Raw genomic sequence first — 144,179 nt, forward strand, 5'->3', positions numbered from 1 at the left:
AATTAATAATTCATGTGCTAATTTCTTGCAGTTATAAGTGGATACTAATAGATAACTAAATGAAGGTTCACATATTGAAAAACAGATCACAGATTGCTCATATAAAAATGACTTATATACGGAATTGGAAAAGGTACGTAGATACAAGTGTTGTGTGATTAATTTGTAGTATTTAATCATGGTTACGTTTGCAAGGCGTTGTCTATTTCTAATGTGGACGCGCGTTTTTGTGGTTATGTGCTTTCAATGCGATGAACGTGTTATCTAGGTTCAATGAATTTCATGTTATATGTGTCAAAAATCAACACGTGATGTGTCTCACAATGTTGTGTGCGTCATTAAAATAATAATTATTAATATAACAATGTACACAATACGCGTTTTTTTTCTATAAAAACTTGTAATTTTATGATATTTTATGAACACGACCATTCTATAAAATATAATACATTGTCAGTGAATGGTTTGAAAATACATATACACCTGTTTGTGACAATTAACATATGGATTGACGACCTATTACTTATATTATGTATTACAGTAACTTTGCAATATTCATTATATTAGCGTTGATTGGAGTAATGTATGTTGTGACATTTCGTGACAACTGGTGGTTTGCTTATTCGGAAAAACAGTTGTTTCCTCAACCGTTGGCTTTACAGAGGTTTGTAAATTGGCATTTTATGATTCTGATTTATGACACATTATTATTCTGATTCTTGCCTAACTGTTCCTTTGAATTTTGGTGGGCATACGCGATGAATGTGCCTCCATGTTGCATTAAGAGACCGCAGGGTTCTTATTATGATTGTGTGACACCGTGAAGTTGAGCTAAAATATGTGTATGGTGATGTTCTCGCAGTGTATCCTTGTTATGCGAGTGGCAGTTGGCAGGTATTAGGATAAGCTAAGTCTACACGCAGTTGGTAACAACTGATAAAACTATCATACAATAATAAACACAATATACAAGTCAAATACTCCCCGGCATGTTTTTAGTGAATTTGTCAAAAAATTTAAGGTAGAGATGCAGTTTACCTGACAGGTATTTTAATTAGTTAATTAGGAAACCAAGATGACCTCCCTTGTCCACAAAACTATATATTTTCGGAAAGCTTATTGTATGAATTTAAAAATTTTTTTAGTATTTTTTTTATGGACACTGTAGTTTGAAATATGCACAAAAATGTGCTTTTTTGGTCAAAAGTGATTTTTAAAAAAATAGCTCCTAAACCATGCTTCTGTTTCCTGTCAAAATTGGTTTGTGGGTACATCTGTTTACTATGAAGAAAGTGCCGTCTTGAAAACTGTCTACCAGTTGTCAATTTTGCAGGGGAGCAGCTCAAATTTCACTACTTCAAGTTTATGCATAAATTAACACTCAGGGTAGTTGTCTGTACGATTGTTGTAACACTGTTCAACCAAAAACAATGCCCCGACGGCGTTTTGAAGATAAACACATTGTCAATCATCTGTGAAAATTTCAAAACAAAAGGTCAAAGCGTCTAGGAGCTATTTTTTTTTAAAGTTCTGGGATGTGCAATAAAAAGAATCTGAGATAATTGCTAATTTGCATAACAATTCACTCAGTAAGAAGTTTGCTAATGCTCGTAATTAAAATGGCTGTAACAGTTTCAAATTTAAATGTATTATCGTTTTGTTAAAAGTTAAATATAGTGCATAATATGGAGATCCTGTCATTTCTTTTTTTCAACATGTTTCTTTTTTATTATTTATGTACAGCCTTGCTAAATCTTGCTAAAAATTCAAAAGAGAGAATGTTTGCACCTGTTATCTATATTTTAAAATCGTTTTTTTGAGTATGATCCAGTATTCACAATTCAACAAAATGTTAACAGTCTATAGCCAAGACTGTTTGGATAATAAAAAACCAAAAAAAAAATTGTGCCCCCAAACATGCATCTCTACCTTGAATCATTATGATTATAGTTCAATATTAGTATTTAGCATATTATCTACAAATGTGCATGAAACTAGGACTAAGTTTGAATGAAATTGTTCAAATCATGCCTTGGAAATGTCCTTGACTTATGTGTAGCTGAATTAGTGTTTAGGGAAATTCAAACCTTTATAAAACTGTAGATGCAATACCCCATAATGATAACAGATGAATCATGAACTGAAACGAACAATAACAACTTTAATTTCTTTTCACACTGACATAAATGAAAGTGTCCAATCTCTTCCTATGTGGTATTGTTGTCTCGAATTCATTCACTCCGTACACATCAAATCTTTTTGGGGGGAAATAGTGGAACCATTCAAATATCATTAATTTCATTTAATACCACCCCATACACACTCAATCCCAGAATCTGCATATATGCACTACATTTATCCTAGTGCTTTCATCTTTAACTTTTTTATCCGTCAAATGGTTTAATTGCTTATTTTCACCACTTTTAAATCACTCCCTAAAACGGGTAGTGTGGTATTTTCAAACTACATTTACCTACCACCATAGAGGACGACATGGAGGACGTGGTAACTGAGCCAACGATATTAACAGGACAAAATTAATTCCGAAATTTGGAATATCATTCTGTCAGTTTCGATCTCTTCTTTTACAATCTGAAAAGTATAAAATTATCAATGTCCAGTGAGTAATGTTTAATTAATTATTTCGAGCAATGCGATATTGGAATATTTGAGATGTAAAATATTACAGTTGTTTTACACTAACGCACATGTAATGTGAAAACACGCATATGATTAACATGAATTGAATTTCATTCTCTGGTGGTGTAAATACTTAAACCTGAGTATAATCAGTTATCCTGCACATAATAAATGGAGACTGCTTTAAATACCAATGCAATACACAACTGCCAACGCTTGCTCTATCAGTTACAATTTCCACATGTTTCGTATTAGAGTAACAATATCATTAGGTTTGTTTAGGATAACTTCCGGTTTCCTGATTTTCTAAGAAAATCTAAAAAGGCATCATTCGGTTGTTGCTTCTTTAACGATTATGCCATATATAATAGTATTCATCGCTTACGAAAGGTCTCTCAAAATGTTTACAAAGCAGTAGCAAACTAAATTACTCTTCAATATTTGTTTTTATAATGTTTTTATTGTATTAATGATTTTTTTTAAAATAACAGTTAAATGGTTATGTATTCAAATTTGCTAATTGAATAATAGCTAAGGAAGAAAATGAATCTAATGATTAGGTCACATGGAACTAACGCCTGTCTGGTGCTGCGTCACCCAGCTTACTAATTCGAGCATTCATAACAACACCGTGTATGTTTAATTCATCGGTTATTCAACTTGTGACAAGAACATGGTATGCACACCAGCAAAATATACTATATATAAAGCTGTTTATTATTCAAAATACCAAAATCAATAAATGTATCGCAACATGCACAGTATGTTTATTGACAATTGTGACGTGTTTGAGTATTTTTCCCAATAAATATCCTGTATACAGTCAATAATACGTAGCGTGTCTATTATAGATGCATATCGTATACGGCATACATACGTGTCCTGTATATGAGCACATTATATATAATGTGATGTTTTACCTTGAAACATTATATGTGTGTTAGTTTAAGAAAGTGCGTCAAGATAAAAAAAACAATTTGGAAGGAAAGTGTTTTAGTTACTTTTATGGACTTGAGTACATGTCATATACATGGACATTTATAAAACATGCATAGTCAAGTGTTTTACCTTGAAACATTGCATTCGTGTTTTAGGAAGTGCTACTTGATAAAAACAATTTAAAAGAAAAGTGTTTTAGTTGCTATCATGTGCCTTATACATTAACACTTTGCGAAATATTTATAGGCTGGTGTTTTGGGTTCTAACATCGTTTGTGATTTTGCTCTCTGGAATCGTTCATACAGATTTCGGGAAAAATGTTTCAATCACACGTGAGAATGCTCAGATATGATTGGAACTACAACCACAGTTCACCGAATGCGGAGTATCAAAATCTGTTAGGCCACGCGGTACACAAATGTCCTATCAATAAAAACTGTAATGACACATTCAAAATACTTTTTTATTTTGAAAAAGTGTATTTTTCTTATTTTTCTTTTCTTTTTTGTTTACAATGTGCTTAATTTTCATCGAAAAAAAAAAAAAACTCCACTAAACACTTTTTTAAAAATAATAAACAATACTGTTCTGAGGGAAAATACATGTGTGTTATTATATAATAAAGACAGTACTAAGTACAGTACTAAGACAGTGTGTTTTAATGAAACACATGAAAGTGCTTCCAAAATTTACCTTATACTGCAGGCTAATTCACTCTCCTATGACACATGTAAAATAAAATTGCTCTGTGATTGATTGATTGATTGGTTGATTAATTAATAAATTGAGCACAAATGTATATCACACACCTTCATTAAATTTACAGGCCAGGATTCAATATAATCGAAATCCAAAATTGTGCAACTAATACAATTCATCAGTATGAGAGGAATTGTATTTGTGAAGCGAATCACCATTGGTCAGTTGTTATATCACTGGCATGATCATTACTACAAGCATCTCAAGAGCTGCTGATGAATACCGCCATCGCTACCAACTACTACAAACACTATTCTTCACATTATCATAATGTATATTGATTTTTCGGTTTATTCTCACAGTTCACTTAATGATGATTGATATATTTTAATTATTGACATTTTTGTTTTCTTTAAAGTTCATTAAATGGAGACAACACAAATGCATAAACTCGCCCTGATAAATAAACTGTTACGAATACGAAGGATGTAAAGATATATCTCAACAACGAGACAACGATGGTGTATTTACACCACCATAAAGCTGGTGGCAAATACATGATCAAATGCTTGATATCAGCCCATGATAAAATGCCTTTCCCCACAGGTTTTGCTCATTTGACACTGAAAGATAGGGAGAAATGCGCAACAGCAGGACGCCGAACACTAATGATCCCATAGAACTTCTCGTATGTGGTGGCATGGCATTTGGGGCATGCGAGTATGCACAAAGCCATCACCCGTGTTCGTATATTACCATACCATACTTAGAGAACCATATGATCGTATGTATGTATAGCTTGTACAACCACTGTCATAAAAGCCCCGGGGATTCGATTTGCTCGCGGTGGAATATCAGTGAGTTGGCCATTACAGACTTGGCATTATATACAGGCAGTCACTTTTTCCACCAGGTATTGACCAATCCTAGCATATGTGGAGGAAATAAAAGTGATGAAGCATACGCCTTTTCTGCAACTACACAACAAGGGGAAATCCTGCTCCACATTCAGAACAATGGCATACTTGAAGTATTATTTGAACAAAAGCCAAAAGGAGGAACTGTTAGAATACGTAATTGAGAATCCAGAAAACTGGTTTACAGTAATTGGAATGCAGGATGAGTTTATATTAAGTTTACAGATGATAGAGAGGGCATATCAACGGCCTGTGTATCAGGTGTGTAAAACAGTTCTGAGAGAAACCCACATACTCCCGAACAAGTCAGAAATAAAGCGGGGAAGATTAAGGAACTGAAGTCCGATCCAAGAGTATATGATGCATTATACTACGACATTCGAATATACAAAGCTGCTCGAAAAATATTCAATCTACAAGAAAGCAAATTTAATAATCATATTGGTACTGGTATATAGGTGATACAAATAAATTGAAATGGGATTGATTGCATTATACAGTATTTAAAATGCGATTGTTGTGACGGGGATGATATTGATAGTGATAGTGGTTTGGCAGTCATGTTTGTTGGGCTAAATCTACAAAGCTTTGTTGGTATTGACTTAACCTGGGCTTTATATTGCATTATCACATATATGGAAAAGATTCATAATACACTGACAATTATTTTAATATTAAAGTTTCGATTTCTATATCGACCTTCATCCTTCCATTATATGAGCCACGGAATGTAAATGTATTATTTTGTGTAAACTAGAATAAAACGTACTAATAATTCAAAATTACGTACATATTTGAGGCCGTTGCGTGTGTGTTTTAAAAAAATGTGTGCATGTTAAAATCGGCGTGACTGTGCGTTTTAATGGATGTGTTTTAAAACGACGTGTGTGTTTAAAAATGATTGATGTGTGTATGTATGTGCATTAAATTTATGTGCATTAACAAATGATGTGTGTATTTTAAATGGCGTGTGTGTTTAAAAAAGACGTTTGTGTTTTGAAAAATATGTGTGTTTGAAAAATGACGTGTATAATTAAAAATGATGTGTGTATTAAAATGACATGTGTTTAAAAAACGAAGTGTGTGTTTTAAAATGACGTGTGTTTTAAAAATCATGGGCATATTAAAATGACGTGTGTATTTTTAAAAATGACGTGTGTTTAAAAACGACGTGTGTGTTTAAAAATGACATGTGTATTTTAAAATCATGTGCATATTAAAATGACGTGTGTGTTCTTAAAAATAACGTGTGTGAGGTTGATTGAAAACGACCACGTATTGCCTTCAGCAACCAACCACACGAATACATCGACAGGTCTCTGACAGTGTTGGTAAATTTATAGGGGTGAATGAATAAACGTTCGTGTTGGACTCGTTCCGTTGTACGTACCTTATTGACGTTATAGAAATCCACAAACGAAAATGGCTACCACTTGAGACGACGCCTCCACAGGCGCAACAAGGTTAATGCACGCGTTTTTTGCACACACACGAACAAAAATCATTCAAAAATAGCGCCTCGCACATTATATCAATGACTCCATTGCGCAACATGTTTTATGCATGGCTTTATCAAACCAAGTTCATATAACATCGTACAAAGTTGGCTAAATAGCAATAATATCCCATGTTTATTCCTAATTAAACTGTTGCTAGGGTAACAACAAATTTATGTTTGAGACACAAATGAATATTACATATTTTCAACTTTGACGGGATACAATATTCGTAAAATTATCTAAAACTTTTACATTGATGAAGCCCATCTATAAAACATTTTTAACAACTGTTTTAATAACTATAAGGTATGGCGTATCTAAACATCATAATCATAAATAAAAAAAAAACGATATTCTGCGCATGATTCAATTTCGGTAGATAAATACGAAAATGTTTTTAGTCAGCAGAGGATTTACGTCTAATCCATGTTATTCCTATATGAATGGTTTGTTATTGATTGTGATTAGTGTATAAAAATGTGCACACCAATATACGTCGAATTTATGTTGCTTATTTTTGCAATTATAATACACAAGAGTCAAATTACGGAAGGTCCTGTCCCTAGAAGATGTTGGTTTGGTGAATAGCAAAACCATTTCATGACGAACGGTTTAAAGAACATGCCAAAGATATTTAAAGTTAGTATCAATCTGTCATGAAATATTGCTGCTAATGCGACGTACATAATCCTGTGTCTATTTTAAACATCATTGGACATGATGTTTAAGCATTCATCTCACCCTGTCCGGTTATCCTACCTTCCACCAAAAGGGTTGCTTGCATGGCTGATCAAACATGCTGTTGCAAAAACACATCATGCATGCAGTTTGCCATCGAGGTCACTCGCTGCAAACTTGATGTTTATGAAAACAAATAATTTTGGAAACCTACTATTACCTACTAAGTTTTTCTATCACGAATTTTTAACTATGCTCCAATACATTATGTTAATGTGTTAGTGCGTTGGGCACTGTATTTTAATTGTGAATAGAGAAATTGCAGAATATTAAATTAAATATTCTTGCTGTAGTTGACAGTCAAAGTGCGAACAATTGCAGGTATGTACAAATATACAACTATGGCATATTTTTATTAGTTCCAAATTGCAGTGATTATCGCTCTGTGAAACTGGTTATGGTGGTTCCAAAATAACTATGGCATGTCAGAATCAGGGCGTGACTGCAATGACAAGAAAACCTAGGTGACTAGAAGCAAGTTCTTTTTATTTTGACTACTACTTTTCGTGTTTGTTCTTGAGTTTTGACCATTTTTCACATATGAACAAGTTGTTTCTGTCACATGTCACATTGTGAGGAAACAACGCAATGTCAATAGGTCATCTAAAACCAAAGTGTTTCTAGCAGAAAAGTGATCTGAATCCTAGTTGATGATGGTCAAACCTAAATTTTTTGTATTTGTCTTCCAAAATACCTGGAAAATGGTAGGGTTAAAAAGATTTGCAGCTGAGACTGGTTCACAACGTGAATGGCGGCCCTGTTGGATTTCCAAAATTTGGCTTATAGGGCTCTTCTATCACGATGTCCATCAGTGATAGTATAGAAAATTATACAGCTACCCTCAAACATACGTTAATATAGCGAGTCGCATTTAACATTCTGCGGGACATCTGACATGCTAATAATAGATTTGTAATAACAATTACTGTCCAGTTACGAAATATATGTAAATACATGTAGAGACACTCCAAGTCTACATAAAATACACTAAATTTATTATGTGTGTCATTTAAAGAATACAGTGCTGTGTGAGATAGGATTGCGTTGTAGAATAGTAAAACAGACTTCCATGAGACAATATCAAAATCAGAGATCGATGATGACCCATTTATTGCAACACGTCACTGATCAGTTACGAAATATATGTGAATACATGGTATAACTGTTGAATAAAAATTATAAGGTTGATTGATACCCATTAATTTTAATTAAGCGAATATATAAAAACGTTGATGCATATCGTAGAAAAAGTAATTCTAAAACAAATTAACCCCCCCCAAATGAGTTGAGATGTGTCACATTAGAGCGTCTGCACATGGCCTATCTTGTGATACCAGCAAATTAACTGGAAAATAAGGAAGATACTGTTATTCAATGCGTCTAGGCTAGATATTTTCAAAATAGCCAATTGGTTTTCTGAGACATTATGTAAGGCATAATCACATGGCTGCCTAGTTCATATCACCATGGGCATTGTATACAATAAAATGATGAATTATCAACTTTGAGATATCTATGAAATATACAATACAATACAATACAATTTTACAACGAGGACAAGAGAGGTAGTTCTAGTAGAACTAATCTAGTCTCTAGCCCTTGCATATTCACTGATAGCAGAAAAAAACTGATAAGGACAGTGAAATCATAAATCATATTAATATATTGTTTAAGAGTACATAATACATCAGAAGAAAAATTATATGAAATATGGTGGTAATAGTGAAATGACAATACTGTAAATTGAATGATAGAGAAATAACAATAAAATTGATGTTCAATTATTTAAAAGAAATTGTTTTAGGGTAAGCTTGAAGCGATTTCTTGATGTTAATGTTTTAATGGAAATTGGAAGATCATTCCAGTGTTTTACTAATGAATATGTTAAACTGTTTTTAGTTGAGCTTAGTTTTACTTTTGGAATTTCAAGTTTGTCAGAAATAACTGAAAGTGTCAAATAAGAGCGAGAGATTGAAGAGGCATAATGACCCAGAGAACAAGCATAACGATCGCTCTTCAGGTCATAAATAAACATGCACGTTTGGTACTTGCATAATTTATGCACATCAAGAATGCCCAATCTTTTAAAGAGTTGTGAACTACTTGCACGGGGATTTGAAAAAGTGGCTAAGCGAATAAATTTTTTCTGTAATTTTAAAATTGGATCTATAACGGTACTAAAAGTGTTGCCCCATATTTCAATACAATAGCTTATGTGTGGAAGAATGAGTGAATTATATAGTAATATTATAAGTGATTTGGGTAGGTAGTGACGCAGATATGAAATGAGTCCAATCATTTTACTAATTTTTTTAACAATATTATTAATGTGAGGTCTCCAAGTAAGTGATCTGTCGAGAGTGACACCAAGATATAGCACAGAGGAAGCAAGTTCAATAGGAGAGTTATCAATATTTAATAAACTTTGCATATTTGTCTTCTTTTGAGCTGTTTTGAAAACCGTAAAATTTGTTTTATCAATATTTGTGGTTAATTTATTTGCCTTGCACCATGTGCAAACCTTATTCAATTCTGAATTAAGTAGGCCAATATCAATAGAATCATTTTTAACGGAGTGAAACAGATTTGTGTCGTCAGCAAAAAGCCTAAACTGGAAAGTGTTGGATGATTTTACAATATCATTTATATAAATTAAAAACAAAAGTGGTCCAAGAATGGACCCTTGTGGGACCCCACAAGAAATTACTTTATAATCAGAATTACAATTATTTAAATTAACATATTGCTGGCGGTCTTCTAAATAAGATTCAAACCAACTCAAAGTAGACCCTCTTATACCATAATAATGTAATTTAGACAATAATATGGTATGGTTAATGGTGTCAATAGCCTTTCTGAGGTCTAGAAAAATACCAAATGTGATAAAACCGTCATCTATTTGTTTTGAAATCTCAGCAGTAAGGTCAGCTAAAGCTAATTTAGTGCTGTGATGCTTACGGAATCCATATTGGTTTTCATCAAGAATTTGGAATTTTTCTAGAAAAACACACATCTGTTTATTTACTAAAGATTCAAACAATTTGCTAATAATGGGTAACACTGATATCGGCCTATAATTACCAACTTCAAATGCACAACCTTTTTTAAATAATGGATAAACCCGGGCTATTTTTAATTTATCAGGGAATATACCCGTGTACACAGAACAGTTAAAAATATGAGCCAGTGGTTCAGCAATTTGTTCAGCAGCCTGCTTGATAAGTTTAGGAAACATATTGTCATAGCCAACTGCTTTATTAGGATCTAATTTATCGATCTATTTTAAAATATCATGAGCACAAACTGGGCGGAAAAATAATGAATGTGATTGTCTACTATCAAGGTAATCATTGAAGTTGGCATTACAATTGATTTTAGATGCATAATTTGGACCAACATTAACAAAATACGAATTAAACTTCTCAGCAATATCCCTACCCTCTGTCTCAAATTCATCTGGGTTAGTACTCACTCTAAGTTTATGTGGAAAACGATCATTACATGACTGATTATTCCGCAGTTCGTTTATAACCTGCCATGTTTTATTGCTATTTCCAATAACATTTGCCAGCTTGCCAGAAAAGTAAGACTTCTTAGCAATTTTAAATAATTTTGACAAAATATTAAGATAAATTTTGTATTTAATGTGAATTGGTGAACTGGGACTATGTCGCTTAGTTTTTGAGAAAAGTCTATGTTTTGTTTTAATTGAAATGAGAAGCCCCTTAGATAACCATGGTTTTTGTGATGATTTTGATGCAGAATAAATCATTTTCTTAGGTAGATGTTTAGTAATTATATCACTAAACAAATTATAAAAATAATCATATGCTAAATTCGGATCCAATAAATTATAAATATTTGTCCAAGAAATATTGGCCATTTCCGCTTCAAATGCATCTGAATGAAACTGCGAGAAGTCAAATTTATATCTAACCGACTTTCTGTTAAAAACATGATGTAGATCCCTGAATAGGGCAAACAATGGAAAATGGTCACTAATATCAGTTTCAATAGTACCTCCTTCGATGAAATAATCAGAAAAATTTATGAGACAATGGTCTATTGTTGTACATGTAGTCCTAGTTACTTTGGTCGGAACATCTATGATTTGTTGAAAATTATTTTCATTAAGTAAGGTAACATATTCAAATTGTGAAATATTTGTACAACTAACATCTATATTGAAATCACCGAGGATAACACAACGTTTTTTGTTACTTGAAAAATGTTCGAGACAGACTTCAAAACTCTCCAGAAATTCATGTACAGGTGTTGAAAATCCAATCATTTTCGTGGCCGACGTTTAATCCGCGCCTTCCACGATTTTGCATTGAGCTGAAATATAATAACAACGTTAAACAGTCTCTGTTATATAACAATTTGTATATTCATTAACTGTTTTGAGAGTTGTTGCTAGAGAAAATATTCATTCAAACTTTCAAATAATATCTGTAGTGTCAAGTATTTAACTACATACTAAGTATTTGTAAAGAAAGTACTATTATTTTCTAGAATAAACTAGACTAGCACCCGAGATTCAGCTACCAGCAAGCAGGTACAAGGTTTCAATACTTTTGGCCAAATAGCTGCCAAGATACAAACATAACCCAGTAAAATAGTTATGCAAATTAGGTAATTAATTTACATAACAGGCAATTAATATGTAACTTGTATATACCCGATTTTAATCCATTCAATGAACTGTAAGTATATCAACAAAAATAACAGCGTTCCTCTGCAAGCAAGACTCCTGTATTTCTCCGTTGTTGTGTTGCAGAAGCTATTGACTGACAATCATTTCTGCATTCTGGAACTGTGAGTTATCACCAATGCACACTTAAGCAATCCCCTATTTTAGTGACTTTATTCATTCCATTCCTCTGTGCTTTATTTCTTGTAATTATTTAGAGAGGTATTAAAGCCAGGAGTTTTAACTCGATGTGTTGGTGTATGTGTATTTCATTCCCAGTCCTACTGTCTTGTCTACCCCATACTAACAGTGAAAGAACCCCCCTGTCCAGTGTGAGTTCCGCGGGTGGCCCTCTCCATTGCAATAAGCAGGCCTTACACTGTGACACAAACTATCGGCTCTTATGCCATGGATACCTCTTTGGCTTTGGGATTTGTGCAACAATGGTTCAATTGATATTGAGGCTTCAAGCGTGTTTAATAAGTATCAGTGTTGTGTTTTGTTTTTCTTTATCAAGAAAAACAATGCCCAGAGTGGTGTTGTTATTGTTTTGCATATGATGTCATGAACAATAATGTTACCGGTTATTTGCCTTTCAGATATCTATAACTCTGATCGACATGAACTATATTACTAAGAACTGTTTTTATACGAAGAGAACGTTTTTGTGAGTATTTTATAATAGTCATTACTCATACAAATATTTAAAATATTTCCCCCAGCGATTCACCATTGCCCAGCGATTTGTTGTTTGTAGCTTACCGGAAGGTGTTACCTAATCATACGATATAGCCAAGTCACATTTGTCATTGAGGACGTCATCCATCCGAGGAAGATCAGATCAAATTTTGTTTTTTGACATTTTGAACAGTTGATTAGTTAAAAAATTGTGAAAAATCTTAGCCATTTGATGCATTATGACGCTGTTCCAAGTGTGACATGATTTTTCTATTAACTTTTTGTTTTTTAATATCGAAGAAAAAAAAGACGGAGCGTCACTCTGCTTATGAATGTTATGCCTCGCCCTGGCAACACTGTCTCTAGCTTTAGTTACCTTGCAACTTACCATTTGTCATTTAGCACTTTATTATTGGGATGGAGATTTCTTTCATGAAAATCATTAATAATTATATAGAGAGCAAATATTTTTCATTTGAACCAATTGAGTAATAGGGTTAGGCAATGCAGATATGCCTAACAACAGACCCAGAGTTTTCTTCATCGCAAGACGACCCGACCGACTTTGTATCAAATACGTCGACACTGTACAACTTGCGGAAGTAAAAGAAGGGAAGAGCAGAATAGAATAAAATTCTTTTGAGGGCTGAGGTATTGAGTAAGGGGCTCGTACCCTTTCCTTGTCGGTGGTTTTACGTTGGCCAATTACGGTGTCAAAGACAATTTTTATAAATATTTTTAATATTTCTAGTGGTGAGTTTCTGTGAGGAGGTTGGTGACATCTATTTTCCTCAGAGTTGCTGTATACACCAATGATTTCATTTGCCTGTACAGTATCCAAGCGTGGCGCAATGTTGTTGTCATGGCAATCGTTTTGTCGATGAGATTGTGTTTTCGTTATTGGTTTCATAGCTTTATTATTTTCATCGCGTTTTTCATCAGATAAAAGCCTTTATTTGCTGGCTTCACCAGCTGTCCAATGTCATTGTGAATGTCATTTCTGCATACCATTTCCACATATGACAGTGAGTCAAGAAAATACAAAATAATACCATTTGCCCTAGATTTTGAGATATGTGATTCGTTGCTCACACCGTGAATTGACTGGCGTCTAATGTCATGCTTTCGAGTATAACCATGAAAAGGGCCATCTCGTTACCTCGCTATGGCGGATGCCATACTGGATTGCCTGGCGAGTCTGTGTGATATAAAATAAAAAAAAATCAGCCATTAGCCAGCAGGTTTATGCATGAGAGAAAAAACATCGAAAAGGCGGTCACAAAAACATCAGCGACCATTTAGAAAGAAAAAAGGTAACTCACCGAACGTCTTGTGGGGGAATACACTACAATCTATCGGGAGCGCAATCTATCAGCGTGCATATATTAATTAAATATTTACATATGACACCGAACGCCCTAGCTGCGTGCTTTTTGTACTAGCACAGTTTATTAAAATTACTTGTACTATATAAGGATCATTATATTGTTTGGAATCAGCCTATCCGTGCCTCAAATGACATGATATCCCTTTGGTCCTATATCTGCTGAAAATTAATATTGTATTTATAGTATTCTGGACTGTCTTTGCAATGTGCAACGATATATATAGCAAAAGGTACTGATGACATCATAAGGTAATCTTATTACATGAATATTATTACAAAACGCTGCTACTCCCTATTACAAAACGCGTCGGTATTTTTTTTATTATAAAACGCTACTCTTATTACAAAAGTATGGAATTATTACGCGCGTAAGCGTCCTCCACAAAAAGAAGTTCACTGATTCTGTTCTAAACTTTTTGGATTTCGGCATTCCCATGATGTATCCTTTGAAGGAAAAGATGTATAATAATAAGGTTATTACGAGGATACCTCAAAGTATGCACGGAGACAGTACAGCTAGAGTATCGACCGACCCGCAGCGGAGATCGATGCGCAGCGGACTGTCTGAGTAATAACCTCATATTATACATATTTGTTCGTCATAATGTGAATATTCTACATATCGAGTTTAAATTATTTATATCGCTTCAAGTTTTTGTTTTGTTTGAACTTCATGTGTGCATAGATATTTCAGTCCGGGAATGCGACCCGGTCAAAACACGCTGAATTGGGCCTTAGTAACGCCTCGTATTGAATAAATGTCTAATAATTATGTCTGCAATTAAGTTAGTAACAGGGGTCAACATGTGTTAAAAATTGATATGTGATTCAGAAACCCCCTAAACAACTGAGCTATGCTACTACATATTAAACGTGTACGTAATCTGACAGTTTACACAGTATGATACTGATTTGCTGTACCGATGTTTCTCTGAAAGACTACCGGACTGCCATTTTTGCTATTGTGCTTGTTTTACACTGATCCGAGCATTGAGAACACTGTTTTTACACTCTCAGCCAAAACGGAACACTATCTTTAACACTTTCAGCCAAGTACAAATTGCACCTGCAGGAGTTTCGTAAAACAGTGGGCTGGACGGCTGCGTCTCCGTTTATCTGTTTTTGTTTTGACATGACGGATATTATTATATTAACCTCATAGAAAACTGTTAAAATTATCACCAAATATCATGCTTTTTTGGAGACAAACAAACGATACGACAGTGACTAGAATCTAAACTCTGCCGAGATAGGGTTAATCAAGACTGACTTCGCATATGCCTTCATTCGTCTACAATTACAGTTTATTTCCGCCGCATGTTGGCGCACTTTAACAGCGAGATCGTGGATAATACGGCTATTATCCCAATAGGAGACTACTAGTATACTCGGACAGGCCAACGGTGAATGATACTTGTACTAGCTTGACGACGTTACAAATGACGTTTCGCGTCGTGCTGATATGACGACCTCTTTCTAAAGAACTACCTGCAGCAAATGCTTAGACAATTTCGAAAGTAAACGTAGAAATAAGTCAGGAAATAGTAAGATAGTTACCCTCAGACATCCGCTGATGTGACAATTAATAATATTATGCTTCAGGACCACGACAGCCAATCGGATTCGAGCATTATAGGGAGAAGCACTCGTGGTCTATCTACTAACATATCTGTATGTATACCTCCATACGGGTACCTTCCTTCCAATAACCAGCAACTTGTTAAAGGAACATACTAGTATTCTTGAATAATATTCTTGAAATAATGAGTAAGCCACGCTTGTTTTCGCCAACGCACTCGGCTACGCACTTTAAGACAATCGATCTGAACTTACGCAATTCATCTTTCTTAAATAATCCGAGGGTCGTATTCAAGTTTGTTGCTTATTTTGTGTGTTTTGTCAATATATCTAAGTATTATGTATAGTGTAAGTAGTTTAAGTTACATTATAGGTACGACCATGAGGGCGCTGTTCATAGTTGGAAGTGATGATGAACAGCGCCCTCATGGTCGTCCCCATAATGTATCTGAGGTGGGAGCATATATTAGCATAAATGATGACGTCACAATAGGATTTCGTGCATAAATTAGCATAAATGAGGACCATGGCCGTAAAGGGGTTCATTTGAATGAGGATGACGTCACAATGGGATATTGTGAATATGCATAGATGAGCATAAATAATGACGTCACAATGGGAATTCGTGCATAAATTAGCATAAATGAGGATATGGCCGTAAAGGGGTTCATTTGAATGAGGATGACGTCACAATGGGATATTGTGAATACATTTGCATATATAAAATTGATGTGAATACGAGGTCGTGTCGAGGTCATCGTGAATACATTTGCATAAATTACCATCATTTTTTTAATTATTTTTTAATTATTTTTAATTATTTTTAATTATTTTTTAATTGGACAGGCGTGGACGAAAGATTTTTCAGAATGTTTCGTAGAGGGCGCTCACACACACGCACACACACACACACACTAATAAATACACATCATTTTGAAAACTAACAGAGTTTATTACACAAAGAAGGTAAATCTACTAATGAGTAAATAATCAAAAAGAATGGATTAAAAACTGAGTAATTGAAATTGAGTATATAGAAAGTATACATTTTGTTTTTGTTTTGTTTTTGTTTTTTGTTTTTTTTTGTTTAAGTAAATAATCAAAAAGAATGGATTAAAAACTGAGTAATATAAGAACAAAAAATGACATTGAGTATATAGAAAGTATACAATTTGTTTTTGTTTTGTTTTTGTTTTTTGTTTTTTTTTGTTTAAGTAAATAATCAAAAAGAATGGATTAAAAACTGAGTAATTGAAATTGAGTATATAGAAAGTATACAATTTGTTTTTGTTTTGTTTTGTTTCTTGTTTGAGTAAATAAACAAAAAGAATGGATTAAAAACAGTAATATAAGAAATATTCGATTATAATAAAAACAAGAGAAAAACGAAAAACATCGAAAAGTCAATACACACTTTTTTCTAATCAGAATCGCTCATCTGTGATAAAAAGAAAAAAATAATATGAAATCGATTTTTGTTTTGTTTTGTTTCTTGTTTGAGTAAATAAACAAAAAGAATGGATTAAAAACAGTAATATAAGAAATATTCGATTATAATAAAAACAAGAGAAAAACGAAAAACATCGAAAAGTCAATACACACTTTTTTCTAATCAGAATCGCTCATCTGTGATAAAAAGAAAAAAAATAATATGAAATCGATATATATACATGTGAAATTTCAAAAGCATAAGTCATCTAGTAAAACTGCGTGGGAAAAAATATTTGTCATAAATAGGGAGGTTGAGTCCGGTCACGTTTTCGATATATCTGTTCACATAAAGGTCATTCAAATGTCTATCACGCGTAAAAGAGTCGGCTACGGAGTTCACAGGTTTCCCCTCGTCATCTGCGCAACAAATAGGGTTAGGGATCAGTAGAAAACTCACCGAGTGTCTTTCACTGTACTACGGAGAATGATTGACATTCTTATTATTCTATATATGTTGTTGTATAATGTCAAGGAGTTGGGAATCCATTTCACGAGTTGATAGCGTAATTTCACAGGAATCTAAACACAGTTCAGGGTTAGATTTATACCTTTGAAACAGAATACGTGTATAACGCTTGGAAAATTTTCCAACCAAATCTGGGTAAATGCGTTGAAATGCGTCATAACACATGGAAATTTTACCAATATCAATCTCAGATAAAGCTTGGTCAATAAAAAACCGGATTTCATCGATCCGGCTATTTTTATCGACGAATCCATAGGATAGACACCAATGTTGACGTTGTGACGGGTGGTCTATTTCACATCCGAGACAATTAGTTTGGATGATGCTACGTACGTGTCTACAAATGAATTCAGCGATGAGTTTTTTGGAAACAAGTTTATCCAGAGGTTTCCTCAGACTGCTGGCTGTGAAAAAACAAAACAAAAAAACAAACTGTAAATGACTATTTCTCTGATTTACCATTTCAGGCATATTCAGTGGGTTTTAAATTCACGGTTTTATCGTTTTAATACATAAAATGTTCTATGCATTAGAAGTCGGGAAATGAGCAACGAATATTTGGATTTTTAAATGAAAACTAACATACCTGATAGCCCGGTTGATTTGCGGGATAATATCATTCAATATTCTGAACTGGTTCGCCCGTAAGGATACACCACGTTTTGTTGGGTGACCATTATAGTGCTCGCGAATGTGAACATAAGTTTGTCCGCGAAAAGTATTCACTGTGACAAACAATTGCTTGACTGGGCAAAGCAAATATGTAAAAATGTCTGTCTCACCTCTCGGTGGAGCTGGTGACGGACGCATTGTGCCACTTATAGCTAGTGCATTCGTGACTTTGCGTCGTTTAATACGGCGAGTTGAATTTTCAGAAACATCGGGCTGTTCTGTAACTGGAGTGGACATTCCAGGAGTGGACATTCCTGCATTCGTGACTTTGCGTCGATTAATACGGCGAGTTGAATTTTCAGAAACATCGGGCTGTGCTGTAACTGGAGTGGACATTCCAGGAGTGGACATTCCAGCAGTCGCGTCCTGTAGGAGACTGCCTGAGAATTCATTGAGGTAGGTGCTGAGCTGGTTCGAAGCCATGTTGCGAGTACGCTCGTCAGTGATAAAATGATTCGCAATACTATCGTCGCGTGTTAAAAAAATTCCCTTTCTGTTACCCCGGATGTTTACATCATGTCAGCATTTTTCCCAACCAAGTCAAATATATTTATAGATTCATCACACACTCACACACATGTTTATGGTAAAATAAACAGGTTTCTTCCGTTCAAAACAATTCATGAATCCAGGGGGGAAATCAAAGTCGAGTTCGCTATAGTGTTGAGCGATGAATGTCAGACCTATGTCGTCATAATCCATTTTTATCACACAAACCACGGTTACTAGTTTGTAACTGTGCACAAACTGGCCACACAGACACAAAGATGTTTATAGTAAAATAAACAAATTCACATCTGTTCCTGAATCCAGGGGGTGGGGGTTTATGAATGTCTGTTATCTAGGGCATTTCAGGGTGTCAGATCTGATATCAAAACACAAATCGTTGGAGTGTATTATCCCAGTGACTTCATAGCTTAGCCAGTATTTTTAATCGAGCCACACTCGTTACACGGAATGAAATGGCGTCCACAGATAATATAAGGTAGGGAATTCATTGTTTACTTTTTGTTTTCATGTTGTAAACACTACCTAATAATTCGGGATATGTGAAAAACTGTCAGTTGAAACCAGGGGAAAGCTTCTACCATGAGTCTTTACGTCTTTAAAGAATACTTATCTTTTTATGCTATGAGAGACATTGTTATAAATTGGCACAGAAAATAGAAAGTCTGAGTAGGTAGAAAATGTATAATTAATGAAGACTTGTTTACTAAAAACGAAAACTACAATATTTTCAAATGATGTCATACCGCGGTCATTCGCAAAGAATGCCTTGACACAGCGAATCAAGACTTGCTTGGACTCATTCATCGAGCATACCCCTCAGCTTTAAAACAATGATTATGTGCGGTATTTTCCCAATTAGTTAGGGTGTCTTTTCACTAGACTTGACCTTTTATTTTGTCATGAAGGTCAACATAATGTATAGCGTTACCCGCCAACATGTTTGAACATACCGGTAGCAACGTTATTTTCCAACCTTAGCTCGTTCAAAATCTTTTGTTTTTAATCGGAGCATGAATGCACGCCCTCTATATCTGAGTAAATTTTTTTTTTTTTGAACTGACCACAAAGTTGTAGCTGATTCAAAACTCTTGTCATTTTCAGACAAACAGAAGAAAGCGACAATTCAGATGAAGGGTGATTTATTTATTTATTTATTTATTTATTTATTTATTTATTTATTTATTTATTTATTTATTTATTTATTTATTTATTTATTTATTTATTTATTTATTTATTTATTTATTTATTTATTTATTTATTTATTTATTTATTTATTTATTTATTTATTTATTTATTTATTTCAAATTTTACCTGAGGAAAAAATAAAACAGGATAAAACATGTTTTTTAACTTTTTGAATTTACAGGGAAAGCAATTCACAGCTTAAAACTTTGTCAGACCTAGAACATGAATATGGTTTTATAAGCAGGTGTGTATTCGATATTATATAAATAACTCGTTCGATATGCGTATGAAGATTTAGTAAACAATATGAATAATAACAATAATATAACTCTTATTTTTTCAGTGAAGACGACACATCTGAGAAATCACCTACGAAAGATAGTGTTTCGTAAGTTTGTTTGTTTGTTTGTTTGTTTGTTTGTTTGTTTGTTTGTTTGTTTGTTTGTTTGTTTGTTTGTTTGTTTGTTTATTTATTTATTTATTTATTTATTTATTTATTTATTTATTTATACATAGTTCATGGTCTCCAGCCAGCAGTATAGATACTCCAGATTTCAATCAGAAGTTGAAATGTCTTATTAAATCTGGTTCCTGCTCACATGTAACGTAAGTATACAAAAAACAAAAACAAAAAAAACAAAAAACATGTGAGGTAAGTTGAAATTTGTTTTTTCGTCTTTAATCTTTGTTGTTGTTGTTGTTGTTGTTTTTATAGTTCTACAAGTACTGGATTTGCAACACCCAAGTCCGCTAAGAAAAATTTGTACTCTATATATGGAGAAACGAACACGCCTTCCCACCCTCCGAGTCCAATAGGGCCTGTTAACCATCCATCTACCTCGGGATATCAACGTGGGGGTCGTAAAGACTATGTAAGGTATGTTTATTTATTTATTTGTTTATTTATTTATTTGTTTATTTATATATTTGTTTGTTTGTTTGTTTATTTGATTATTTATTCATATATTTGTGTATTTATTTATTTAATTTGAAATTTTATTACAGTGATACTGACACAGATGATAGTGACGAGAATATCACCGACAAGATTAATTTCAATCTTGTCAGTAAGAGAAAACGTTTTGTCAAAAAATTTAAGGTGAGTGGAACGGACTGGGTTGTAAAAGTTTCGCATCCAAATGCCAATACGTTTGATGAAGTGCATAGCGTATTACACGCTACTTTTCATCAACTGCTCGAGCTGGTCACCTCTGACCTTGACGGACGTGACCAAATTCGCATTTCCATAAACGTACCCAACTTGAACAACGAAATTTGGTTACCATTTATACCGGTTGAGGACATGAATGTTGACAAGGTGATGTCAAAAGTGGAGAGGATTCTACAATCTTACCAAGATATATCCCTTGAGGAAAACATCACCATCAGGACAGTATCTGTTGAAATGCCTCTTGGTGCCGGCAAAACACGTGGGAGGAAGCGACAGTTTGATACAAAGATCGCAGACAGGTTGAGAAAATCCAAATCTGTCATTGAAATCGTTTCCGATGACCAGATGTGTTGCGCCAGAGCGATCGTGGTCGCCATGGCACACGCCACAAAAGAGGAAAATCCACCATCGGTGTGGAATTCTATAAAGAGGAAAAAAACGGCAAACTACTCTATGCAAACCGTCCGAGCTAGAGAACTTTTACGGAAGGCCAGAGTCGAACAGGGACCATGTGGCATCGAGGAGATTAAAAAATTCCAGAGCGTGTTACCCGATTTCAGAATACACATATTGTCGCACGATCATTTTGACTCCATCATCTTTGTGGGCGATGCCGCAGAAGATTCCAAAGACATATATCTGTTTCTGAAAGATAAACACTACAACGTCATCACAAAAATGACTGGTTTTCTGGGAAAGGGCTACTATTGCACTAGGTGTGACAAGTCTTATTCCAACCGTTACGATCACGTGTGTCCGACGGGATGTTTGAGTTGTGGAAATCAACTGGACTGCGTGATTACACGATGGCAAAAATGCGGAAATTGTCACAGATTTTTCAAGAACGAAGAATGTTTCGAAAGGCATCAAAAGTCAGTTAATGGGAAAAAAACTCTTTGCCAGTCAGTTCAACGTTGCGAAAAATGTCACAAACTCCTCAAATATCGTGAAGGGTCTCACAAATGTAACGAAGTTTACTGCAAAACCTGCAAGTCTTTTCAGACATACGACCACCTGTGTTACATTCAACCACTCACCGATAGAAAAAAGAACCAAGAATCTGACGATTCGATGGAAGAATTTGAGGAGGATAACTCTGACAGCCATGGTAACTACGTCTTTTACGATTTTGAATGCACGACCGACGAACATTGCACTCATATTCCAGATCTGTGCGTAGCGCGAATTCCACCGAATACGGAGAAAGTGTTCAATGGTTCACGTACCTTGGAAGATTTCTGCGAGTGGGCATTAGAAAAAGAGCATAATGGGATGATTTTCATCGCGCATAATTCAAAGGGGTATGATGGAATTATGATTCTGAAATACTGTCACGATCACAAGATACTACCCGAAGTCATCATGAATGGTTCGAAAGTCATGCAACTATACATCTGTCGTGCAGATATCAAATTCATTGATAGCTTGAATTTCCTGCCCATGGCTCTATCTAAACTTCCTAAGACCTTCAGCATAGACGAGTTACACAAGGGTTTTTTTCCTCACCTGTTTCCGAGATCCACTGGAGACAATTACAGAGGACCGATACCCGGGGCTCGTTATTTTGACCCAGATGGTATGAAGGAGGTGGCTAGAAAGACATTCTACACATGGTACAATGGAGAAGTAGAAAAGAATTCCGTTTATGATTTACGTAAAGAACTGCTCAAGTACTGTCGGAGCGACGTGCGCATACTCGAGGAGTGTTGTTTGGCATTTAGATCGATGATGATGGATCTCACCAAAGTTGACCCCTTCAGCCATTGCATCACGATCGCTTCCGTGTGCAACGTCATATTTCGAAAGCATTTCCTGACTCCTGACACAATCGGGGTTGTGCCTGAGAAAGGGTACCTCAGCGCCCAGAATCAATCTGCAGATGCTATAAGATGGATGGAATACGAGGCACACGTCAATAACACGCATATTCAACATGTTCGTAATTCCAGAAGGGAGATGAAAATTGGACCTTATTACGTAGACGGATATGATGCTTCTACCGAAACCTTGTATGAGTACTACGGTTGTTACTTCCACGGTTGTCCAAAGTGTTTTCCCAGAAGGAATGAGACGAATCGCAAGAATGAACTCAGTATGACATCCCTCTACGAAAGACTACTGGCGAGGGAAGAGTGGTTGAAATCGAAAGGATACTCGCTAGTCACCATGTGGGAATGCGATTTCAAAAAACTGATGAAGAACAATCACAAAGTCGAGAGGTTTGTCGGAAGCTTAGATATCTCAAATCCTATCAGAGGTAGGGAGGCTTTTCTCGGGGGTCGTACCAATGCCCTGAGTCTGTATTACGAGGTCAAGGAAGGCGAAAAGATAGAATATGTTGATTTTTGCAGCCTCTACCCGTACATCAATAAGACCTCGCGATATCCAGTTGGCCACCCGACAGTCGTAACTAAAGACTTTATCGCCAAACCCACAGACTATTTCGGTATTATCAAGTGCGACGTTTTACCTCCGAGGAGATTGTATATACCAGTTCTACCTTTCAGGGTGAACAACAAACTGATGTTCCCACTCTGTTCCAAATGCGCGGAAACCATGAATCAAGACGAATGTCACCATGGTGTCAATGAACGTCAGCTGACGGGTGTTTGGTGCACTCCAGAATTGGAAAAGGCTGAAGAAGTAGGGTATCGCATCACCAAGGTATACGAAGTTTGGCATTATGATGAGTCGGCAACATACAACCCTGAAACTGGAGAAGGAGGGCTGTTCACCGATTACATCAACATGTTTCTGAAAATTAAACAAGAGTCTTCCGGTTTTCCAGAGTGGTGTCGCACCGAGGAAGACCGAACCATGTACATCCAAAGGTACCGCGAAAGAGAAGGTATCGTCTTGGACAGAAGCAAGATAACCACCAATCCAGGTCTCAGAGCTCTCGCCAAGCTAAATCTCAACTCGTTCTGGGGAAAGCTGGGACAGAGATCAAACTTTGGACAGAGCACGTATGTTGAAACGCCCGCCAAACTGTTGGAAATGTTGATGGATAATACAAAGGACGTCACAGATCTTTCTTTTGTCTCTGACGAAATGGTTCTTGTCCAGCACTGCGATAAAGAAGACAACATTACCGAAGCACCCAATACGAACGTTGTACTGGCTGCCATGACGACAAGCTATGCCCGACTTAAACTCTACAGTGTTCTGGAGAAATTAGGTAGTAGAGTCTTGTACTTTGACACAGATTCCATCATTTACATCCAACGAGCTGGAGAATGGGATCCACCGACAGGTGATTATCTCGGAGATTTGACGAGAGAAATAACTCCGATGGATAATTACATCACACATTTCGTATCGGGAGGACCGAAGAATTACGCGTACCGACTACACAAACCGGACAAAAGTGGGAACCAAACGGTGTGTAAAGTGAGAGGGTTCACCCTCAATTACAGAAATCAACTGGAAATTAATTTTGACTCCATGAATCGACTTGTTCGGAGAACAAGCGGTCCTCTACACGTCAAAGACCCTCGAAAAATAACACGCAAGGGAGATAGAATATTCAATAGAGAAGAAGTTAAAACGTACAGTTTAGTGTATGACAAACGGGTGATACAAGATGATTACTGTACCCTCCCATACGGCTTCTAAAAACAAAAAATATATAAATAGAAGCTAGATCGTCGGTTACCCATCATTCATCCATTTGAACCTTGAACAATCACATTGGCATGGGCTCTACCAAATCGGACTTGGTTCTATCACTCGTCTATTCTGGCTTATGTACACTACCTTATTTTGTTTTAAACTGGATGTTGAAAAAGTACATTGAAGAACGTAAAAGGAGACGCAATAACCAGCGAGGTCCTATGATATCGTCATGGATGCAAGATTGAAACACCCATTTACCTCTCTCGTGTGCGGTCCCACGCAGTCTGGGAAGACGTTTTTAGTCAAACTGATATTAGAACAATGTGACAGCGTCATATCTCCACCACCAGATGTTATCTATTGGTGCTACGGCGAGTTTCAGCCAGCCTACTTGGAAATGATGAAGACAGTGCCTCAAATTCGCTTTATCGAAGGGATACCTCCAGATATTGGTAGAATAATCGACCCGGCTAAAAGAAACTTGTTGGTGATAGATGATCTGATGACAGAATCGGGTAACGATAAACAAATCGCCCAGTTCTTCACGAAGGGATCTCACCATCGAAATTTATCCGTGATACTGATTTTGCAAAATCTCTTTCATCAGGGCAGACAATCGAGAACCATCAGTCTCAACACGCACTACATTTTCCTGTTTAAAAATCCAAGGGACGCATCACAAGTCAACGTTCTGGCAAAGCAAATGTACCCCGGAAACATTAAGTTTCTTCAGGAGGCATTCACCGATGCCACCCAAGAACCTCACGGTTACCTCCTCGTGGATCTGATGCCAGACACCCCTGAGGAAATACGCATTCGAACGAACATACTTTCATCTCAAGTACCGATAGTGTATGTGAGAAAGGTATAAAAAAAAAGACAGTCTTTCATCGTCAGTCATTTCACCATGTCATCCCGCATGCGAAAGAACGCTGATTTTCTCTCTGTATTGCACAAGGCCAACTCGAAACAACAAAAGGGGATAATTGATGGAGCCTCTAGTGACTTGATACAGTGTCTGTGTGAATGCTCGCTCAATGTGTTGAAAGGGAACGTCCAGCTATCACCTAGTCAGAAAAGAAAATTGGCGTTGTACGTGAAACATCTCCGAGCACTGTCCAATAAGAAAACTCCAGTCAAGAAAAAGAAAAAAATTCTGGTTCAGAAAGGAGGTTTCCTGGCCGCCTTGATTGCTCCCTTAATTTCGAGCATACTCCCTCCCCTACTAGGTCTTAAATAGATGGAATCCGTGAAGAAGATGGCTTTAGTCCCTGCTGAGCTATTATCTACCATCCAAAGCCAGAATGCTCAAATGACGAGACCTGTGGTGAAATCATTGACTTCGCTGGATAGAGACATGAACGACATAACGCAAATGGAAGAGTTGCCTGAAGATGAAAAAGTCAAACTGTACCAACAGGTTCTACGCAAGTACTTGTTGTTGCGGGAGAAGAAAAACGAACCGATTCCAATCTCCGTTACGCAGCAATTACCCAACACTGATGCTGTAGCCGATCAGGAATCTCAACCCAACAAAGATGGTGTGCCAGATCAAATTACATCCGAAGTCTTACAAAGTGTTCCCAAGAGCATGCAGAGAAAAGCGAAGCTTCTACTACAGAAGGTTAAACAGAACCAACGGGTCGACTGGGGTGAAAATGGTGAATTAATCATTGATGGACAATCCGTACCAGGCACGCACATCATCGATTTAGTCAATGATTTCTTGCGTAAAAGGAAGAATTTCACCCCCACAGGTTGGAGAGAATTTGCCGAAGTTATGAAAATGTCAAATGTACCTCAAGACCTTGTTGGCAATACAGATCGGTGGTCTTACATGCATACCAACACACTCAAGGGGAGAGTTCCGAAGAGACGTGGACCCCATGTGGTTTCCACTCCCATTCATCCTCGACACACGTGGGTGACGTATTAAATAGAACCTCGTCGCAACCGCTAGATCTCACTTTGGTTCAGTCGGTCGTGATGGATCCACGCTGTCCTGCTTTGCTTTCGTTTATCGAACGTATCCACTGCCTCTGCGCGTGTGAAATAACCACACCCGTAAACAATGACGAAGAAGATGGACACCGTCCTAGACGAACTGTTTTACGATGTCCAAAGTCCTGGAAGTTACGGGGGTTTGAATTCCCTTTATGCTGCCGTAAAAAAAACAAAGAGAGGAAAAAAGATAACCAAGTCGGACGTGAAGAAGTGGTTGAGTAAACAGGATACATATACTCTGCACAAACCTTCTAGACGGTCCTTTAAAAGAAGGAGGGTGGTGGTTTTCCAAGTGGACGAGCAGTGGGAGGCTGATCTATGCGATCTCTCCTCGATATCCAGATACAACAGTGGATACAAGTTCTTATTGACGTGTATCGATGTTTTTTCAAAATATGCTTTCGTCGTACCTCTGAAAGACAAGAGAGGGGCGAGTTTGGTCGAGGCATTTCGGAAAATACTCGGGAAGGGGCGTCGCCCTGACGTTTTGCACACGGACAGAGGAACTGAATTCACCAACAGACTTTTTCAGAACTACCTCAAGAGCGAAGACATTAAGTTCTTTACTACAGGCAATGAGACTAAAGCCAGCATTGTGGAGAGATACAACAGAACCATCAAGGGAAAAATGTTCAGATATTTCACGAAGAACAACACGTTGACTTATCTACCTGTATTAGACGACATGGTACGTTCTTACAACAATACCCATCACAGAAGTATAAATACCAAACCCTCACTCGTTACCTACGCGAACCAGAAAAAGGTCAGAGACATATTGTACGGTGATCTAAACACAGAGAAAAATGGGTTGAAGAAGAGGAAGATTTATAAACTCGGTGACAGAGTCAGAATCAGTAAAACCAAACACGTTTTCAAAAAAGGTTACTTACCCAATTGGACCGAAGAGGTATTCACGATTGTTGGACGTCTCAACACACAACCACCTGTTTACAAAATTTCAGATTACAACGGCGAAATGTTGGAAGGTACTTTCTACGAAGAAGAACTTCAGAAAATAGTAAAAGACGACGATGCATTGTACATTGTGGAGAATGTGCTGCGCAAGAGAAAACGTAAAGGTCACGTGGAATATTTCGTTAAGTGGCGTGGGTATGATGATTCGTTTAATTCTTGGATCAGGGACTTGCAACGTTTATAAATACCATTCACACACACGATGACCCGATTCATTTCAAAAGATCATCATGTCTGGAAAGGATTTCTTTTTGACGCTCCCTAGTAATGCCTCGCTCGATGTGTTCCCGAACAACACATTGACAAAATACACTGTCAAACTACCGAGAACGCTTTCGCTAGATGGCGATTGGGAAGTAGCATTGGCCGACATCCACTACCCAAATTCGTGGTACAACGTCGTACATGACGAAAATAGGATCTTTTACGATGCCTCACCCAATATGAGAGATCACGGAGAACTGAAATTGAATCCGGGCTACTACAACTCGATCGAAATGATTTTAGATGCGATTCGAGAAAAAGGTCTACCAGATGAAATACTGATGACATATAATTCGAGGTCAAGGAGAGTGACCGTGGCGGTTGAAGAAGGAGCTCGTGTAATCTTGATGGGTGGATTGGCTGAACTGTTAGGATTTCCCTCAAATACAACAATTACAAACGAAAGACGCACTAGTCCCTACCTTGCCGACATTAGAAGTTTGTATTCCCTCTACGTGTATTGCAATATAGTCGAACACCAAATGGTCGGTGACGTTTCCGTACCTCTCTTGAGAATAGTCAATGTTGAAGGAACCCACGGAGATAGCGTCAATCACACTTACAGCAAACCTTACTTCCTGTCGATTCGAACGTCAACATTTGAGACTGTGGAGATTGATATAAGGTCTGATACAGGGGAGAACGTGCCATTTCAACGCGGACGAGTGATCGTGACGCTGAGTTTTCGCAAAGCTCGTCCTTCGCTAGTGTGAAGAAAAAATGAACAGACATCGACCTTACACTCCTCACGTGGGGGTTTATAGAAATTACTACATGAATCAGATTGGACGAGGATCTGTATTTTCTGGCACGAGACTGCAACGCGGATATGGAATCGGAAGTATGTTTTCTGGATTGGCGAGATCGGCCGCACCTCTGTTAACACAAGGTCTGAAAGCAGTGGCAAAACCAGCGCTCGATGCCGGTTTGGGTATTCTAGGTGATGTTGTACAAGGGAAAAACTTTAAAAAAGCGGCTTCGAGTAGAGCAAAGACTGCGGGTCGTCAAATTACTTCTTCGGTATTGAGCAATTTATTTGGAAGACCCTCTCAAACGGGGCGAGGACGCACCATCAAAAGAAAGAAGACAACAACGAGACGTGTCATTTCTTCCAAGGCTAAGAAGAGGAGAAGATCTCCGGATATATTCGACTGAACATCATGGCTTTTGTACACGAACACTCCTGTGAATGCGCAAAGACGGAACTCGATCTCTTTACTATTCCTCCGACACAGACAAGTATCGAAAAAGGAAGTTACGAAGAGGTAAACCCACTCACGAATATAGCCGATGGTCCGATCGAATTTGTAATACCTTCGGCCGGAAGTGACTACATCGATATTGGTTCTACGCTTTTGCACATCAAGGCTAAAATCACGAATGCAAATGGAAGTAATTTGGCTGCGGACGCCACTGTAGGGCCTGCAAACTTGTGGTTGCATTCCCTCTTCAATCAAATCGACGTGTACCTAAATGGAAAGCAGATTTCGGATGCATCTCCCACCTATTCTTACAGAGCCATGATCGAAACGCTATTGAATTATGGAGGCGATGCCAAATCAACGCAGATTGGTGCTGCGATATTTGAGAAGGACACCGCTGGAAAAATGAATGTTGCAAACCCAAGGGCTGATGATGGTGACGCTAACATGGGACTCAAACGTCGATACGCATATACATCACTCAGTAAGACGGTCGACATGATCGGACGAATACACGGGGACATATTTTTTCAACCAAAGTATTTACTCAATGGGGTGGAAGTTAGACTGAAATTACATCGAAGTAAAAATCAGTTCTGCTTGATCAGTTCAACCGAAAATCCAGCATTCAAAGTAGTCATCACCGATGCTACCCTCCTAGTGAGAAAAGTCAAGTTGAGCCCCAGCGTACAACTGGGACACGTTGAAGCGTTGAAACAGGGTACTGCAAAATACCCCATCGATCGATGCGTTATGAAAATCGCTTCCATCCCCGCTGGTACAATGTCATTAAACAAAGATTTGATCTTCCTCGGTCAGCTGCCCAAAAGGATCATCCTGTGTCTGGTTTCTAATACGTCTTTCAACGGATCCTACGAAACAAATCCATTCAACTTCCAGAATTACGGTATCACATCACTGGTTCTCAATGTTAGAGGCGAGCAAGTTCCCGCAAAGCCATTGAAGACAGACTTCACGGCAGCTGGTGGCAGAAGTTGCATCATGGCTTATTACACTCTATTTACCGGTACAAATAAAATGGGTCAAGACCAAGGCAACGGCATCACTCGAGACGAATATCCCGAAGGGTACACAATCTTCGCATTTGACCTCACTCCCGACGAATCGGCCAGCGATTATCACCTCAATTTGATACAAGAAGGAAAGATTGGTCTTGAGATTCAGTTCAGACAAGCATTGACTGAGACTGTGTCCGTTTTGATTTATGCTGAATACGATAACGTTATCGAGATTGACAGAGACAGAAACGTATTGACTGATTTCTAGCTGCGATGGACACGAATCAACTGAATCGTATTCTGTCGACTAATCCGTACACTAGAAACGTGTTCTTTGGCGTTTATGCTAGAGATCAACTGCCTAAGGCTAAAGTGTTGGAGTATCCCGCAGCGTTCGTATCAAACACCGATGATAGTAGCGGAGGTGGGACACATTGGGTGGCTTTTTATCTGAAGGATCCCTACCGTGGAGAATATTTTGACTCGTATGGTAGTCAACCCTACTACGTGGAATTTAAGAGATTTCTCGATAAAAACGTTTGTACATGGGTCTACAATCATCAAATACTACAAGCTCCGTTCTCTACAGTGTGTGGTCAATACGTCCTGTATTACTTGCTGCGCAGATGTCGAGGGGAACCTATGAAGTCCGTAGCCGACTCTTTTACGCGTGATAGACATTTGAATGACCTTTATGTGAACAGATATATCGAAAACGTGACCGGACTCAACCTCCCTATTTATGACAAATATTTTTTCCCACGCAGTTTTACTAGATGACTTATGCTTTTGAAATTTCACATGTATATATATATATATCGATTTCATATTATTTCTCTTTTTTCTTTTTATCACAGATGAGCGATTCTGATTAGAAAAAAGTGTGTATTGACTTTTCGGTGTTACTCGTGTTTTCTTGTTTTTATCATAATCGAATACTTATCCGCATTTGAAAATGTATACTTTCTATATACTCAAAATGTCATTTTTATTCTTATATTACTCAGTTTTTTAATCCATTCTTTTTGTTTATTTACTCAAACAAGAAACAAAACAAAACAAAAACAAATTGTATACTTTCTATATACTCAATGTCATTTTTTGTTCTTATATTACTCAGTTTTTAATCCATTCTTTTTGATTATTTACTTAAACAAAAAAAAACAAAAAACAAAAACAAAACAAAAACAAAATGTATACTTTCTATATACTCAATTTCAATTACTCAGTTTTTAATCCATTCTTTTTGATTATTTACTCATTAGTAGATTTCCCTTCTTTGTGTAATAAACTCTGTTAGTTTTCAAAATGATGTGTATTTATTAGTGTGTGTGTGTGTGCGCTGTTCTTTTGTGCAATAAACTCCATTAGTTTTCAAAATGACGTGTATTTATTAACGTGTGTGTGTGTGTGTGTGAGAGAGAGAGAGAGCGCCCTCTACGATACATTCTGAAAATCTTTCGTCCACGCCTGTCCAATTAAAAAAATAATTAAAACATCCAATTAAAAAATAATAAAAAAAAAAAATTATGGTAATTTATGCAAATGTATTCACGATGACCTCGACACGACCTCGTATTCACATCAATTTTATGTATGCAAATGTATTCACAATATCCCATTGTGACGTCATCCTCATTCAAATGAACCCCTTTACGGCCATATCCTCATTTATGCTAATTTATGCACGAATTCCCATTGTGACGTCATTATTTATGCTCATCTATGCATATTCACAATATCCCATTGTGACGTCATCCTCATTCAAATGAACCCCTTTACGGCCATGGTCCTCATTTATGCTAATTTATGCACGAAATCCTATTGTGACGTCATCATTTATGCTAATATATGCTCCCACCTCAGATACATTATGGGGACGACCATGAGGGCGCTGTTCATCATCACTTCCAACTATGAACAGCGCCCTCATGGTCGTACCTATAATGTAACTTAAACTACTAGTGTAATTGATGAATGAGATAAGCCTATAATCAAGCAGTTGGCAGTACCGGGTTCCCGCAGGTCTCAGTTTTCAAATGCAAAGTGGGATGTATTGTGGCGTATAGCTGCGCCGGGGGGGGGGGGCACAGGGATTTACACTAAACAATTTTTCAAGAGATAATGTTTGTGAAATGGCTAGTTTCTCATCTTATTTTCATTACTTGAAATACTAAAATTTGAGCCCGCACTGCACGACATCCGTCGTCATTTAAACATATTTAGTCAAAAAAAAAAAAAACTATTTTATACAGCTGTTATATTTACATTGCGCACATGACAGACCTTACTACACTTTGTGTTTCAAGAACGATGAACAAACGAGTAAACTGAAGTTTCGGTTTCTTGCTTGCAGATCTCTGTAAACAGCTTATTTCAATATTTCCACCAGGAGGACATGCTACAATATGATTGTCCACAGCCCTGCGTGTGAGTATTACGTCAAAAAAACAAGTTTCTGATCAGTGTGTACACCACCAAGAACAAGTGGGACCCAGTTGTGTTTTTTTGTCGTTCACGGTATTTTGCCCTACACAGCGCCCTCTTTGACAAATTAATAAAACCTGATTTTTTTGGCGAATCGTTAACGGCAGTGTTTGCAATAACGACACACGGATATTTACTTGTGTTCAGTTTTTTACGTTTCAAATAATATAGTCGTTAACAGAATAATATACTTTGATGCTGGTTGGTAATGTGTATACTTGTACGACAATCCACCTAGCTTACAGTTAAGGTACAACAATAAATTCGTCGATATCCTCAAAATACATATGTTGTGTTGCGTCTCCGTCTCGTATTTATTGAAATGATTTTTATTTATTCAATTAGCCGATGTGTAATTTTTATTTTATTGCTTGAGTTTAATTTAATTCGCCATTTCATCTAACTACGTCACAGATTCGTCTGTCTCAAAGAAGGCGCAACTTATATGAAATTGACTGCGCGGAGTCTAACATAGTCCTTATTATCATAGAGTTTTCGTGAATCCCAAAAGACCGAATAACAATCATCACGACTTAGTTGTGAATCTACGTATAGATGCATTAGTTGGTGCATTAGATAGCAGACACTCTGGCTTATTAGTACTCTGGCTGAATGATGCGATCGCAGATAGTAAACGTGAAGATATAGTTCTCCGACTAACGTTTCATATTTCACGAAATGTCGTGACATGAGATTAACTTGCTTCTCGTTGTCGAGTAACAGAGAACCGATGAATCATTGTAAACTCCAAAATTTGTGAAACGGCCTTTTTTACATGATGTACTTGACATTTTCCGACTGATATCATTCGTTTAGAGTCACCAGTGTCCTTGATACTAGTTTGTGAAATATTTGGTTGGCTGAATGTGTGTTAATGGGGAGCAAGGCCGAGGTGATTTGCCTGGATTTACACATTGCTACGACCCGCAGTAATTTGGAACAGAAGTGAATCTTCCCGAGTGAAAGCGAAACGACTGTCAACGTTCACACGCGCTGTAACTCCTTGCATTACTAACTGCTTATTACATTTTCACACAAATATGACCGCGTAATAATCCTAATGAATGATATCAGAGTACATCTGTAAGATGTAGTTGTCATTATCTGATTCACTCACTATAATTATGCTCCATAATATTACTTATCTCCTTTTTTACAGTGAAAATTATTATGAGCATAAGACATCCACATCATTATGGCCTACAGATGTATATTTGGTAAGACACGCGTCTCGTCTAATTTAGGATATATGTGGCACGTGTTATCACCATGGATATCGTAACCGTGTGTGTGTACCTTCCCGAGAAGGCGCACTCCTTAGTTATTATATTACGTTGTGATGCCGCAGGCCGGGGTAAGCAATGAAGTACGAAACGAAAACTCCGTATCCCCTGCAATCTTCCAGTATTGACTACAACTCAAAAGATGTCGATTTTTAAAACGGCTTTCCAGTCATCACTTGCCTATAGCAAAGTTGACTTCCTGCGTGTTTACGGTACTGTGAAATACTTTATTTTAGCTGGAATTAATTTTCACAGCAAAATCATTTTGATTGGATGAAGTTCATTTTAACTGATTTTTGATGAATTGAATGTGGAAAAGCGCACCGTTTTCACAGACAGCAAGTGCATGAAATGTCTGTGGTAGTAATATAACGTGCATGTAGCAACACTGCGGTGAGGTTGGTGATTGACTTATTATTAATTGATTTCTTGGCATTTGACCTTTTCCGAGTATCACCTTCGTAATTAAGGTTGGCGTGAATGTGTCTAAGTAGCGACTAGACCCATTAATGTTATTTATCACATTCGCTGAACTACCCTAATGTGCAACGCATCAATGTACAAAAAAATGGTGTCAAGTTTCCTTCTTCCTTCGATAGAAGCATTTGTTGTGAAATATACACTCAGTGAACCCTAAGACGAAGAACATCAATGACAAGGTTACTGTCGGGTACGTTTGGTAATTGACATGTACCGTAAATGGCAGTGCATCTCATACGACGCATGTAAACAATGTTGTTGTTTACACGAGATTTGACCGCGCGCTACACGTCGACCACCGCCAGGCGTCGGCGTTAAAATATGACAGACAACTTGAACGAACGTTGTGTAAGCGTTAATAACTTCATAAATGTCGTAAATGTCGCGACTGTTTGCATACTAACATTGACTGCACATATAACTGTAATTCAGTATGTACGCAGAGTTACACATACCAATACACCGCTCCTACAAGTCGCGCCCTCACGCGGCGCGAATGTCTGCTATGACGTAAATTGGTAAGGAGCGCTATTCCCTGCGTCGTTGTCAAAAAAAATATTGCTTTTTAGAGATGTACTATAGGCTAAAGGACGAACGAATACTCAATGAAGCTAGAACTATCTACGCGATATTGCCTGAACCCATCTACGGCATGTTGAAGTCATATAAGCGCTTCCTGGCCCGAGGGCGCAATTTATATGAACGGTACGGGGTATTGTATTTCCCAGGAAGAGTAGGAAATTAGTACACCCACTCAGTAATTTGTAGCCCCCACAATAAACTCATAATAAATAATAGTCTCTGTCATTTTTCACTCTACTAGGGAAAACCTTGCAAGCTTGGAAATTTATTTCGAAGAATTAAATTACGAAGTGGTGTCTTAACACGCGGACTACATGTTAATACTAATGTCCGTGCTATTAAATTCTCTACACCCGGGATTACTCAATTTATGGCATCACGTTTGGAATTATAGTAGTGCAGTTGACTACGATTGAAACAAAATCATCACAGTAGTTTGGTGAAAAAAAGGTGACTAATTCTTTGAACCTATGTACTTATTTTGAACTTTTTTTTTGTTTTTTTCCCAATCAAATGAACACAATTCTCCATAGGCTATACATCGTGATCTATTTTAAAATAAACTGATTTTTTTGTGTGTGAAAGCACAGGGATCCCAGGAACTATAATCAACGCATTATCATTATTTTCGTCTGTTTTTTCGAGTTTAAAAAATGTGAACTGGCTGGAGCCTTCATCCCTGTCTATTTCTTACACTAGATACCAGCCGATACCCCTCCGCTCATAGAGACTGCGTACTACAGTTGATTATAGTTCCTGGGCTCCCATTTTCTTCGTTAACCCTGTGTTTCGTAATTTCAACATATCTAATATCAGTATCTAATATAGTGACAATCCTCATGAAGAAATGCTGGTAATTCTAGTAGTCAATCTGAATATTTCGTCTATTTTTTTTTATTAAACAGCCAAATGTCCGTTCTTTTCTCAATGTTAGATTTAGATTTGTTGTGTCCAGAGACCACGCAATTTGTAAAAATATGTCATTTTGCACATATAAATCTAATATAAAGGCCTTCACTAATAACAAGCAAAATCATTAATCACTATGTGGTATACTGTGTTTAATGTGCGCCGATCGTATATGCAAATGAGGCGGCAGGCACTACAAATAAATAATTCCGTCAGTAGTAAAATATGATATATCTTTAATGTAAGATCAAATGGCACTATAACCAATAATTTTGTTCGCTATTTTCGTAAAATTATCTAGTTTTAATACGGAAAGCCAACAATCATGTTTATTTTCTATTATCAATTTATTGTCAAAGTTTCAGTGTCACGTGGTAATTTGGTCAGAGTACGTTATACACGTCGCCATTTTATAATTTCGTCTTATTCGTAGCTAGTTGTGATTGTTTAAGTTGCAACACCTTGGAATCGCGAAAAACTCACAAATGAGTTACATTTTATTAGTTGCATTAAGACAATACTGTTACTATGAATTCGAATTAAATAAATTATGGAGGCGATTACATTGTGCATACACATTCTGTTTAATATATTAGTCTTTAAAGTGCGTGGAAAACGGGCATTTATGGGGGGGGGGAGACATTTCCAGTTCGAAAAGAGAGATAAAACATTTTGAAAACCGGGAAGCAGCTGTCTTTATCATATGTGTGAAGTGTTAAAAATCTGCATCAATTTCACATAAACGAGTAGGGGCATGAATATTTGCCAAATTGATCGAGCTAATCCTTAAATTTACTAGGCTCCCGTCTGCCTTTGCTCCATCTAACCTAATGGCTTTACCTGTGATAGATCAGGAGATACTGCTACATTATTAAAACCTCACGAAGCAATTACTTGAATTGATTTCACATGCAGTGAAATCACAGCACGGGTAACAAATCCCAGTTACTGTTTTCCAACTCTCAGGGGATATTATCCTCAATCAGCGGACATACGCTTCCGTGCTAGGGGATCAATTTGTTTTGCCAATGAAGCAACAATTGCATCTCAGCCGGTCCGAGTTGTCAAATACTGATTTACAGGATGAGTTCGTGCTATTACGTCGTACGGGGATGCGGATATTCACTAATTTGTCCACTTTCGAAGTTGTGTTTATTTCCGGTGTATATACGACAAGATGACACAAATCCAACCAGTACGTGAATTGCCGGCAATGCAATACATTCAAATTACAGTGTCTGGCTTGCGTATAAATTACAGCTCATCCGGTCAGAGATGTACAGAGCAAGTTGATAATGTCATAGTTGACTGGTTGACTGAGGAATCAGTGTTAAATAAGAGAAAGCAGCTCCTCGTAATAAGGGTGTGTGTGTGATGACGGCATCTTACTGACCCCCTATTATAATAATCAATTACCCAACACAGTAGATACAACGTGTCACTAGATCGTTTAGATCTATTCAAACATGAAATTCGATTCTGTAAATTCCAATGACGTAATAACTCCAACCTTATAAATATCTACATATCTTTTTATTATTTATTCACGTGTGTTTTAATATTTAAGACACCAGCAACAATCTGCGCATACATTGTGAATAAAACCAAAATCATTTATTTTAATATTACACCACCAACATCGTACAATGTGCCAATGAATAAACATTAGTGTATGGGAAGAATAGTGAATGATTGATTTGGATACATTTCTTGTAAATATATAGTTTAGACATTAAAAAAGACGATGTACTCAATAAATGAAAGTCAGGGTTTGCCATTGACGTGTGGTTGCTATGCAACGCATTTAAACAACGTGAATAGGATAGAAAATAATACGGCACATCAATTAAGATGTTAAATATTGTTTTTGAATTAACAAGCATGGAAAACTTTGTAAGTACCGATGAAATTGACATTACGTGACGTCAAATATATGCAAAATAAATTTAAAATCGATAATAACATCAACAGTAGTAAGAACAGTAACAGTAAGTAAGAGTGAAATGATGCGAACCAGTGTAAATCTAATTTATGCAATGCAGCCTCACTAGGGATCAATGCGTCGTAAGGAGAGGGTGTCTAGGACTATATACCATGTTCAGATTCATGCGTAGAACAAGCAAAAATCAGCGGCTGCAGTCAATATTTTATAACGCATAATAATGACAAAGTGAAATAAATGAAATCTTATAAACTTTTAAGCTATTATAATCAATACGTATAACAAAAGAAATATTGTCACTTGACGCATTGGAATGTCGTTTCATAAATGTATTCATCGACAATTATGACATCCGATTGTCAATTATAACTTTTAACTCTTTTTATATTTACTATTTGTTATAATGTGATAATAAATACGTGGATTATAAACATTATTGAATGATTATATCGTTGGGCGAACTCTATTGGACAGTTACCGACAATTTCACATTAGGGCAACGAACATAATTATTACCTGTGCTACGAATTACTGGTTACATTATATCCATCTTATCCACTCGTTTTAATTCAAAAGTTGTGTTTGTATTTGGTCCAAATATGTTACCTTAGGAACAAATGTTGCATTCCAATGGTATTAATTGGTACATTTCTCTCCGTCTAAAATTGCACTGTAGATTAAAAAAAAAACAATAAGTGCACGTACAGACAAAATGAATCACTTTGGAAAATATATTCTGTCATCATGTTCTTGCTCTGTTATTCCCCCGTTCCCGTCCCACAGATTCCAATGTCTCCCCCTGTATCGTAGTTTTCATCCATCCAAGTCCGATCCATCACAGTCGTGTTCCAGTGTCGGGTTCCAATCCTGCCATGATCACCTCCTCTACGTTGTTCACTGGAAATTCGTCTTCATACTTACGGAAGAAAATGTTGTAGATCAGCATGGATATTCCGATCATAACCACTCCAAAGGCGACGAGGCTCGCTGCTATGACTGGAGCTGTACTGACAAAATGTTTAAAGAGGCATGAACCGCTGATATTTTGTATCAACTAATAACGGGCTTAAAACACCCATATGTTTTATTACGTAACATGGCGAATATATATATATATATATGTATATATATATATTATAATAGCGTGTAAATCGTTGGGAGATGAATGTTGGTGAGCTGAAAAAAGCTACCGCATATGCGCGGTATGAACATAAAGGCCATTTACTCTCAATAGTAAAGACATTAAAAATACGTAATCGCCTTGGATAACTATTTATATTTCATGCCATAAAAGGTAATAACGTGATACAACTGAGTATGTTTTATACCATATATAGTAACTACGTGAGACAACTATGTATGTCTCACAAAATGTAAGGCAATTACTAGGGACAACTATATGTATAGTTCATACCATATATGGTAATCACTTGGGACAACCATTTATGTTTCATGCCATATACGGTTACCACGTGATATAGCTATGTATATTTCCTACCATATAAGGCAAATACGTGGACCAACTATATCTGGTTTATACCATATAATGCAATAACAAGAGACAACTATAAAGAATTCATACCATATAAGGCAAATACGTGGAACAACTATGTATGTTTCATACCATATAAGGCAAATACGTGGAACAACTATGTATGTTTCATAGCATAGAGTGCAATTACTAGAGACAACTATTTATATTTCATACCATATAAGGCAAATACGTGGAACAACTATATATATATTATACCATAGAATGCAATTACGAGAGACAACTATGTATGTTTGATACAATATAAGGCAATTACTCTGGACAACTATGCATATTTCATACCATATAAGGCAAATACGTGGAACAACTATGTATGTTTCATACAATAGAATGTAATTACTAGAGACAACTATTTATATTTCATACCATATAAGGCAATTACTCTGGACAAATATGTATATTTCACACCATATAAAGCAAATACGTGGAACAACTATGTATGTTTCATACCATAGAATGTAATTACTAGAGACAACTATATATATTTCATACCATATAAGGCAAATACGTGGAACAACTATGTATGTTTCATACCATAGAATGTAATTACTAGAGACAACTATTTATATTTCATACCATATAAGGCAAATACGTGGAACAACTATATATATATTATACCATAGAATGCAATTACTAGAGACAACTATGTATGTTTGATACAATATAAGGCACTTACTCTGGACAACTATGTATATTTTATACCATATAAAGCAATTACGTGGAACAACTCTGTATATTTCCTACCATATAAGGCAATTACGTTAAACAACTATGTATATTTCATACCATATAAGGCAAATACGTGGAACAACTATGTATATTTCATACCATAGAAAGTAATTATTGGAGACAACTATATATTTCATACCATATAAGGCAAATACGTGGAACAACTATATATGTTTCATACCATAGAATGTAATTACTAGAGACAACTATGTATGTTTGATACAATATAAGGCAATTACTAGAGACAACTATATATATTTCATACCATATAAGGCAATTACGTGGAACAACTATGTATATTTCATACCATAGAATGTAATTACTAGAGACAACTATGTATATTTCACACCATATAAGGCAAATACGTGGAACGACTCTATATAATTCATACCATAGAATGCAATTACTAGAGACAACTAAGTATGTTTGATACAATATAAGGCAATTACTCTGGACAACTATGTATATTTCATACCATATAAGGCAAATACGTGGAACGACTCTATATATTTCATAGCATAGAATGCAATTACTAGAGACAACTAAGTATGTTTGATACAATATAAGGCACTTACTCTGGACAACTATGTATATTTCATACCATATAAGGCAAATACGTGGAACGACTCTATATAATTCATACCATAGAATGCAATTACTAGAAACAACTAAGTATGTTTGATACAATATAAGGCAATTACTCTGGACAACTATGTATATTTCATACCATATAAGGCAAATACGTGGAACGACTCTATATATTTCATAGCATAGAATGCAATTACTAGAGACAACTAAGTATGTTTGATACAATATAAGGCACTTACTCTGGACAACTATGTATATTTCATACCATATAAGGCAAATACGTGGAACGACTCTATATAATTCATACCATAGAATGTAATTACTAGAGACAACTATATATATTTTATACCATAGAATGTAATTACTAGAGACAACTATATATATTTCATACCATAGAATGTAATTACGAGAGACAACTATATATATTTCATACCATAGAATGTAATTACGAGAGACAACTAAGTATGTTTGATACAATATAAGGCACTTACTCTGGAGAACTATATATATTTCATACCATATAAGGCAAATACGTGGAACAACTATGTATGTTTCATACCATATAAGGCAAATACGTGGAACAACTATGTATGTTTCATACCATAGAATGTAATTACTAGAAACAACTATATATATTTCACAACATATAAGGCAAATACGTGGAACAACTATGTATGTTTCATACCATAGAATGTAATTACTAGAAACAACTATATATATTTCACAACATATAAGGCAAATACGTGGAACAACTATGTATGTTTCATACCATAGAATGTAATTACTAGAGACAACTATATATATTTCATACCATATCAGGCAAATACGTGGAACAACTATATATATTTTATACCATAGAATGCAATTACTAGAGACAACTATGTATGTTTGATACAATATAAGGCACTTACTCTGGACAACTATGTATATTTTATACCATATAAAGCAATTACGTGGAACAACTCTGTATATTTCCTACCATATAAGGCAATTACGTTGAACAACTATGTATATTTCATACCATATAAGGCAAATACGTGGAACAACTATGTATATTTCATACCATAGAATGTAATTACTGGAGACAACTATATATTTCATACCATATAAGGCAAATACGTGGAACAACTATGTATGTTTCATACCATAGAATGTAATTACTAGAGACAACTATGTATATTTCATACCATATAAGGCAAATACGTCGAACAACTATATATATTTCATACCATAGAATGTAATTACGAGAGACAACTATGTATGTTTGATACAATATAAGGCAATTACTCTGGAGAACTATGTATATTTCATACCATATAAGGCAAATACGTGGAACAACTATGTATGTTTCATACCATATAAGGCAAATACGTGGAACAACTATGTATGTTTCATACCATAGAATGTAATTACTAGAAACAACTATATATATTTCACAACATATAAGGCAAATACGTGGAACAACTATGTATGTTTCATACCATATAAGGCAAATACGTGGAACAACTATGTATGTTTCATACCATAGAATGTAATTACTAGAAACAACTATATATATTTCACAACATATAAGGCAAATACGTGGAACAACTATGTATGTTTCATACCATAGAATGTAATTACTAGAGACAACTATATATATTTCACAACATATAAGGCAAATACGTGGAACAACTATGTATGTTTCATACCATAGAATGTAATTACTAGAGACAACTATATATATTTCACAACATATAAGGCAAATACGTGGAACAACTATGTATGTTTCATACCATATAAGGCAAATACGTGGAACAACTATGTATGTTTCATACCATAGAATGTAATTACTAGAAACAACTATATATATTTCACAACATATAAGGCAAATACGTGGAACAACTATGTATGTTTCATACCATATAAGGCAAATACGTGGAACAACTATGTATGTTTCATACCATAGAATGTAATTACTAGAAACAACTATATATATTTCACAACATATAAGGCAAATACGTGGAACAACTATGTATGTTTCATACCATAGAATGTAATTACTAGAGACAACTATATATATTTCACAACATATAAGGCAAATACGTGGAACAACTATGTATGTTTCATACCATAGAATGTAATTACTAGAGACAACTATGTATATTTCATACCATATAAGGCAAATACGTCGAACAACTATATATATTTCATACCATAGAATGTAATTACGAGAGACAACTATGTATGTTTGATACAATATAAGGCAATTACTCTGGAGAACTATGTATATTTCACACCATATAAGGCAAATACGTGGAACAACTATGTATATTTCACACCATATAAGGCAAATACGTTGAACAACTATGTATATTTCATACCATATAAGGCAAATACGTGGAACAACTATGTATGTTTCATACCATAGAATGTAATTACTAGAGACAACTGTGTATATTTCATACCATAGAATGTAATTACTAGAGACAACTATGTATGTTTGATACAATATAAGGCAATTACTAGAGACAACTATATATATTTCATACCATATAAGGCAATTACGTGGAACAACTATGTATATTTCATACCATAGAATGTAATTACTAGAGACAACTATGTACATTTCATACCATATAAGGCAAATACGTGGAACGACTCTATATATTTCATACCATAGAATGCAATTACTAATTTCTGATTACCTAATAGGTAGATGTATCAATCCGCCTACAAAAAACAGATTTGGGTTTCAGTAATAACCTACTCAAAATCTAAGGATTGATTTTGGTGGTATCATATTTCGAAGAAAAACTTTAGTTGAAATACACCATCAGTGCACTCCATGAAAACGTAGGTTAAGTACACTGACTAGGTGCAATTCGTGATCTCACGATCTATCATACATGTGGTATAAAATATAATAATAATAATAATTTTATTCAACACGAAAATCTACTACAGAGAGTAATTTTATGGTTGTAAAACAAGAACAGAAATAATAATTCACACAACTAATATCACAAATAGCACATTAAACATAAGCTAATGTTATTGTTTAGTACAAAGCAAGACGCAAGTACAGTTCAATCCACCAGAATCACGAATAAAACATTGAATACATGTAACTAAGAATGGAGGAAAAAATACATGAAAATTAGTATAACAATAAAACTACTAAGCTACTAAATATGCCATTGCATTAAAACTACCTGCAGACTAATTTGATGGAGTTGCTATGTTTCATCTCTTAAGTTCATACTTGTATGTATGAATTGTGCAGTTTCTATTCCTGCAAAGCTTGTCATAATTAATCGGAATTTTTCGTCTTCATTCATTTTCAAGAAGTCAGATTTTTTGCCCTGTATATATTTAAATAATTTATTACGGGGTATGTCATATTTACTGCATCCTATTAAGAAATGGTACTCGTCTTCAATTTTATCATCTGTGCGGAGTTTACATATTCTTTCGTTTCTTCAGTTTCCAGTATCATACTAAAGACATTCATTTGCATAATGTCTGTAACATGCGCATGCTCAGTAAAGCAACATTCGAAATCAGCTAAAACTGCTTTAAGGGAGTATATATGTTGATGCCCATATTTGGACTTCTAAACGTTTTCACTTGTACTTCTACATTACAAGATGTTAGCATATGGTAAGTGGCAGCCTCTTGCCACGGAAAAGTTAAATTCTACACAAAGACAGAAAGTACCACTAATTGTAATTAGAACTATTGCCCACTTCACGAAATTGCCTAGCTGAATGCCCGTGCGTGGAACCTAATCGGCCATCGTGGGCACACACAACCGGTTTCTAGCCCGGTATCCGCGGAGCTCTGGGAAGCTCTGGGGAACTACCGTGTCCTCTGTTGAGCTCTACCGATTTGACTAAATGGTTTTTAATGAGGTCACCCGGAAACGGCATATTTTTCTACAAATTGTGCCCTCTAGTGGCAAAAAAATATAATATGCTGTAAATGGGTGAGACGGAACACCGTCCAAATCGTCGATGGTTTAATCTGTGGACGTTTTAGGATATTTTACTAAATTCTTGATGGCAAACGTCTACACTGCCAAACACAGTTATAAATTTGAACGACATTGCCTTCAGTGTTCCCACATACGTTAAGAGAAGCCGCGATTATTGAAATGATTTCCCCCACAAACAACATTTCACACAGAGACCCCGGATGTTGTCCTTCGGGAACATCCTATTCACACGGTTACAGCCTGAGTGAGGTTGAGACGACCGCAACATCAAAATCTTGTCAATGAATAAAACAAACCGCGTTAATGTTTTATGATTATTCAATTTTGGTCACAGTTAAACATGGTAAAGTGCCGAATTGGGCCTCCGCCGTATTTTATACCCGTGTATATTCTGCAGGAGTAAAGTAAATCTGTTTGTTAACAATACAGACTGGCTACTGGCGTCAAACACGTGTATATAAACGTTTCGCACTCATTGCATTAATGATAAAACAATAACGTGACCCGTGTATTGTTACAGTTATAGTCAAAGGGGCGAGTTAATTTTTTGTTTGATTCGTACAATATAATAATGAGGCATTATTATCTTTCTGGTAACACATGAGTAAACACAATAAGTCCTGGTAAATATTTGTAATAATAGCGAGAACAAAAAATGTCTTCGAGCTGTATCATTTGCATATCCATGGTATTAACATCCTAGCATTTGACCCCAAGGTATATTCATTTGGTACCGAAGGGTCATTTTAATTAAGTAAAGATTACAACGAATAAAAAATAAGATAACAAAAATAATCCAAAAAAAAACAAAAAAAAAAAACGTAGCTCATGACCATTTGAAGCGCAAATATATGTATACGCAAATGGTCGCCGAGTCTGCAGAGGGATGGGGTCGAAGGACTCGTTTTACCTCTTAAAGTGTGTTTCATTCTCTACGTCATCGATGACGGGAAAGAATAGAACATTATGTGAGAGGCAAAAAAAATTCTCGAAGCTTTCTCGTTGTCAACGAGATCTTGTCGGCCATTTTGCGCCGAAGGTCTAATCCTAAAAAAAAACACATATGCAATGTTTTTAAGACGGATGAAAGTCATTTGGTCAGATGTAATAAATTTAAATAATTGATGACGTAAGCACAGATCTAGAATATCCTTTAATAACCATGGGAACAACGTTACTCAATTAAGTCTGTCATATCACCTAAATATTGAACACGAATAATATGATAGTATCGTTAATACTGAGGTGAAACGTGTGGGATGTATGGATAATATCGATCACAGACCTTCATCATTTTGTGCATAGGTCGAAGATTGTGATTCCTGTGGTTTGACGTCACTGCTAATTCTGAATTCAGTATCAGCGAATGTAAACATACGTCGCTTTTCCCAGATACTAATCGTGCATTCCCGTCACAGAACACACCGACAAATTAAACTCATCCACGAATTGGCACATATCCAAAAATCGAGCCATGGGACGATTTCTACAAACTAATGATGTAATCGTGTTCTATTTTTAAATTTGAAGAATATACGAAATGCCAGGAGTAGAAAGGATCACATTGATAATAACACGTTTCTCTGCTGATGTAACTAATTCGGCATATAGACTCTACCCGCGCCGCCACTTAATATCTTAAGACGATTGGTTGTGATACTGATTGTTTAAATTCAAGTAAAGCGAAATGCTGGCAACTGACACGGCTCAATAAAAGCATTACCCCGATCATAAAGGCTGGAGATCATAGCATAAAAAAGATACACTGAAATGCATGAACAAATCGCTCTCGTCGCGCGCACGTATGTGCCTGCGCACAACTGTCAGCATATTCAAACTTAATGTTGCTTTTTTCATTACTTGCTTTCTTACGTTTGCGCAAAAAAAAAAATCCCTCAGCCCGACCCCATTCCCCATTTCATTCGCATTCGTACTCTTAGCACGAATCATTACTGAGTAATGTAAATTTTGATAAGATGTACGAGGATTTGACTTGTCTTTGCATCTTGTCAGTTCAAATAATCACAGGGACAGACAGACTGTGACATTGCCAGCAATCAGGGGAAAATAATCGATAAGTGATAGGAATGTTCCCAGCAAAACAGGAATGGTGTTAGTTGATTAACGTCATAGAGGCGAATAGACACAATTATTCAATGCAGACAGCAATCTTTTTTTCACCAGGGAGCAGACGAGAATGGGTCAAATTGACCTTAGTGAAAGGTCGTCGACAGCATATATCAGTCAAACGTTCATTTCTTATTGTCAAGTACAACACATTATGTGACAGAAACATCAACAAAATATCACCCAGAAATTCTCTAATTATTTCATGACGGTGGAAATAATTCTCCGGGAGTAGTATTGTAATAATATCGGCAATTTGGGTTTCACATTAAATACTTGTATGTAAAGATGTCATAGAGGAAATTGTCTTGAAAGACAAATATGACGTAATTGCTACTAACCTGTCATTATCTCGAGTGATCTGATTGAATTAGATAACAAATGGTCACGTGGTGTAACTGCAGACGAAATAAATTAATATATATTCAATGCAAGACTATGTAAATACGTCTGTCCACATGGACTCACCCGCTCTCGAGAACACGAGGCATTTCCATTGCCGTCAGAACCCTCTAAAACAATAGATTTGTTTATGCAGTAGTGTTTCAGATTTCTGCCAACAAATCGGAACTATAAAATTAGATTGATAGTGCGCTAATGAGCTTACCCGTCGTACGCCAACTTTCACGAGCTTGGAAAATTAACGCGTGTAATCACTTGATCCAGTTGACGAAGCAGAACGCCTCCAGTCGGCTACTTTTCCTCCCTAGGGAAAGATATCAATGAAAAGGGCGGTCAAATAATGAGGATTTTATCTACACCGCAAAGAAATAAAAACAAACAGTCGGCCTGATTTTAGCTTCAATTTGTACTGGTTAGTGACAATGTATTTTTTACGACCTTATGTCTACGTATGTGGCCATTTTATGTCTCGTTATTATGCATGGAGATGAACAGGACAACATAAATCACGTGATTTGGTCTATATCTTCTAGTACAGGGAGATTTTGTACAGTAATTGTAGACAAGATATGCACTAACGGGATCAAAGACTATAATTTGTCAAATTCCAAAACTGCCCCACTGCTATCGCATAGACATCGTCTCATACTAATATTCGTCAATGGCGTTAAATTATCAGCACTTGAGTCTCTTAGAAAGCTTATTGATGCTATTTTTATTCATGAATACATAAATAACATTTATGTGTTCTCATGTACCGTCATTTGCATATATCCCTTTTATCCATTACTCGTACGTCGCTATCGTATCCATTTACCAAAGTACTTTTTTTCCATCGATGTCTTGACTTGTAAACAACCTTTTAGTAGCTCACCATTTTATAAAAGATGTATTTTAAAATATTTTCGTTATGATTCTCGACTTAATTGTATTGTAATTGCCCGTATTCCGATTTTGCTAATTTGATAATGCATTTCATTTTTAACAGCTGTATTGTTGGGATGCGAGAATCACCTCGGCACGTGAATTCGTTATGAGTATGCATGTATTTTAATCGATGAGTCGCGCCCTCTAGCGACCGTGACGATTCGCTTCTCTGACGTCGAAATTGTAAAATAGACACTGTCTTTAAGGCGATAATTATGTTGGAGTGGGCAGCCCTTCGTTATTTAGAATACACGTCACTAAAAAATTACTTTGTTCATCAACAGATATATACAAATAAAAACAACAGCCACGACGTGAACGGCCGTCCTTTCACCCAATTACGTCACGTAATCGCTTCGTCGCTAGATGGCGTAACTTCCAGACCTGAATGACGATAACATGATGCACAAACAATGAAGTATATGTAATACTGGATACGCCAAACCACTGATTACCGTGGTTACTCTTGTCATACAAAAGACATATGGGCAAAATATTCCATTCTTAGTTCCATATGTTTAGTGTGTCAAGTATCCTGGCTGCAATTTGTGGAAATATTCAAATGATCAGATTTTGTTCATCTCTTCCCAAAAATCTAAACACTTGCCTTTATTGCACAGTGGTCAAATTTGTTAATGTCAAGGCAATTAATGAAACTTTAAACAAATTTTAAAATTCTTCTATTTTAAGAACAAAAAGGTTTGTTAGTATGCAGAGAATGAGGTTCTTTTCTATGCATTGTATTCCACCGCCAACCCAAAATTAAGCAAATTAGTCATTTGATATTATCTCTTTTTACTATGTGTTTATCTATTTCATCTTAATTTATATACATTATGTAAAAGCATTAAATTTCAAAGAATTGAGTTTTTAAAGCAAACATTTACATCCAATTGGACGACGGTGTTCCATACTCGTTGGACAAACGTTCGTTTACAATTTGCGAATAAAAATGAGTTCATTTACCGAGCGCATGCCGTTAACAATCAACAAATTGAGTACATCGATGTTAATGTTAATGTCCTATCTCTTTTAGCAAGTGACTGTACAATTATGGGTTAAAGTACACGCCTGTTCACTTCACATCATTAAGTCAGGCTCATATATAAGTGGTGTGGATCAGCGTGACCTGCTTGACCTCCACCATTACAGTATATTGTTCGTTCGATCGTGTGTATTCGAGAATCCGAAGAAAAAAAAATTGAAATAAGAAATGTGATTAAACTTTATACATCTACAACATTAATCATCCAAACTAATTTATTTCAGCTAAATAGAAACGACAAATCAAACAATCTACCAACATTCATCGACGTCCAAGACTGTTAAATAAATCAAGGAAGTATACATACTCAGATTGTGTTTATTTTCTTTATATTTTTTCCAAATCAAAATGCGTCCCATCCAAAGACGTGTATTTAGATGTATTTTACCAAGAAGATCAGACAACTTCAAATTAGTAAATCGCTAGCTCTGTGTACAAAACACATTTTGTTTTTCAATTTCCCAAATATTTATAGGTAATTAGGGGTTCAAAGGTAAGCCTAAACACATTTCTTAAACATATTTTGCAAAAAAAATTAAAATAAGAAATTTGATTAAACTTTATACATCTACAACATTAATCATTTATATATATATATACGATATACCTACCTTATTTAATCAAGTTACTTAGTTGTCAAAACTACTAGCTAATTTAAAACTCTTTTCTGACAGAATGAATGCAGTTCTTGTGCATGACATTGATTAAACGTTCAGCACATGTTCGAATGTATGAACAAACATATATTGTACACGCGCTGTATACGTCGCATGTGTCCCCATATCGAACACGACGCGACACGACGATTGCTTGCTGTAATGTAGTATGCTATCATGATTCATTCGTTTTTTACTGAGGTGAAATATCAAATACTACACCCAAAAATGGCAATTAGGAAGCGGTTTCCATAGTTTACAAAGACATTATATTGCGTCATTTGTAACCCACTGAAAATAAATGTAATTGTTGTAATATTTCTAGACGTCAATATACTGGTAAGGAACTTCATACCGGTAAGTCCCCAACGAGTAGTTTCAGATATTGATATATAGCATCGCCCTGGGAAACACACGAAAAATGCCCTAAGACAGACAAAACATGATATTTTTAACCCATTTTGTAAAACGGAATTTTTCCGAAGTACGAAGACCTCACATTTGTTTTTCAGTTACTCCATCCCTATCATGAAATGTTCCGTATGACATATGACAAAGTTTAACTTTTAAGTAACGCTATAGCATACGAACTGATGACAGACACATACATTATTAGAAAGCTGGATCCGATATTTTTGTTTTTGCTTTAAATATTAAATAACTGAATACTATCGACGGGAAGAAGGGATTTCTTTAATAATCTGTACATCTAAATTGAATATTATAAATTTAAATCTTTAATTTAATTATCCTCTCGATGGTTATCTACCGTAGCGTATATCGATTTCATGGTTTCACCGAATCCATTGTAAGCACACTCACGGGTAAATGAAGTTAATTTCACTCAAGGTAAACCCCCCGCGGAATGATCCGAAATAGGTAAATGAGAGACCGTACTTTTAGTGGAGAGTTAATAATGTATGATTCTCGCAGTTTTGTTGATGCTGATTTACCACGAAATCGTCACGGCACATGATATATTTACCGATATCCTTGCATACTAATTTACCTGTGGCGCCATTGACGCGACTGATATGCTATAAACATTTCCCAAGTGTCACAAAAAAGGTGTTTTATTTCAGTTTTTGGATTATATGTTTTTAGATAAACAGCTAATCACATTGAACAGTTATCGCATATAACCCCAAAACTATTTTTTTTACTGCCAAGTTAACGACCATTAAACAATCGATCAACAACAAAAAAACGAGTGATTTGAATTAATATAATGACATCGTATTCCGAGTGCGCGTCTTCTTCCATACTGTTGTAAACAAACGCGTACATGTTTCTGCCGAGATACCTTGTATTTGATCTTGCCTGAAAGTGCTTGTAAAACATGCTACAAATCAGAGTGGGCGTAGCGTATTGCCATGGAATAAAACAAAATGGAGGGAGGTCGAATTGCCGAAGAGGGCAATTGCCCACGCACGATTACCAATTCCAGACGGCAAAAACCGTTAAAATATTTAGACAGTTGAGTGAAAAGACAAACAGACATAATTCGTCTTGCATGGCAAAGGTCATGCCTTTATTTCTGCAAGACATACTCTCAACCGTCTTAAGACGCCCAATATATTATCTGTCAAGTATGAGGTTAGTTTGAAAATTGCCTATACGTTAAAACAATTTTCGAGAGAAAATTTTGCTCATCAGTTACGACTGGCATTTTTAATTTGATTTGGTGTGAGCAAAGTTTAGCTGACTTGCAAAATTGCTCACGGCATTTAGTTTACCAAATTTTTGCTCATCAAATTTTACTCACTACTTAGTATTCGACCACGTAGTCACTGCATAATCGAAATCTATTTTCAGGACAGAGTGTAGAAACCTTGATGAGTGCGTGAGTCACGTACAGTGAATACTATTCTTGTACTCAATTGTCTGCTCGCTGTTTTACGAATCGCGTTCTGTAAATGTCAAAGTATCTGCTGCTTCGCTGTGCGACGCTCCAACGTTAATATGGCTACGGAGCTAGGTAATCACCTGACTGGAGATAAAACGCGCGATCGCTTCAAATAAAACGTGATATTCGTTTTCAGTCTGGTAACATTTAGCGAAGAATATACGAGTTTTCAATTTTCATTATGGATATCTCAGGCATAGCAATGTACTGTAAGTAACATGCCAATCAGCGACTTGCCCCCAGGTTCTTGGTTGCGGGGTTACATGCGACAGGATATACATCGCCTCGGCTGGGCTCTGCTTGAGATTTCGTCAGATGTTATAGTAACGAATACGAGTATTAGCCTTGTTAACGAGAATTGGTAGTGACTTATTTCTTCGCGGTAATAACTTCATGTCTCTTGGGAAAAAAATATTGAAAAGTGAAGACGTTTTTGTTTTTTTAAATGTTCTCAAGTGCAGCATCGCCTGGGACAAGTACTATGATTGACGGTAATTTGGATGAATGGGGTTATTTTCTGAAAGTCGCTGATAATAGCACATAAAACAAGCACTGACACGTCGCCTACGAGTGGGGTGTTTTCCATCAATTTTTAGTAATTCCCCTAATGGCGTGTAAGTGTTACATAGATGGATTTGTCATGCCAGTGAATAACTGAATGAATCTTAGCAGCGAAAGATCGAATGTTGTGCTAGTCACAACGCACGTTTAAAAGCTTCACAGTCGACGCCCCGCGCCGAGTTCGATATGGGTCCCATGCGATATATATGCAACGCGTGTATAATACTTATCTACGTCAAATGTGATTACGTCACGGCTAAGCCTCTTCATTATTAAATCTTCTAATATACAGAAAATAAATAATTTTAATCCATTATTCTCAATCTTTTTTTTTTAATTGAAGATTGAAGGAGCTTGGATTATACTCGCACATAAAAAAAAAATACGAATCGGTTTTGAAACTATAGCAAGTGCAATCAATATTTTCCCAGCCTATCTACTAGTATTGCAGAGATTCGGCACCTCAACGTGATTCAACGTACAATAACGAATTAGTGTGGCACATTTTGCGGTTTCCATGGCAATGTGCATGAGATATAAATGATCATAAATTGGCGCGATTCACAGGTGGAAATGATAACAATCATGTATCACCCTGTTTCAACGCTTATCTCGGTTTGGGTTATTGTTTAATTGTTTTTGCATCACACCAGCTTAAAAGGGGTTTAAAGCGCGGTGGTCGTCGCGCAGCGCGTGTTCGAATTTCATGTAAATAAACAATGTATTTTACACGCGTTGTATACGTCGCTATGAGTCCCATATCGAACAGGAGGCGGCACGACGACTGCCGCCCTTTAAATGATATCGTTTATCGCGGAATATAATCAAGGCATAAACGTATAGAGCGTAAGCTAACTAGCTACTACAAAATTGCAACAATGTCTGCAACATCTTCGCGAGTGCAGACGGCACAATTTTCGATTGGTACGTCTAGCGTCTTCTCAACTGTCTTGCGGCTCTTGTATTTACCCAACGAAATAATTCAGGTTTTAGCGGTCATTTTTTTTTCGGGTGACATACAAATATATATACAAAACATTGTCATCGATGTTTCATTTTACGAAAAATAGGCAGCATAAATTCATTATTTTACTGAAAAGGGCATTGCGGGTTCTATCATGGTAATGGTAACCGAAGACGTTTAATTCGATAGTCAGACCATCATCCGAGATGCATTGGAAATGCAATTGGTGTACTCATGCATTAATAGGAAATGACTAACAATTAGAAAATTCAGTAATTCGATACTCTGCTTAGGGTATCACGAGGGCCATGTTCTAATTTGCCATTCGATACCACTGACAGGTGCGCTGGGAAAGCTCGTGCATGCTCTGGGTGAAACAGAATGAAGATTAATCTTTGTAAACAAAAAAATGCATGGATGGTAATGAGAATGAATAAACAGTTTACTCCCCAGTGTCACGTATGACCGTATACTCGCCGACAGCTGTAGCAGTTTGCGGCTAAACATTTCAATGTGATTTTGTGTTGCAGGCATACGATTTGATGGAGATCGCAACCTTCTAACGTGTATAGACTGGGGCTCGTATCGATGCAGAATACTAATGTTCTTTTTTTTTTGCGTACTCACATTTCTCACAAAAATGAAGAAAATACAATAACAAATATTGGATCATCGTACTGAGAAAACTGATGTACAACATTTATTCAAAATAGCACTGTTTGACTGCTTTAGGGCATTTTAACTTTGTAAAGATATATCTAAATATCTCATTCTTGTTGTCGGTGACATTTACTGTCTTATAGAGTGCTTGTCGATGTTTAGAAGTTCAGAAGTAAAATTGACCTTATCGGGTTTTGGAAACAGTACGCGGAAAGTGTTGGTAAGTTTTCTTGTTATGCATATTTTGTTGTGTTTATATATTAACAATTTTACTCTGAAAAAAATTTAAAAAATGACAGTGAATAAAAAAAGTTTACATCGTTTTAAATAATACTGAAATAATTATCGGCAAATTTTGACATGAAGTGTTGTCACGATTGTATGCGTTAAAATACGTCAAAAAAAACGATAGAGTATTAATCTGTGTTATTACCTATCATAGAAGAGCGTTATGTAGTTAACATGCACATTAGAGTAGTCAAACATGATAGACTTAATTATGGAACGTATCGTGAACCACAATTCCTCGCTCGTTGGTGTTATTAATTAGCAAGGCGATCTTTACGTCACAGCTAGACATATCTCAATTGATCTTAGACGCAAATTATGGCCGCCGAGATCTCGTTGAGAGCGAGACGGACACGAGACTTGTTTTCACCCCTCGAATGGTGTTCCCTTCTTACCTGTCATTTCGCCCACTGATCCAAATACCAAAACCCCCTATGCAGAGTTCTACTTCTACGAATATATCTCTGCCATCACGTGATCTTATGCTTGTCGTTGATTGGTCGATGCATCACAGGAGTACTACTTTTAAAAATGTCCACCAATTCATTGTCATGGTGAACTCTACCAAAATCGCACACGTTGTTTGTAGATTCTGTCTGTTTTCAGAGTGAAAAGCTCTTTTTTACTTTCAGTAGCAAAAATCGAAGTGCTTTCGTCGCCTGGTAATTTATATGACGAACAGCTGGTGGACCGAGTAACACCTTAGTAACCGCCATTCCGTGATAAAATTATTATATTATATTATATTATATTATATTATATTATATTATATTATATTATATTTATATTATATTATATTATATTATATTATATTATATTATATTATATTATATTATATTATATTATATTTTTCAGTGCGTTCACGAAAAAAATCATCATCAGCTATCTAGTAACATGTTTGTAAAACGTGTTTACCAGTAAGAAGAAATCAACAAGACAGCCCTCTAATAACAAAAACACGCCAAGAATACGCGCTGTCGGCAGTAGAAATCTTGTGGCGTTTCACCACAAAATGGCGGGGTGTGTTGGCAGTGATACTTTCGCTGTTCTAGCCCCAAGGAACTCTGGAAGGAGAATAAACTATGATCATGCACATAAACCGGGGGAACAGTAGACGCGATGAGAGAATTTGATGGGCAAAAACAAAAACAACAAGTTTACATCTACATCTACTTTAAATTACCGATTAAGGGAGTCTTATACATCCTCGTCTTAACAACTCCACATCTTATAAATAATCTTATTTCGCTGATTGCGAATATTTGCGGGAAACCTGGCGAACGACGACTCTCAGATGGTCGTATCGGAGTTTGATAGCCACATCAGAGCAGAACGTACTTTTAACTTCAAAATGAGCGGCATGGGTTTGCCTTTACTCGCTTTAATATCGGAACATTAAAAAAATCAGGTGTACGAAGCAGCGAGTTTTATTAACTTGTATCCCGTAATCAAAGAGCAATAAACTACCCATTGTCATTGCAGATTTGTTTCCTCGCTGGGCAGGACGGTTATGAGCTAATATGTATATACGATCAATATAATATTGGGGATATATTCAATCACGCTGCGTAAGGATTCAGTTATTTCCCAGGCACGTGGGCTAGAAGTGAGGAGAGAGAGAGAGATGCGAATTTAATAGAAGCAAATTAAATCGTTGCCGTGTTTCACGTTGGCATGGCTATCGTACAGGCTGATTAAAGAAACTTCGTTAAAAGTAGAGTCACAAAGCATTAACAAATTAGTGCATCCGGTTAAACTAATAATTTAAAGGCGACTCCTCATTACGTACAGGGATTTTTATTTCACACGTAACGTTCAGGGCGTATGCTGCGACGAGTCACGCGCCAAAACAACACAATGACCTCGGTATCTTGTTGTCCAACTAATGGAGTAGCCGAGCCTGCACCGGCGTGTTACAGTTTTATCTAAACGAATTTGCGCTTCTATTATCCAACGAGTAGATTTCATTAATGCATACATTACATTGAAAGGTACATGTTTTTCCACTTAGATGTGTAACCAGTTAAAGTGCGTACCGAATTTTCAGCTGGACTATGTCGGCATATTAGAGAATGCTTGTCCGACTGTGTTACAACGCTTGCATTCGGTAATTGGTGCTGGAGTCAGTAATCATGTAAAGAAGAACGATCTCCGTACACAACACGTCACTGTCGATTGTTCTGGTCATTTTAATTTGGCGTAGCGTTTATTTGATGATTTGATTTTTCTAGGTTATAACACAGTCACTCTACTAGGAGAGTGACTGTGGTTATAAGAACCCAGTCATAGCGTTATAACTGAGGTGGTTTTGCAGGTATTGAAAATACATTTGTCCCCTTCCATGATCACAGGTGCGTCACCTGGTAATCACACGGTGCTTACGCGGTTGTGTATTCTGACAGCCGTCTTATTCCCGCGTGTGTTAAGCTAAATTGTTTTAGATAGTCTTGGCACCATTATTATTTGTCCGATAAAAATACGTATCATGGGGCGTGCACATGGCGTCTGCTTGTTACTTATAACTACTATGCTCTCTATATAAATGTATTACATAAGAACACATTATTATTACTTACTTACATCTAATTGATGATTAAACAGAATTTCGAATGTGGGTCTATTAATTTGTCTATATTTAGGTATCTAAGTGGGCATTATATCGTGATTACTAACCGAATCTGCAGCATTGAAATATAATTACAACTGTTAAATTGGATATACATCCCCGATCAGGAAAACGTAGATGTTCCTGAAACTGAAAACGAACAGCGCGTTAACAGCACGACTTTCTGTCGTTATCGAAGACTACACGGTGCATTTGTGACAAATTAGAAAGACGCCATACATGCTCGGTACTCTCATCACTGATATCATGGAGGTATAAATAAATCTGATCAAAACGTCGTATCTTTAGGTCGCGTCTTTTAGCGACAAAGTGCTTCTCTGGCGTAAAAAGCTGTAAAGGACACTGTTCACATTCTATTGATTATATGGTCGACTGCCACAAAAAAAAAAATCAGCAATTTGATAGATTTTAATCAACGACTGCGCAACCAACCATGATTGCCAATCAATATTCTCAGACTCTTCTTCGTTATATCGACGTCACGAAATCGCTTATCGCTGGAGGGCGCAACTTAAAGGCATTAATGACGCAACCGTTTCAAGATTTAACGTGAAACGAGATACTAAAAGCTAAACCAATAAAGCGATTCCTAATCAGTGGATAAGGTGAGGTGTTACAATCAAGTTAAATTGCGAGATACAATACAAATTTGAGTGTACGCTCTATCACAATTACAGCACGTATACCAGCAGGTTTTCTGCATGGTTGTTCAGTCGACCATGGAATTAAGAATGGAAACAATCATACATTAGTAAAGTTACCATACGATGCACGGTACCAGTATATTGTTGTTATGGAAACCATTTTAGTTGATCGTGATAATAATTTCACTATCGTTATTGTGATTTTTGTTTATCAATTGTCATGGTAACTAGTCTAGGAACGAGATTTATATATCTTTTATTCTTCAGCGTAAAACAATTTCATTGCTGATCAGTGATAGTCGATAATGGTTTTGTGAGTGGCTTAGAGCATCATCTCCGTCGTCAATGCTTTTAAGTTCTTATTTCTCTTGTCCAAGCCTTGTGAAATAAGTTATCAATTGTGTTGCCTACTGAACAACATGCTGAAGAAACTTTGTCTTATGTGTCGCTGTGTGTTAGAGTGGGTGTTGTGATGATTTAAAACGTTAAACAAGGCTACTACAATATACTTTCAAGAGACTTCCTTTTAAAGAGTGTATTTTTTTTTCACCATATACTGTAATATATTTAGTAGTTAGCAATTTTTACTTTGGTAAAAACAACTCATGTTTTTTTAAGTATGCTTGCGAGAAAACGAATAGCAAAGTGTTAAATATACCGGCAGGTCCCAACTGCAAATTTAACGTGGGACTGATCACCCAATTACGTTGGACCCATAACGGTCGAATATAGCACATACCACATAACCTTCTTCGCCTTCGCTTACATCAACATCAGCTAATTCAAAATCATCAACAGATCTAGAACTCCAGTCGCTCTACTCGTCACCAGAAACAGGGAAAAAACATCGAAGAAATCGAAACAATCATGACGCCATTTTAGAAAACGTCGCATGCGCAGGTTTCAAGCGTCATGTTTTGCATATTAACGCGATGGCAAATCTCGTATAGCACGAGACCGTGTGCGTTTTCGTGATACCGAGTGACAACAGCAAGTTGGACACACGGGTGCGAATTAGAAAGTTAATCCAATTCACGGATTATAACCTACATTGCACTCTATACTGATAAAGAGACGCAGTTGCTCGTCTGTGTGCTTCTATATTTTAACCTTTCTAATTCCAAAGCAGATGCATAATGATATCTAAGAGGGTATATGCTTTTAAATTGATTGAACAATTGTATGATTGCATTAAAGGCCACTACTATAGGACATACTCAAGGTAGTAAATCAGAAAAAGCCCCGGGCAAGATATGTCAACGCATGGTAGTTATAGTTTGTCTGATAAAAAAATAAATCTTATTAATAATACAGCGGTTTTGTAATATCACTTACTGGTCCATAAAATGCTGAAAATATACTTATTGTCCGAATGTTTTTCTCGAACACGCTGAATGGTGTAATTTTGTATGCAATGTACTGCCCGTATGATAAATTTTCTTTTTTTTCCCGGTTATAATTGTTCTCTGACAGTACCATTTAGTCCTCCACGTGCGCGTCACGATGTCAGCGTCACGATGTCAGCGTCACAATGTCAGCGTCACAATGTCAGCGTCACGATGTCAGCGTCACGATGTACTCGTGGGATACGTCCACTGTTGATGTCTGTTCAACATTGTATCAGGATATTAATTTATTTCGTATTGCAACCTCTATTAATGTTAACAGAATCGGGTGATTGTGAAAGAAACATATCTAACAGTAACGTTCTTGTGATATATTCATATCGTTTCATCTTTCATAGCACACGTGTGTGAGAAGAAAGCGCTTTGAGACTTCGCGCCGTTTTAAATTATGGACATTCAATTTTTGGTACATATGAATGTAATCGGATTCAGTAGGTATTAGTTTTGAATTTGGATAAATACGTATTATGTATTACATCCACACGATGAAAGTATTGTACTCATATTTAATAAATATTTACCAGTTAGAGTGTGACTAATTTATTACTCGAAAACCAATTCAACGGTTCGTGATAAATTGGAAGTGTCTGACGCTTTCATGATTCGATGTGTTTGCCCGTACTTGTGCGTGGTGAATATTACATATGAGTTAGTCAACCGGTTAGTACGTTACAATACCGTGGCAGCGGCCGTTTTTCCAAGTGTCAGTCGCTTTGGCATTTACTCCGCGCGGCGACAATTGCGACATTTTTTTTATGTTAAATTTATTCCGATTCTAAGTACAAAAATTTGTAACCAGTGTTTTATTGCTGGTTGCCATGACACTGAACAAGTAATAACGTTTTGGCACGGATGTATTCAAAAACCAACTCCCTCTTTTTCCGACCCGCATTTGTGGCAATAAGGTCAAGCAAGGTAAAGGTGGGTGTGGTAGATGTACAAATGAGACACTTTTAAAATTATCAACGGATGAAAAAACCCACCCCCCCGATGTCTGTTAGGCGCATCTTGTCACATAATAATACTAACTCCGATTTACAAATTTATACAGCTAATTGATCAAGAGTTATTACACCGTAACTGTGCGATGATGATAATATTATTACGAAAATATAGTTTCGTAATATATACATATATATATTTCCTGAATATTATTATCAAATTAAACCTGCCGACTTTCCATAGTCAATATCAATCTATACACGGATTGCCAAAGCGATTCTCTGCTTGAGTGTTCTCTCTCTAACATACAAAACGCGATCTTCGTGAATTTTGCGGTTGAGTAACCTTTTTAACGAGAGCGCCTCGGATGTTCGTGATTGAATAAATGTCCTCACCTCACCTTTTCCGTCGCTCGTTGTCCCAGTGAGTTAAACGCCGATATCCACTTAGACTTGGCCTCTAGAAGGCTCCACTAAGAATGTACTTGTGCGTGGCGACTGTCTACTGGCGACTGTCTGTGAAATCAAACGAACACGTCCAGTATCAACTCGGTCGCCTTGCCCGTGAGCCTTCTGCGATGTCTTGCTCTCCTAGTCAGGGTTAATGGCGCGCGTCATCGGGAAACAGTGCAAGATACAAGTAGAGAAGGGAACTTGATTTTAGAAGCATTGCGCCACCAGCGGCAATTTTGTATGTCTATTCGTTTTGAATTTATTGTGTGTACTGTGTGTATTGTGTGTTTATTGACTTTGACGTGTTCACTTGGAACTGGTTACATGCTTTATTGCAATAGTAACTGAGTAAACTAGTATCGGTTCATGTTATTGTTTTCATGACGAATGAAATAATGTCATATTATTACATATGTACTGCAGTTTATTTTGATTCGTCCCTGAAATCAAAATCGGTATTTCCACAACCCATATGCAAATGAGGTCTGAGAGCAAACAAAGTAGTCCCTTTAGGAGTACAGTTTTTCGGAATAAACAATATTTAGAAGTACGATATTTTCCCCTTGGGGTACATGAATATACTTGCTGAGTGAAATGAAATTTGAACAACATTAATGGTACTTTTAGGCAGTCACTTATTTTGGCCCAAACTAATTTGCATATCACCCATGCAATAATGTTTTCGGTATTTTCACGGTCAATATGCAAATGAACATGGTATTTTCATTGGCTACCGAACTATTTTTATTTTGTAAACCATTTTCGTCTGCTATTTTTATCCAGTTCAAATCGTTCAACAACATTTTTGGCATGTCAGGTGTACATCACATGGAATACTACGATTGGGAGAACTTAATGTATGTTGACCACCTGTAAACTGAGTTTTATAAACCTCGAAGGGCTCTCAGAAGATCCACCAGCAGTAAAATCAGCGATTACTATGCAGCCGTAACCATCTGCATCGAGATACCAGGTTTCTGCTGGCGACATTGCGGCGTTACTCAATTCCAAATAAAAATTACCAACGCCAAAAGAGCAACATTTTAACAGGTAATCAAGACTCAGTCAATCCACGACCAGCAAGCAACATCACACACGAAGTTGTAGCGTGCAGCTAAGCGACAACCGCTGTCGACGAAAGTCATCCCGTCTGTGGAGTACCGCAGTTGCACGGCATGTTTGCCAATGCGCAATTCTGTGGCGGAACTTTTAACTTCAACATAAACTGTGTATCATAGTCGTCCAGTTCAAGTTCTGGTTCTGCCGTGGTCCCAACTAAACGTCAACAAGTTATTTATTCGGAAAGTGACTCAGATTAGACGTCTGATTATTTTAATTTCAAACAAACAGTGACACGCGTTCTCCGGGCGCGTTCTACACTGACACGCGCTGCTAGGGCGTAACACTTTAATACGAAATAATAAAGTATGGAACATATGTAATAATAACAGAACATCCACACCCTCCCCGTGGCTTTCGTTGCGTATGGAAGTTATTTTCACTCGGTGTATTCTGCTGTACTTTCACTTTCACATATACACGAGCTCAAATCAAACAGCAGATCTCGAGTCTGACATCGTATACAGGTATATATAATAAGAACCTAAACTTTCTAGGTTTCTAAATTTTACACACATTGTTATGATCTATTTTCAAATAAGTTTAACGTCATATGCAGTTGAGTATGGTACTCCAATTCAGGACTTGATTGACTTACATGGCATGACCTGTTTTCTTCTGAAAGGCGGTGGTCGTCGCGCAGCGCGTGTTAGAATTTCATGTAAAGCGTTCAATACAATTTAACAAATAAAAATAAAAATAGCTGGGGCAAATCGCTGATAGACATATTTGTTTACATGGATTTGCTTTAGGCTGGTATTTAAACTTGTATTTAAACAACGATGCAAAGTTATAATTCTACAAAAGCGACATGGCGAGATTTGTAGTATTAACAGACTGGGTGTAATCTCCCATGTCTAATTTACATTATAGAAAAAAATAAATAAAATTTAAAATACATATAACGTATAAAATGCACTTATGACGGTTCGCTTGTTTGCCCACAAGCCCAATAGCGGACGTGGTACGAGACAGGTTAGTCTTGCTAGAAACTGATCTTAGGTCAAAATATGTACTATCACGGATTATATAACAATCCGAAAGACCCGACCACGTTAGAAATTTATTTTTTTTTTTTTAAGAGACAAAAAGAAATAAGTATTTCGCACGGTCGTTTTTTTCATACCATACATTGTAACATATTGACGATCCATTACCAGACAGGATTTCCTTAATTATAATCACTATGTCCGTCCAATGTCTGTTTGTGTCCATACACACACACACATTAACTCTTCTGTGATTTTGTGTCTGGGCCGATTACGTCCAAACTAGGATGGCAACTCTCACATTTACTCGAGTTAGGTGAAAAACTCAGCAAAACATCTTTCATCATCGCTGTCATGGCAACAACCGAAAAACTACTGTTGCGTCAAACTTTGAATCTTCCTTGAGTTTGTGCAGCAAGTCACCGGTTTGCGTTTTTAGTTTTAGAAATTATTATTTCCACTGGGTAGACACAATGCTTGACATGTCAACATGTCACATCTTAATTAGCATTGCGTTACAGTCACAGCCAACTCTTCAAAGCTAATAAAAAAACCGCAAACTATCAGATGCGGATTCAGTGCTAGTCCAAATAGTTTACGTTATTTATCCTCAACTTCCATTGGTTAAAACAACTATGTTACGAATGGCCTCCACGATTTTTGTCTTTCAATCAAAGTAATTTTCTGAAGTCGCTTCAATGTAAGTATTGTCACCTTTTGCAGAAATGGAATTCACTCCTGAGCTAGTACCGCCAAACTGGTTGTCGGTTAAATTGTTTCGCAACAGACGCACTTTTAGGGCCAGTATAATTATATGTAATATATAAAAAAAGGACGACTGGGCGTAATGCACAAAACAAACTCGGTCATGTCAAATGGCGCCCTCAAACAGCAGTGTAGTGTATAAAATATCAAAATAACCAAGGAGTCGTTGATGTTGATTACGTAACCATGCCAGGAAAAGGCAAATTACAGTTCTATGTGATTGGTTTGCGATTCTAATGATACATACGTATTTTGATCATGCTCGATAGGGGGCGAACCAACGTCAACACACATCAAATCTTACAACTGTAAAATTTTTACTGAGTTTAAATTTCGCTGATTTACCATTTTAGGCATCTTCAACGGGTTTTAAATTTACGGTTTCATCATTTTTAGATAGTTTGTTCTATGCTAAATTTTACATATTCACAGGGTTTTAATTTAGCGAAATAAGCAAAATTAAAACCCAGTGAATAATCAATCCTTTTACAGTATGTGTTTACAATAACATGAAGCATATGTAAGATGTACCTTGCGTATAGCAAAATAATACAATGAAGCGTTTAATAGTTTGTACATTTTATGACTATGTAATTTGTCTTCGTATTTAAGACATCATTTCGTTTTAACTGTTTCTTTTCAATCGCCGTCCATGAACAAACCAACACACGAGTTTATATTAGTTTGCGTCAATCGGAAATCCTAAAATAGTCACCCATAGTCCGCGTGGGAACACGTCGAGTTTAGGTAATTGATTTCGGTATTATTCGCCGGCTGTACGGGTTTTCTAACACGCTTGGATGGTGGAAATCCCACGATGTGTACTCTTTCTTTTGCTACTTATCAAAGACATTACAAGCGACCCGTTACAAATCTGACAGTCGCCATGGCAACTTTACACAACAGTATTGTTTAATTACGCACGGCCGCCTGTTTAGTGTTGGTATTGTTGTTGGATAATAGTGCCTTCGATACACGACTGGCAATGGAGTGAATTATTTCTGTTTTATTTTACGGCTTCATTTCGGTCGATCATTGTAACTTTGTATCACGTACTATGTGCGAATAAGGCGCTCTGGTGGAGTAGTGAAATTGTTGGAATGGCAAAGTTTATAGGTGAAATATGTGTTGAAGTGCGATATCTTCAGTCAAGCAGACCACGTCACGTGTTCTCACTGAACTGACATGTTTGTCTGAGTGTGTATGGTTTGCACAACCGAATTGACACGTGAAATATCAATCGAAATTCAGAGTGTTGTTGACAATACACTTTTGACGTGCCTATTAGGCATCGACTCGGTGAGGAACGTTTGCTCTCGGGGTCAGGTAACATGTGACCGTCTCGTGGGTTAAAGTTCACCTAGTTACCGTGTAAATCATGAAAAAATTCGTCAATGTGCACGCATTGTTACACTAACGTTGGGCAACAATCCAATGACAGGCGTGTGTTTACACTACGCAGTAAAACGCAGCCAATACAAACACAAGGGACGACGCGTACGGTGCGGGCTTATCAACCGTAAGGTTGACATTCTTTAGAGCTCGACTCTACCTGCGTAGTGCTGTTACACTCGAACTACCGCAAACTGTTCAACGCCGACCATAGATTAACATCTAGAATTCCGCTACTGCAACGACCGATCGAGTTCGCGTGATTGACGCGAGGTAATCGACAGGATAAAATATCGCGACCAACTTGTTTGAAGTTAATTCGTGCTTTCAACCTCAGACTCGACGGTTCGCTTGTAGTCGCGTTCAGTGGTGATTATTAATGAAAACGCTGGGTATTCCTTTTAATACGTGGTAATCTCACCGAGCCTTCCAGCTATATGAAGAAGCTCTCCATCCGGGGACCGAAACTCCGCAAAGAAACCTCACATACTACGATATAGTGGGAAGATACTTCAAGGATTACCAGACTACATACTTGTTTGTAATCAACAACCTTAATTACTATGAAATATACAATATTGTCACCGGTCACGTGAGCCAGTAATTTTATTGTTATGCCGCCTATGACGGAGAAGATAATAAACTCAACAATGGACGTGAGACGTTAACTTTTACATGGTTCTTATAAAGCTATTCGGCTTTTGGAGATCGTTCAAGTGTTTGTTGGGCTACCAAGGTTTATAATAAGCAGTCGGGGCAGTGATCGAGGTGACGTTGACAACGAACGAGTATTATTTGCACATGCATTATATGGGCGACTGAGGTGAGTCAATTTTAGGGGAAATGTCAACCAAAGTTCGACCCGGGGATTACATCACTCGTTATAAATGACCTTTTTGTCAAGCGGAATTTATCAAAACAATGTATTTAAGAACGTCGAGATAGCAACAGGACAACACAACAATGGCGATCTGAGAGGAGTTGGGTCCGCGAATAAATGTATTATTTTAGATACGTAGAATACTACACGTGGCGTCGTAAGTATGTTTCGTTTTTTAATTAGACTAATATTTTGTAATCAATTTGCCTTATGTCGGAAAATCAGATGATCAGGTTTTGACGTCATCACATTTAAAAAGAAATATCGTAGGATGTTTGGCGAATCCAGCTTGCATGCGCATTTCTTCAACTTAAAACGTTACGTCTAAATTTAATTATAAAAACTTGCCCACATATTTCGCAGTGACGACAACCTCCCTTGTGAACGCAGCATACACAATAGCACCGTGAGTAGCATACGTACACAGCGCACACTTCTACATACCTGCATCCATTTGGTGCTTCTCACGCGGGTGTGAATTTAATGGCATTTTAATTCAGGTAAACAGTTCAAACGTAGCAATTTATCGCATAGTGCCTAAACGGATAATTGTCGATCGACACAAACTAGACATGTTATAGGCCAGGAAAATATTCTCGTTTCATGGAATTTTTTTTTTGAATACTGAGCTAAAATGGGGGAAATTTTAGACAAGTGCGAGTACAAGTGCATTTTGGAATACTTTAGAAGGGAAAAAAAAAACGTTCGAGCGCATAGTTCAAAATGATGTGCGCGGAAACGAGAAACAGAGATATTTTTTTCTCAGCCTTATATAATAAAAATCATTAACTGGTTAAAGTGGTTATTATGTGACGTCACCGCTCAGGATATATGTCCCCTGTCTGGTCGATTATGATGGAATACGGAGTACAATGGCAGCTCTATTTGATTTAAGTTCGATGGATGTATCGCCACCGGCCGCGTTATTTTACAACAGTGGACATAATAGCGTGTATGTGCTTGACGCGCACCACGCGGAAACCCACTGAATAGCGGTGGCGCGGCGCGGCGTGACAGAAGATAGGAACAGCGTTGACGTGTCGCCCTACTGAAGATAACTGAAGATAACATTATATAAGAAATTAGATGCACACCTTACGTATTTAAATTTGTTATTTTCACTGCACGTCTCTGTGTCAGTGATTTTTCTCTCGCTACACGTCGAAATTCGAAACGCTGTAGTGTCCATCGTTGTATTTGCCGTTTGACTTTAATACGAACCGTGACATGCTCAGTCGTAACCTGTTTGAATTAACAGTAAAGCTGACGATAAGAGATATAACACGGATACTATGTTTACGTTCATGAACTTTAGACTATTAAACTCGACGTACGTAGACAGATATAACTTGTTTGCTTCGTAAACAAAACGAATTTTCTATTGAAAACCACAAAGCATTTGAAGCACAGGCAGAACCACAGGTAACGTAATACAATACAATACAAGTCGCGCATCTAGCGAGGAGACGCCTTCATCTGTCGACGCCCGTCAATAAACAGTTCAGTTTTATAGATTTGTTAAGTTCTGATTGACGACCGACTACACGAAATATCACCGTTGTCGCTCCTAAATATACTGCCTTGAGTTTACCCGCTTCGTTGTGTGTTTTAGAGTATGGCCGTATACCGGGCCGTATCAACGTGCACCTAAAAATACTCAGGTTTACGTGAACTTTGTCGACTGATCGTTAACTTTATGTCTTCATCGCTTATAATCTCTCACTTGTTCAGCTTCAATTTTCATTAAAATAAGTAAATCGAGCAGCTTGTTTAATGGACGCTGTATTCAATTTGCGGCCACGGTAACGAGCGTAGTACCGAGAAGCAACAAAAGCGAATAATTCGAACTTAATGGGAATTCACATAGTTGTTAGCCTATAACACAAGTGCTATAGTAGTGCGTACAGAACAGTCTTTAAAATGTTATAATAACTTTCGTGATTATTTCGCCTTGATAGACATGGCATAGTTAACACCTTGGAACATGCCGATGGCTAGTTGGAGGGTGGGCATATTGTACCGATATTGAGATGGTGGTACAATTCAACACTTGAACTAACTATATTCCTCTTAGTGTTTTCAAAATGTTTATTAAAAATAATTGTTTATTGAATTGAAAAAATAAAAAAAATAATTATGAGAAACAAGTCGCCCTCTGTCTCATGGGTGCGGGCCACATGATCGAGGAGCATGGACAGTGACACATAAATCCAGTGTTGAGTTTGAAGAACTTATTATGGAGTAAACAATGTATTTGTTGTTTTTGGGAAGTAGCGTTGGCGCCTTGGCCTGTGTAAATCTTCTGACACCCCCGTAAAAATGGAGCCTCCTGCATATTCGTGGACAATTTATAACAGCCGTGGTCTTTATTGGTTTGCACTGAACTGTTTCTAGCTTTCGTTAAAAGCTGATTGCTGGTTTTTTTAAAGGGCCTTCTTGTGTCGAAGTTTTAACAAACGTCACGTTGATAAATAAAAGAGGAATGTCTGAGCCGTTAAATACTGCGAGCGAAAGGGTATGCGGTTGAACAAGGGGAAATCAACACATTACTCTTGAAGTAGAGGGCTTGGGGAATTACTTGAGACAGCTTTAACGAGTCAATATTATTCTCTTGGCTCCAGACTAAATGTAAAATCAGTGTCGAATAGTCGTGGCGCCCATAAAAACAACAACAACAGGTAATTTAGGAAAGCGTAATGCTGGAGAAAAAAAAATAAAATTGATATTGATGATATATAACTAATATATAATTCCAGAATATCGATGTTCGTTGGGAATTAAATGGATTACTAATTTTATCAATAATTCTGCATCACTCCGTGGAGACAACGCTATTGTAAGATCGTATCTTGCACGAGAGAATCGATCTGAATTAGGTCACATGCTATTAACTGACAATACTCCCTGTAAAAGATTTCATTTTCGCTTGGAATTAATTTTCGCTATTTTTTTGCTGAAGGAGTTATTCAGTGAAAATAAAATCCAGCAAGTATACCTTTTTCTCTTATTTTTTACATTCAACTCACGAAAAATCAGTGAAAATAAATTCCATACAAAATACCCAAAAAGTCCTTTCAGCGAAAATTAATTCCAGTGAAAATAAATTATTTCACAATACGTTGAGAATCATTAACCCAGCATTCACGTTGTACATTGACGACGGCGTTCAAAACCGCGTTAACGGTCCGTCATCACCTATGTACATATCAAAACAACTGCGTCTGTGTGTCTTCAATCGTGAAATTTTAAAAACGCATTTTACAACTTCGGTACGGGTTCGACACAAATCGTCGGATGCGATGCGAAGCTACAGTGAATATTTAATTTTAATACAATAAGTATCAAACTTCAAGAAACAATTGCGAGAACAAAAGCTTACGTAGTGTGCTTGCAGTTTGGATGAACTGGAAGGCATTTCCGCCTTATCAATTGCCGCCATGATATATCAGAGCTAACAAGTCGGTTTGTTTACGTTACCTGGGTACTAAATATATAAATATCACCGACTAAATCGGCCAATTACTGCCACTAATATATAATATTCTACTCTATTAAGCTATTAACTAAAACTATTTGCATTTTTTCAAATCCCACATTCCGCTCAATTCAAGCAGTCGTTAAGCGGAATATCGTCAGTTCAAATTATCATGAACGCGATGAAAAAAAAAATCATTGACAAATTAAAACCCCCCTGTGCTTGGGAGAAAGTAACTTGAAATAATACGGGATACGAAAACTCGACATAATACGGGATGCGAAAACTCGGCAAACTGTTAGAGGACATTGACACAATCGTGCGTGTACGGAAATTCCCTACACCACGGACAGAAAGATAAGTTTTGTGAGCAATGATTTTGTGCCCTTTGATCCGTTCGACGGAATTTTACAGCGCTGAACAAAGACCGTCTCACGTCACGTGACAAATGATTAATTGGTAACAAGCGAGGTAGTAGTCAGTATGGACTGCTGAGTACAGACAATTGAAACGCAGCACAACAATCTTGAGATTTTCATCTGCGACACGTTCTGGTGAATAAATAACTAGATGTAAATAAAACGAATGGTTACCCGAGCTCGTAGCGGCCATTTTGATTTTTTTTTAAATACCGACAGCTAACTTGAAGGTGCATAGATTACCACTGCAAGCTTTCTATAATAAAAGTGTGTGAATTCTAAAAAGAAAATCATACACAAATTAACATATAGTCTTCAGTTTATTACTGAAGGTCATTGATTTGACTAATTTGTAAAAAAAAAAAGTATGACCACAATTTCTCAATTTAGGGTCAAAGTCAATTTTTTGTATGATGTTTATCTGGTTAAATTGAAAATACCAGTATTGCGACTATTGCAAAACACTAAAACACCTTCCATCAATTTGGCGCGCTTTACTTGACCAAACTGTTGTCAAGATGGCTGTCACTGGTAGTCTTTTACATACAGGTCACTACTTTACTTGTAATTCACGTGCTTCACAAACTTGGGGCGGACACTATGGGTAAATAGTCTGCATATAAATAAGGCGAATAAACATGGGCCTCACTGTATTCCTGATAGAATATGTACACTGTTCCCGCGCACAGAAGATCTTCCGCCGACGTTCAGAGGAGTGGGAAAATGTGCGATAAAACAGACGTCCATATTGGACATGTATTACAAAATGTATTACTAGTATATATCTGTCACCGTAACGCCACAAGTTACAGCGTGCCGTAATTTTGCGGTTTTGCACTGGCTATTTCCATCCTATCATATTAGGAAATGTGAACTCCAAATATGGAGCGATTGCGCGCATGAGCGTCGTTAATAATAAAAACGAATACGGCTGCCCCCGGGGTTTGACCGGACTTCACACGACGAAGTTCGCTAAATCTATTCTAATTTTTTTGGATTTCGGCGGCATTCCTTGAAATATCCTTGAGAGGAAAATATGTATAATAATAAAGTTATTACGAGAATACCTCAGAGTACATACTTTTCGATATCCTCGTAATAACCTCATATTATAAACCACTTTATGTGAAAAATGAAAGCGTAACACAAACACATTTATGTTCAGCTCACTTCGCGGACAGTTAACTGATACAGATATTCTATAAATGTCGCTTTCTACAGACAACAAAGCGCTTCTGTGACGTGATATGTGACATGTAATCCGTTCAAAGCGTCGATATTGTTCTGATAGGGGGTCTCTGTCAATGATGAAGATTATGTTTTTTGATATGTTCCTGTATTCTAAAAGACGAACGACTACACGACCAAACACAGTTGTCGACTTGAACGTCATTGACGAAGCGATTCCGTGACGTAAAAATGACGTATATGGGATACGTCATTTTGACGTCACGGAATCGCCTTGTCACTAGAGGGTGCGATTTATTGGAATGGCGTGCTAGTATTTATCATCTGTAGTCGCTTTAGACTGATTAATAATTTCTACTTGTATAAATACACGAACTTTTCACTAAAAATGGCGATATGAACTCATAATAAAACAATAAATCTTTGAGATGCTGTCAAAACAGTGAGTTGGTTGGTGTAAATTGTGAATAGGAAACCATTTTAAGTATTCATTCACATACTGTAAGAGTACACAAAATAACAGTACGTTGTCGTGTAGAGTTGCAACTGTATATAGTATTAACCATATCGCTGTCGATTGTCTTCTCCAGCGGGTACAACGTTCTTTAAAGTGCGGTGGTCGTCGCGCAGCGCGTGTTCGAATTTCATGTAAATAAACAATGTATTTTACACGCGTTGTATACGTCGCTATGAGTCCCATATCGAACAGGACGCGGCGCGATGACTGCCGCCCTTTAATATAGACGTTTGTGCTGTACGCGACCTTCTTACACGATTCCGCACTTCAAAGAAGTGTTAAACAAGCGATTCGTATAGCTGTACAAAGGAATTTTATTGATTTGAATTCAATAGCATTGATGTTCTTTTTATTATTTCTGTACGTTTGTGGTATTAGAACGAGTCCAGATCGTATTCTGAAAGAAGTTTATTTGTGTTAGTACTAAACGGTTCTTTCATATGCCAGTCAATACATAGCAAAGAAGGATGGCGATATTTCCCGCGTTGATTGCGTTTCTGGAACGACGTGCAAACCCCCAAATCATGTGTTGTCATTGACGTTCCGTTCACCTGCTTCATAATACCGTAAGCGTTCGTGTTCCGTCGGATGGTTGCCATAGATGCGATTTCGCTAAAGAGGTACAAGTGTTAGCGTGAAGTGGTAGCTGTCACTGTACACATGTGTGCAATGAATCACTGTAACGACACCCAAGACACAGTGACAACGTTAACCAAACCGCATCGATCGGGTCAATGGAAACATTCAGGCTGTCCTGTGGTGAATGACCTTGTTCCACCGTGCAGTGCAATACAATAGACATGTATTTTGTATAGAGTCGTCTAGAATGAAGTACACAACTCAAACTGATAAATTGTCTGTTTCCGTTGACTGCATTCGTACGTTGAAATATCACTAACTATTATAGTTTTATAGTTACGCTGTAGTAGTTGGAAGGGGTTGTCCATATGAGGGGCAAACATCAGTAACTACTAAATGACAGCAAAGGACATTCTAGCAAAAACAAAGTAAAATTGATGGTCGCTTTCCGCCTCATGAAAGTTTCACGCTAAATACAACATATTTTTAAGTCGGGAATGTTTACCTTTGTCAATTTATAAAGTACGAGTCAAAAGCCCCAGCAGCTAGCTAGGGCCAGCATCGATTAGTATCAGTTGGGTGAGAGCAAAGAAAAATTTCTACGTCTATGCAATCGCATTAATGAATTGAACGACCCTGACGACTTCAAAGTGGATAATAACGCATCAATACACGCCTACCAGGCGACATTGGAATCATTTTCTGAAAGGTAGATTTTTTATACAGGAGGCTCAAGTTCAAGTTGTTATGCCAGATTAATCCAATCTCGTGAAATAAAATATAACACGTTTTGGGATGTCGAATGATTTTCTATACACACGCAATGATTTTAGCAAATACTAAAAAAATACAGCATAATATAGTTTCCATTGCATATGATATGTATTCGGACTTATTTATTACACTCATCGTTAATGAACGCTGGAGCCCGAAACGTCACTGTCGTAGGTACGACGATAATGACAAACAATTCAAGAAAGCCATTTGTTTCGGCATCATATCTATCCATTTTCATTTCTCCAAAAATCGATATAAGATTTTCATTTCAAATTGTCGTTAATATAGAGTGCATTTATTTTGCTTTCTCATTTGTTTTTAATTTTGTTTATACAATTCTGACAAAAAACAAAAAAACAAAAAAAACTTTAAAGCTGCATTCCTAGTTTCGATGAGTTCGTTAAAGAATCTCCAACAATAAAGTAAATTGACCTTGGTTGATTACAACACTGAAAACTGTGTTTGATTTGGTAATTTGGCACCATGAACGTCAGGGTAGGCTGGCTCTGAGTGTCCCGATATTTCAGTGTTTGCTACCAAATGAACTGACTTCACCATTTCTATGGAGATCGCAATCAGGACAGTCACACTGGGAGCCTGGGATGTACTGCATACAATACAAAATGGAAATGTTTCTTTTAAACAAAACTGCGACACGCATATGTTTAACTGATGCGTGCGATAACCAGTAAAATGATATGGATATTTGTGTTATTGTAGTTGTGGAGAGGACCAGGATAATTTTGGCTAGACCATAGACCTCTCAGGAAAGTACTGTATCTTGACATCAGTACTGCGCATGCGTTCCACATCTCCCGCTTGCATACATAAAGCGTACCTTTGCGCGAATGATACACATGATTTTAATTATATTAAAAAAATGATCCATGATAATAATCATTGATACGCACAAACTATATACGCCATTGATTACCTGTTTGCGACCTGTACAAATATATACCCCTTGATTAGTGGGCGAAGGATACTGCGAGTTATCGACAAGTACACATCGACGCTCGGTAAATGATAATAACATTGACAACAGATAGCGTCGACGGCACCAAATTGACAAATCAAACAAACGAAGATGAACCTCATAATGCACACCAAATGACTCTAATTCAAGAAACTCAATCCAGTATGGAGAATTATTTCATTGAGGGAAACGTTTTGTAGGTTGAATTTCAACGTTTATTATTTCTAAGTCGAGGAATTAAATTATTTATCTCTTTTACAGATGTTTCCAGTTGATATGACTACTCCAGGCATCCACATCGACACCAGGCATATGCCACTTCCTACGATCGTGACGTCAGAGAACGATGATCGCTTGTCAGTAATCGGGTCTATCGCCGACAAATCGCGAAGCGGCAGCCGATTTAGCGACGAGGAGAAAAATGTAGTGTTCGGGCTTTCGGGCAGTTTCAGTCGCCGTCGTCTAGGCAAGCAACAACAGGTGCTACAGGATATCGCCAAACGATGCCGCGAGCAGGAAATAGCTGATATGTCGTCAAGAATGACAACCAGTTTGAATCTAGGAACGAACTCCAAACAAGATGGCTACCAACGAGAAGTGAGCATGTACATGACTAATACGCTGCTGCGAAGAGGTCCCAAGACAACCCGAGTTGCTAAAAGCACTTCACACACGAGCTACAGTAGTCTACGTCCGGGGATCGAGAGAAGCGCCACCATAACGAATTTTCGGCCATCGAACGTGATTAGAAAAGTGCCGATAAATTACCCGATAAAGACTATGTTCCCGAAGGTGTCACCGAGACAAGTGACATATGGCGGCCTCTCACCTACAGAACTGTACAACAGAACGAAACATCTCCATAACCGAAAAATAAACGGCCCCATACAGATGGAACACTACATGTACGGTCGACACGCGCCCTGTGCACCACTGATGCTGCCGTCTCTGACTCGGAGTCAGCAACACGGGCATCACTCCTCGCCGATATTTGGCGAAAGAAATCACGATATCGCTACACTTAGAGAGGCGAAACTTCAATCAATGTCATTGATGGACAATAATTACGATGAGTGGATTGATTTGCTCAGTACGCCGCCGAACTCTGAACATTAGGACCTATAATAAACATACGATAGCCTATGCAATAAACCTTCAAACACAGTCAGAAGTTAATATTAAGACTGAGCAAACAAATCAGACTTATGAATACGCTGAATACCCCATCCTTCATTTACATATTGTATCGCGTTCAAACTTGTTTATTTTGTAGTCGAGTAATGTCCCGACAATTACATCGGAGGGGTCGTCACTTGCGCACGTGCGGTAAATGATTCCAAAACGACGACAACGGATGCTAAACACGCAAAGGCTTATGGGTAGACGTTTGTTTGTAAACAACGACACGCTAGCTCTATTGCCGTCTGCCGCATACGTAGGTGACGACACCCCCACTTTAAACATTCGCTACTCAGAGGTGTATATTTTATAAAACAATTCGACCTCATTACAAAGATAGGAACAATCCTTAAAAATAAGAAATCTTTTTTTCCGTCCGGGCTCTGCAACTAGCATACTCATTAACGTTACTACATGATTGTACAAATACGATAACGGGGACAAGAACGTTAACAATAGATTTCAAAATTTGCCGATAGAGGGCAGTATTGCAAATCACAACGAAGAGAGTACAAGTATTCCGTAGCATGTTTCCAATATTATGAACCGAACTTGAAGTAATTATACCCACGCTTTTTATGTACTTATGCATAATTTTAGTACTTACTAGTATAAGCAATGTGATGAATTTAATAAAATTTGGATTAAAACGCAGATTTACATTTGGTTTGATATAGGTCCTAGGTGACTTATACAACACATCGAACGTTATAGTTGGCTCTCTTTTATGTTATGTGCACGTTTCAAGTGCAAATGATGAGTGTACTTATTGCGCAGTTGACAACATAAATCATAATCAGGGATTATGATTATGTGACAGAGCTCTGTACTACAGCATTCTGATGCGTTCTCTAGGTGTCAAACAGAAGCGTTTAAAGGGCGGTGGTCGTCACGCAGTGCGTGTTCGAATTTCATGTAAACAAACAATGCATTTTACACGCGGTGTGTACGTCGCTAGGCGTCTCATATCGAACAGGACGCAGCGCGACGACCACTTCCCTTTAAACCAAAGACACCAGAAAGAATTAATTTTTAGTGTCTTTGTTTGAACGCAGTCACATATGAACCATAATAAATGCCCCCCCCCAAGTCAGTGAATGAATCTCATCTTGTTATCTTGGACGCCGCCTCGTTGAGTCTGAGCCATACTCCCACCTATGTGAGATGTACTCAAATGTACCGAGTCTTGAAGCACTGCGTTTTCTGTGACAGGCAAACGCATTCAATTTGTTTGTTTACAAAATAATTGATTTTAAATCACATGGCAAAGTTTATTTAGTTTATGTACAATTAAGAAGCTATAGTAACATTTCCTTTGTGTGTTACAATATCACATTTTGAGAAATTGGGCCAAATATTTTCCATAAATTCCAATTTTGGAGCAATTCTATGGAACACATTGTTAATAGAAAAAATATCATTTGTTATGAATTTTCAAAATACAGTTTTTTAAACTTTGAATAAATTCAGATAAAAAAAAATCACTACATTATCAGTCACGATATGTATGTGCTTAGCCTGTGTCCCCAACCACCAATTTGACGTATAAAAGCTCCGCCATGAAAACCAATGATAAAATAGTACTGACAAAATGGCTAAAATCACTAACATACAACTATAATTTTCTCATGATCTCAAGTAACCCCAACATTTTAAAGTCGTATATCTGTATTGACCGGAAGTACAAATTATTGCAAAATGAATAAATGATTTAATTTATAAATAACCTTCTACAAGAGATACACAATGAACCAGTGGGTTAAGGTCCGTATTACTGTCAGTGTTACCATGGTGAACAGACAGGAGTCAAACCAATACAATTCCACCTTAACACATACTCACAGTGTAGACTGTACATACATCGATATCTCCACTACGTTGTGCATTATAAAACTGTATTTTGAAAGACAAATGACCAAATTTTACTACACAAACATTACTATGCGTCAAACATTTTCTGTAAAACGCTTTAAGTATCATAAGTTTTTCACAATACTTTATTTTACACCAATTTACAAAACCCAGAGTTTATTAATATTCATAAATCAATTTGCGTATCACGCACCTCATCACCTCTTTTGTTGGTTAATCGAAGTGATCAACACACCCATCGCTAATACTCACGAAATATCTTGTAAACAAATCATTCCAACGCAAACTCTCATATGATGATTCAGTCATCCCAGGATATTTCTAAATTATAGTTATTGTGGCTATTCCAGCAATAAATCTAGTTGCGTTGACGTCGTTGGTTAAATACCCGACATGTGGCGATGAGGGCGCGTGAAGGATATACAAGTTTGTTTACTTTGCGATCATTTTCGTTTTTCATTTTAATTTCGTCGTTTTCGAAAAAAAAAATGTAAGCAAGTTTACATAGAAACTAATAGTAAATAATCTTTAAAACTTACAAAATGTCCGCCATTCTAGCAATTTTAACCAGCATTTTCGTCGTAACCAGTGTACGTCAAAGTAAAACATAGCGAAATGTGGAAATGTTTTTGAAAAATGTCGTTCATTAGGCAGAATGTTATTTACTATGAATAAATAGGTAAAATAATACTATTTCACAAACTTGAAATTGGCCAGCACAAAATATATTGCTTGTTCTGCCTCAGGCTGCAATGGTATGTTCTCGTGAGTTAAACTACCTGTGGATCTGTGATGTGCGGCAATCAAAATAATAATTTGGCATGGATTTCACTGTTTTTTTTTATTTTTTGAAGTTTCTTGGTGGCAGTGTTTCATATTCACGCTGCTTACATTTTAAAAATTACATATCCGTTGAGGCACCGTGCCGAACCGTCTATTTTATTAATATGATTAGATTGCAGAGAATATGATAATACGACGGACCAACCAAATAAACCATTACCGGAATATTGTCTGAAGCGCTTTTATGGACTTCCAAAATGTGACGAAAAATATTTTAAAAACTCACAATACAGGAAGTAGTACTCTTGCCTCTGTTATTGAACGGTACGGATCTGACAATCTTACTAACGAAGGGTAAGCCCATATATTTCGAAATTGATATTTTCGATAGAAGTATGGTAGCGAATATTGGTGACATTGGACATTTTGATATGTTGGCCTATTATGCACGATACAATTGCCGTGAATTCGAGGCTCTGATACCAAACTGAATGCAACTTACTTAAGATTCTACGACATCCACTAACGCAGGTTAAATCAGCCTTTGTATATTATCATTCTTTACGCACCCCACAAAAATGATATTAACAATATAACACGTGCGGGAATACAAAACACAAACAGCTGTTCGACTCTGGCCCGGACAGACCGTTTAAATTTGATATTGACGGTCACAGAGCAAATACGGAAGTGGAACAAATCAGATTTGAAGCTGTACCGGTATTTTTAGAGAAGTTAGAAGAAAAGAGAAAACAGTACGGTCCATGCTTCAAATACGATCTTCGTGAATTCCGTAAGCGTCTAAAGGAAGTAACAGAAAATACTCTGGAAATGACTATGACTTCGAACAGGTGACAGGCAATTTACTGTCTTAAGCAGGGAACGGCGAAAGACACATTCATCTGGAAGTAGAAAAAAGTAGTCGGAATAAATTGAATATAAAGTTGCAATTTTTTGGGAACTAATGAATTGGTGATGATGCATTCCGAAGCTAAAAACTTGAAAACAGTACGATATTCACATTGGTATACTAATGATAACTGCAATCACGAGGATGACATTATCTTGTGCGGCTACCACAGTTCCAATAAGAATAAACGTGTACCACTGAAAGTCACCAAGCTAGCTATCCTAATGAAGAATTGGCTCGTCGTAGTCAAAATAGTAGGGCATATAAAAGAAGTTTATAGGCCATATTCGATGCCATGTGGTTGCACCCTCGATAATGTCAAACTCATCGAATTGGCTGACGACTGTTAGGCCAGTATTTTGTTTTTATTTGGGTATCCTAATAATCTTCTGCTTTTTATTATTTTTTTCTGCACAAATCAATGGATATCATAATTCTAAATAATTATAGAAGTTTGTATATATATTTCATATTTAATTTATCTCTTTTTTGCTCGCGCATCTTTTCTAATTAAATTGTAATATTTCAGACGCAGTCACATGGGGGGTATTGAAATCAGCTATCCTGGCAGCCATAGGTAAACACGGTACTCAATTCATCTGTTTTTTCGAAAATAAATGCATAGTAGATCTGTTGCCGATTGAAATTATATTAGTGCATCGAAACTGTTGAGGTTGCTTGGTAAGTATGTCTATATCAACACTGCTATCGAAAGTGTGGTTATTTACCGGACGACTTGTGTGATTTCCTAAAACAATAATTTCTAGGTCTATATATAGTTGACCTGATTCAGGGAGTGATAGTGGAAAAAAGAATCTAGCGTTTTGCGGCTGCCAGTTTTTGAAAAAAACAAAAACAAATAAAAGATTACAGTTATGTTATTTGCTCTGATACTAGATGTAGTTTTATGATTGCTCATATATATTTGTAATTCACTTTCAAATTGTTAGAAAATTTGTTCACCAGTTGCAGGGTGAGACGGAGCTCGACTTAGAAGAGATCAGTGGATGCAACTATTCCATTCCATGCCATACCCTGAACAACAGAATCTGAGATCCGGTCAACGTCGCGTGGACATATTTAAAGTACACCGTAAGTATTTAAGTTTTTGCCGGAAGTGCGATGGAGAATATAGATACAGTAATTATGTGCTTTCACTTCGCTATGTTTTACAGAACTAGTGAAACACGTCACCAGCTTATAAGTGTCTATTTAGAAGACTTCCTTGTTTCGGTAGACACTGAGTATTATTCATAAACTGTTTCAAACATTACAAAAAAAAAAAAAAAAAAAAAACAGCCCTGGGCACATCACTGTGCACCCAAGTTGTCCGTTTCACATATAATTGGTCTTGTCTATTAGTTATTTAGCGTACTATTAACTCCCCTTTGAAATTATTCACAGCAATCATCGATCTTGCTGTGATTGCCAGATACCCCTGTTCCTTGCTGTGTTGCATATTGCCAGTATATATCCAAACCCAGATACTCGTATTGGCTCCCTCGTTTTGTTCTTCGTACCAGCATGTTTCTTTTTATCCCGGTGCAATTTGGTTTTCGAATCGAATCTAAATTTTCGGCTCGCGAACAATTCATCTTTCAAATCACTGTATACAGTACTGTGTGCCAAGTTGTTTGTACACATTTGTTCACTGCAGTGAATACTCAGATTAAATTGTTTATAATTTCGAGAATCATAGTGTAATTGTTTATTTAGATGTTTTTCCATTGTGGTAATGTTCAAACAATTTCTGTTCCAAACACGGTCTAAAACGCACTACTCTACAACACTGCGATATAGACTTCCCGTTTCGACATTGTGAAATTCTTTCGTTTTTATGCAAAGAAATACATTGTTTTTACCAAATAAAATCATATTTATTAAAGTTATTGTTCATACATGAGTTGTAGAACACACTACATAGTTTGTAATTACATTCAGTTTCTTTCAGTAAAAATTCAAGACAAATAAAAGGCAAAAAATAGAGAATATAGCAAATTATTTTTTTCTATAATATTCTTGTGTAATCAGTAATTATGAAAATGAATTATGGGTACACAGGGAATACATTTCATTATGAGTTATTCTTAATATAAATTTCTGAATTACCTTGTCAAAGCCATTTTTTAAATATTTTTTCTCTCCAAAAAACAAAGAATTTTAGAATGTCCAAAACGGAAATTCTTCATCGCAGTGTTCTACTAACTGTGCAAACTGTTCCCCCATCTCAAGGGGAATGGAAACCACCAAATATTTGAAGTTGAGATTAGATCTGAGGTGAAAAAAACAAATCGCGTGTATGCTGTTGATGGGCAAACGTAGTCCCATCATTACTTTTCTTTTTTTAAAGAGCCGCTGTATTTGGAAATCCTGAAATTCAAATTCCTGAAAGACAAATTACTGTTCCTAATCACCAGATCAGGTAGTATGCTTCGTGCAAACTTGGGAACACATCTCAATTGCGCTAAACACGTTAACATCAATCTATGCGGACTTCTTCTGCAACTGGCTACACAGATCGCCACGAGAGGGCGCTCATACATAAAACTTGTAGTGAGAAATGTTAGCAAAGAAGTATTATAAACACAGTAATTTCTATAGGGTACATGCGAGTATTATTCTCAAAAATTAAGCGAATAAATTAAAAAACAAATCGTAAAATGACTGTACGCAAAACATGTTCATCCATGTCGCATGTAAAAACGTTGGTTTCCACAAAAAGATTAATATTGAAATGTTTGACATATCAGCAGCCGTGTCTCCATGCATTGCAATCATATCTGAAATACAAGATATGTACGTTATGGTGAATAAAAAGGAGTCTGTCGTTACTGAGCTTGGGTTCTTTAAGTAGAAGAGTTTCAATAAAGGCACAATATTTTCTCTTATCCGACGATAGAACTTTTTATAAATCTATAAAGTGTATTCACCAAAGTGAAATCCGTATCGAAAACAAACTTGTTGATATTGTTGTCCCTGGCCTTAGATAGATAGACCATATGTAACCCAGTTGAAGACTAGTGTTTGCTATTATTCTTCAAAAACATTTTTTTGAACGATTTGTTTTTTCTAAAATATTTTACGGCGCATCAAATTTTGCTATTAGATTTAATTCGTCAACAAGGGCGCTGTGCAGTGTCACAATAACTGACATTAGTCGCTTGATGGCGCACTACTCTATATCGCTAAATTTATTACTAGTATGTGATTACTTATTTTTTCTGCTGTAAAATCCAGAGATGTGGGGGAAACCAGGATTGTCATTGCATATTATGACAGAACCCCACACCCTCCCCGTGGCTTTCGTTGCGTATGGAAGTTATTTTCACGAGTGATGCGGTGTATCCTGCGGCCGTACTTTCACGAGCGAAGCGAATACACCGCATCTCGAGTGAAAATAACTTCCATACGCAACGAAAGCCACGGGGAGGGTGTGGGGTTCTGTTATTATTACATATGTTCCATACTTGATTATTTCGTATTAAAGAAAGAACGTGCAAACCGGGATGGAATTTAGGTCGGGGAACCCCATTGCCCATTAATATGTTCCAATATAAGTGTTACGCCCTAGCAGCGCGTGTCAGTGTAGAACGCGCCCGGAGAACGCGTGTCACTGTTTGTTTGAAATTAAAATAATCAGACGTCTAATCTGAGTCACTGTCCGAATAAATAACTCGTTGACGTTTAGTTGGGAACACGACAGAACCAGAACTTGAACTGGACGACTATGATACATAGTTTATGTTGAAGTTAAAAGTTCCGCAAACATGCCGTGCAACCACTGACGGGATGACTTTCGTCGACAGCGGTTGTCGCTGAGCTGCACGCTTACAACTTCGTGTGTGATGTTGCTTGCTGGTCATGGATTGACTGAGTCTTGATTACCGGTTAAAATGTTGCTCTTTTGGCGTTGGTAATTTTTATTTGGAACTTAGTAACGCCGCAACGTCGCCAGCAGAAACCTGGTATCTCGATGCCGATGGTTGCGGCTGCATAGTAATCGCTGATTTTACTGCTGGTGGATCTTCTGAGAGCCCTTCAAGGTTTATAAAACTCAATTTCCAGGTGGTCAACATACATTAAGTTCTCCCAATCGTAGTATTCCATGTGATGTACACCTGACATGCCAAAAATGTTGTTGAACGATTTGAACTGGATAAAAATAGCAGACGAAAATGTGTTTACAAAATAAAAATAGTTCGGTAGCCAATGAAAATACCATGTTCATTTGCATATCGACCGTGAAAATACCGAAAACATTATTGCATGGGTGATATGCAAATTAGTCATTGGGCCAAAATAAGTGACTGCCTAAAAGTACCATTACTGTTGTTCAAATTTCATTTCACTCGGCAAGTATATTCATGTACCCCAAGGGGAAAATATACTTCTAAATATTGTTTATTTCGAAAAACTGTACTCCTGAAGGGACTACTTTGTTTGCTCTCAGACCTCATTTGCATATGGGTTGTGGAAATACCGATTTTGATTTCATGGACGAATCAAAATAAACTGCAGTACATATGTAATAATACAGCGTATGACATGGTGGGAGTGTGTACAAATACTCAGCAGTTGCTGGCTTGTTAGCAGTTATATATATCTGATAGCGTCGCTTATGTGTGGGCTTCAAATACGAAGACAACGTTCAGCAGTAAATTTCAATTGACCTCACTGTGATGACGCATGCGTTGTGGAATAAAGAAACAGAGCCCGAAGCATGCGCACTGCCTACACAATATACCTTTAACGAGGTTATGACGTAGACATATCTCATGAATATTATTTGAAAGTGAAAATATTAATAGAAAGCATTTAGTATGAAACGCCGGAATCACGTATATTCGGTCTTGACCCCCATTCTGTCTATTGTGGTTATTTGAAGACTGTAAATGCTTTCTATCATACTAAACTGGTCACCAAATTTAACAACTCCGTTTTCATTTTACAATGTAATATGAATGAGCTACGGCTACCCGAAAGAGATCTCGATTGTATACAGCGCCACCAGTGGCTGTTCCCGGCTCCATGCGTCAAGCGTTAGTAATTACTCTAAATTATATGTTTCATTCAGATCTAACTGTGAAGGCTGGTTAAATTTATTGTATTCGATTTTTACACCTAAATCCGGAGGGATTACGCGTTTTATTAAATACGCTTCATTACTAATAGTATTTGTATTTCATTCATTTTATATAAATTCCATCAAGCCGAAATACAGCAAATGTATTAGATGGCAAGAAAAACTTGGCTAAGCCCGAAAAAGTGGGTCCGCTTTGATGTGAAGAAGCCGTTTTGTCGCTCCCTGTAGAACGTCCAGCGTGAAACTACGAGGAATGCAAGAATACAATATAAAACTATTGATCCGATTAACTTACCGAAAACAAAGCAAACTTTTTCTAGAAATATTCAAGCGCTCGCCTCACACGCGCGTCACTGAAAAATGCAGGAATGTCTGAATATTTCAATTCACCCGTGGCAGAGACAAACACCCCCAGTCGATGCTGGAAAGAGATTAAGAAATCTACACACGGCTTCTAGGGAAAGCAGAATATATTGCTGTAAAAAGTTTACACAAATATTATAATAATATGTCATACCATTAAATTCAAATAATGTTGTGTCTAATTCAATAAACATACCTTATATATACACACATATAAATAAATACGGTATGAACGGTAGAAATGCTGATATAAATGCTGATTTCCTTGTATTTATTACATGTCCAGTATTTTTATTTTTATTAAGGATACACTGTTAGGAAACTATTCTGGCTCAAGGAGAAGGTATATCATGGCTTCTCCTATCCTGTCGCTATGCTGAATCCCAATCTGATTAAAATCTGATGTAGTGTACGGGCTTTAATTATTTTGGCTATAAACTTATTTTAATTTTATTTTTTATTACTTTTGTTATTAATGCCCTTTTATTTTATTATTTTACTTTGATTTTGATTTTGTGATTTTTTTAATTCCGCCCTACCTACATCTGATCCGACGCCTATGTAAGTCCCGTTCAAATCTCGCGTAAGTAACAGCCAATCACAGCCCCCCTTTTATACAGGCTGTCGGTTGCTTACTTTTCAGTGTAGCGATACTCTACGGGCAATCTTTCTGTACATTATATTTTGCCCACTTGAATAAACCATTAATAGAAAATTGCTAGTATATTTTTATTTGCAAAAGAAATTCCTCAGCATTTTACAATTTTTGTCATTACATTGAATATTTTTTTCACTTCCAACAAATGTGTACACTTCCAGATACATCTTCGCCAGCCAAGGTTCGTTCATTCAGTCATCGCTTCAATTTTACATCACTGAGCATAATTATCTAGAATGGAAGCAAAAAAATAAGTAAATCGTAATGATTAGAACACTGTAAACAGCTATAGTAAACAATGCAAACTGATTTTAAATTGTATAACGATTACCGGCCCACGGCATCGACGCAGAAAATTGGAGCAAACAAATATTTCCTGATCAATTCTTGCGATGTGTTCCAAATAAAAAATATTTTATTCCAGTCCAAATCAGCTCAATTACTTTAATAAAGAGTTATTGTATAATGTACAAAATGTTGATACAATTTGATGAATATTTACAGCTACGGCTTCAATACCGTAGACGATGTTGGCCCGATCTTCAACAAAACATCACCCGTCTCCAGGGCAGGCGACTGGAAAAAGACACTGGTGTTCGGTCGAAACGGTGGAAACAAAATCGTCACTCCCAGAATAACTATGCAAAATAATGATCTAAAGTCGAACCATTCGAGCCACAATATTAACATAAAAATGACTTTCGTTGCATTTGACAATGATAAACTTACCTTAAAGCCGTGTTATTCTCGGTCGCTAACGTCGGTATAATTCGCCATTTTATTTGAGTGTTTGCCACCCGACTCCGTCCGGTGACGTCATCATGTGCGCTATAGAAGGAGGTCTGTGATTCGTTGACTAAAATCGTCGATAGTGGGTGTCGTTGAAATCTCGTTACATAGGCATCGGCTCAGATGTAGGTAGGGCAGAATTAAAAAAAAAATCACAAAATCAAAATCAAAGTAAAATAATAAAATAAAAGGGCATTAATAACAAAAGTAATAAAAAATAAAATTAAAATAAGTTTATGGCCAAAATAATTAAAGCCCGTACACTACATCAGATTTTAATCAGATTGGCTGAATCCAAGCATAAGCGTTTCGCAAAACCATTCCTCAATTCAAATCATCGCACAATAAAAATAATGGCCACATTGACAGAAATTTGTCTTTAATCTATCTTTCATACTCAATTAGCCAGCACCCTAAATAAGGCAGATTTTCCTTCTCCTTCAGATTACCGTACAACTCGAATTTGTAAAACCCCGGGTCTGGTAACTCCATACTAAAGCATATCATTTTAATATCTGATGTCACTTCAATGTACTCGTCTGTTTTCTTCTCATGAATTCTTCTTTCATCGCTATACAACTGAAACTTGGTGCTGATTGGACTGGGCGTTTTGAAAGCGAGAACGCACTTTCCGTCAATCGCTACGATTCTTGATGAATTGTGGCCTTCCAACTGCAATCCAAGATTGGTAAACTCGTCATCGACTCCCCAAGCCATGTCCTGCAGCGGGTACAACTCGCCTTGCCACGGTGACTTGCTTTCTATCAACCACGTTCCGGCATAAGGGTAATTACTTCCGTGTTTGCCTTTTTTGGCAAAAAGGTTTAATTGATAATATCCACGTTCTGGCAATCTGAGCAAAAAGTATGACTCTGTTCCATCGTTTCTGTGATCTTCAAATGAGCATTTTCTTTGCTTGACGTCATCCCGTTTCAAATCATGTATCAGTTCGACATCGGAAGGTTTGGTTATAACAACACAGCATGTGCCGTCTTCGGCTATAATATGAGAGGAATTTCCGCCCTTCAGCGAGAGACCAGAACTGTGAAACACATCAACAGGTCCGTACGTGGTTTTTGAGTCTGGGTATAGCTCACCCTTCCACTCCGATTTGCATTCTAGCATCCATGACCCAATTACAGGGTAGGTCGATGACGACTGATTTGGTACATGAGTTTGGCCAAAAAGTTTGAATGTGTAAAATCCTTTAAGTGGAAGTCGGAACTTATAAGTCATTTTCAAACCATCGCGTGTGCCATCAGCAAATACCCAAGACAGATCCTTATTTCCACCTATTTCGATTGTATGCGACAAATCCGTATCGACGTTCTTCAGCAAAACCAATTGGCACGTACCATTCTCTGCAGTGATATGAGATGAGGTCTGATCTTCTGACCGGAGTCCTATTTTATGAAAATCATCATTTGGTCCATACGTGCAATTGTTATCGGGAAACAAATCGTCCTTCCAAGCTGATGTGTTCTCTATCAACCATTCTCCTATTTGCTTCGGTTTATTTGGTTCATGACGTTTCCCAAACAGCTTGAACCAATAATAACCTACACTAGGCAGTCTGAATCTGTACGTCATTTCCAATCCAGTGTGAATTCCATCGGCAAAAACAGATGGCAAACATTTGGATCCATTGTGTTCAATTGAATGCAAAAGGTCTATATCACTTGGTTTTGATATTCTTAAATTACATGTGCCATTTTGGGAAACAATTCTTGATGGACCATCAGTTTCCAATCCAATTTCATAAAAACCACGACTGGGACCCCACAATCTCTTGTTTTCTGGGAATTCATCTACATCCTCTGCCTGTTGGCTTTGAATAAGATAGTGGGCGGCGTCAATGTATGAAACTCCATCATCGCCAATTTGGGCCATGATTTTTAAATGGTATTCTCCCTTATAAGGAATCAATATATGTAGCATAGCTCTGTCTTGATTTTTCTCACCACTAACGCAACGTAACAGTTTCTCATCTACTGTTCCCGATGTGTACTCAAGAGCACACATTAACGATGATTCGCGATTTGGCAGTTTTACATTTAAGATAACTGTACTGCTGTCCGCCTTCAAGATTGGAATTAATGGTGCATTAATCATACTGAATCCTTTATCCAGAAATCTTCTATTCACACCCCAACACCATCCGAATCGTTCTCCCGGGAAACTATGATGAGTTTCATTACCAGTGCCTTTTATGGTATAGCATAGTAAGTCAGAGGACATTCCTTGCACACACTGTTGTGCATCTGGCAGTTTTCCTACCAATGTCAAGGAATACGATCCAGCACATGGCAATCGAACATCGAAACATACATCATCTTGATCCTCAAATGTCATCACGTTGTTGCTGTAGTCTTCTCCACATCGAAGCATTGTTTGTGAAGTCTCTTCTTCATCAATGGTTACTAAACGTGCTCCATAATTCAAGTCATAGGTTGCTCGAATGCGTAGCAGTACCTTGTTGTTCGGTGTTTGTATTACACCTTCGTGGTGACTGACTGTATTTATTCCGTATGTGAAATATCCAAAAGTTTTTTGAGCATCATCCTTCCATTTCTCAAATTCTTGTATTTCCGATTGAGACACTGCTCTGTCTTCGTTTTCCTGATCATAAAAATGGCTGCAAATAAAGTGTTGCGGATCACAGATGAAGCTGGATTCGTTCCATAACTTTTTGACGTCATCTGAATGTTCGCTATTATCTAAAAACGAATCATATATAAATTAAGCAAGCACGTGTGAAAAAAAGTATTTTATGTAGGTCTCATTAATTTGTTTCTAATAGAAAAGTAACAACTGGCAAGTCGAGAGAGAAAACACAACGTGAATCTCCGTAGTACAATAAACTATGGGTAAAAAAATGGCACAGTATATTGAATAGCCACTCTAAGCTGTTATTATTATCTGTATACTACTTAACTTGTATAACTTACCACACGCCTCGGTTATCCAGGTCCAATCACATAGGTACCATTGTTTCTTAATTTGAATCTTATTCGAATTTGGAGTAGCATTTTCCAGAGAAATGTCGTCACCAGGTAAATAATTTCCATATTTTGCAGGACACTGAATTATTTCACATTCCAAGCTAGCTAACCTGAATAAAAATACACTATTTAGTGCTGTTTAATGCTGTTTAATACACTTTTCTATAACTAGTCCTCTATTTTCTCTCTTGCAATCGGGCGCCAAAATTGTGGAAATGGGTCAAAGAAATTTGCCTCTGAACGACGAAAGTGTCTGGTTGTGTAGCAAAAAGTTGTTTTGCGAAAACAATATATTGATAAACGAGTATAAATCATAACATTGTTACGCTATTAACGGTGTTTCGTTACTCAGTTAGGCCATAAAGCATCCCGTCTCTAGAGGGCGTGCTTTGTAGGAATAATATATGAAATTATCCACAAAGTGCTTTTCGTAGATTTAAACACGTATTAAGATTTAACAAACATACTTTTGTAAAAATAATGTGATTGAATAAAAAAACTTACTCGCACAGATACTTGTAAAGAGTGGCATAACCGCCAAGCGAAGATTTATCAGTTTCCAAAATAGAACTCACTGTAGTGTCAATTTCATTACCGTCGTTAAAGTCTACGTGTTCGGCTTCCCATCTGAATATTACTCGATACTTTTCTATAGTATTTTTAGTGACTTTTAAAAGATGTTTAACCAACTGGTCTGCGTTCTTACTGAGTTCTTTTGGCGTCTGAAATATAATTGCAGCGTCGTAATTAAATTATATTATTAAAAACAATTAATAAACATAATTAAAAACAATTGCGTAAAGTAGTAGTTCGGATACTCTTAATATAATATTAATATAACTCTTAGTAATGCCAATTAACACGTAGTTGTTCTTATAAACTCGGAAATAGATGTTAGATGGATTTAATAATTACATCGAGAGCGTGTTGGTCCAAGAACTTCATTCTCTCATAGTCAGGGATGAGTATTTTCTTCTTTTCCCAGAAGGTATCTTCCATGCGAAAATGCTTTTTGATCTTGCTGGCCTAAGTAAGCAATAATAACGATGCTTTTAACACGTGTTACGACTAATAATGTTCGGTAACATTATACAAATAGACTGTCGAATCAGATACATGTGAATGTCGTATGTTATATGAACAGACAGAAATATCATTGTACACGGGATCGATAATACAATAAATATTATGGTTTGGTTACACAAAACAATTAATGAAATTCAATGAAATGAATGTGTAAAATGCGTACAAGAGGTGTTTCCTCCCAGAACCCAGACGATTGTGACACGAGAAGTACATTTTTCTACTTACCCCGCCACATTCTTGATTTACACGAGTTTTTCTGTGCTCGACAACTGTGATTTGTTTTGATGTTCCGCAACCCATTATAACAACTATTTATTCTGTGGAAAATGTAGAGTAAGTGCGATGAAGTCCGATGTGTAGTTTTTATGTCCGAGGCTAGTCTCGGTTGTCGTTTTGTAGGTAAAATGTCATTTCTGACCATACATGTATATAATAAATCATGTATCATATCCAAATAAAAGTCATGAGTAACGATGCATGAAAATATATATGTAAATATTTTGTTCTTGAGAGACAGTGTTCAAAAAGGCCTCAAAATACCAGTATCTTAAAATTTGTCCTATGAATATTTTATAATGTTTTTCATCAGGTACAATATATTTGCTCATCAAGTTGCTTTCGGCCATAGTGTCGGTTGACCAATCAGTCTAGGAATGAAATCATCCAACTATCTAAACAGCCTATAAGGAGGCGTCGATTTTGATTGAAATGTCCCCGTTACATTATTGGCATTTTGCCCAACTGACCGGAGTTGTGACTAAGAACACATAGCTGCCTTTGTTTCAGCACAGCGTTGTTAAAACTAAACCCTGTCCTTCCTGTATGGTGATCATAATCAAATTATTACAGTTGCGATTTGTTGTTGGTTTGTTTTTGTCTAGGCGTATTAATATGTGTACATAGGTGTACATAGATACAAATCCCTCAGCGTAATTCGCGACCTAACACTTGCCAGAGATACTATTATGCACGACCATGAAATAATAACAGGTTTTCGCTAGACCATGTCAATCTCCATCGAATGGGTATTCATGAACGCGGATAGCCTGGAGCAATTACTTGGAGCAATCGACTGCTCGACAGACACCGGTGACGGGTCTACACAAGCACGAGTCAAATTCAACGTACTTTGACGGTTCCTCTGTTGAGTTTTATAGTAGCAGATTTGTATGGAGGAGGGTCCGTGTCACCGTCATTTATATCGACATTCAGTCGCCACTTTATAGTGTTGAATAATATAAAAAATGGCTTCCGTTTAAATTGGTAGAACACGGCATAGCGCAACAATAAATACTCACCTTGGCAAGAATACAGCGTGAACAATAACTATGCTAACACATAATGACTGCAACTGAACCCCTGACCTAGTGACGGTGCCGCCATGGCAACAAAACAAAACAGTCTTATCAGGGATATCAATTGAAACACTACGCCCGCGACCATTGAACCGTGTCAAGGTTAAACAGCTGAGTGTCCAGGTGAAGTAATCTCTCACATACATAAATGCGTATGTTGAGGCGAGTTTTTTGAACTCCAACTCACGTAAAAAATAGAGAGGACCACAAAAGTTCATAATGTTTCAACACGTGTTTTGCGCAGTGATACTGTCAACTAATTTTGGTATGTTATACTCGCGGCCTACCCGTGGATAATGAAATGAGGATAAATATCTTCACAAGCATTATTGAAAAAAAGACTTGTACCATTTTAATTAAAGGTGAATTTGAGGTTATTACAAGGATGCCGAAAAGTATGCACGAAGACAGTACAGCGAGAGTATCGACATCCGCTGCGCGTCGGTCGATGCGATGGCGTACTGTCTGAGTGCATACTTTTTTGTATCCTCGTAATAATTATATTATTATACATCTTTTCCTTCCAAGGATACATCATGGGAATGCCGAAATCCAAAAAGTTTGAAACATAATCAGCGAACTTTGTATGGGATCCGGTCAAATCATGGAGGCTGCCATGTTTGTTTTTATTATTAGAGGACGCTTCAACGCGTAATCGTTCCATATTTGGAATTCGCATTTCCTAATATGGTAGGAATAAAATACCCTGTAAAATACCGCAAAATTACGGTACGCCGTATGATTTTGTTTGGTAATTGGTGACATAGTTCTGCGTCATCCTGGATTTAACAAAAATATACATTTAGCTAAATCATTACACTTAACTTCTTTGACTACTTTTCAGCAACCTAGGTACTATTACTGTTCACACGTTGATTGATTTGTTGTTATATCCAGCCCAGAGTAAACTCATTGTTTTTGTGTTTAGTCAAAGATTTTGTCTAAATTGGCCCCATCAACTAGGAAATTAGGCAACTTTTGACACGACAATTCCCACTTCGTAGAGGCTCATTATTTTGATGTATTTTATGGTTAAAGCGGGGGAGTCGTCACCTGCGCATGCGTCAGATGGCCATATCGTGTCATTGTTTACAAACAAGTGTCTACCGATGAGCCTTTGCGTTTTTAGCGTGTGTTGTTATCGTCGCTTGGAACTCAATTCCCGCGCGTGCGCAGGTGACGCCCTTTCAGCTTCAATCATTTGCTCATGAATAATTCAATGCATTGATTATGGCATGATCTTTCTAATACCAGTGTTACCATCATTTAAAATAAGTCGTTAGACGCTCTACCTGCTCTGATTGATGGTTTCGAACATTCCTTGGCTAACATTGTCAATAATTTAGGAAGAAATCTATTTTCTTGTCAACTCCGGGCGTTGTACTTTGAGTAATGCTTATCAGTTTTAGCTCCCTCCGGGGGTACTTGCAAAAAATACTGAAAGGGGTGTGTAGCTGGTTGTTTGAAACCCCTTTCCCTTATCAGACAGAAATAAACTCAAATTGACACCCCTTTCCCGACAATAAGCATAAACGGTAACAAGGAAAAAGCAGGTGGGCTTAAAAGAAAAAAAATGAAAAATGCTTTGACGATCGAAATGAAGTAACAAAATCAAAAAATCAGCTTCATTCTCCTGATTGTTGGATCACTCAAGCTCTAGAGACGGTCCCATTTTCAGACAAAATTAATGACAAAAGGATACCCCTCAGTTTTCAGACAGACAGGGTAAAATAACATAACCTTTTACAGACAGAAGTGTTGAATTTGGATTCCCTTTTGGCGGCACATATATACATATAGCACTTCAATGTGAGCCCCCCCCCGGGTGTCTTAGCCAAGGTACAAAGTTCGAGTTATGTAGCCGCCAAGATAATGTCGGTTTAGAATATGTGTTACAGTCACCTGTGGCAATTACACTTAGCAGAAGAATGCAGCTGTATAATTTACACTCTGCATATGAATTACAAGTGTGACCAGTTTACAATCAACATGAAGACAAAATGACGTGTGGATTAACACAAAAAAAAACCAACTGCCTGAACAAATCACCAACAGTAGTGCTTATGTATGTCAATGGTTGGGTATAAGATGTAAATCATTGTTTCTGTGCACGAACATGGTGAATGATTGGTGAAGCAGATAAACCACGTGACAGTGACGTACTAGTAATTGGAGACCATGTTGTCGATCCGCTCTGCTAGGATTGCCTTTAAAATTCTTCCGTGATTTTTTGGCTCGGCCGATTTCGCTCAAATTTGGAAGGTAGGTCACACCTTTACTCTAGTTAGTAGGTAAAATCTGAAAAACATTTCTGGTCCACCGTTGCCGTAGCAACAGGCAAACAAATATTTTTGAATAGCTTCGCGCCAAATTTATTTTCATCTACAAATGTAAGATTTAACACCTCAAGTTACTACTTTTCAACTGTTCACCACAAACGGATTTGAACTCTTCTGTGTTTTTTTTGGGCTGGGCAGATTTTGTTCATACTTGGCAGTTAAAAACCAACGTTAGCTTCACGTTCATGTCCTACCATGGCAACAGTCGATAACACGTTATTCGCTTTTTGGACGGAGCGGTCCGCCAACCAGCCTACCAGCTTGTAATGTTTATTTTTTACTGTGCCATTTTAATCTTTCATTACACCAGCCTTTGAAATAAAGGAAAGGAGAACTGTTTGCACCATTTATTTTACAAACGTACCTCTAATAGCAACTAATTCGCCAAACAATAGGAAACAAGTGTTTAGAACATTTTTAGAAACAGTTTATTTTTAGAAACCATGTTTACCTGAAATTTGTTTTGTAGCATACATATATAAGTGCATTCATTTTTGAAAATGATTTAAAATGATGGTTCGGCCAACATCTTGAATTTAAGTATTGGAAGTATTTACTTTCAAAGATTTTTGGCATACTCAACGATCTAGTGTTACCGTTACATACTTGGCATATATACTAACAACACTATAGTCTGCAATTGGTTTACAGTATGTATGTACCAAGTGCATTGCATTTAGTGATTAATTTAATGATTGGTCATATTTTGAACCAATGAACTCTGTGATGTTTCTCGCCAAAATTTGTCTGCACTATTTTTCTAAATATTCGTCATTTTTTTTGTGGAAATTAACTTTAATTTTGGAGCCAACCGAAGAAAATTTGAGTAAATTTTCATTTTCTTTGCCATTTTGTCCCAATATTCTAAAGGAAAACGCAAACTATTAACGGGACTATTTTGTCAATTTGGAATGAAAAAGGAAACTAGCGGTGAAAAGGTAAGGAATTAGGTTGTATTAAAGTAGAGGTAATGTGAATTGTATATGTATAAAATCATATGTATTACGATAAACGAATTAGTTGTTGAAATACCACGTAAAATAACACAAAATTACGGCACGCTGTAACTAATGGTATTGCTGTGTCAGATGTATAATAATAATAACTTTATTACACTACTAAAAAACCTTCAGAGGGTTTTTGTATGGTAAGGAACATAAATACATACAATACATAAGAGATAAAAAATAAAATGTTAGTAAAATAAAATAAATTAATTACTTTCTGTGGTTTTAAAAATTGTGCTCTTTAAGTATTTTGCTAAAGCTATATTATTCTCCATAATCTTTTTAAATATGGAATTCACATCCATTGTGTAAATATTTATTGAACACTCATCAAACAGTTTTTTTCTTTGTTCTATATAGCCAGTACAAAATAGCAGGAAATGTTTTTCATCTCCTAATGCTTTAGTGTTACATTTATTACAGTGTCTATTTTCTAATTCTATTTTGGGCTTTGTTCTTCTACCTAATTCTATTTCTAAGTTGTGGTCACTCAGACGGAATTTTGAAAGCATTTTCCTGAGACTGAAATTTGAAATGTTTTGCAAATAATTTTCCATATTATAGCTTACTTTGAATAGTTTGTATGTTCTCAGTTTTGTTCCCCTATTTTCATTGGTTTCACTGAAATTTAGTTTTTCTCTCCATCTTTGAATATAAAACTCAGATAGTCTGAGTTTTACTTTTTTTAGTATTTGATTCCAATTTTCCATATTGTGATCATTTTTTATTTTAATTAGATCATGTCCCAGTGTAGCATTAATAGTCCTTACCCAGTTTGAATCAATTTTTATCATTTCATCCAGGGCTAATTTTAAAATGTGATTATCTGGCAGACTATATAGTCTATGGCAGTATTTAATTTGAGCCAAATTAATTTTTAATTTTACTGGTAACCTACCAAGTTCTGCTTTCAAACCACTAATTGGCGTCATTTTACTCACTCCTAGGATAAACCTGTAAAAATGACTGCAAACTTGCTCTAAACTGTTACTGTCAGTTGTGATTTCATTGGCCCAGATTTCTGCACCATACATGAGTATAGGTGAAATTAATTGGTCGAAAATTTTCAAACTAAGTGCTGGTGAAATTATTTTGTGGTTTAAGACTGTTTGTCTGATGCTGAAAAGAGCCTTCATTGATTTATTTTTTAACATAGATAAGTTTGTTTTAATAATAGTTTTTCATGAAGAGGCATCATCCACTCAAAAACTAATGAGAAATCTTTTCTTAGAATGTTGTTGAACCGGACTAAATTTGCTAAATCACACCATTTTTACATGGCTGCCTCATTATTGCCAATATGTGTTAATAAACTATGCCCAGACAGTGTATGCGTCGTACGAATATACCTAGATAAAAAAAGCTTTCGTATATTCCTGCCGAGGTGTTCCCTGGTTTGAAGATTTTACTGGAAGTGGGACAACAAAGCGGGTAGTCGCGCTTCCTGGTTATCAGACACACTTATTATCGGAATGTGTGCAGTTTTAAATGGTGGCCAATCTGAAGAATTACGGGGAGAAAAAAAAGGCATATGCTGGCTGCAACTCCACCACTTTGTAAGTTCTATAGAAATCGTCCCACTATCTGTCACAGACCAGTTTGACCCCTGGTAACTGGTAACATATGTCTCTAGAATGGGGATTACATTTGAAAACAATCCTCATGAAGAGTTATCCCATCAATTGTAGATTGGGGTCCAGAATGCATCGATCACCGATGCGATGAAACAACAATTATTTGTTTAAATAGTCGTTGCAAAATCGTCTGAAAAATTGTATTTCTATGCACATGACAAGGACTTACTCTTTATAATGAGATGTGATACAACAAATGCTCACGTCACAGATTTATGTATGATAAATGAAAGTAGTACCTTTCCGGGTTCTGTCTATACAAAGTATATAACTTATGAGTTCAAGGGTATTGACCCAACTGGAGGTCGCTTAAAATACGTGCTAATGTGGTTTCTGCTACTAAAAATGGGAATATTGTATCACGTTTGAAAAAACAAAACAAAAAAAAAAAGAGATTTTTACATAATATTGTAACTCAATGCGACTATGCAAGCTGAAACATTTTATTATGTCTTTTTCTATTTTTGCTTTAAGAACGACTAATGGTGAAGCCCAGTTAGCATAACGATTTATCATAGTCTTCATACTTGTCATCCTGTGAATCCCTATTCCGGGCAAAACACAAGGCGGCGTCCGAATCACATTTGCATATAGCTGCTTTACATGCCGCATCATTGTCATCACCGTATTGGTCGACCGTCTCTGAAACAGAACAATAAACAATAGACCAATTGTCGAGTGTCTACACATAATTAAAAAAAAAAATAGGAACGGAAATACGCTCTCAACTTGCTAGAACTGCAAGATTTACATTTGAAAGGAAGTATGTGTGTTCGACAAACTGAAGAAACCAAACACGTCATACCAGACGCAGAGATTAACATTGGTAATGATACTCACTGCAGTTAATTTCAGCGGAATCTGTACCACAGTTGTCTTTGGTATAGTCGTACCAGACAAAGTACTGTTTCAGCCACCAACAACCGGACGTGCCATAACACGCATCGTGAACCTGGCAGCACCTGTGTGCGAGTATATATATATATGTGATTTCTATTATATACCATATCATAGACACCAGTCACTGTTTACAGATGGATTTTGTTGAAACTTGGTGCATACATTGGACAGTACGGGAACTTGATGTACGTCATTTTGCTTTTCAAATGGGATTCAAAATGGCTCTAGTGCCATATCATATTATGCATTATAGTTACACCGAAAGCCTCATAACACTATTTTTGATAAAGAAAGCAGAGATCCATAGAAAGTTCAAATTTTTAATTCATAGATCAAGTATAAATTGTGCACTCGTGGAGAATCTTGAAACTAGTGCGTTACAGTTCCAATGAACAGCCAACCGTAATATAACTCACGTATCAGTGTCATCTAGTGGTATGCCTCCTCCTCCCAATCCACAGTAACATCCATAGCCATTGTACGTACGCAGCCCATCAATTACCCCCAAGTTGGTGGCACACATAATCATGTCCCCAAACTGAATTAAATTACGGCGATGACGTACTTTCTGGAGTGTGAGTACAAGCCCTAGCATAATGGAATTGTAGTCAAAATTAAAAGGGAAAACAACATGTGATTCACGAGTCGTATTGCAGTTGAGAGAAAGTTCACCAGAAAGACATACAAAAACACATTTATAGGTTTGCAAAAACACAATCATTTAGGTAATTTCCCTGCTGAAAATTGTTATTTTTTTCGCATAGAAGGAACATGTGTTTATTTCAAAAATCGGCAGTGCATGTTATTATATATATATTGCAATATTACACATTATAATATTATACATCTGTCTCTGTATTGCCATAAGTTACAGCGTGCCGTAATTTGGCAGTATTATACAGGGTATTTTCATCCTATCATATTGGAAAATGCGAATTCTAATTATGGAATGATTTACGCGCGTAAGCGTCCTCTAATAATAAAAAAAAACATGGCTGCCACCAGGGTTTGACCTGACTCCACACAAAGAAGTTTGCTGGTTCTGCCCTAAACCTCGTGACAACCTCATATTAATTAAAAAAGTTTGAAGTACACTGAATGACGATCTTACTCACCAAACAATCCTACCATCAGTATGAATTTTTTAATGTCCTGTAATAACAAAATATTATAAAGCTCTTTTATTTAGATCCCAACAACATCACCAAGGTTACGCACTTATAATAAAATAACACATCGTTTTGAGTGTACAAAATATAATGACACGCACCAATTTGATGACCAGACCTCATTTGCTAAATGGATGGATGCGTTTTGTTGAAATACGTATGTTTTACAAACACTAACCTAATATTAAATACTTAACTTAAAAGACAAAAGGTTACATTTTCCTTGTTTCATTATTGTTGATCAAAAGACAAAAAACTATTAATTTTGATATAATGATGGACACATTTTTGGCACAAATGTACATACACAAATAAAATATCGCCACCAGTTAGAGCGCAATATATGTGCATACAAATGCACGTTACTGAAATTTACCTTACCGTGACATCAAACTTGGAAACAAATAAAAAAAATAAAATATTACTAAGATTATTACGTGTTTTCTGTTGACTGCCATTTAAAGATTGCTAAAAGATAATTCATTTAAAAACCGCTGCACAATTGCAGTTATTACACAAATTCGTAAGTTAATATACCTCCATTATATGACGTGTTTATCTTTGAATGTTGTATTTCACGACGTTGCCCGAGATATCCTACATTTCAGCAACTGTCATCACAACCAACCAACCAGCAAATTGACCTGCTTGACTCTCAACTATCCATTGATATTGCAATATTTGATTACGCTTAATTTAACTGAATATAGTAGATTTTATTTTGAGCACTTTAACTGACTCGAACATTTTTTATTTATGCTTATTAATTAAATTTATTCAGCCCTAAGCAATTATTGCATTTGTGCATGGATGTATACAACTTTCACAGTGTCAGACCTAGGTATGGTTTATTTCGTAGAAACCAAAAAAGAAGGTGAAAATACCCCTCTCAAGCGTGTCCAACAAGCAAAAAGATTGGAAAGCCACACAGAAACCGGGCTTGAAGATTCTGCTTTATGCACACCACTCTTTATATGCTAAAATTTCGTTATGCATGTTCATTATGTTCCTAGCAAAAGATGTAAAAAAAAGAGTATTATGCATATACTAAGGACATTAAACTATTTAATTTGTTTGGATGGCCGAAATACATATTTAACAATATGATATTTATCTTCCCTAATAAAAAGCGTAGTATTGACCTTAACGTCCGATAGTACGTTTTGAAATTATTAAAATATTGGGTAGATAGTGTTTTAACAATATTAGCTTTGAATACCTGAATGAGCATTGCACATTACTGTTATTATCAGTTCGAAAAAAACAGTTCGGTTATATTTTTCCTGCGTGTCTCGTGTATGACCTTGGGTAGTTTAGTGTTTGTTTAGCATAACAGTAGTTATATATCACTTGATCACATGACTTCGCATAATTTCAGAGCATAATACCTGTCTCATTTTCAGTAATTTTGAATTATTTTAAGAACTAGTAAATTAATGAAAACTAGTTCCTTATTTTTGGTTCTAATAATACTATGACAGTTATCGTTGTTTCATTTAGCTTATAAATTGTATATTTGTAGTAAATACCCCCAAATATCAACGAAACACAGTCATGCAAATGACGCAATTATTCAATTTCCATTATGTGCACATTTTAACGTCACATCTAACAAATCCGAAAATGTACTGGATGAAACATTTACATTTTGATTAGAGTGTCAAACTGAATAGTTAGACCAGGCTTATATCAGGGTAAATTTGGGCGGTGACAATATCACTTATGGTATTGCATGTGGTTAGTCCAGGATAACAATATTCATAATGAGAAACGAAACGAGTTTGTCACATATTAAGTGTATCAATGTGAAACAAAACACTCGAATACACATGTACACGTGTGAATGACAAATTGTGCAAAATATGCCTCCCTATACTTCTTATGCTTTATCATACTCGCTTAATGAGATATTAAACAAAACACAGCATCTCCCAAAAGTAAAATTGTTCTTTGGTTTGAACACTGCATAAGAACAGAAATCTCGTGCAATTTTGTCAAGGGATGTCATTCTTCACAAAATAAATAATGTAAATTTTTGCATAGGAAACAAATAGTTCTCACCATATATATGAATATACGGCGCCGTCTTACATTAAACCACTTGATATGATGAGACTATTCCGACAACAGATCGACTAGTGAACATTTTATTTCTATTGGTGGTATTAAACTCAATTTGCAACCGAACTCGTTTCAATATTCGTCATCTTGCAAATTGTGCCGGTACGTATAACTTAAATTTCCAGGTGCGTGACAACGAGCTATCCCCATGTGGGTGTTGTAACTAAAAAAATGTCCTTCGCTCGTCACATAAAACGGTGACATAATTATGAATTATCAACTTTTGAACTTTCCGATATAAGTACAGTTTACTGCTGAGTTGATCAATGTGAATAGCTCATCCATAAATTTAACTCGTTCATCATTGTCTAGCGCTACCCTGTAAAAATCAAACGTTGTACACATATTCGGCCTATTAATTATTGGACTTTTGCGGCCCAAGGAATTCGCATTTCCTAATATAGTAAGAATAAAATAACCCGTAAAATACCGCAAAATTATGGCACGCTGTAATTTATGGCGTTACGATGACAGATATATGATATTACTGCATACTATCATATACAATACGTTGTTCACAGAACTATTCATACAATAACAATACGATAAAGACTTTAAGTATTTTTATGGGAAATACAGTATTCTTACTTAATAAAATAATCGATGTCATTTTCCATAAATCAGTTAAATAAATTAAATTAACACATTACATATTTCACTATTAGTTCAATACAAAAGAAATGCAAAAATATGGAGAATATAGTCAATTAGTGTTAATATTCACGTGTAATTATAATAATTAATATTGGTGGGTTTATATTGAATACATTTTGTCACTTATGGTTTATTCTTAATTTATTTCCTACTTTCCCTGTAAATAATCCCTTATTTTCTTTTTGGTTAAAAAAAAAAACGAAACAAAAAACGAAAGAATTTCACAAAGTCTAAAAACGGAAAGACTTTATCGTAGTGTTACGATGATAAGTAGCTTTACGGTCGTTATAATGTGACTTATGGAATAACAAACGACGCGGTGGCCATTTTGAGATGTAGAAAATAACTTCATTCCCGCGCGTGCGCAGGTGACGACCATCTCGCTTTAAAGAGTTGGATTTTGCCATGATAAACGCAGCCGCGACAAAGAACGCGTTGACTGACTCTGCTGGAGTAGAGTCCTGAAACTTTGAAGGCTGACAAAAGCTGATGGATTGCAAACAGATGAATAAGATTTACGATACAAAACGCTTACCAGAAGGAGAGTTTGCTTCCTCGGTAGACTATTAAATCTCGCAATGCAATGTTTTCGAAAATGTCTCAGTGTTCATAATACTTGTGTGCAAAAACTGTGTAAAAATAAATAAAAAAACCAGTAACTCGGCTTCTTGTAAATCTTATTGTTGATACGCCCTTTGCTAAAAGAATTGGTTTTGCATAAATACTAAATTCCAAATTTCTAATCAACAGCTTCCACGCAACATTGTTTGGAGCGATGAGCAATCTGTTGTAAATGCGATCATTTGTTACGTTGCGAGTAGGCCCTCACTTGATCGCCAGGTGTTTGTTTTTCAACCACAGACGGCTAGACCCCGGGATATGGCAAAAACAAATCACACAATGCTACAATTCTGGTATGTGTTGTGTTTTACAGGTTAACATTATAGTTCAATTAAAAATTCAACTTTTCTGTATAGACGGGGATAGGTAATTAATATAACCAAACGGCAAAGCGGATAGAAATTTCGAATTTTTATTTACAGTGACAACGTCCGTGTGAGTGTACCAAAAGCATTTCGTAAAAACAAAAACTAGCCATAATATTCTGCGTACTGTTTTTTCGCGGCACAACCATATCAGATTACCGTATCCTGGCGATATAATTATAAATAAAGCAACAGTCGGTTGCCATGTAAGTTATATAGGTACTGGTCGGCATGACCTTTCTTTCACAGGGTAACCTCAAAGTTTTTTTTCCGTGTTTGTTACCCCGCACGCAGTAGTCACTGATCACTGAATTGGCGTATTCCAAGTACCACACCTCGTGGTGTAAGACAGTCACTAACACCAAGCCAAGCGTGTCTGCCCAGTGCGAATGTTTGAAGGTAAATATTAGTAGTCGTTATGTAGCTGTCAACTACACCCTTTCACTTCTCGCGTGACTGGCTCTCTGTAAAACTATGTTTTGTTAGAAACTGGCACTCAAGTGGCAGCATGAACGTTTTGTCCACAATACAACGCTGCTGATTCTTAAAATGTGACTTTAACAAAACAAATAACACGTCTCGACATGAATACAAGTCACAAGTAATCGATAAAGTACAACTGGTACACGCACCGGCAATACAATGCTCACGTTCCTATACAGTGTCTGTAGCGAGTAACGCACTCTGACACACCAGCAAAATGCCGTGATCGTGTGCATAACAACGTGCATTGGCGCTGTTCAACGGCAGGCACATCTCTCTGTAATAACAGGTAATACAACTCTGATACTTTGTAGCTCTTGTCGTCAATCTTGTCGTATCGAGAAAGTTGGCCGAGCACGGGTTTTGAATCAACAGTTACAACACGTTAACAGATAATAGAAGCCTTGGTGGTCATGTTGTTGTTTTGTTAAAGTATCACCTATCAGCAAATGACAAAAGTGTACAATACACCTATGTTCACTGCTGTGCACGTTTTCGGGGTGTAAGTCTGATAGTCCCATTTGAACGCTTGTGAAATATTCCACAACGTAGGTCATATTTTCGGGGGCGGACATCCAGGCATTTTCATCGCATGGCAACCATCACGGTGCAAACAAAGGCCGAAAACTCTCAGAAAACGGTACTTTGGGGTTGGTGTTGAGACTCCCCTGAACAGTGTAACAAGATTACCCCTGCGTGTGTAACGCATATAAATTTGATTGTTCAGGATTACTTCAAAGTGGAATCCCTGTTGTTTTCTCAAATTTTCACCGAGTCTTCGATCGGCGATCCGCGTTCGTCAGCAGCGCGCGCTTAGCCCGTAGAAATACGTGTACATTGGTGCGCGTCTTAGCAACGTGGAACGTCTTGTGACGTAGCTCCGTCCGGTCCCCGAGGATTCCTGATATATTGAAGATAATATTTGGTAATCGTAGTCCTAAATAACTATTAAAAATAGCTAGACGTTTCGAGCAATGGCTCTTTATCGATAGCATAGAAGCAAGTGTGATAACGTACAGGTAGAACATAGGAACGTAAGAACGCGCATGAACTATAAGTTAGAATCACAAAAAATTCCACAATAGAACAAATAACGCGCCTTAGGTAGTGAGCTCAACAAATGAGTTGAACTGTTTGTTAATACCATGGGGTTCTTTAGTACCAAGGCGGAATATAGTTTCCTCCTCGACACGCCTGAGCCGATTTTCGTTGCCATTGACAACACATACACCAGAAATAGACATATCTGTAATATTATGTCCACTAGAATTAAAATGAAGTGAAACCGGATAATAACGATTTTTCTGTCTAGTTTGCCGTAGATGCTCAGCAAACCGATCACCCAGTCGACGAACTGTAGAACCAATATAAAGTTTCCCGCACCTAATACATGAAATGCGTTCTCGTGCGAACTGTGGGGTTATGTCTATAAACAAACTGTTTCTGGTGTTTCTAATACATCTCTTCCTTCCCATTCAGTATGAAATTCTTACCTTTTTCAGAAATTATACCTTGACTTAAAAAAATGGGGTGCTCAACCTCAAAATCCACTGTGGTAAAGAAGAGCAAGGTGCGGCCGGTCGTTGAGAAGGGGACCGGTGAATTTACAAACGGACCGACTACACTTACTATGGAAGACATCTTCTGGGAACAGAAGAAAAAACTCATACCAAACCATGAAAGGATGAAAGAGATCGATAAACATGCACAACAGGTTTGATTTAATGTCTTGTTTTACAAAGAACAATGGAGAGTTCACGGAAGTCAGTGCCCGGGGGTTTTACATGAGCACACGACCAGTCACGCATGTAAATAAAATACCACAGACTATTTAAGTTTTTATATATTTACAAATAGGTCCGTAAGCCCCATTTGCTTATAAATGAAGTATGTTGTATTTTTTTTAAAAAAGTTTTACTTTACATAATTTAACAAGTCGTGGCTCAGTCGCCAGAGTTATATATTAATATATAATAACTTAAGAATCAACATTACTCTAGCACAACCCCACATATATTAGATTGTTTTTCACGGAGTATCAGTACTTTTTTTGAATACTACTTAATACTCTTGGAACTGAATTGATCAATACAATTATTTTGTCTATTATTGTGTCATAGCCATGAGCCAACATTAGGTAACACTCAGCGGCTCATCCCCCCCGATATATCTACATATGAAGATAATAAAATTAGGCAATTGTGTAGATTTCTGTCATTCTCACCACGAAATTAAAAAGTGAGTGCAAATATTGTGGAACCAGACATATAATAATAGAGAATACTGAATAGCGTTGTATACAGCATCACCATATATCACCAATTCCTATATGCAAGTCCATCTCACAAATAAATTATCAGAGGTCAAATGGTCACCAATTTTAGGCTGGACCCGAGGACTTTCATCGTGATATAATGGGCCTTTTGTTCGCCATATAACAGACAAAAAAAATCGATGAAAATTACTTGTATTCGACAAAATTATGTCTGTGTGTCTAAAGACGCGCCAAGTGTTGCAAAAATATTCTATCATACAGAATAATAAAAAACAGAATTAGATAGCCTTTTTTCAAACTCAAAATTATATATATATATATATATATATATATATATATATATATATATATATATATATATATATATATATATCTATAAATAACAATTGTAAAACTAAAATATAAAACATAATATTTAAAGAATATGAGAATGGGAAATGCGGGAAATAAAAAAGAAAAGAAAAAAAGGCAGGAGCAATGACAAAATAAATCTGAAAAAAAAACTTACAAATGGAAAACACTGAAAAATAAAACAAAAATAATCATACACGCAAATTAGAAATAATTATAAGTTATGTTTTTTTTTTCTGTTGTGTGTTTCCTAATTTTTTTTTCGTTTTTTAAATATATTTATTATTTATTTTACCTTTTTTAAATCATTCATATTCTTTTTTGTTGTATTTTAATTTTTTTTAATTTTTTTTTTAAATTATTACATTTTTGTATTCATTTATATCAAGTTTGGTTATTTTTATAATTCTGTTTTTTATTATTCTGTATGATAGAATAGTTTTGCAACAATTGGCGCGCCGTGCTAAAGACTACGAACCGCCAACTCGCTGTCCATATTTGTCAATCTTTTAAAAAGTAAAAGTGAACGCTGATGGCGCCCTGTAGACCAGCCAACTCTAATTCAATTTTGGCGTCTACATGCCAACTCCCAAACAATACAAACAATATGGATCTTTTTATGAGCTTACTATAAAGGACATTAACATTTAACAAATGTAAGTATATTAAGAAGTAGATAAACGTCTATGGTGTGCCCCATATAGGCATATGGCTCACTAATGTCATTCAATACACACACCAGGCCAGAATTTCTGATGTTTGACATTTTTATGTCACCTACTTGGGAAGCGTTGAGTTTTATGGGTCGTAAATGGATGCCATAAAAATACAACACTGCCACAATGTGCAAAGCTTATTACGTGGATTTTCTAAAACATTTTACTAAGTCTTCACCAATAATACACGCTAGTTCCTTTTCCCCAGGCATCACTTTATTATTTTAAGATGCGAAATATGTCCGTTCTGGTGTAGCTGGTCACCGTGATCGTCACCGGCGCGCAAACTGTCGCTGGACAAAATAGAATTTGACGTCGGAATTATTTCGTTATTTAGCAGGTTACTAGGCATGTCACTACACTGTTTTATTTCATCGATCGTCTGAGTAAAACTTTCAAAATTAAAATAAAAGAGAACATATTTTGACATTCTAAACAGACTATAGTGATCACTATAAAATAATTATAAAAACCGACAAATCACAGTTACTAAATTAAATGACAGCCGCGTAGAAATAAATTTAAATTTTGTTGAAATAGGTGAACGCGTCTGGTCTAATTTCATAAATTATTACGGAGATCAAGCTGCAAGCATGGAGGTAAAAAAAAAAGAACAGAGGTGTGAATTCGACATTCAACACCAATCACCAAACAATTCAGAAACTGTTAGCTTTCGAAAATGAAAACAATTAAAATTGTGTAAGGGCTGTGTAATTTCCTGTTTGTCCAACGCTTCGTTTTCGTGTCACTGTCAAAATTATTGCTACCTTTTGCTTAACAGGGACTAAATGGTCTCTATAAAACGATACTGAGGATCGCAAAATAAGTCAACTCATATGAAACACTTGCCGGACGTGTCTCTCTCTTCTGAAATCCGCCTTGGTGATCATGGTCCGGAATCTATTTCTTTCAAAAGTGTTGCGCCAGGTTTATGTTGTCGGCGTTTCTTTTTAAACCTAGTTGTTTTTTTCAAGGAGAGGACAGTTTTTCCCAGAAAAAAGAATCTGAGGTTAAGTGGCTTTCGTCCACTGATGTCGCACCTTCGGATCGATTAGAAACGTGTGAATACTTACACTGTGACTATACGTTTCACTGCAACTGCCCACAACACAACATCTAAAATCTCTCTCTCAAAAAAATAAATAAAATAGACAAAAAAAAGACAAAAAACGCCGACCGAAAAATGTATATCGTTTAAAAGTATACTGAATGACCAGTGTTATTACGGCTCAGGGGTATGACTTCCTCTCACATTTTGGCATTTGGTGGCGCACTTTCGGCGAGAGTCGGAAATCAGGAAACAGTCGACCGTTTCAGGATAGGTGGGCGTTGCTACAACACGAGCAATATCCCAAATTTACTTGGATACGAGTAATAATTTTCAGCAAAAAAATCAATAACTGCCCATTTCAGTGGGACACAGATCTAAAATGGGAAACGTGGGTGGGCTTTGCACAGGCACTTTAACCTACAATTTCTTATTGTGAAGCTTTTGTCTAGTCCGGGAAGATCATGGAAACAACAGTACACTGTTTCACCTTAATACAATTTTTTTTTTGCCAAAACGAATTATCTTCACTTGAAATAATACTGGAACTGCCATTTACAGTAATTAGTTGAGAGTTTTGATTCCATTCTGGAATTAATCACAACATTCCATTGTCAATCCGGGCTCATTACTCATCCATCCATCTTGCATGTTCATATTAAAGCTCCAGTCAGAGCCCTTCTTGACATAGAATTCTGTCACTAATGCAACAAATCTTTTAGACCCAGTCTTAAATTAATAGCTTATTTAGATGGTGTTCCACGGTCTCTACCACAAAGACTACTCTGATCTTTGATTTTGTGGATGGCAAACCTAGTGGCGTGGAAGGAACCACATGTGTCAACCAATAGCTTCAGAAGGGATTTGTTGAGCATAAAACTCGTCCCAGATGTAAACTGGTGTAAAGTGGTGTTTGTCTTCATATTTTTCAGGATGAACTTCAATGGTGCCATTCAGTTATAGAACTAAATAGTGTTATTTTAACCTCTGATGGCCTACTTAACAAATATTTAAATAAATGCTCAGATTGCTTGATAATAAACATTCAGTGCTAATTAGGTTGTGTCAGTTATTGTTCAAGGTAAAATTGCTAAAATTGATATCGGCTTGTTTTATCCATCTCTTACAGTTTCTTTCTAAATGGTAGAATAGGGTTACCTCTGAATGGTCTGAATTATTTTTAATGTCAGTTCTCAGCCATTTCTTTGCCTGATGACTAGATTAGAGTATTCTTGAGTAATAGAGGGCTTCATTACACACACATTGAGATATGCTAAAAATATTCTATGATTAAGTTTCCCATACATCTTATAATTTGCTGACTGAGCTTCAATTTCCTTATATTTTTTGGGAGGGCTAAATAACTAAAGGCTACTTTTCATTCTCTACAAGTATGGACCATTAAAAAAATATTATTAATTCGTTGTTTCATGGATGGTACAAAATTAAATAAAATCTGGCCTCTTGTACACGGCCTTGTGTCTGTGTGTGCTATGTTCTATGGATTACGTAATCATAAATAAAGTCAGTAACACCAGGAGAACCAGTTCAATCCGTCATTACATTTCCTTGTAGTGAAGGATGATATTGAAGTGCTTTTATCAATATTAATAATATTATTATTATTTTGAAAAGTAGCTTATCAGTTGTTTTACCTATACCGAATTCGGGTATTTTGAATGCGTGAACACATAAATGGAACTCCCATGGCCAATTCTTTATTTGGTTCTCAGTGAGACAGTACTTGTAAATGTAAAAAAATGATTCATGCATGTCTGTCCTCTCCATCTAATTTTTATGCTACTTTTTGCGTTTGCTCAATATTAAATAAAATACCTTGAAACTCTTATTTATTCTCATCACTTAGGCACCCGAGGAGTTGACAAATTCGCCAACGGAGCTTGTTTCCTATCTGACCCAAATTGCCCAATCGAATTTGGAAAAATTTCGTGCGCTGTTCAGGTGGGAGGCAGAACATATCGATTATGATGTAGAAAGTTACTATGGCGATTTGGCAAAATCAGACTCATCGCCAGAAGGGGTGTTAAAACATGGCAGAGCAGTCTGTGCTGGATATAGTGAACTATTCAAGTATTTATGTGGGTGAGTTATTTAATACCCGATCATATTAAGACCAGCACCCAAGTTACAAAAAGTAGCATGGGTATAAGTTGTATTACTTCATATCAACACGATAACATTTAGTGTATTATAGTATTATTTTTATTTTTTCGCGCTTAATCGAAATATAAACTCGTTATGTTTCAGTATTGCAGCTTTGGAGTGTGTGACTATATCAGGGGCATCTAAAGGCGGCGACTACCAGCCTGGAGATACGATTCCCATAAACAACAGCAAGATTAAAACTGACCATGCATGGAATAAAATTAAAATAGATGGGCAGTGGTACCTCTGTGACTGCACCTGGGCTTCCGGATCTGTGGGTACAGACATTTTGAATGACATATTTGTTCACGATCAGATGATAAGATATTTTTTTATAACTCCTATTCACTTGTTCGTTTATTATGAAAAAAAAACCCACAAGCTATAGGCTCTGCTGTTGATAAATATGCTACACAAACTATGTACACAGTTTTACTTGATAGTTTTACTTGATTATGAATTATCAGTTGTAATCACAAATTAGTGACATTCTCTTTATTTATGAATTCATCTACATCTAGGATATGACCACAATCTTGGAAGAAGCAAATTTACAAGATGTTGGAACGAATTATACTTCCTGAGTGAGCCAGAAATGTTTGCAGCGCTCCACTTTCCAGTTGACGCAAATGGAAATAGTGCACCACACGAGCAGTTACTGAAAAATCCAATTGCCGATATCAATAAATGGTCAAACGAGCCAAAGAAAGATTGCAGCTACCATATATTTCAAATGGAGACTGTCAGTCATGAGCAAGGTTTAATTGAGACTGACACTAATGATGTTCGAATCGAAATCAGGTGTAAGCACGACCTGAAATTCTGGGCCAATTTAGATGCATTGAATGCTCTAGGTGTCAACCCAAGAAAAGGTTCGTCTCATTCTGATCACATAATGATGTTTGTTACTGAGGATATTCTAGTCTGTAGAGTGCGCCTGCCTTGTTCTGGTGAATTTGTGTTGACAATTAGTGCCAAGCCAGTGACAGCTTCCGACGAATTGACCTTGATAAAAAGTACAGTTATTACCTACACCCTCCGAAGCAGAGATGGTAAAACAAGAGAAATCTTTCCGCCTGGTGTTGCCAATCATTTCTGGGGTCCATCCCCACAATTTATCTCCCGGGGGTTCGAAGGTCCAGCAACAGAGCCTATTATTACAACCAAGAGTGGAAAAACAGAACTTGTAGTGACACTTCCTGATTATCAGACAAACCTATTGTCGGAAATTGTGTATTTTGATGGCAGCCAATCTGAAGAATTGCATGGTTATATTTATGGGGAGAAAAATGGCTCTAAAGCTGTATTTCACTTGGTTCTTCCTCACTCAGGTGAATATCGTTTTACCGTCTTGGCAAAGTTGAAAGATGGCAGTGATAGTTACTGGCACGGCGCACATTATCTTATTCAAAATGCCCGTCCAGCTGAAACTGATGAGAAATATCCAGAGGAGAAAGGTCTTTGGGGTCCTGGTGAAATATTTTATAAGCACGGCCTCCAGGCTAAAGGCTCGTCCACCGTTCTAGCTGAAAATGGTACATGCCAGCTCAAAATAAAAAAAAGCATAGATGGTCTGCTTATTTTCAACTTAGAGAAGAATGGTTTGAGGATCCCAAATAAAGAAACGTACATCTGTGCTGACGAATCAATTGATGGCACAGACGTCACTTTTAATGCTAGACTCCCAGAACGTGGCTTCTACAAGCTCAATGTATTTGTAAAAAGTCGAAACCAAACTGGATCCTATGCACAAGCTGGCATGTGGCTATTTCATTGTATTGCTCCATGGACTGGCGCACTTTATCCACAGGCCAATGGGACATGGGGAGCGGCTGAGCATTTTATTGAGCTTGGTTTACGCTTAACAGAACATAGGTCTGCAATTATTTCAGCAGTCGACGGGAGATGCGAGTTGACAATACAGTCCAACGAACCAATACAGACTACGTGGTACCTGATTAAAAATAACTTAAGACTGTCAGAAGATGAAAAGAAGGCGTGCGTCAATATACACACAGAAGACACCAAAATGACATTTGTCATCAACTTACCTGAACCGGGATTCTATAAGTTCGAACTGTACGGCGAAGTAAAAGGGAAACACTCGCTGCCCTATTTGGGATGTTGGTTACTCGACAGCATCAAGTAGACCATATGTTGATTTAAATGTTATAAAACACACTGACGAAGACGTAATTATTCTACTATTGAATAACGTTACATAACTACTTATATTATACACTGAACACGTGAATATACTTTAGTATTTTAGAAAGCATTTTAACGTCAATAGTGGTAGTTGAGCTATCAAAAAATGCTCAGTAAGTTTTGTATTGTAACATATGTTTAAGCAGCACTCAACGCACGAGATTAGCGTGTGGAGATTGGATTAGAAATAGTCAGGAAATGCAAAGAACCACTTTTACTGACGAGAAAAAAGGCAGCCACGGATAGATGGTAGAATTTATAAGTGTGTACATCTTTTTATCTGCGATGTTTTGAAGTATATTGAGTATGAAGATTGTATGATTAGTAATAGCATTTAATACAAGTTGGGTGATATCGTTGAGGTTAGTGAAAAATTTGCAGCAATGAATAATGACGTATTTGAAGATTATTATAACACCACCTCGCAGCTAGTGATTTTCCCATGCAGTGTACTAGAATATCAAAATGGAACGTCGTAACTGACAACAAATAGAGGTGCCACGCCTCACGTTGGTACGTCACAGGACTCGATTGCGAGTATAGTACGCGCTCATTTCTCTTGCTGTATTACTCCAGGGAGTCCAGGACCCCCCCCCCCAACGGGCTTGGTGTATAGTTTATTATATTACCGGTGTTATGATATGCGATTTCTACGTCAATCAATTTCTTAGAAGAGATATTGTTTGTGTTCAGGCTTCAATGAGCCACTTTTTAGAAACTGGAGTCATTAAAAAGCGTTCTGCGTTCTGCTCTTCACGATTTTTCTGTGACTACAATGGCAGTACTAGTATTATGAAGACATTAATATCAGATTTCATTCTATATCATTCAAATACATACTTGGTTGTTTTCTTCTCAGAAACATTCGATGCTTATGAACATTGTGGGTAATTTAGTGGATACCCGTTTGAATGAACTATGAATGTGAAACGAATATACTGTTGTATGCCACACATTGAAGGATATAGTCCGATCGCGCACACCAAGAAACAAGAATACAGAATATCCCAAACTTATTCTATTTGCATTTTCAGAAAAAAATATGCTATAAAAATGGAAATGCTGACACATGGAAATATATACAACTTTTCCATCTAGCAATAACGATCATTTACAATAACTACAAAATTCTTCACAGAACTAAAGTATACATGCTGAAAGCTAGAACACAGATCGTGTTGACTCTCTCTACGCGTTCAGGTTTCCGGCAAATGTCCGAAACGATATCCGACCAAGCCGAAGATACCACCCGATTTTCCATTTTGGTATTTCTTAGTGAAATGCACTTTTCTAATCTTGCATTATACAAATGTAATCAGAATGTCCGCACACTTTCTACTTGTAACGGTGTCAAATGACTTAGCACTAAAAATGAGGACGCTACTTACGAAAATAAATATCTCAGTGCTGCCCGTCGTACCAGGAAGAGAAAAGACCTCCATATCTGATTACTAAAGTTCAGTTGACGTACCCAGCAATAATGAATTTCCTATTTCGCATATTAATCAGTAACTGTCAATCATTGAAAGACCTATGTGTAAGTTTGATATCCACATATATATAAGAATACATATTCGGCTATTTCCAAAATTGAATTTAATGCCGTTATCAGTAAAATCATCAGCGATTTCGTTTAATTAGTGTTTTTGTCGCATTTACTATCGATGATGATCATCACATCCCTGCTGACGCTGAACTTTCCAAAACATTTTGTTTTCTTGTGTGACTGGCGTTAGACGACGGCGTCATGTTTTAGCCACTTTGGCAACGGTGGTTTAATTTTTAGCCACTTTTGGCAGGTAACTGTGGTTTACTTTTTGCCTCGTTGGTTTGTTTAAAATACCTTTTTAAATAAATTGATTTCATTTTTCTATCTTTATATTTCATTTTCATCAATTAGTCAAATGATTTATTATTCAATACACATCAATGTCCAGTTGCGTAGTACAACAACGATATTCTATTTAATCAGCTTTAATGAAGGTAGAGGCTCTGGTTCCTTGTTATTATTTGATCTTAGTTTTACGACTGCCGGTGTACACGCCTAACAGGTGAATTTAATAACCCGTTATCGCCAACAAAATACTATGTTTTCAACCAGTAACGGTTTTATGCACGGTACAAAATCGTCTTAACGAGATAGCGTATATAATAAACACTGCCGCTAAGGGCGCACTCAGACCAACATATACATATTTTCAAAAATAGAATAAGGCTATCTGCTTAAAACATAAATTGGACGAGTCCCCCGCCATGTCTAGTACAATCAGTTTTTAAAGTTTTTTTTTACTAACATGTATACGTCCTGTCATCTACAACTGTACTTAGTTCTAACTGACAGTTTTGTTATAACAGTGAACAGCGGAAATATGTCGAAAAATCGTAATATTATTGTTTGAACACTTCACAGAAATATCTTTGAAAAATGCAGCTCTCTATGAGGATGCCAGACCTATTTGAAAACACAATATTAAATTTAAAAAAAAGAATAATTAAATTAAAAAAAAACACACAATATAAACACACACATTTTAATAGAGAAACCATCAGTCTCTCTATTGAAACTGAAATCAAGGTCATTATGATTAGCCCTAAATCCGTATTACAGTGTTTCTTCGGTTCACTATATACCTAATAAACAAATACAGATGCCTAAAATCGTTTAAAAAAATATTTAATAAACCAACAATAAATTCACATATGTAACACCTCTAAACAAAATCCCACAAATATTGGTATTATTATGCGCCAAGCATGACATGGAACCATTTTGACCGAGCAGCAATGAACAAGGATCAAAAAACATCCAGAAATAGTACCCAAACCCGCATAGTGGTCGACCCAACACAAATATCAAAGTGTAATTCACATAGTAAGTGGCTTTTATAACTATGTTGATGCTACATAAATATTTCAATACAATCAGTGAACATGATTTTTTTTCAATAGGGACATCTGTGTCAATAACGAAACGGAAGTATAGAAACTGATCCCAACTATAGAAGATCAAATGCACAATATGGGAGACCTATTTTTAGAGAAATCATTGAGATATTTATTAATTTATATACTGAAACAATCACAATGGGGATTGTTATATAATATTGGCATGATCTGGTTCTGATTGTGCTTGTTTTGATGTGATACTAGCCAGGAATCGGAGAAAATATGCATTTTTGAATAAAATAAAACATTGGGAATTAAAATGTGAATTATACTCTGTAACCATGTTAATACGGATTAACTTGGGTGTGTCAAAATAACGGCGAACGTTGACCCACATATAACGGATCATATAGCTATTATTACATCGTGAATATTATAATTTGTAATACTGTGATCGTTTCAATATTTTTATGACAATCTATCACTGTATTTATGTCGTTGTAATTGCAATAATAACAACAGTATAACAATGTAAATTCATTATCACATTTTGTATTGTCTAAACTTATATATTAAGCCAAATATTAAGGCTAGTCGACACGCCATCAACTAAACTATAATGATGACAGTTACCCGCCACAGTTCGTATTATCGATATCATTAAATATTTCAATTGAAACAGTACTGATGTCTCATAATTTTGGCAACGAGAGACGCGATATTGAACCACTGAGTCAACTATATAGAGATGTATACAAAGTTGTCATGAGGACCAATGTGAACTTGTGATTTAAATGGATATGCACATTTTCCACAATATCTCGTATGTGGGAACCCTTATAATATTATTATGAGTAAAATTGCCTTTCGCGTTTCGCTGTGTGATAAATGCTCGCATTGATTTGAGTGTTGCGCAGGTTAAATTTGGATATTTAAGACTCTCATATATCAGATTAGCGGGTACCACATGGTAAGATAGGTAGATATTTAAATAAATGCAGAACCCGTTAAACCATTTTTATACGCAACACCAACAACATTTCTGAAAAATCCGTTAAACAAAAAAGGAATCAACTGACTTTGTATGAATTATAATATTGAGAATGGAAAATTGTTTTTATACCAAATAAAAAAATAATGCAAATATTCTTCCACATGTAGCGGATTTTAGTGCTATTATTAGTACGCCTTGTAAAGTACTATGTATTTGAATTCAATACATTTCACATCAATTTATGAGTTTATTTATTGCCTTGAATTACTCATTACAACCGGGAACAATTTATATTCTTGTCTCCTATATTGTGAACAATCAGTCGTCGCGTGTGTAAAGTTTAGTCAATGAATTCTTCAATTTAACGTATGATGTCATACTTGTTTTGAATGAGTCACATGTGTGTCATTCTGTAGCAACAGCATACCGTTTGTGTTCAACAGCACGGTGCTACATAGAATATTTAATAAAGCTTTCAACGGTTATATTATTCTATATATTTGAAAGTAAAAGTACAAAGTATAAATAACCCTGCTCGTCGTTGATCTCTTGATTTGGTTTACATATAGAATTGTATTAAATACAGTGTAACCAGTGTAACAGTGTAGCCTATTTTATTATTTTCGTGACCCTATGGGTAGCGGGTCGCCTACTTTAGCGAGGTAATACTAGGAAATTGGCGAGATTTTAATGTTTATTATATTAAATGTTGTCTCATGTTAGCAACATGTTGTATCTCTTCACCAAATCACCTATTTAAAAAATAGTTCTACACGATTCAACGGGCATTGTCAGAAAAAAGATTCAGAAAACCATAAAAAAACAAACAAATGATCACTTTTTCACCAAAACCTGTCCACAATTAAAGGTTGGCTTACCGTAAGGATAATAAAGACGTACCAATCACAAATATTATGGGAGGATTAAGGTGGATGGTGCTGCATTGTGTGCGAACGAATACTTGTCAGAATATATTTCCAAAATGCAGTGTGATATAACGTTTTCTTATTCTTTTTTAAAAAGACACACTCATATGTTATGTTTAGTTAATTCCAAATCAATTATTTATAACATGCGGTGTGTCCCGGATGAGTCTAACTTAAGCAAATCCACATTTTATGGTGTCTGACGAATATTTACAGAACACAATTTTGAAGAAAAAATAGCATCCTGGGGGAGGGGGGGGTGTAAAATGTTCACAACAGCTGTAAAGAACATAATAAACAGCCACCATGATGACATCAATGGAAGCGTTGTGTGTCAGATAATCTGAAATTGTTTCAGCGCTTTGTTAGTTGATAACAAAAAAACGAACGAATTCTTAAATATATATACTGAAATACAAATGATATACTAAATATAATACTTGACTTGATGACAAACCTTAAAAATTGTCTTTGTTGATACACGAGTAATAAAAAGGCAAGATTACTGTATAAACCAATATCGAATTAACCCTTCCATGCAATGTTCACTAACTGAACCGACGGCAGCCACTAACAATGTATGTCCATCGCATAGAATATAATTACACATTTCTGTATTGTTGTATGTTAGTAATTTCAAAATGCCATTTGCAAGCTGAGAATAATACTTGAATGTCGCATCAGTGATTATAGAGTATGTACGCACATACGACTTAATTAAGCATATGTTTGCTCAGCTATTCTCAGAATGGTGCCACAAGATGAGAGGTGGATTTTGTCCAACGGATGACACAAGTAGTCATTTGTATAACATACACAAAACCCGAAAATAAAAGGAATACACATTATTCAATGAATTAGTGAACTGTAACTATAAAGGAAAATGCAAAATGAAATGGTCATGTCAAATTCAATATAACAATGAAATCATATGTTAATCCACATGTATTGGATGGCAGTGCTATTATTACATAGGAGATTAGTTTTCATGGTATGTATCATACTAATATATAACCAGTTTGTTGTTTACATTCAGTTGACTAATTTACTGAAAACGGTATATTACTTTGTTTTCTATAATGTAAAATTCATAGTTGTTGCTAAAAACATACTTCATACGAAATACTTATATTTACGTTGTTCTTTCTTTTTTAGTTGCTATACTATTTTCTTATATGTGACATTTGTATTTGTTTGTAGTGATTATATCGATGTTTGATGAGATGAAATAGGTTTCATTTATTATACATTCAAAGTAAACAATAATAATAATGAATTACATGTCAGACGGTTAGTAGAATTTTAATATTTGTATATACTAGTACCCTTCCCATAAATCGCGCCCGCTTGTGAGGAATGGAGGGAGTTCAAAACGTCACTATCGTTGCAGATTATGTATTTAAAGCTTTATCTAAATAACGAACGACTATACATCCAAACATTAGTTTTGACCTATATACGTCATTTTGACGTCAAAGAAGTGCTTAAAAACAAGGATATATGTTAATTCACTTGGAGAGGATTACAATGCTATTATTACATAGTGAATGGTATGCATCTTTTTAATGGGTTGAATATATTTCATGACATTCTATAACTGGATCTGTTGCATTTTATTGCATTATAAAAGTACATTTGTTCAATGCATCACTGTAGCATTAAATCAACATTTGTGCAATAACTGAATAGTTCAATTTCTCATATTGCAGCACCTGTTCATTTTGAGTCACATTATCCCGCAACAGTACGCCATCTTGGAACACGTGTATTCTGCGTATTGCATTAATGGGAATTATTAAATTTGTTATATTAATTTCTTTTAACTTTATCAGGCATTCCGTATTGTAACCCGTATTTTCCAGTAAGCGAGCAAACATTTCTTTTTGATTTATCATGCCATTGCAGGTAATTTCAAAATAAATGGCGCCGATGCGAATCACAAATCGGTCGTGGAACGTTGGTCGTGTACATCGTAATTCACGCCATTACTTATTTTGCAAACAGAAATCTGAGCTTAAACAGCATACGTGACATGCTTTAATTGTATATTGTATTTGTAGCAGATTTTATAAATAACAAATGCCCGCCTTTTGGTAAGAATTTCGTACAGAAATAGATCGTTAACACATTTTTATACTTACGTTTATAGTGACACTAGCGCGATGTGAATAGTTATGATTAATTATTAACACCCTGAATTTACTTCTAATACTAGTAATAGGTTTATCAATTTGAATCCAAAATGTTTTGCACATGGTATTTTACTTTCGTCAATGCAATTCCCTCCATAATATACTACAATTTGCAAAGGTAAACAAAACAATATTTATACCACTTTTATTTCACTTCCAGATTGACTTGTTCAGATCAAGAATTTGCAGGAGGAAAACATAAATGTTATCATAATCCTCAGCAATGAGGATTGTGAAAAGGCAACGCAGGCAGTGGATGTAAAATCTACAAATACAAAAACACCATGCGGGTAGATCGACGACAAAATGACAAAAAGGACATCAAATTATGTTGAATATTTTTTTTTCTTCACTTCACATTTTGTTCATTCATCATCATTCAAATATATTTTCACTGTTGACCCCTGCATTCTTCTGTTCCATGTCTGATTCATTTGAGACACTGTCATCCATATCGTTCGCATTTCTTATGGATCGTCTACGTTTATACGCATTGACTTGTACACATTCCGCCATTACGAGTAATATAACCAGCAAAACCACAAATGCGTTCTTGTTCATTGTAGATACTAGAAATACGAAACGACCATTTGTTGATTATGACGATGAAATATGTTAGCAAAGGGCATGGTTTCTAAATAATATACCCGACAGCGATCATATTGCGAAGTTTAATTGTAATGCGCGTAGTGATTATAAAAGAAGGTATATATGCCAGCGAATCAGGCATACTTCTCTTCTTGGTACAATAGTAGAATAATTGGCAAGTAACTGCAGTAAAACGATGTTAAATAAAAAACACTTCTCTATTTTGTACACAATTCTAAGAATTTGTCTAATATTTGTGTACTTTTCAAATGTATAGTACTCACCGTTTTTACGTCTGATGTAGAGCTGTTCAGAGGTTTCGATGTGTATAATATTGTTTAACGTCGACTGTGTGACAAATTCTCCAGTGCATTTGAGTAGTACACGGCTTACATTTGCATATCTGTGTCTGTCATACATTCCATTGGTTGCTACCACTGCCACACGATGAGAAGAGGGAGGGAATCCTCATGATTGGTTTACACATGCATATAACGTTAATATTTCAAACAAAACAGTGGAATAGTTTAATCTATATATATAGCGGATTACTTTGTTATTATTGCATGGGTGATTTGTTGCTGTATATATGAATCAAGATCATTCACATAAACCTTGGTGTCAAATACACATCATAATTCATCACTGTATCTATTGCACGATGTGTTACAGAGGAAAATTGTAGCGGGCATTAATGTGACTGGTCACATGTTTTATGGACTACTTTTTCAATTCACCCTATGACGTCGTAACTGCATATTATATCTTAGCTGTGTAAGCCATCTTTCGCCAGTAGTACGCCATCTCTGGCCAGTAGCTCTGTACTTCGTTCGAAATTCAACAATGCCCTCATTGAGTATATTCCTCGCTATAGTGTTATTTTGATTTCACAAAAAGTGTTGTTAATTAAAAAGAAATAGAAATTTGTCATTTGCAAAGTAGGTATAACCAAAAACATATGTAAACAATACTTCTCGATGATACCCGCGTCAGCGTCATAGACGTGTTTTGGATAATTGTTCTAACATCACTAAAGGAAATACAAAAACTAGGCCAGTAGTGTAACAAAATTTGCCACAATGTTGGAAGCAGCGTGTAACTATAGTAAATGGCGACAGTATATTTGAAACAAAATTTGGTCATTGGTTCTCAGATTTGGTCTGGTAAATGAAAGGTTGGAAAGAAACAAATAGTTGCTCCAAAAGGAGCCCGATAACTTTTATCGCGATAATCATCAAAAACACAACACGTGATATCTTAGACCAGAGGGGATATTCCATTTATATGTCCGGTAAAATCGGATGGCAGAACCATACACTAGCTTTGTATATTAACAAAAATTCCTGTCAGGAAATTTGCGCTGAACAAACGCGGGAATTTCATTACAATTGCCACAAACAGTTCCAAAAGCCCCGCTTGACGTCAAATATACAGACAAATTTATGTGCACATAGCGAAGTCAGGATGTTGACCGGTAGTTTCACATAACATCGACCAGGTGTCTTACACTTACAAAATAAGGGCAAGATATATTGACGACGAGACCCATTGTGTCAAAAAATACTAAAAAAAAATGTATTCACTCCACAAATCACTCACATTTATTCACGTGCAAACAATTTTGATTTATAATCGTCACGATAAGAGGTCATTGCGCGAAATGTTGTATTTTTCAAAACATTAGTGCGTAATTAAAATTAAATTGAAGGCAAATGCAATTATGGGTGTAGGGGAGCTCAAAGTAAACGACATATTCCAAATAATATTTGAGCGGAGATTTGACAAAGCCTCGCATCATACAACACATTGTTTCTTTGGTACCCACAGACATCGATGGGTCGGGCACAGAACAGAAGATTTCCGTCACTCACTCACTTTCTTCGATAAAATACACGAATACGAAATAAATTCAAGCGCACATTCAAACATAACTGGTATACGACAATCAACACACCATAATTAAATATCAGTCGGTCAGGCATAAATTTAGTCAACGCCTCGCCATTCAGACGACAAAACGTAGCTTCTTGGGAGACAGCTTCCGGGTGGCTGAATAATACACATCCCCAGAACCGGGGACATTTCTATGCTAAAAACACCTTAATAAAATTTATTTTAAAAGTGCATTTTCAAACATCACCTTTTCACTGAAAATAAACTCTGTTTTTTGGTGTTATTTATGTTACATCGGTTGTATGCACCCGCGATTTTTTGAAAAATATTTTCATCACAAGCTATATAAACGATCGCTGCATACATACAGGTAACACAGTCTGCAACTGTCCACTAAATAAACTAAATCTCAGAAGAAGGAAAAACGTTATTCACAGAAGATACTCCTGAACGTGAAGTCACGTTGATTACTAAACGCACATAGTAGCAAAAAAGGCCGCGTATTGCGGAATTGTTATTAGCTCGATGTCTAGAAAATATGCTGCCGCGTTTTCTGTATTCTGGTTCTTGATTGGCTTTTGAGTTTCTGTATGGGCGATATTAACCATATTAGGTTCGCACTGTTTCAACAAATCTTGTTGGCTGTAGCAAACGATTTACCGCAATTGAAGGAACATTCTAGTGATTGGAATAGTGAAACGCACAGCTGCTATGGAATTTGGAAAGTCAAAATAATGTAATGCAACGGGGCTTGAATGCATAACATCACCGTAGATCATGCCATGGTAGGCATAAACAAAAAACAGGTCAGAGAAGGGAGAAACATCAAGCATCAATCATCTGATTCAAAAATAATAACTCGACTTCTTGTTTATCTTGGGTATGGTACGCCTGTGATAACTTCTTTGCTGACAAAACAAATCACATAATACTAAAATAAATATTCCAAAAAATGAAACCCTTGGTTCCCCACAACGGAACACATTGTGTGGAACGTTGAATAATCTGTTTTAAATGCAAACATCCTCTTGTAATGGTAGACCTTGGACTGGACAACCTGGTGTGTGTTAATCTTGGGGCTGGTACGCCTGTGATACTCCCTTTGCCGCTGTGTTTGCATTTTAACCGGAGGTGGTTAGACGCTGGGATATTGTATAGAACACACGCAATGCCACAATTCTAGTATGTATTGTTCAGTTATGCAAAGGAGAAATATTACTTTAAAGCTGTGTTTCACTTGGTGTTTTCGCACTCAGGTGAATATCGTTTAACTGTCATGGCAAAGTTGAAAGATGGCAGTGATAGTTACTGGCACGGCGCACATTATCTCATCCAAAATGCCCATCGATCTGACACTGATGAGGAATATCCAGATGAGAAAGGTCTTTGGGGTCCTGGTGAAATATTTTATAAGCACGGCCTCCAGGCTAAAGGCTCGTCCACCGTTCTAGCTGAAAATGGTACATGCCAGCTCAAAATAAAAAAAGCATAGATATCCTGCTTATTTTCGACTAAGAGAAGAATAGTTCGAAGATCCCAAATAAAGAAACGTACATTTGTGCTGACGAATCAATTGATGGCACAGACGTCACCTATAATGCTAGACTCACAGAACGTGGCTACTACAAGCTCAATATATTTGTAAAAAGTCAAAACCAAACTGGATCTTATGCACAAGCTGGCAGATGGCTATTCCATTGTATGGCTCCATGGACTGGCGCACTTTATCCACAGGCCAATGGGACATGGGGAGCGGCTGAGCATTTTGTTGAGCTTGGTGTACGCTTAACAGAACATAGGTCTGCAATGATTTCAGCAGTCGATGGGAGATGCGAGTTGACAATACAGTCTAACGAACCAATACAGACTACGTGGTACCTGATTAGAAATGACTTAAAGAGGAACTAAATAGAGCCTATTTTGGTGTTTGTATTTATCAAGTTATGTATATTGATTATAAATTTGAAATGAAAAAATTAAAAAAATGATTATCTTCAGAGTTATGATGATTTAAATATGAGAAACCATAAACCTGCGAAGGACTTCCGTTTGCGCCATCTTGCCATAAAAAACGCCCTCATGAGGTATAAACAGGTAAGGTAACAAAGCATGATGACGAAATAGTATCTGATTAAATATAAGCAACTTAGGGAGCCATAGTTAACTGGACTGGTGAATTGACTTCTAGTCTAGGTTGTTTCGACTTTTACGTTAATGTTATTTACAAGCATATCAACCTTCAAACATTATGGATGTGCGATTGATCGAGACAGGCATTTTGTTTTGTTTTTTGTCTAACTGTCTAATAAATGCTGTTTCCAGTACTGCACTGTGCGGCGTGCAAATTATTCAAAGTATGGATGCTGGAGTATGCAATCTTGAGTTCGTAGGGTGGTGGTGGAAACATGTTTTGTCCATGTATTCACGGGGCTGCACTGGCAAATCATGGGACAAGTGTCACAGGAACACCAAGCAGATTGTTCACAGACTTCCGTGTAATTTGAAATAAAACTTTCATCCGAACAAGGGGCATCGTCGACGATATACTCTCATCACTTACATTGGACTGATCTGAATCGTCACAGTATACCGTACTTCACTGATAATAAGCCCGGAGGCATGAACACGTAAAGGAAAAGTAAGGGATGAGTTTGTACTCGAGGACCAACTCAGAAAAAAATATTTTGTTTTGGGGTTAAACACTGTAACCATCTTGCAAACAACGAAAAATTATCCAAAAGAAATATTCGTTCACCACGCCGGGCTCGGGAAAATAATACTTATTTTTGAAAAAAAATGCGTCATTGATTTGAACGATACTTACAATGAAGAAACAAACATGTTCATAAAAAACACACACATCTTATTACAATACGATTTACATACCGTCTAAATTTACGGTGAAATAATGGGTAGGGTCTGTGAGGAAACAGTGGACGAAGGCATTTATCATTATCTTCGTTTTGGTATGTTTTCGATCGTACGCAAACTCTCGACGCAAAACAATTTTCCACCATGAGGTTTTTCAGCACGATTTGACCTGGAACAACTTTCTTTGACATAACAGGTCATGTCTTTCATTAACCAATCAAAATGATGTGTCGTAATGATGAAATTTTCCGATTATTGACGATGATATTTTAGCGCAATGCGGAAGTGAATTACCGCAATGTTAAAATGCGATCTGTAGCACTGATTGCAACGAAAAAACGATGATTTTTTCCCTAAAAACTGGCGATTCGCAATTTCCGAAATATAAACGACGGTTAATAGTAACCGTGGGTAAACTGAGTGTGGAGGAAGAATTTAAACACCTTTCTCGGTCGCCAACATGTCTCATCGTTCAAACCCTAGGCCTTTCATGATAGTCTCAAAGTAAACCATGCCCGATAACCAGGTACACGTCTTGACGATCACATTTGTGGCTTTTCGAAGGCTACTACTCAAAGAAATATGAATTACTCCAGAATTGCAACATCGATGTTCATCCTGAGTAAATGACAGAATAGAAACGATGCGAATCACGTTGTGTACGTTCGTCATGCACTCTGAACTTGAAATTAATGCGAGTTTTCTCATAAAACTAAAAGCATGAACCAAACTAACATGCCAATCACGATTATTATGAAATGAAACACACCTTTTACACGCATATTTTAAAGAATATCGTCGACGCCCAGTAAAAACACTCTGGGCTTATAATCGTGAATGCCCTCAACTCGATAAATACCAAGTAAAAACATAGGGATGGGCTTCATACTCGAGAGGGGCTTGCGATCAGGGAAGTACGGTACTTTAACACAATTGGGCTTTCATTCTCAGAATACTGTGGTTCAAACGCATAAGGCTCTAACCCAAGTTTTAAAAAGCACATTGTGCATATAAAAGTTGAGTTTATACTAATAGTACACAATGCTTGGCAACATGAACGGCTATGTACAATGGCGTATACGAATGCGATCAGATACTAAAACGTCACAGCTTTGAAAAGTACCCGGATGTTAAATATGTTCGTTCGTTAATTATTCCCCTCCATTAAAGACCTCCATGGCAAGCACTTCAAATGCCTATCCAAGCTACAGTTATAATTAAAACAAAATTAAACCACTGCAATATTATTTCGAATACAGTTTAGAATATACACAACTATAAATTAAGGCCGCATTTAGGTTCGCTTTAAGACTGTCAGAAGATGAAAAGAAGGCGTGTGTCAATATACACACAGAAGACACCAAAATGACATTTGTCATCAACTTACCTGAACCGGGATTCTATAATTTCGAACTGTACGGCGAAGTAAAAGGGAAACACTCACTGCCCTATTTGGGATGTTGGTTACTCGACAGCATCAAGTAGACCACATGTTGTTTTATATGTTATAAAACACACTGACGAAGACGTAATTATTCTACTATTGAATAACGTTACATAACTACTTATATTATACACTGAACACGTGAATATACTTTAGTATTTTAGAATCTTTAGTTTGTCGAAAGCATTTTAACGTCAATAGTGGTAGTTGGGCTATCGAAAAATGCTCAGTAAGTTTTGTATTGTAACATATGTTTAAGCAGCACTCAACGCACGTGATTAGCGTGTGGAGATTGGATTATAAATAGTCAGGAAATGCAAAGAACCACTTTTAGTGACGAGACACAAGGCAGCCACGGATAAATGGTAGAATTTATAAGTGTGTACATCTTTTTATCTGCGATGTTTTGAAGTATATTGAGTATGAAGATTGTATGATTAGTAATAGCATTTAATACAAGTTGGGTGATATGGTTGAGGTTAGTGAAAAATTTGCAGCAATGAATAATGACGTATTTGAAGATTATTATAACACCACCTCGCAGCTAGTGATTTTCCCATGCAGTGTACTAGTATATCAAAATGGAACGTCGTAACTGACAACAAATAGAGGTGCCACGCCTCACGTTGGTACATCACAGGACTCGATTGCGAGTATGGTACGCACTCATTTCTCTTGCTGTATTACTGCAGGGAGTCCAGGACCCCCCCAACGGGCTTGGTGTATAGTTTATTATATTACCGGTGTTATGATATGCGATTTCTACGTCAATCAATTTCTTAGAAGAGATTTTGTTTGTGTTCAGGCTTCAATGAGCCACTTTTTAGAAACTGGAGTCATTAAACAGCGTTCTCACGTTCTCTCTGCTCTTCACGATTTTTCTGTGACTGCAATGGCAGTAGTATGAAGACATTAATATCATATTTCATTCTATATCATTCAAATAAATACTTAGTTGTTTTCGTCTTAGAAACGTTCGATGCTTATGAACATTGCGGGTAATTTAGTGGATACTCGTTTGAATGAACTATGAATGTGAAACGATTATACTGTTGTATGCCACACATTGAAGGAAATAGTCCGATCGCCCACACCAAGAAACAAGAATACAGAATATCCCAAACTTATTCCTTTTGCATTTTCAGGAACAAATATGCTATAAAATTGGTAATGCCGACACTTGGAAATGTACAACTTTTCCATCTAGCAATAACTACAAAATTCTTCACAGAACTAAAGTAGACATGCTGAAAGCTAGAACACAGATCGTGTTGACTCTCTCTACGCGTTCAGGTTTCCGGCAAATTTCCGAAACGATATCCGACCAAGCCGAAGATACCATCCGATTTTCCGTTTTGGTATTTCTTTTCTAATCTTGCATTATCCAAATGTAATCAGAATGTCCGCACACTTTCTACTTGTAACGGTGTAAAATGACTTAGCACTAAAAATGAGGACGTTATTTCGGTTCGTATTTGTAAGTAGCTTGGTTCGAAAATAAATATCTCAGTGCTGTCCGTCGTACAAGAAAGAGAAAAGACCTCCATATCTGATTACTAAAGTTCAGTTGACGTACCCAGCAATAATGAATTTCCTATTTCGTATATTAATCAGTAACTGTCAATCATTGAAAGACCTATGTGTAAGTTTCATATCCACATATATATAAGAATACATATTCGGCTATTTCCAAAATTGAATTTAATGCCGTTATCAGTAAAATCATCAGCGATTTCGTTTAATTAGTGTTTTAGTCGCATTTACTATCGATGATGATCATCACATCCCTGCTGACGCTGAACTTTCCAAAACATTTTGTTTTCTTGTGTGACTGGCGTTAGACGACGGCGTCACGTTTTAGCCACTTTGGCAACGGTGGTTTAATTTTTAGCCACTTTTGGCAGGTAACTGCGGTTTACTTTTTGCCACGTTGGTTTGTTTAAAATACCTTTTTAAATAAACTGATTTCATTTTTCTATCCTTATATTTCATTTTCATCAATTAGTCAAACGATTTATTATTCAATACACAACAACAATATTTTATTTAATGAGCTTTAGTGAAGGTAGAGGCTCTGGTTCCTTGTTATCTGTGATCTTAGTTTTACGACTGCAGGTGTACACGCCTAACAGGTGAATTTAATAACCCGTTATCGCCAACAAAATACCATGTTTTCAACCAGTAACGGTTTTATGCACGGTACAAAATTGTTTTTATCGAGATAGCGTATATAATAAACACTGCCGCTAAGGGCGCACTCAGACCAACATATACATATTTTCAAAAAAGGAATAAGGCTATCTGCTTAAAACATAAATTGGACGAGTCCCCCGCCATGTCTAGTACAATCAGTTTTTAAAGTTTTTTTTACTAACATGTATACGTCCTGTCATCTACAACTGTACTTAGTTCTAACTGACAGTTTTGTTATATCAGTGAACAGCGGAAATATGTCGAAACATCGTAATATTATTGTTTGAACACTTCACAGAAATATCTTTGAAAAATGCAGCTCTCTATGAGGATGCCAGACCTATTTGAAAACACAATATTAAATTAAAAAAAAAGAATAATTAAATTAAAAAAACACACAATATAAACACACACATTTTGATGGAGAAAACATCAGTCTCTCTATTGAAACTGAAATCAAGGTCATTATGATTAGCCCTAAATCCGTATGACAGTGTTTCTTCGGTTCACTATATACCTAATAAACAAATACATGTGCCTAAAATCGTTTTAAAAAAATAATTAATAAACCAACAATAAATTCATATATGTAACACCTCTAAACAAAATCCCAGGAATATTGGCATTATTAACGCGCCAAGCACGACATGGAACCATTTTGACCGAGCAACAATGAACAAGGATCAAAAAACATCCAGAAATAGTACCCAAACCCGCATAGTGGTCGACCCAACACAAATATCAAAGTGTAATTCACACAGTAAGTGTCTTTTATAACTATGTTGATGCTACATAGATATTTCAATACAATCAGTGACCATGATTTTTTTTTCAATAGGGACATCTGTGTCAATAACGAAACGGAAGTATATAAACTGATCCCAACTATAGAAGATCAAATGCACAATATGAGAGACCTATTTTTAGAGAAATCATTGAGATATTTATTAAATTATATACTGAAACAATCACAATGGGGATTGTTATATAATATTGGCATGATCTGGTTCTGATTTTGCTCGTTTTGATGTGATACTAGCCAGGAATCGGAGAAAATATGCACTTTTGAATGAAATAAAACATTGGGAATTAAAATGTGAATTATACACTGTAACCATGTTAATACGGATTAACTTGGGTGTGTCAAAATAACGGCGAACGTTGACCCACATATAACGGATCATATAGCTATTAATACATCGTGAATATTATAATTTGTAATACTGTGATCGTTTCAATATTTTTTACGACAATCTATCACTGTATTTATGTCGTGGTAATTGCAATATTAACAACAGTATAACAATGTAAATTCATTATCACATTTTGTATTGTCTAAACTTATATATTAAGCCAAATATTAAGGCTAGTCGACACGCCATCAACTAAACTATAATGATGACAGTTACCCGCCACAGTTCGTATTATCGATATCATTAAATATTTCAATTGAAACAGTACTGATGTCTCATAATTTTGGCAACGACAGACGCGATATTGAACCACTGAGTCAACTATATAGAGATGTATACAAAGTTGTCATGAGGACCAATGTGAACTTGTAATTTAAATGGATATGCACATTTTCCACAATATCTCGTATGTGGGAACCCTTATAATATTATTATGAGTAAAATTGCCTTTCGCGTTTCGCTGTGTGATAAATGCTCGCAATGATTTGAGTGTTGCCCAGGTTAAACTTGGATATTTAAGACTCTCATATATCAGATTGCCGGGTACCACATAGTAAGATAGGTAGATATTTAAATAAATGCATGACCCGTTAAACCATTTGTATACGCAACACCAACAACATTTCTGAAAAATCCGTTATACAAAAAAGGAATCAACTGAATTTGTTTGAATTATAATATTGAGAATGGAAAATTGTTTTTATACCAAATGAAAAAATAATGCAAATATTCTTCCACATGTAGCGGATTTTAGTGCTATTATCAGTACGCCATGTAAAGTACTATGTATTTGAATTCAACACATTTCACATCAATTTATGAGTTTATTTATTGCCTTGAATTACTCATTACAACCGGGAACAATTTGTATTCTTGTCTCCTATATTGTGAACAACCAGTCGTCGCGTGTGTAAAGTTTAGTCAATGATTTTTTCAATTTACCCTATGATGTCATACCTGTTTTGAATGAGTCCTATAGCAACAACATACCGTTTGTGTTCAACAGCACGGTGCTACAGAAAATATTTATAAAGCCTTCAACGGTTCTATTATTCTATATATTTGAATGTAAAAGTACAAAGTATAAATAACCCTGCTCGTCGTTGATCTCTTGATTTGGTTTACATATAGAATTGTATTAAATACAGTGTAACCAGTGTGACAGTGTAGCCTATTTTATCATTTTCGTGACCCTATGGGTAGCGGGTCGCCTACTTTAACGATGTAATACTAGGAAATTGGCGAGATTTTAATGTTTATTTCATTAAATGTTGGCTCATGTTAGCAACATGTTGTATCTCTTCACTAAATCACCTATTTAATAAATAGTTCTACACGATTCAACGGGCATTGTCAGAAAAAATAACCAGAAAACCATAGAAAAAAACAAATGATCACTTTTTCACCAAAACCTGTCCACAATTAAAGGTTGGCTTACCGTAAGGATAATAAAGACGTACCAATCACAAGTATTATGGGAGGATTAAGGTGCGGTGTGTCCCGGATGAGTCTAACTTAAGCAAATCCAAATTTTATGGTGTCTGACGAATATTTACAAAACACAATTTTGAAGAAAAAATAGCATCCTGGGGGAGGCAGGGGGGGGGGTAAAATGTTCACAACAGCTGTAAAGAACATAATAAACAGCCACCATGATGACGTCAATGGAAGCGTTGTGTGTCAGATAATCTGAAATTGTTTCAGCGCTTTGTTAATTGATAACAAAAAAACGAACGAATTCTTAAATATATATACTGAAATACAAATTATATACTAAATATAATACTTGACTTGATGACAAACCTTAAAAATTGTCTTTGTTGATACACGAGTAATAAAAAGGCAAGTTTACTGTATAAACCAATATCGAATTAACCCTTCCATGCAATGTTCACTAACTGAACCGACGGCAGCCACTAAAAATGTATGTCCATCGTATAGAATATAATTACACATTTCTGTATTGTTATATGTTAGTAATTTTAAAATGCAATCTGCAAGCTAAGAATAAAACTTGAATGTTGCATCAGTGATTATAGAGTAAGTTCGCACATACGACTTAATTAAGCATATGTTTGCTCAGCTACTCTCAGAATGGTGCCACAAGATGAGAGGGGGATTTTGTCGAACGGATGACACAAGTAGTCATTTGTGTAACATACACAAAACCCGAAAATAAAAAGGAATACACATTATTCAATGAATTAGTGAACTGAAACTATAAAGGAAAATGCAAAATAAAATGGTCATGTCAAATTCAATATAACAATGAAATCATATGTTAATCCACATGTATTGGATGGCAGTGCTATTATTACACAGGAGATTAGTTTCCATGGTATGTATCATACTAATATATAACCAGTTTGTTGTTTACATTCAGTTGACTAATTTACTTAAAACGGTATATTACTTTGTTTTCTATAATGTAAAATTCATAGTTGTTGCTAAAAACATACTTCATACGCAATACTTATATTTACGTTGTTCTTTCTTTTTTAGTTGCTATACTATTTTATTATATGTGAAATTTGTATTTGTCTGTAGTGATTATATTAGGTTTCATTTATTATACATTCAAATTAAACAATAATAATAATGAATTACATGCAAGACGGTTAGTAGAATTTTAATATTTGTATATACTAGTACCCTTCCCATAAATCGCGCCCGCTTGTGAGGAATGGAGGGAGTTCAAAACGTCACTATCGTTGCAGATTATGTATTTAAAGCTTTATCTAAATAACGAACGACTATACATCCAAACATTAGTTTTGACCTATATACGTCATTTTGACGTCATAGAAGTGCTTAAAAACAAGGATATATGTTAATTCACTTGGAGATGATTACAATGCTATTATTGCATAGTGAATGGTATGCATCTTTTTAATGGGTTGAATATATTTCATGACATTCTATAACTGGATCTGTTGCATTTTATTGCATTATAAAAGTACATTTGTTCAATGCAACACTGTAGCATTAAATCAACATTTGTGCAATAACTGAATAGTTCAATTTCTCATGTTGCAGCACCTGTTCATTTTGAGTCACATTATCCCGCAACAGTACGCCATCTTGGAACACGTGTATTCTGCGTATTGCATTAATGGGAATTATTAAGTTTGTTATATTAATTTCCTTTAACTTTATCAGGCATTCCGTATTGAGACCCGTATTTTCCAGTAAGCGAGCAAACATTTCTTTTTGATTTATCATGTCATTGCAGGTAATTTCAAAATAAATGGCGCCGATGCGAATCACAAATCGGTCGTGGAACGTCGGTCGTGTACATCGTAATTTACGCCATTACTTATTTTGCAAACAGAAATCTGAGCTTAAACAGCATACGTGACATGCTTTAATAGTATATTGTATTTGTAGCAGATTTTATAAATAACAAATGCCCGCCTTTTGGTAAGAATTTCGTACAGAAATAGATCGTTAACACATTTGTATACTTACGTTTATAGTGACACTAGCGCGATGTGAATAGTTATGATTAATTATTAACACCCTGAATTTACTTCTAATACTAGTAATACGTTTATCAATTTGAATCCAAAACGTTTTGCACATGGTATTTTACTTTCGTCAATGCAATTCCCTCCATAATATACTACAATTTGCAAAGGTAAACAAAACAATATTTATACCACTTTTATTTCACTTCCAGATTGACTTGTTCAGATCAAGAATTTGCAGGAGGAAAACATAAATGTTATCATAATCCTCAGCAATGAGGATCATGAAAAGGCAACGCACGCAATGGATGTAAAATCTACAAATACAAAAACACCACGCGGTCAGATCGACGACAAAATGACAAAAAGGACATCAAATTATGTTGAATATTTTTTTTTTCTTCACTTCACATTTTGTTCATTCATCATCATTCAAATATATTTTCACTGTAGACCCCTGCATTCTTCTGTTCCATGTCTGATTCATTTGAGACACTGTCATCCATATCGTTCGCATTTCTTATGGATCGTCTACGTTTAAACGCATTGACTTGTACACATTCCGCCATTACGAGTAATATAACCAGCAAAACCACAAATGCGTTCTTGTTCATTGTAGATACTAGAAATACGAAACGACCATTTGTTGATTATGACGATGAAATATGTTAGCAAAGGGCATGGTTTCTAAATAACATACCCGACAGCGGTCATATTGCGAAGTTTAATTGTAATGCGCGTAGTGATTATAAAAGAAGGTATGTATGCCAGCGAATCAGGCATACTTCTCTTCTTGGTACAATAGTAGAATAATTGGCCAGTAACTGCAGTAAAACGATGTTAAATAAAAAACACTTCTCTATTTTGTACACAATTCTAAGAATTTGTCTAATATTTGTGAATTTTTCAGATGTATAGTACTCACCGTTTTTACGTCTGATGTAGAGCTGTTCAGAGGTTTCGATGTGTATGATATTGTTTAACGTCGACTGCGTGACAAATTCTCCAGTGGATTTGAGTAGTACACGGTTTAAATTTGCATATCTGTGTCTGTCATACATTCCATTGGTTGCTACCACTGCCACACGATGAGAAGAGGGAGGGAATCCTCATGATTGGTTTACACATGCGTATAACGTTAATATTTCAAACAAAACAGTGGAATAGGTTGATCTATATATATATAGCGGATTACTTTGTTATTATTGCATGGGTGATTTGTTGCTGTATATATGAATCAAGATCATTCACATAACCTTGGTGTCAAATACACATCATAATTCATCACTGTATCTATTGCACGATGTGTTACAGAGGAAAATTGTAGCGGGCATTAATGTGACTGGTCACATGTTTTATGGACTACTTTTTCAATTCATCCTATGACGTCGTAACTGCATATTATATCTTAGCTGTGTAAGCCATCTTTTGCCAGTAGTACGCCATCTCTGGCCAGTAGCTCTGTACTTCGTTCGAAATTCAACAATGCCCTCATTGAGTATATTCCTCGCTATAGTGTTATTTTGATTTCACAAGAAGTGTTGTTAATTAAAAAGAAATAGAAATTTGTCAGTTGCAAAGTAGGTATAACCAAAAACATATGTAAACAATACTTCTCGATGATACACGCGTCAGCGTCATAGACGTGTTTTGGATAATTGTTCTAAAATCACTAAAGGAAATACAAAAACTAGGCCAGTAGTGTAACAAAATTTGCCACAATGTTGGAAGCAGCGTGTAACTATAGTAAATGGCGACAGTATATTTGAAAAAAAAATTGGTCATTGGTTTTCAGATTTGGTCTGGTAAATGAAAGGTTGGAAAGAAACAAATAGTTGCTCTAAAAGGAGCCCGATAACTTTTATCGCGATAATCATCAAAAACACAACACTGTGATATCTTAGACCAGAGGGGACATTCAATTTATATGTGCGGTAAAACAGTTCCAAAAGCCCCGCTCGACGTCAAATATACAGACAAACTTATGTGCACTTATCGAAGTCAGGATGTTGACCGATAGTTTCACATAACACCGACCAGGTGTTTTACACTCACACAATATGGTAACATTCTAATGACGACGAGACCATTCAATCAGCCCCATTGTGTCAAAGGAAACGTTTGTTCAAAAATTAATTTATTCACTCTACAAATCTCTCACATTTATTCACGTGCAAATAATTTTGATTTATAATCGTCACGATAAGAGGTCATTGCGCGAAATGCTGTCTTTTTCAAAACATTAGTGCATTAAAATTAAATTGAAGGCAAATGCAATTGTGGGTGTAGGGGAGCTCAAAGTAAACGACATATCCCAACTAATATTTGAGCGGAGATTTGACAAAGCCTCGCATCATACAACACATTGTTTCTTTGGTACCCACAGACATCGATGGGTCGGGCACAGAACAGAGGATTTCCTTCACTCACTCACTTTCTTCCATAAAATACACGAATACGAAATAAATTCAAACGAACATTCAAACATAAATGGTACACGACAATCAACACACCATAATTAAATATCAGTCGGCCAGGCATAAATGTATTTAATGCCTCGCTATTCAGACGACAAAACTTAGCTTCTTGGGAGACAACTTCCGGGTGCCAGAATAATACACTTCCCCAGAACCGGAGACATTTCTATGCTAAAAACAACTTAATAAAATTCATTTTAAAAGTGCATTTTCAAACATCATCTTTTCACTGAAACTCCAAGTATCTACGTTGTTTTGGTGTTATTTATGTTACTTCGGTTGTATGTACCTGCGATTTTTTGAAAATTATTTTCATCACAAGCTATATAAACGATCGCTGCATATATACAGATAACACAGGCTGCAACTAGTCATGCATGGAATAAAATTAAAATATATGGGCAGTGGTATCTCTGGCTGCACCTGGGCTTCTGTGTAAGTACATCTTGACTGAAATTGTTTCTAAGATCAGATGATAGTTAATTTGTTTTAGAATTCTTACACACTTGTTCGTTTATTATGAAAAAATAATAATATTGGAGTCATCTTTTAACAAATATGACTCAGTTTTTCACTTGACAGTTCATCTACATCTAAAATATGACCATAATCTTGGAAGAAACAAATTTAGGGGTTGGAACGAATTATACTTCCTGAGTGAGCCAGTTTGCAGCACAACAGTTTCCAGTTGACGCAAATGGAAATAGTGCGACACACGAGCAGTTGACAATTAGTGCCAAACCAGTGAAAGCTTCTGACGAATTGACCTCGATAAAAAGTACAATTATTACATACACCCTCCGAGGCACAGATGGTAAAATATTGGAGACTTTCCGCCTGGTGTTGTCAGTCATTTTTGGGGTCCATCCCCACAATTTATCTATTTATACTGGCCCGGAGCACATTATCTCATCCAGAATGCCCGTCCAGCTGTCCAAGTGTCGGCATTTCCAATTTTATACCATATATATTTTTTAATTTGCTTAGGTAAAAAATTCTTGTTTGTGGTGTAGGCGATCAGACTATTTCCTTCAATTTTCAGGGTGTGCCATGTGTCACGCATGGAAGAGCCAAGCAGTCTGACATGCGACTCGCAAGTCACTAAAGTACACGGCCGAATAGAAACACTATGGTCGCAACCACACAAAACACAATTTCACCTACACTGCGCAGGAATTTTCTATAAACCTTATCAAACCGTCAGATCTGCCAGATTCTTACCACTCGTGTGCGTGAATATACGGGGAAAGGGGAGCAATAAAACACGTCAGACATCAATATATATTTAAATAATTATTATTAAATAAATAAGAATTGAGTTTCACTTGGCAGCAACTAATAAATGATAAATTACAAACAACACAATGAAATAATGTACTTCCATATATATGGCTTTCAAATTAATGCACAAAAAGTCCACAATAATATAATTTAACCAACCTAGTAACTTCTTGTGTGCACTCACAGTTCCCGACCTTCACAGCGCTGGACCATCTGTGTTTACGTAAATCTTTTGACTTCTACACACAGCACGACGAAGTTGTCCTTTTTGTTGCAGATGACAAGGTAACAGTTCCGACTCAATGTCCGACTTCACGGAACACGCTTTTCTGCTGAATTGACATCTTCTGGTGTAGCACTTGTGTAGAGTCATAGAATACCCGTTTCCACAGCACGGAGCAGGACCACTCTACATCCAAGGGAGGTAGACAACCCACAGGAACAGTTTATAAAGCATTGTTCAAATAAACTCAGAAAATGAAACCAAAGCACTGGACCCTGCCTCACTTGTGCAAAACCAAAATGAAACGGGAAAAAGGAAGTACATGGCTAAGGTGTGACTGCCTTTTATAACCTCTATACACCAGGTTTACATAACCACATAGTTAAATCCAGCCAATCATGGTTTGCCACCAGCCACACTTCGGATAATGGTGCATCCATTTTAAAGACACCTAAAGATTGACCTCGTGACACCATGCAACAGTATAAATCGTCGATAATCGTTTTATATATTAAGACGAGTATGCATTAAACTACCCACAATGTTCATAATAATATCTTCGTAATAGTTCTATCGCAGTTACGGAAAAAACCTAAAGAGCAGAACGCAGAACGCTGTTTAATGACTCCAGTTCGTAGGAACAAAATCTATACTAAGAAATTGATTGACATAAATATCGCATATCAAGGCACGGGGAACCCAGGGAATATAATAAACTGTACACCAAGCCTCTGTGTGTGTGTGGGGGGGGGGGAGGGATCCTGGACTCCCGCAGTGATACAGCAAGAGAAATACGTACAAGGTTGTCGTTGGTTTTGCCGGCCTCAATCATAAAAAAAAAATTCGTTAAACAATAATATGAGCCATCCTTCATCATCGGGCCATTTTCTGGTACGGACGCAGCACATTCAACACAAGATTTCTTCTGTAAACAATCCCTCCTCCTCTGATGAACCAACTTTAGGCGTGGCGCCTCCATTAGTTGGCAGTTACGACGTACTATTTGCTATATGCTGCATGGGAAAATCATTAGCTGCGAGGCGCTGTTATTAATAATTATGTTTCTAGAAAATATTCTTCAAATACGTTATTGTTCATTGCTGCAAATGTTTCACCAACCTCGCCGATATCACTCATTACATTAGACTTGTATTAAATGCTATTATAATTCATACAATCTTAATACTGAATATACTTAACAAAATCGCATATAAAAATATATACCGATCTAAGAAAGCTACCATCCATTCTTGGCTGCCTTGCTTCCCATCAGTAAAAGGGTACAATATAAAACAACACTGAGCAACTGCTATTTACTATTACAACTTTTAAAGCTTTACATTTCCTGACTACATCTAATCCAATCCCCACACACTAATCTCATGCGTTGAGTGTTGCTTAACAAATATTGATGGGGGTGGTGGATTGACGAACATTTCAACGACTGAGGGCAGTATTGCATTAGCTAACTAAATACGTAACAGATGTAAAATTTCGTGTTAAAATATTTTTCAGGTGTGATCCTGATAGAAGTAAACACGGAAACAATAATGGAATACAAAACTGAGTACGAAGAAAGCCTATGTCGATACAACACTCAAATTTATCCGTGATTGGATTATTCACTAGTGTGATGGTGCTGTTTCGGGTTCTATGTTGAACCCTTCATCAGTCGGAACAGTACTTGACCGAATCGTTCGATTAAATTAGCTTTCAGAATGTTCGACGTTATTACTTTCATTATACAATTTAGTTAAAATGGAAAGTAATTCTTCGTCGTTTGGTGTGTCATTTTTCATGAGTTTGAAGACTAGAACGTAGTACGTAGACTAGAACTTGTGAGTTTATCTTTCAAGTTAATATTTCTACGAAATGCAATAAGGGGGGGATTTGGAAAAATGTTACACAGTAACAAATCATTCCGAATTAAATCCCAGTTTTTTAATAGGGCTCTTTTGAGCCTGTACCCTTGTATATATGGGTTGAACGTAGTTGTGAATATTGTTTGCCCTTCATTATAGGGCATTGATTCTCGTAAATGTGAGATACGATTGTCATGTTCATTAATTGAAGAGTATCTTTCGATATCGTTATTTGTGTAATCTCTTTCACGCAATTTTTCAATAAATAAATTACGTTTATGTAAGAAATCGTTTGCATTATTACATGTACGAGCATATCGAATAGTTTCGCCTTTAATAAAACCTTTGAATACTGATGTAGGGTGACAGGAATTACGTTTCAAATATTGAAACGCTTCCGTTGTCTTGGTGTGCGTTTTCACGTCTAGTATATTCAGATCAAGGAAGCGTTGTCCTTTATATAGGTCAAGGTCAAGGTACGTGACTTGTGTCAATACAATACAAAACTTACTGAGCATTTTTGGATAGCTCAACTCATAGTTTATCTACCACTATTAGCGTTAAAATGCTTTCGACAAACTAACAATTCTAAAATATTAAAGTACATTCAAGTGTTCAGTGTATAATATAAGTAGTTATATAACATTATTCAATAGCATGATAACTACGTCTTCGTCAGTGTGTTTTATAACATATAAAACAACATATGGTCTACTTGATGCTGTCGAGTAACCAACATCCCAAATAGGGCAGTGAGTGTTTCCCTTTCACTTCGCCGTACAGTTCGAACTTATAGAATCCAGATTCAGGTAAGTTGACGACAAATGTCAGTTTGGTGTCCTCTGTGCAAATATTGACGCACGCCTCCTTTTCATCTTCTGACAGTCTTATGTCATTTCTAATCAGGTACCACGTGGTCTGTATTGGTTCGTTAGACTGTATTGTCAACTCGCATCTCCCGCCGACTGCTGGAATAATTGCAGACCTATGTTCTGTTAAGCGTAGACCTAGCTCAAGAAAGTGCTCAGCCGCTCCCCATGTCCCATTGGCTTGTGGATAAAGTGCGCCAGTCCATGGAGCCATACAATGAAATAGCCACATTCCAGCATGTGCATATGACCCACTTTGGTTTCGACTTTTTACAAATACATTGAGCTTGTAGTAGCCACGTTCTGGAAGTCTAGCATTAAAAGTGACCTCAGTGCCATCAATGGATTCGTCAGCACAAATATACGTTTCATTATTCGGGACCTTCGAACCATTCTTCTCTAAGTCGAAAATAAGCAGACTATCTATGTTTTTTTTAATTTTGAGCTGGCATGTACCATTTTCAGCTAGAACGGTGGACGAGCCTTTAGCCTGGAGGCCGTGCTTGTAAAATATTTCACCAGGACCCCAAAGACCTTTCTCATCTGGATATTTCTCATCAGTGTCAGCTGGACAGGAATTCTGGATAAGATAATGTGCGCCGTGCCAGTATCTATCACTGCCATCCTTCAACTTTGCCATGACGGTAAAACGATATTCACCTGAGTGTGGAAGAACCAAGTGAAATACAGCTTTAGAGCCATTTTTCTCCCCATAAATATAACCATGCAATTTTTCAGATTGGCTGCCATCAAAATACACAATTTCCGACAGTAGGTTTGTCTGATAATCAGGAAGCATGACTTCCAGTTCTGTTTTCCCACTGTCGGTTTTAATAATTGGCTCCGTTGTTGGTGGACCTCTGAACCCTTGAGAAATAAACTGTGCGGATGGACCCCAAACATTATTTGCAACACCAGGTGGAAAGATCTCTTTTTTTTTACCATCTTTGCCTCGGAGGGTGTATGTGATGACTTCAGTTGATATCGAGGTCAATTCGTCAGAAGCTTGCACTGGCCCAGCACTAATTCTCAACACAAAATCACCAGCAGAGGGCAGGCGCACTTTACATGCTATAATATTGTCGGTAACAAACATCATTATATGATCGGAATGAGACGAACCTATTCTTGGATTGACACCTAGATCATTCAATGCATTTAAATTGGCCCAGAAATCCAGGTCGTGCTTACACCTTATTTCTATTTGAACTTCATTTGTGTCAGTCTCAATTAAACCTTGCTCATGACTGACAGTTTCCATTTGAAATGTATAGTAGCTGCAATCTTTACTTGGTTCGTTTGACCATTTATTGATGTCGGTAATTGGATTTTGCAGTAATTGCTCGTATGGTGCACTATTTCCATTTGCGTCAACTGGAAAGTGGAGTGCTGCAAACATTTCTGGCTCACTCAGAAAGTATAATTCGTTCCAACATCTTGTAAATTTGCTTCTTCCAAGATTGTGGTCATATCCTAGATGTAGATGAATTCATAAATTGAGCATGTCACTAATTTGTGATCACAACTGATAATTCAAAATCATTAACGATCAAGTGAACCTCTGTACCATATTTGTTGAAAGAACACTCTAATATGTTTCTTTGTTATACTAAACCAACGAATGTGTAATTATAAAAACAAATTAGCTATCAACTGATCTTAACAAAAAATGTCAGTCAAGATGTACATACCCACATATCCAGAAGCCCAGGTGCAGTCACAGAGGTACCACTGCCCATCTATTTTAATTTTATTCCATGCATGATCAGTTTCAATCTTGCCATTGTTTATAGGGAACGTATCTCCAGGCTGGTAGTCGCCGCCTTTAGATGCCCCAGACATATTCACACACTCCAATTGTGCAATACTGGAACACAGTAATATTATTATTTTTTTAAATAACGAGTTGTATTTATATTAAAGCGCGAACATACAAGGTTTCTGAAGAATACAAATATTAGTGTTATAATGTTGACATGGAGTAATACAACTCATACTCATGCATCTCAGCACTGTGTTTAACTTGGATGGCGGTCTTGTTGATATAATAGGTCATAACATATCACATACTCATTGTAACTCACCCACATAAATAGTTGAATAGTTCACTATATCCAGCGCAGACCGATTTGCCATGTTTTAACACGCCCTCCGGAGATGAATCTGATTTTGAAATATCGCCATAGTAATTTTCTACATCATAATCGACATTTTCTGCCTCCCACCTGAATAGTGCTCGATATTTCTCCAAATCCGATTGGGCTATTTTGGTCAGATAGGAAACGAGCTCTGTTGGCGAGTTTTTCAACTCTACGGGTGCCTATGGGATGAGAGTGAATAAGAGTTTCTAAGTATTCTATTCAATATTGAGAGAACTGGATGGCATCGACAATTAGATGGAGAGACATACATTTATTGACATACATTTTTGTGGTCTAACTGAATATCAGGTAAGGCGTTTCCATGGGAGTTCCCTTCATGTTTGCATGCATCTAAAATTTCCGTATTCGATATTGTAGAACAAATGATGAGCTACTTGATAGTAAAAATATATCGTATAATATATTTTGTACCACACAGGGTGACAACGAAATATTTATATCTTGATTTGCTGGTCTATATGCTTGTAAAGAAAGAAAAATAGATTTACTTTGTATACAATAGCCTTTCGTCGTTTACCTGCCCGCAACAATTAGGCCTAGACATAGCTGCAAAGTGATATTAACAAGTTATGCATGCACAGTCCCCGTTAGTTGTCAAATTTTCCGATATATAATTTTGTTCATAGTACTATAGTTGGAACGTAAACATGTCAAAAGTATGGATCCAGAAGATCATACGTGATTATGATATGTTTTAACATTAAAATGATTGACATCTTGTATTTGATTGTCAAACGAGTACTTGTCTATTTTGCTTCTGTGAGAGTATTTTTTTTAATGTGTTTGAGTGTAATCATAGGCGTTCTTTATAGTAAGCTCGTGAAAATGTCCGTATTGTTGTCTTTGTTCATTTGGTAGCTGACATGCGGACGCCGAAATTGACTTATAGGTGACTGGTCTATAGGGCGCCATGATCGCTATCTGCTAGTTTTTAAAAGAGAGACAAACATGGATAGCATGATTTACCCCGATACAAGTAGTTTTCATCGATTATTAGGACTGTTGTTAAATGACTTATATTATGTTATATAATAACCCAATATTATCACATGGAATTGATAGAAGGCATTAAAAACAAATACTGATACTTCATGAATAATAATATACTACTTACTGCAAAACAATGTTATCTATGTGGGGTGCGTGGTGAAGGTCGTTTAGTAAGGTAAGCCTGCTGATGAATCACTTTGGCGAGTAAACCACGACTTGTTAAATTATGCAAGTTATAAATATTTTTTAAAACTCGAGAAACAAAGTGTCGGGTCCGCATTTAGAAAAAAATATAAAAAGAACTAACAGATGTTGGTAAAAAAGGAAATAAAAATTCTAATAGTCTGCCATTACAAGCGTGGCTGAAGGTGTGCTCACGTACGCCTGTGCTCCCGCTACACATCTATTTTTTTGAAAGAAGACATAAAATCACACCTGTTGTGCGTGTTTATCGATCTCTATCATTCTTGCATAGTTTGGTATGAGTTTTTTCTTCTTTTCCCAGAAGATGTCTTCCATAGTAAGTGTAGTCGGTCTGTTTGTAAACTCACCGGTCCTTTCCTCAGTGACCGGTCGCACCTTGCTCTTCTTTACCACAGTGGATTTTGAGCTTGAGCACCCCATTTTTTAGATCAAGGTATAATTTCTGAAAAAGTAATAATTTCATACTGAGTGCGGGGAAAATGTATTAGAAACACCACAAAAAAGTTGGTTTATAGATATAAACTCAGTTTTGGCAATTGCAATCTAAGGTAATTGCACGAAAATTCTAGCTATAGTGTAAGACACTGTCAGATATATTTGTGAAAACATGCTTTCCATGGCGGTTATATCACGAAAACGTGCACATCCGTGAACATACGTATATTCACATAAATACAAAAAAGTTGTGAACATTTGTCAATTGCTCGAGCTCATTGATGATATTAAACAACAGTACTACATGACCAACAAGATAACGTTTTTAAGGCTTCTATTTCCTGTGAACATGTTGATTCAAAACCTGTACTCGGCTGAATGTTATCGATGAATGACGACAAGAGCTACTAATTTTAAAAGTGAGTATCATAGTAGAAATGTGCCTACCGTTGAACAGCGTCAATGTACGTTGTTATGCACACGATCGCGGCAATGTGGATAGTGTGTCAGAGTGCGTTACTCGCTATAGACAGTTTATATGTATGCGTGTGTTGCATTGCCAGGGGCGTGTTTCTATTGTCGATTAATTGTGACGTGTATTCATGCCAGGACGTGTTTTTATTTGCTTTGTTAAAGTCAAATTTTAAGAATTAGATACGTTGCGGTGTGAGCAAAATACTCGGCATGTGCATACCAACACTGTGGTGTAATTTCCTAACAACTTAGACTAATTTACCCATGGCTACAGATATTTATGATATATCAATTCAATACGGAGGTGATAGCTACGTAGAGACTACTAATATTTACCTTGCCAACAATCGCACTGGGCAGACGAGTACACGCTTGGTGTTAGGTACTTCCTTATACGACTACGGTACGGTACTTGGGTACACTAAGACACTGATTAATGACTACTGCGTGTGGGGTAATTAACAAGGATACAAACTTCTCAACCAGTCAACATAACGTTTACCCTGATCTGACCTATATTATTTACATGGCAACCGAATGTTTATTTTATACTTGTATTGCTGGGATTTGAATAATCGCAGACTTTGTCATTGTGAATCAAAGGTCGAACTGTATAGTCGCTTGTCATTTTAGTAAAAATATTTAATATCATTATACATCTGTCACCGTAACGCCATAAGTTACAGCTTGTCGTAATTTTGCGGTATTTTACGGGGTATTTTCATCATACTATATAAGGAAATTCGAATTCCAAATATCGAATGATTACGCGCGTACGCTTCCTCTAATAATTAAGACAAACATGACTGCCACCAGTTTGACGGGACTCCACACAAAGAAGTTCGCTGATTCAGTTCTAAACATTTTGGATTTCGGCATTCCCGTGATGTATCCTTGGAAGGAAAAGATGTATAATAATAAGGTTATTACGAGGATACCTCAAAGTATGCACGAAGACAGTACAGCAGCAGTATCGACCGACGAGCAGCGTACTGTCTGAGTTATAAACTCATAATCTCTGGACAGGAGAATGACGATGCTTCGAGCAAATTTTTGCCTGGCAGACTGACATTGTTATGGTATGTTGACTGTCGTGTACCCTCTATGTTTGATTGTGCGTTTGAATTTATTTCGTATTCGTGTATTTTATTGAAGAAAGTGAGTGAGTGAAGGAAATCCTCTGTTCTGTGCCCGGCCCGTCGATGTCTGTGGGTACCAAAGAAACAATGTGTTGTATGATGCGAGGTAGACTGTCGACAGTCCTCGGGCCTAATGCAATTGTGTTTCCTAGACATTCGAACGCAGAAGGCGTTTGATGGGAAATGCAAACCAAGGAACATTGGTCCCGAGAGACTGTCCCTTTCTGCAGGTTTCTAGTTGATATGAATAATTCATAGTTGACGCTGACGTCACGAAATAAATTATATTAACATAATGTATGCAAATTTATTCTGAATGATCCCCTGAATGCGTTGGGTTTCATGTTAGTATGAACAAAATGAAAACATACACTCCAACCAAAATAGCAAAGAAAACTATTAAATCGCCTAGAACCAAGAAAACAACGTGCATTGTTTGTGGCAGTCAAATAGAAAATATAGAAAACCGGAATAGACGGTTTCACGGGATCAACAGAACTACGACAGGCAATGAAATCGAATTTGTTGTGGCAGAGACGATCGATCTACAGCTTGTCAGTTCGTATGCGTGCAGAAAATGTGGACTGAGAGCGTATAATAGTTCTATGGTCGAAACAAGTTCTTTTTGACAGGTCGAATGTCAGCACGACACGCTGACGAACACATCTCTCCCCTCTGTGTAGTTTGCGATAGCGTCTCGCTAGTATTCTTTGCAAGAAATATC

General features: G+C 36.5%; 7 protein-coding genes and 2 long non-coding RNA genes across 11 annotated transcripts; 4 read left to right on the plus strand and 5 right to left on the minus strand.

Annotated features, from left to right (window-relative positions):
• The first annotated feature begins 19,359 nt into the window (after nt 1-19,359).
• LOC146735610 (uncharacterized) lies at nt 19,360-24,878 on the plus strand. The gene is made up of 6 exons (XM_085505949.1): nt 19,360-19,382; nt 20,274-20,336; nt 20,436-20,480; nt 20,609-20,698; nt 20,808-20,969; nt 21,098-24,878. The coding sequence occupies exons 1-6, from the start codon at nt 19,360-19,362 to the stop codon at nt 24,876-24,878; spliced, it is 4,164 nt and encodes a 1,387-aa protein (XP_085362075.1).
• A 4,406-nt stretch (nt 24,879-29,284) lies between these two features.
• LOC146735611 (uncharacterized protein F54H12.2-like) lies at nt 29,285-30,613 on the plus strand. The gene has a single exon (XM_085505950.1). The coding sequence runs from the start codon at nt 29,285-29,287 to the stop codon at nt 30,611-30,613; it is 1,329 nt and encodes a 442-aa protein (XP_085362076.1).
• A 6,984-nt stretch (nt 30,614-37,597) lies between these two features.
• LOC146735612 (uncharacterized) lies at nt 37,598-60,624 on the minus strand. The gene is made up of 4 exons (XR_014931139.1): nt 60,423-60,624; nt 47,608-47,706; nt 47,342-47,398; nt 37,598-39,030 (listed from the first exon to the last, which is right to left on the minus strand). It is a non-coding gene; the product is annotated as an uncharacterized LOC146735612 (long non-coding RNA).
• Nucleotides 60,625-64,865: 4,241 nt separating this feature from the next.
• Nucleotides 64,866-75,388, plus strand: LOC102809096 (uncharacterized). Of its 2 annotated transcripts, none has more exons than XM_006819596.3 (2): nt 64,866-65,567; nt 73,817-75,388. In XM_006819596.3, the coding sequence occupies exon 2, from the start codon at nt 73,817-73,819 to the stop codon at nt 74,669-74,671; it is 855 nt and encodes a 284-aa protein (XP_006819659.1). In that variant the 5' UTR covers nt 64,866-65,567; the 3' UTR covers nt 74,672-75,388. The 2 variants fall into 2 exon arrangements, with proteins under 2 accessions (XP_006819659.1, XP_006819658.1); XM_006819595.3 differs by lacking the exon at nt 64,866-65,567 and adding an exon at nt 65,648-65,781.
• Nucleotides 75,389-84,460: 9,072 nt separating this feature from the next.
• Nucleotides 84,461-90,645, minus strand: LOC102809875 (uncharacterized). Its single transcript, XM_085506483.1, has 7 exons — nt 90,579-90,645; nt 89,506-89,597; nt 89,110-89,220; nt 88,699-88,916; nt 88,141-88,304; nt 85,133-87,909; nt 84,461-84,634 (listed from the first exon to the last, which is right to left on the minus strand). The coding sequence occupies exons 2-6, from the start codon at nt 89,578-89,580 to the stop codon at nt 85,577-85,579; spliced, it is 2,901 nt and encodes a 966-aa protein (XP_085362609.1). The 5' UTR covers nt 89,581-89,597; nt 90,579-90,645; the 3' UTR covers nt 84,461-84,634; nt 85,133-85,576.
• A 5,169-nt stretch (nt 90,646-95,814) lies between these two features.
• Nucleotides 95,815-102,199, minus strand: LOC102809769 (phospholipase A2 AP-PLA2-I-like). Its single transcript, XM_085506487.1, has 4 exons — nt 102,078-102,199; nt 96,932-97,103; nt 96,456-96,577; nt 95,815-96,257 (listed from the first exon to the last, which is right to left on the minus strand). Exons 2-4 carry the CDS (start codon nt 97,042-97,044, stop codon nt 96,112-96,114), a joined length of 381 nt encoding a protein of 126 aa, XP_085362613.1. The 5' UTR covers nt 97,045-97,103; nt 102,078-102,199; the 3' UTR covers nt 95,815-96,111.
• Nucleotides 101,704-112,571, plus strand: LOC100375381 (kyphoscoliosis peptidase-like). 2 transcript variants are annotated; one of them, XM_085506485.1, is made up of 5 exons: nt 101,704-101,844; nt 103,431-103,642; nt 108,186-108,421; nt 108,587-108,762; nt 109,006-112,571. In XM_085506485.1, exons 2-5 carry the CDS (start codon nt 103,454-103,456, stop codon nt 110,631-110,633), a joined length of 2,229 nt encoding a protein of 742 aa, XP_085362611.1. In that variant the 5' UTR covers nt 101,704-101,844; nt 103,431-103,453; the 3' UTR covers nt 110,634-112,571. The 2 variants fall into 2 exon arrangements, with proteins under 2 accessions (XP_085362611.1, XP_085362610.1); XM_085506484.1 differs by lacking the exon at nt 101,704-101,844 and adding an exon at nt 102,098-102,217.
• Nucleotides 112,572-131,717: 19,146 nt separating this feature from the next.
• On the minus strand, nt 131,718-132,323 carry LOC102801406 (uncharacterized). The gene is made up of 2 exons (XR_438248.3): nt 132,265-132,323; nt 131,718-131,961 (listed from the first exon to the last, which is right to left on the minus strand). It is a non-coding gene; the product is annotated as an uncharacterized LOC102801406 (long non-coding RNA).
• A 5,570-nt stretch (nt 132,324-137,893) lies between these two features.
• On the minus strand, nt 137,894-142,355 carry LOC102809530 (kyphoscoliosis peptidase-like). The gene is made up of 5 exons (XM_006819598.3): nt 142,290-142,355; nt 141,639-141,849; nt 140,136-140,371; nt 139,743-139,918; nt 137,894-139,524 (listed from the first exon to the last, which is right to left on the minus strand). The coding sequence occupies exons 2-5, from the start codon at nt 141,825-141,827 to the stop codon at nt 137,894-137,896; spliced, it is 2,232 nt and encodes a 743-aa protein (XP_006819661.2). The 5' UTR covers nt 141,828-141,849; nt 142,290-142,355.
• Between the last annotated feature and the right edge of the window lie 1,824 nt (nt 142,356-144,179).

The sequence above is a fragment of the Saccoglossus kowalevskii genome, chromosome 12 (assembly GCF_978046115.1).
Source record: "Saccoglossus kowalevskii chromosome 12, keSacKowa6.1, whole genome shotgun sequence".
NCBI classification, from domain to species: Eukaryota; Metazoa; Hemichordata; class Enteropneusta; family Harrimaniidae; genus Saccoglossus; species Saccoglossus kowalevskii.

Bases quoted from the DNA above. Each gene is read 5' to 3' on its own strand.
- LOC146735611 (XM_085505950.1), top strand. From the start codon at position 29,285: ATGGCTTTTGTACACGAACACTCCTGTGAATGCGCAAAGACGGAACTC.
- LOC100375381 (XM_085506485.1), top strand. From the start codon at position 103,454: ATGGGGTGCTCAACCTCAAAATCCACTGTGGTAAAGAAGAGCAAGGTG. The intron at 103,643-108,185 runs GTTTGATTTAAT...CTCATCACTTAG, and splicing joins TCGATAAACATGCACAACAG to GCACCCGAGGAGTTGACAAA. The intron at 108,763-109,005 runs GTACAGACATTT...ATCTACATCTAG, and splicing joins CTGGGCTTCCGGATCTGTGG to GATATGACCACAATCTTGGA.
- LOC102809096 (XM_006819596.3), top strand. From the start codon at position 73,817: ATGTTTCCAGTTGATATGACTACTCCAGGCATCCACATCGACACCAGG.
- LOC102809769 (XM_085506487.1), bottom strand. From the start codon at position 97,044: ATGATTATGTGTGCCACCAACTTGGGGGTAATTGATGGGCTGCGTACG. The intron at 96,578-96,931 runs GTGAGTTATATT...ACTCGCACACAG, and splicing joins CCACTAGATGACACTGATAC to GTGCTGCCAGGTTCACGATG. The intron at 96,258-96,455 runs GTGAGTATCATT...GTTCTGTTTCAG, and splicing joins TTCCGCTGAAATTAACTGCA to AGACGGTCGACCAATACGGT.
- LOC102809530 (XM_006819598.3), bottom strand. From the start codon at position 141,827: ATGGGGTGCTCAAGCTCAAAATCCACTGTGGTAAAGAAGAGCAAGGTG. The intron at 139,919-140,135 runs GTGAGTTACAAT...ACTGTGTTCCAG, and splicing joins CTATTCAACTATTTATGTGG to TATTGCACAATTGGAGTGTG. The intron at 139,525-139,742 runs GTATGTACATCT...ATCTACATCTAG, and splicing joins CTGGGCTTCTGGATATGTGG to GATATGACCACAATCTTGGA.
- LOC102809875 (XM_085506483.1), bottom strand. From the start codon at position 89,580: ATGGGTTGCGGAACATCAAAACAAATCACAGTTGTCGAGCACAGAAAA. The intron at 88,917-89,109 runs GTAATTATTAAA...ATTATATTTCAG, and splicing joins TGGACCAACACGCTCTCGAT to ACGCCAAAAGAACTCAGTAA. The intron at 87,910-88,140 runs GTAAGTTATACA...ATTCGTTTTTAG, and splicing joins CTGGATAACCGAGGCGTGTG to ATAATAGCGAACATTCAGAT.
- LOC146735610 (XM_085505949.1), top strand. From the start codon at position 19,360: ATGGCGTCCACAGATAATATAAG. The intron at 19,383-20,273 runs GTAGGGAATTCA...TTGAATTTACAG, and splicing joins GCGTCCACAGATAATATAAG to GGAAAGCAATTCACAGCTTA. The intron at 20,970-21,097 runs GTATGTTTATTT...ATTTTATTACAG, and splicing joins GGTCGTAAAGACTATGTAAG to TGATACTGACACAGATGATA.